The sequence below is a fragment of the Rattus norvegicus genome, chromosome 9 (assembly GCF_021556685.1).
Source record: "Rattus norvegicus strain SHRSP/BbbUtx chromosome 9, alternate assembly SHRSP_T2T, whole genome shotgun sequence".
NCBI classification, from domain to species: Eukaryota; Metazoa; Chordata; class Mammalia; order Rodentia; family Muridae; genus Rattus; species Rattus norvegicus.
Window position 1 is genome coordinate 91332594 of NC_141542.1, and position 135244 is coordinate 91467837.

At 45.4% G+C, this 135244-nt stretch overlaps 4 protein-coding genes, 1 long non-coding RNA gene and 1 pseudogene across 24 annotated transcripts in view; 3 read left to right on the forward strand and 3 right to left on the reverse strand.

Moving 5' to 3' along the window:
* Nucleotides 1–9652, forward strand: part of Stk36 (serine/threonine kinase 36) — a 27169-nt gene extending 17517 nt beyond the window's left edge. For 4 of the 7 annotated variants that reach the window (XM_087565408.1, XM_087565404.1, XM_087565409.1 and 1 more), the window contains 11 exons: nucleotides 380–484; nucleotides 1141–1239; nucleotides 1334–1422; nucleotides 1522–1738; nucleotides 1897–2007; nucleotides 3935–4009; nucleotides 5219–5390; nucleotides 5547–5694; nucleotides 5882–6029; nucleotides 6558–7304; nucleotides 8287–9652. In XM_087565408.1, the coding sequence (XP_087421534.1) occupies nucleotides 380–484; nucleotides 1141–1239; nucleotides 1334–1422; nucleotides 1522–1738; nucleotides 1897–2007; nucleotides 3935–4009; nucleotides 5219–5390; nucleotides 5547–5694; nucleotides 5882–6029; nucleotides 6558–7304; nucleotides 8287–8430 (2055 nt within the window). In that variant the 3' untranslated portion in view covers nucleotides 8431–9652. 7 annotated transcript variants of the gene reach the window in all.
* An 11350-nt stretch (nucleotides 9653–21002) lies between these two features.
* On the reverse strand, nucleotides 21003–27136 carry LOC134480595 (uncharacterized). The gene is made up of 2 exons (XR_015629649.1): nucleotides 26755–27136; nucleotides 21003–21571 (listed from the first exon to the last, which is right to left on the reverse strand). It is a non-coding gene; the product is annotated as an uncharacterized LOC134480595 (long non-coding RNA).
* A 7-nt stretch (nucleotides 27137–27143) lies between these two features.
* On the forward strand, nucleotides 27144–63675 carry Ttll4 (tubulin tyrosine ligase like 4). 7 transcript variants are annotated; one of them, XM_087567759.1, is made up of 22 exons: nucleotides 27622–27952; nucleotides 30701–30767; nucleotides 31707–31827; nucleotides 37372–37538; nucleotides 42314–43888; nucleotides 44723–44832; nucleotides 45190–45253; nucleotides 47736–47860; nucleotides 48274–48384; nucleotides 48714–48790; nucleotides 49642–49833; nucleotides 49917–49999; nucleotides 50164–50292; nucleotides 50603–50725; nucleotides 51007–51105; nucleotides 51848–51982; nucleotides 52502–52648; nucleotides 54522–54624; nucleotides 55198–55408; nucleotides 55538–55608; nucleotides 55985–56070; nucleotides 56223–60505. In XM_087567759.1, exons 5-22 carry the CDS (start codon nucleotides 42408–42410, stop codon nucleotides 56470–56472), a joined length of 3597 nt encoding a protein of 1198 aa, XP_087423885.1. In that variant the 5' UTR covers nucleotides 27622–27952; nucleotides 30701–30767; nucleotides 31707–31827; nucleotides 37372–37538; nucleotides 42314–42407; the 3' UTR covers nucleotides 56473–60505.
* A 6621-nt stretch (nucleotides 63676–70296) lies between these two features.
* On the forward strand, nucleotides 70297–100202 carry Cyp27a1 (cytochrome P450, family 27, subfamily a, polypeptide 1). Of its 4 annotated transcripts, none has more exon segments than NM_178847.3 (9): nucleotides 70297–70842; nucleotides 92088–92278; nucleotides 96814–97013; nucleotides 97162–97359; nucleotides 97472–97644; nucleotides 98969–99135; nucleotides 99317–99398; nucleotides 99480–99692; nucleotides 99844–100202. In NM_178847.3, coding segments are annotated over 9 exon segments (1602 nt in total). In that variant the 5' UTR covers nucleotides 70297–70581; the 3' UTR covers nucleotides 99961–100202.
* A 1195-nt stretch (nucleotides 100203–101397) lies between these two features.
* On the reverse strand, nucleotides 101398–110556 carry Prkag3 (protein kinase AMP-activated non-catalytic subunit gamma 3). Of its 5 annotated transcripts, none has more exon segments than NM_001432485.1 (14): nucleotides 101398–102435; nucleotides 102948–103188; nucleotides 103551–103665; nucleotides 103804–103841; nucleotides 106106–106271; nucleotides 106370–106496; nucleotides 106909–106963; nucleotides 107134–107179; nucleotides 107281–107339; nucleotides 107453–107534; nucleotides 108816–109222; nucleotides 109540–109692; nucleotides 110132–110171; nucleotides 110493–110556. In NM_001432485.1, coding segments are annotated over 13 exon segments (1329 nt in total). In that variant the 5' UTR covers nucleotides 110526–110556; the 3' UTR covers nucleotides 101398–102435; nucleotides 102948–103180.
* Nucleotides 110557–118667: 8111 nt separating this feature from the next.
* On the reverse strand, nucleotides 118668–119350 carry Ppia-ps15 (peptidylprolyl isomerase A, pseudogene 15; annotated as a pseudogene).
* Nucleotides 119351–135244: the final 15894 nt, after the last annotated feature.

Here is a 135244-nt window from a genome sequence, read left to right on the forward strand (position 1 = left end):
GTTCTTTCTTCCCGCAACATGGGAACTGGGAAGGCTGACCAAAGTTTCCGCTGAGAGACTGAAAAGTAATGCTCAGGATTTCTAGAAACAGACACTCCCATGCTGGTCTGGGCCTCTTGTTCAACTCGGCATGGCTAGAATTCCAGAGCACTGGCCAGCTGGCCCAGCAGTGACTGCCCAGGTGATAAGGCCATTTAAACCAAACTAGGGCAGGATTCAGTTCCCCACGGGCCATGGAGACTGGGAATGGAATGGGGTCTGAGATTCCTAGTGAACCCAAAAAGAGCCAGCATGAGTCTGAAAGTCCTGGCCAGCTGAAGAAATGTGAGAAACGAAACAGAGTAAGGGAGACAAGATGGAGTCAAATATGTCTCCGTAGGTCTCTTGGCATTTGGCCAACCAGCTAACCGAGGACAGCAGCCAACTGAGGCCATCCCTCATCTCTGGTCTGCGGCACCATATCCTATGCCTCCACCTTCTCAAGGTACTTCCTTCCCACAGCTTAGATTCCCAATACCTCAGATTTCTTCTAATTTCTGGGAAGGGAGAGGAGGCAAGAGAAAGGGAAGGAAGGAGAGAGAAAGGAGGAGTAGGAGAGGGAGGGAAGGAGGGAAGAAGAGGGAGATGGAGAGAGAGGGATTGATTGATTGATTATCCATAGTGGGCATGGTGATGCTTGCCTTTAATTTCCAGCACTCAGGAGGCAGAGGGAGGCCATCTCTGTGGGTTTGAGGCCAGCCTGCCTGCCTGGTCTATATAGAGAGTTCTAGGCCACCCAGAACTCATAGAGGAGAAAGGTTTTGTGGGAGGCATGGTTGGGAACAGCAGAGTAGTTCACATGCTGCCATCCAGAAGCAGAGAGAATACCTGTGGTGTGTGGTGTCTGGTTTTCTTTTCTCCTTTCATTCTGTGCAGGCCCTAGCCTGTGGGATGGCACCAGGCACATTCAGGGTGGGTTTTCCCTGCTTTAGAAACACTCCGAGGTGTACTTTACTTAGGCTCTTCTTTCTCCGGCCATATTGACAGTCAAAATGGTCTCAAACCCCACATGTGGACACTAGCTCCACTGAGAGGCTTGCCTGCTTTTCAGTTGAACCTTCCACCGTAGGACCACTGACAGCCTCCTCCTGGCCTCTCTAGGTTCTCTACTCCTGCTGCTATATTAGTGAGCGCCTGTGCCATATTCTGGGACAAGAGCCTCTGGCCTTGGAGTCGCTGCTCATGTTAGTCCAGGGCAAGGTAAGAAGCTAATGTGATACCAACATGGTTGGCTGTCTCATGGTGGTTCCATCTCACCCAGAAATTGTTCTGACACCGTAGGCTTCCTTTGCAGGTGAAAGTAGCAGACTGGGAAGAGTCCACTGAGGTGGCACTTTACCTCCTGTCCCTTCTTGTCTTTCGGCTCCAAGATCTACCTTCAGGGTGAGTCATAAAGTCAGGTCTCTCACTCTCAGCTGAAGTCTTCCTCCCACAAAGCTAACCCTGACATACAGGGAATGGCACCCTTTATCCTTTTCCTAGAAGGGCATTTCTCTATGAAGAACAGGCCTGGATTCTTTCTCATCACCTTTTGACTTTGGAGGAAGACAGCAGCATGAGTGGAGTGTGCAGTACAAGGAAGAGGAAGGAGCCTTCCCAGCCCATTGTAATCTGTGGTGCATCTCTCTGTTCCAGGATGGAGAAGCTGGGCAGTGAGGTCGCTACTCTCTTCACCCACTCACACATCGTCTCTCTTGTGGTGAGTCCTCAGCATTCTCCTGTCTTTGCCCTTCATCTGACCCTTTTGGGAGCAGGCAGCCATCCTTCTATTTGCAACTGTTTCAGCAAGCATCTTCTTCATGTCCTGGACACCATTCAGGTTCAGATGTCCCTTCTTTTCCTCTACCTTTCTCACAGAATGCAGCAGCCTGTCTCTTAGGACAGCTTGGTCAGCAAGGGGTGACCTTTGACCTCCAGCCCCGGGAATGGATAGCTGCAGCTGCACATGCCTTGTCTGCCCCTGCAGAGGTAAGGCATTGGGGAAGACATGTTTCCTGAGTCCAGCACCAGGGCAGCCCTCGTGAGGACAGACAATATCTGGTAATCCCAACGGAAACTACAGAATGGAAAATGAGTCGAGAAGCCTCTCTTCCTCACCTTTGCCTCCAGACAGTGGTTTGCTCTGGGCCTGGGTTGGTCAGTGCTTCTTTTCTAATTCAGAAGTTCCAAAGATGGAGGCAGGGAAGGGGGAAGTAAAGGAAGCTGCCCAGGAACCTGGGTAAGAGGTTCCCTGCCTGCTCTGGTCCCCTCCAGGAGCTCATGCTCCTGTGGCTGAAGTCCTTCCTGGTACTTTAATCGCTCACCTCTTGCTGCAGTGTTCTGCTCTTTCTCTGTGACTAACATGGGGTAGTGCGTTCTTCAGGAACTCGGGCTACTGTTTTGTTTTTTCGTTTCCTTTCAGGCCCTTTGGAACTCTTTGTTTCAGTTTGTGTTGGTTTTGGTTTTTGGATTTTGGTTTTTGGGTTTTGAGACAGGGTTTCTCTGTATAGCCATGGCTGTCCTGGAACTCACTTTGAGAACCACGCTGGCCTTGAACTCACAGAGATCTTCCTGCCTCTGCCTCCCGAGTGCTGTGGTTGAAGGCATGCACCAGCATTGCCTGACCCCTTTCAAACTCTTCCGTCATTTTGGAAAAAGGAGAGACTTCATATTTATATAATTTGTGTCCTTGTATATGTAGAACTTTTTGCACTTTCTAACTTATATAATACATCTCCCACAACACGCTTGGAAGATTAGAGACAGCAAATATAGTAATAGCTGCTTCCCTTGATGAAGTTAGCCTTCAGAGGGGTTGTGTCACTAGCTAAAGCACTAACATTTACCCAGAAGCTTTTCCTCCTCATTACCTCTTTAGATGGCTCCCCAGGTCCAGCATTCTGCCTTTGGGTTGACTCCATCTTGTTGCTCTGTGCCCCTCCCAACTGCCCACCTGTGCTATCTCTCTCTAGTCTCTTGCTGACTCAAGGGCTCTGCCCCTATTTTTTGTTCTCTTCACTGCTTTCTAAGGAGAAAATAGTGCCATCCATTCAATCAGTGGCTCTGAACACAGAACCAACCGTGTGTTGAGTGTTTTACACTATTGTAAATTCTGTGAATCAAGAAGTGGATACAAGATTTTATAAAATATTGCTAATTCAGGAGCAAAAGTTGTGCTGTGCAAGTCTTTATTGGCTTCCCTCTGCTTATAGGAAACGCTTCAGACTCTGTAGACCACTGCAGTATAGTCTATCATGGCCTATCTGATGCCAGTGGGCTCCAAAGATTGTTAATCACTTCTGGAATGCACTGTGAACATTTATGCCTACCTGCTCTTTTTTTTTTTTTCTTTTTTTCGGAGCTGGGGACTGAACCCAGGGCCTTGCGCTTTCTAGGCAAGCGCTCTACCACTGAGCTAAATCCCCAACGCCTACCTGCTTTTGTACTGTGCTCTGTACATCTTATGGTGTCTTCCCTTCCTACTGCCACTGTCCCTTGTCTGACCTTACATTTTTATCTACTTATTCTGGAGTGCTGGAGATTGAATTCAGGGCCTGGCACAACCTTTGCAAATGTTCTACCATTGAGCTACATTCCAGCCCTGCCTTTAAAATGGTGGATATGTCTCTGCCTCTAAAGGTGCTGTTAGGCACATTTATTCTCCTGTGTAAACAACTTCTTGTTTAGCACACGTCTTCCTAAACTAGAATTGTTTTTGGACCCAAAAGATTATCCTACTAGACTCTATGTCTTTAGGAACATGAAGGAAATAGGCGAAACCCAAGATTCCAAAACTTGTCCCATTCTGCCAGGCTAAGAAAGAGGTTTTTCTACTCATGTAGGTGCTGGGAGCCTGGTCTGGGTTACTACCTCATCCCTCTTGAACATCTGTGTTCCTCTTACCTCCCTCCAACAGGTCCGGCTGACTCCACCGTGTAGTTGTGGCTTCTATGATGGCCTCCTCGTTCTTCTGCTTCAGCTCCTTACACAGGTACAGATGTGCCATGAGACTGAGAAGAAGCAGGGAGAGGACCTAGGTGGAATTGGAGTCACTAGAATGTAGAAGTGAAGAAGCAAGCATGCTTGCCTGCCCTCTCATACTGCTGTTAACTGTTAACTGCCGGAAAATGGCCCCTGCCCTCAATAGAGCCTCTGAAGTGAGCTGCACAGCCACATCCCTAGGGATCCAGTGGGAGAAAAGCAGCTTCTCTGGGGTTTGGGATTTGTGGGGTTATTATTATTATTATTATCATTATTATTATTATTATTATTATTATTATTATTATTATTTAGATGAAAATTCTTATTCACTCCAAGGTAGGAGGATCAACAAGTTCTAGACCAGCCTTGGCCATATAGTAAGTTAACTGAGGCTAGCCTGAAGTACCTAAGATCCAGTTTCAACAGAAACAAAAGTGTTTTTAATAAGCCTTATACACGGGGTTGGGGATTTAGCTCAGTGGTAGAGCGCTTGCCTTGCAAGCGCAAGGCCCTGGGTTCGGTCCCCAGCTCCAAAAAAAAAAAAAAAAAAAAAAAATAAGCCTTATACACTTGGCCTTGACATGAGCAGGTCTGGACAGGCTAATTTCTTGGTTTTCAATAGGCACAGACATAGGTCGAGAGGTCGGGTTAAGTTATGACCTCGTAGGAACATAAGCTGGGCGAGGTGGTGGACTTACAGTCCTAGGGTTTGAGGATCTGAGGCAGGAGGATCATAAGTTTGAGGGCAGCCTGAATACATAGTATTATACATAATTTATTTTTCTTTCTTTCTTTCTTTGTTTTTTGTTTTGTTTTGTTTTGTTTGAGATAGGGATTCTCTGTGTAGCCCTGACTGTGCTGGTACTCACTCAGTAGACCAGGCTGGCCTCAGATCCACCTGCCCAGCTGAGATGCTATTTTCTAAAAAGAAGGAAAGGAAAGAGGGAGAGAAGAAAGATAAATGGAAAATGAGAAAGGAATGGAAGTAAAATATGAAAATATTAGGTGGGGGGGTTGGGGATTTAGCTCAGTGGTAGAGCGCTTGCCTAGCAAACGCAAGGCCCTGGGTTCGGTCCCCAGCTCCAAAAAAAGAAAAAAAAAAAAAAGAAAATATTAGGTGGGGAAACCAAAGGAATGGTTTCTATAACTCTGTGTCTGGGACAGAAATAACAAAAAGGCATTTGGAGCCCTGCCTTCTGCACATCCTCCTCTCTAACAGGGGAAGCCTGGCCTGATCAGGGACGTGGCAGGTTCAGAGGTGTGGACCATTCTGTGGCACCGCTTTTCCATGGCTCTGAGACTATCTGAGGAGGTGTCTGCCCAGGAAGATGACCTGTCACTATCAAGTCCACCCAGCCTAGAGCCAGACTGGACACTGATTTCACCCCAAGGTGTCTTCTCTTACCATAGCTATGTTTGCATAGGCTCCTTTCCAAAAGGAGGCCGCTTAGAACTGGGTTATCCTACAGTTAAGTGCTTCTATGGGAGCTTTGGGTGATCAGGGGCGTCTGGGACTCTTGCTTGTTTGCATCCTCTGTTCTTTTCAGGCATGGCAGCCTTGCTGAGCCTGGCAATGGCCATCTTCACCCAGGAGCCCCAGTTATGCCTGAGCCACCTGTCCCAGCATGGCAGTGTCCTCATGCTGACCCTGAAGCACCTGCTTTCACCCAGCTTCTTGCACCGCCTGAGCCAGGCGTGAGTCTGAACTAGAAAAACAGTAGAGTCGGGCTGTAAGGGGAGGAGGACGTGAGGGCAGGAGAGGAGCAGAAAGCTAGAGGTGGGGCAAGGACTAGGCTGGGACCTAAGGATTTGCCGAGATGGGAAAGTGGAACTGCAGTGAGAGAGGCAGCATCTTAAAGGGTGAGTCTGTTTTCCTTCCTAGGCCTCAGGGGTCTGAGTTTCTCCCCGTTGTGGTGCTCTCTGTGTGCAAGCTGCTCTGCTTCCCCTTCGCCCTGGATGTGGATGCTGACCTCCTCGGAGGCATCTTGGCTGACCTCAGGGCCTCAGAAGTTGCAGTCTACCTGCTGCAGGTATGTGGTTTTGCAGGTATGAAGGTGGGAAAGGAAGATGGCCAACGTTGTGTCTTCTAACTCACATCTTAATAGCTCTAGGACTCCCCTAGGCCCTCAGGGAACAGGACATCTAGCTTGACTGAAGTGTTGCAGTGGAGGCAGCCCTCGGACCCAGACATGGCCTACAGCTGGCTCTGAGCTAATGACTCCCCGTGTTCATTGGTCTCCCCTCTGACTCTTTTAGAACTCAGTAGTGAGGCCAGGTACTGGAGCTCAGTTCCTTAGTCAGGAATTACTATCCTGCCACTCTTTAGCATTATACCTTGCATCTTTGGAGGAAGAAATTGTGCCTTTGCAGAGCCAGGTGTAAGTGTAGAAAGGATCTGCTCTTGGGTTCCAAGTGGGTTTCATGTTTTATGCTATGGGGCAAGGCTCTGCTGTCTCGTAGTTTTCTTTCCTTGGCTTGGCGAGTCTATCTGCCAGCTTTTGTCTTGCCTTTGCCATTGCAGTATACCTCTCCCTCTCCTGAACTCTTGTTTCTTCCAGGTCTGCTGCCACCACCTTCCATTGTTCCAAGCAGAGCTGCCCATTGGCCTCCTTACACGCCTGGCCCTCATGGATCCCACCTCTCTCAAGCAGTTTGTGAACACAGTAGCCACCTCTTCTAGAGCCATCATCTCATTCCTCTCTGTTGTTCTCCTGTGTGACCAACCCCTCATGGTCTCTGACCTCCTGTCCCTGCTGACACACACAACCCGGATTCTATCCCCCAGCCACTTGTCCTTTATCCAGGAGCTCCTGTCTGGCTCTGATGAATCCTATCGGCCACTGCGCAGCCTCCTAGGCCACTCAGAGAATGCTGTGCGGGTCCGTACTTACAGGCTCCTGGGACATTTATTACAACACAGCATGGCCCTACGTGGGGCACTACAGAGCCAGTCAGGACTGCTCAACCTTCTGCTGCTAGGGCTTGGAGACAAGGACCCTGCCGTGCGACGCAGTGCCAGCTTTGCTGTGGGCAATGCAGCCTACCAGGCTGGTCCCTTGGGACCTGCCTTGGCAGCTGCAGTGCCCAGTATGACCCAGCTGCTGGGAGATGCTCAGGATGCTATCCGGCGCAATGCTGCATCAGCTCTAGGCAATCTGGGACCTGAAGGATTGGGCAAGGAGCTATTAAAGTGCCAAGTACCCCAGCGGCTCCTAGAAATGGCGTGTGGAGACCCTCAACCAACTGTCAAAGAGGCTGCCCTTATTGCCCTCCGGAGCCTCCGACAGGAGCCCTGTATTCATCAGGTAAAGCCAGGGGGATTATGAGCCGTGGTGATCAAAGGCCCTGAAGTTCACACAGCATTTCCTGTGTAGTTTGTGAGGACCCCTAGAAATGCAAAATATTTCCTCAGGGTGTAAGAAGCTCAAAGGCAATGCATTGGAGATGGGTTTCCTAACGTACCCTAGAGGAGGGAAGGTATCTGGAAGGCTCCAGTGGGCTATGGCTTGCCTGAGACCCCAAGAGTCAGCACGTCTCTCTTCCAGACACAAAAGAGAAGGGAGATGGGGAAACCAGGAGATGCTGAGGCCGTGAAGCTGCCAACTGTTCTTGTTCTTAGCCCAGAGCTCGGCCTTTTACCTTTATTGTCTAGGTTAAGCTTTTCTCCCCCTCATTTTGCAGGAAACGGAAGCAGAGCTAATTTAGTAACGTGTCACAGTTACATGCTCTCAGATGGGACAGGGCTTCTGAACTCCTGAGTCGGGGTCTAGAGCCTATTCTTCTGAAATATGATGGTGTTTTGCTTCTACTTAATGTTGAGTCTCTAACGAACCCAGTGGGATTCACACATCTGAGCTATCACAGAGTAGACTTGGTCAGTGTGGTATCATTAGACCCACAGGCATTTGACAGGATGATACTAACACTAAAAATCTTTCTGGCGGTCCATGTGAGGAAACAATGAAATGGTGGGAAATGAAGGACCCACTGGGAAGCAGAGGTTCTGGCTTACTGTCTGTTATTACTGCTTTCCTTAACCCCTGACTAGGGACAGGTGAATGGGTCACTTAGTGCATTGATTTTATGGCCAGTACCCAAAGAGAGTAGAAATCAATACCTGGGTGTTGTTGAGTCATAGCCCTTGAGACTTCTTGTCTTGATTAGCCTATTCCAAATCCATAAAAGGCTCATTTTCCTGTTTCTTAGTTAAAGGGGAGTCCTTTGCATGTGCCAACACCACCATTTCTCACCCTTCTGTCATGTTCTGTCATTTGCTTTAACCTGCAGGTGCTGGTGTCGCTGGGTGCCAGTGAGAAATTAACCTTGCTGTCTTTGGGGCATCAGTTACTGCCAAGCAGCAATAGCAGGCCTACCTCTGCCAGACACTGCAGGAAGCTTATCCACCTCCTGAGGCCGACCCACAGCACATGACCCCGATGCCTGGGGTCCCCTCCAGCCGTCACTATCCTACTGTTGCAAATCTTCCTTTTTCTCCTACCCAAGCTTCTAACTCAGCCAAGAGCTGAAGCGACTGAGAAAGAGTGCTAAGCTGCCGACTCCCCTGCAAGTGAGAAACTAGAAGAGATTTTATTAAAGCTCCTTCCTCCCTAGATTCATAATGACTTGAATCAGTAAACTCCATCACTGTTGGTGCCAGAGAAAATCCCTTTTGTCTACATGCGGGGATCTCTCTTCCAGTAATGAGCCCTTAACCCCAGGACCATGCCATCCACCCAGGCCTTAGGAAAAAACCACCTCTACCTTGCTGGACCTCCTCCTTTCTGGATCTCCTGTAATCTGCCTTGCTGTTTTTGCCTTAAGTACACTGGTCTCTATTTCAGCTGTCTCCCATGGGGATAAATGTCATCACCCCTGTTGTTGAGGGGTTCCTCAGCCCTTAGCCCACTTTCCTTCCACGAATGGTTTGTGTGTGTGTATAATGTATATTTCCATATATATGTGTGTGTGTACATATGTATATATTTATATGATATATACACACATATATAAGTTGTTTATAAACACTTAGTGAAAATTGTGCCTCACCCTAACTGAAGCTCCCAAGGTAAGGTGTTGGGAGGCTTGGGCCCTTTTCTAACTTCTCTGACACTGGAAGCCCTGTACCCTGTTCACACAAGATCTTGGTTTAGAGAATTGTTTATACCTTTCAAGGTAAGGCCAGTGGAACTGATACAGAGAAGAGTGGGGATAAACAGGTAAATCAAGGTACTGTGAGAATACAGTCATTTTAACATTTAAGGCAGTGTCAATGTGTATGGAATCCTAGCTGCTTTGAAAGAACGGCTATTTATGGAGACTGGCGTTTACCAGAAAAAAGTGTTTGACAGTCCCCTTAGTTAGAATCAAATGTAACCAATTTACCTGAAAGGATGTTTGGTAGACACATTAGTAAAAATCTAACTGCATGTGTATTAGAAGCTTGACTGAGACAAGCTTCCAGGTCCCTGAATTCTCCATCCAGTAAAAGGGGAGACTCCTCTTGGAGTGGCTCAGCGATGAGTGCTTGCTGCCTATGTATGAGGTATTCTGGGTTCAGTGTCCAGCTAATGGGAGGGAGAAAAAGGTGTCTTTCTGTCCTTCCTTAACTAAAGATTGTAAGAAATGAAAGATGAGTAAAATTATCTGTATTTTATAAGGAGATTTTCATTATCTACTGCATTTAGTTATGTCTCATCAAAAGAAAGATTCCTCTAAGACCGTTCTTAATTTCTCACTCTCTCTATATAATATAATGTATATTATATATGTATGTATGTTTTATATATGTATATACACATATATATTGTGTAATATATATAATATATGTGTGTGTGTATATATATATATATAAAATTTTTGTTATTTTTTTGAGATAGAGTTTCTCTGTGTAGCTCTGGCTTCCTGGAATGTACTCTGTAGCCCAGGCTGGCCTTGAACTCAAGAGATTGACTTGCCTCTGCCCTCTGAGAGCTGGCATTAAAGGTGTATACTGCCACTACCTAGCCCATATTTTCTTTTAATTCATACACACACACACACACACACACACACACACACACACACACACACACACCCTTCCTGTGTGCCACTAGAGATAGAACTGCACCTGATGCCTGATACAGAGTTTCCATTCTGGCTGGAAACTGGGAAAGCTGTTAAAATAAGTGGAGTGAAGCTGAGTGGAATGGCTGCAACTGAAGAGGCTGAGGCAGGAAGATCACGCTCTCGGGAGTCTAAGACCAGCCTGAGCAACATAGCAAGAACCAGTCTCACAGAGTAAGCTACTTAAATAAACTGTATAGGAAGGTGATTAAAAAGTGCTCTGGAATAAAAGCATGAAACTCCATCACTAGGTAGTCTGAAACAGGATTGTGAATTTGAAGCCAGCTTAGACTATATAGTAAGGCCCTGTCTCAGGAAAGAGAAGTAGGGAGGGCAGGAAGGTAGTGATGGGCAGATGCTGCAGACCTTGTATACCTTGCGGGGTTGAGAGTTTTTCTAAATGCTTTTGGGATGGATGGGAAGGTTCATCATGGAAGAGCAATATGATTTACCTCATGCTCTTAAAAAAGGGAGTGAGGGAAGGCTTACTCTGAGGGTTGGAGAAATGGCTATGTGTAAAGTGCTTGCTTCACATAAAACAGCTGGTCATAGTGCTATGCTGCTGTAATCTGAGCCCTGTGGGGGTAGAGATGGGCAAGTTCTCTGGCTTTGCTGGCCTGCCAATCTAACTAAAAGAGCTCAGGTTCAGTGAGACTCTTTAAAAAAAAAACAGTGGGAGACAGGGTGGGCCATGAGGAAATAGTCTGGGTGATAGACGATGGTATCTTTTTAATTTTTGAAATAAAGTCTTATTATGCCTTCCCTGGCTTGGAACTCAATATGAAGACTAAGTAAGCTTCCAACTTGAAGAAGTCTGTGTGCCTCTCTCTGCCTCCCAAGTGCTGGGATTAAATGTAGAGAATGGCATCTGAACTGGGTCTATCAATAAAGTAGTCAGATTTTACACAAGTTTTTTACATAAGGCAAACAATGTCTTGGCTGACTGGACGTGGGATTAAGTAGAGAAGGATAATCTCAAGGTTTTGGCCTGAGTAATTGGAAGGGTGAAACTGAAATTGAATGACTGAAAGGAAGGCACCAGCGGAGTGGTGGTGGTGGTGAGATTCTAACTTTGGACACAGTAAGTCTTTTGGTTAGAGATTTTCAAAACAAGTCAAAGGAGGTAGAGGTGGGGGTAACCCCATCTCTAAGAAGAAAAGTCAGAAGAATTTTAAGTTCAAAGCCAGATTAATTATATATATACACATATATATACATATATACATATATAAAATTTTAATTATATATATATTTATTACTGGAACAGGATTCACATATGCATTCATGCCCCTCTCTCGTTGAGAGACAGGGTCTCCTATTACCTCAAACTCAATATATAGGCACAGCTGGACTTGGACTCCTGATCTTCCTGCTTCTACCTCCCAAGACCTGGGGTCACAGCACTATCGCACTCGTCCATACTTCCTTCTGTGTGTTTTGTGTGTGTGCATGTGTGTGGCTTCACCTACACAGATGGTTTTCCAGAGAGGCTGGATAGAGGTTGACATTGGGCTGTCTCCCTCGATTGTTACTTCACCTTATATTTAGGATAGAGTCTCTCTCACTGAGCCCAGAGCTTTACATTTCTGCTAGAATGACTGCCCAGCAAGCTCCGAGATCTGCCTCTCTCCATCTTGGGAGTGCTGGGATTACAGATGTGCACTGTAGTACCTAGCTTATATGTGGGGTGCGGGGATCCAAACTCAGGTCCTCATGCTTGCACAGCAAACACTTTACCCATTGAGCCACCTCCCCAGACCCTATATTTTCTCTTTGTCCCCCATTAAAAAGTCTGTCTCTAGGACTGGGGTTCACTAACTAGGCTAGGATAGCCAGCCAGCAAGCTTCTCATCTCAGCCTCTCTATTGCTGGGATTACAAGCACATGCCACTACCTACTGCATTTTTGTAGGTGCTGGGAATTGAACTCAGGTCCTTCATCATTGTGCAGTAAACACTTCACTCTCTTATCAACCTCTCACTTTTAAAATATCGAAATATATTGGTTGTTGAATCTTGGCTATTGGCCACTTAATCTAGTTAAATGATGTCATTAGAAATATCTTTTGAAAATTTCATTCTTCAGACTGACATGTCTATGTTCAGATCAGAACCCACCTTTGTGTTCCTCTAAGACATCTCTGAGTGGGCAAGTTTTTTTAATTAGTTTGCTTTTCTCTGTGTAGCTTTGGCTGTCCTGGAACTCACTCTATAGACCATGGTGACCTTGAACTCAAAGATTTGTCTGCTTCTGCCTCCCTGAGTGCTGGTACTAAGGGCATGCACTGCCGCTGCCCAGCTGTATTTTTTTTTTTCATTTAAGATTCATTTGTGGGGTTGGGGATTTAGCTCAGCGGTAGAGCACTTGCCTAGGAAGCGCAAGGCCCTGGGTTCGGTCCCCAGCTCTGAAAAAAAAAAGAAAAAAAAAGATTCATTTGTTACTTACGTTGTATGTTTCTTGCAAGACTTTATAGGCACTACATGGATGTTGAAGTCTGCAGAGGTTAGATACCCTGGAATTGGAGTTGCAGGCAGGTGTAAGCCACAGAGTGGGTGGCAGGAAACAAACTCAGATAGTCTGGAAGAGCCATTAGTGTTCTTAACCTTTGAGTCATCCTTCCAACCCATATGTGTATGTTGTTTTTTGTTGTTGTTTTCTTGGTTTTGTTTTGTTTTGTTTTGTTTTACACAGAATCTCATAGCCCAGGCTGAACTTGATTTTCCTGCTTCCATCTCCTGAGTTCTGGGATTACAGACATGGGCTACAACATAGTATTTGGTAGCAGGCATCCAATCCAGGGCTCCATGCATGCTGAATAAGTACTCTACCAAGTGAGTTATCTAGCCAGCTCACAAAGACAGTATTTTTATTATTTAAAAGAATTTTTAGGTTTATATTTTGATCCTATTTGTCTCCTCCCCCAAGTCCTTCCAGATCCTCTCCTCCTCCATACTCACCTGACTTTAAGTTCTTTCTCAAATGAACAAACCAGAAACCTGATATAATAAAATGCTCAAAACCCAGAAAACAATATACATCACCCAAAAAGCAAAAACATCAACAAAACACCAAACTGTAACCAAAGTACGTACACACACACACACACACATTCACACACACATACATACACATACACACACACACACACACACACACACACACACACACACACACACACACCAAACTAAAGAGCCCACATTTTTGTTAGTCAATCAACAGCTATTGCATGTTAGACCCACCCTGGAGTGAGTGGTTGATATGCCCAGTGTCATTTCATTGGAGGAACCTAATTTTCCTTCTCCCAGCAGGTATAAATGATAGCTCCATTGTTTTTTGTTTGTTTGTTTGTTTTTGGGTTTTTAAAAAATTTATTTATTTAATGTATGTGACTACACTGTAGCTGTCTTCAGACACACCAGAAGAGGGCATCAGACCCCATTACAGATGGTTGTGAGCCACCATGTGGTTGCTGGGAATTGAACTCTGGAAGAGCGGTCAGTGCTCTTAACTGCTGAACCAGCTCTCCAGCCCGACAGCTCCATTGTTAACCTTTATCCTAGTAGCTAGGTTTTTTTTTTTTCTTTCTTTTTTTTTTTTTTTTTTTTTTTTTTTTTTTTTTTTTTTTTCCAGAGCTGGGGACCGAACCCAGGGCCTTGCGCTTCCTAGGCAAGCGCTCTACCACTGAGCTAAATCCCCAACCACCCCCTCTGGATCTTACACTCTTTCTGCCCTCTGTTCCTCAGGGTTCCCAGAGCTCTGAGGGGAGGGATTTGGTGGAGACATCCCATTTAGTACTGAGTGTTGCAAGGATTCTCACTCTGGGTAATGTCTCTGTACTATTCCCATCTGCTGCAGGGGGAAACTTCTCCAATGATGGTTGAACAAGACACTGATCTAAAAGTATAGCAGAATGTCATTAGGGGTCATTTTATCACCATATTTTTTAAGACCAGTATTATTTTGGGTTTTGCCCTAAATCTCTGGGATATTTAGTCTCAGATTCTTGGTTACCTAGTCAGTGTCAGATCTGAGCTGCTCCATCTCATTGAGTGGGCCTATGTCAGATCAGATACTGGTTGGTTTTTCCAATGAGCTTCGTGCCACAGCTGCTCTATCGTATGTAGATAGAGGGTTTGTGACTGGCTCTGTGTTTGTATTTCCCTTTTGATAGTGTGCCGAGTACCTTCCTATAACAAATGTGTAGGAATATAGGGATGAAGGCTCTAAGTACAGCTCCATATCTTCACATTCAACTAGTTATGAGGGTGCTGTCTTCAGCAATGGGGCCGTCAGTTTGCAGAGAACCACCTATAGTCTTGGTAACAGTTGTTTGGGGGATCCTGTGAAGCACCTTTGGCAAACAACTCAATTAGATGAATTTTAAAGCCTATTTTTTTCCATAAAGGATCTAGAGGAGCTTACAAAATATTCTTATATTCAGATAGTTCACCAAATAAAGCTTGAAATCATTTATCGGCTTTATTATATACAAATTTGATGAAAAATAATTGACTATAAGGAAACAGTAAGAGAATGGGTTCCTTGTCTTTGGGAGCACATGTTGTAAACGTTTAGCAATATCAACAGCTACTTTATCCAGCAATTGTTGCTTGAAGGCTGACATAGTGCTGAAGGTTGGATGGAGTAAATGGTCTGACAGTGTGGAATTTGGAGAATGTCTGAAAGGCTGAGGAATTTGCACCGTTGTTGGTTTTGTGTGAATGAGTGTTTTAACTTTTTCAGGAGTGGAAAAGGGCTTAGTTTTCAGACACAGAACTAGAGAAAGTGACACCGTAAGTCCCTGACCCGTGCATGAGCTTACACAGTGAACTGTCGAGCATTTTTTCTGTATTGGACTGCACTGTGCATTTCTTTTTTAAAATTGTCACCCTCGTAGTTGAGAAAAACCCATTCAAACTAATCTGAAAGTCAAAGGAAAATAAGAATAGTGCAGGGAACTTCAGCCCACCCTTTGTCCAGGTTCATGCTAACATTTTGTCTCAGGTAGAGGTCTGGCCGCCTGAGTTCAATCCAGGAATCCCACAAGATGGCAGGCACAAGATGGCAGGAGAGAACTGACTACTGAGAGTTGTCCTCTAACCTACAGCAGGGCTGTGGTGGGCATGCACTTTTACACACACACACACACACACATACACGCACGTGCGCGCGCGCACACACACACACACAGAGAGAGAGAGAGAGAGAGAGAGGAGAGAGAGAGAGAGAGAGAGAGAGAGAGAGAGAGAGAGAGAGAGAGAGAGAGTCACCCAAGACTCCTCTGTGTTGTGGTATCCATCTTTGGCTGCCAGGACCAGAAGATCTGACATATCTGCGAAGTGGTTAATTTTGAAGGACTGTCATACTTCATCTTGGGAAAGTGAGTCAATTACTTCCCTGTGTCCTGATGCCCACAGTTTGGACAGCATGCGCTGTTAGCAGTCAATATAAGCGGTAGTTTTTTGCCCAATGGCCAGCTTTGGCACATTTGAAGCAAACTCCAGGTGGAGGTTTCTTTGGTGCCCATCATCTTCAGAGTAGAAAGGTGTTGCCAGGAGCTAACATGTCTGTCAGAAAACCCTTTTATTATTAAAGCATCTTACATATTTTCCAGATCTCTGAAGTCTTTGAGGACCACTTATCCATCTAAAGTATATCTAAATAAAGAAATGTTGTTTCTAGCTGTATACTTTCTGTTTAACTTTGAAAACATATACGGAAGGCTAAATAAAGCTTATTCTAGTAATTAACTAAACTGGTACCTAACATGACTACAAGTTTGATTCTATACATGTGACTAGATACTGACCTATAGTCCCTAATTATCCTAAACAGTTTACAATAGTAGGTTTTATGGGATTAGACCTTTATGCTATGTATTTAAATGAGTTGCACAAGCATATATACTTTGAGCAATAATTGAATCATATATACAGTATGTTGCAGCAACTATATTCCTATCATCATATAAAAGTTTCAAATCAATCTAAAATATGAGACTCATTGCTTTCTTAGTCTCAAAGTAGATGTAATAATCCACCCTTCTTTTCATCATACCCCTTTACCTCTGCTTTGTCCTTTCATCCCCCCTTTCCCCCTAATGCTAGATAGAAAAGAACCAAGGATAAAGGAGAGAAAAAGATAGAAAGAGATCCCTGAATCTAACCTTGTTTACTTTGTTTCCTTCCTGACCAAGAACAAAAACAATTTACACCAACCCCCTAAATGACAACTAATATCCATTATCTACTAAAAGACACAAACCGTCCATCCATCCCACTTCTGGGAATGAGTGTGTCATTTTCTTTAAATTGCTTCCTGCTGTCTGGAAGTGAAGACATCTTCTGGGACCCTAAGAAAATCTGGAGATTGGCCAAGCCCTGGGAGAGCGGGCTGTTTCACTTGCTGCTCTGTGGGACAGGAAAGTGCAGGGCTTAACTGAGGTCCTGGCTGAAGCAGTCTGTGTGAGCTGGACCATCTGAGGCTACTTGCTTTGATTTAATTGGTGTCTGGTCTTTTTTTGCTTTGAAAACACAAACTTGGGGTTGGGGATTTAGCTCAGTGGTAGAGTGCTTGCCTAGGAAGCACAAGGCCCTGGGTTCGGTCCCCAGCTCCGAAAAAAAGAACCAAAAAAAAAAAAAAAAAGAAAGAAAAAAAAAGAAAAAAAAAAAAAGAAAAGAAAAGAAAACACAAACTTTTAAAGGTAATATTGTAAGGACATTTCTTCATTAACACATATATGGAATGAGCTGTGTGCACCAATCAGCTACTGATGATTCTATGCTCTATGCTTGAGCAGGTGAAAGGTATCTGGTAACTTTATAAGTCCATTTGGACTGCATAACCAAACTGTATATGAAAGTATGGCATGTAATAAGTCATGAGGACCAAAACGATTCTTTGGCTTTGCAGAGACATTCATGTTTCAGCTAGTCTCCTGAGCTGTTTCTGGGTGAGGAATCAGCATTCACTGTCACCTGTCTTGTTGTTCTTGGTCGCGTCCATGTCAGCAGCCAAGATTGTCAGGAGGCCTCCCTTGGTCAAATCTAATCTTAATTCATTTTGAAGGCATCCATAGTCTTCTGTTTCCTCCTTTTCTCCAATGCAACACATTCCCTGACTTCCATTCCTTAAAGTATATATGCTGATTTAATTCAGCAATGAATTTTTGTAAACCTGTCTTATAATTAATAGACTCTCCTCTTTGTATTTTTTTCAGGAGCAATTTGTAATCGCCAACAAGGCAAAATTCTCTATTTCATCAAACATTTTTTTCTGAATCAACCAGTAAAATATCATCCATATAATGAATAACTAACACCTTTGGAAATTTAAACAGCATTGTCTTAGTATTTTATGCCTTGATTATGTTTGGTTTAGCTCACCCTAAATTTTTTTTCCCATAAAGGGACCATAGACGATGAGTTAGTCCCATTATTAGTGAAAAAATAAAATAAAATCAAAACCCCAATAACTAAGTGAATCTCCTCTTTGTAATTTTTTTCCTGAAACAATTGGTAACTCCAAGCATGGCAGAATTCTTTGTGTTACCTTAAACATATTCTTTAAAATGTCTTTGTCAGAATCAGCAAACTTGTCATTCATTAATGATAAATGATAGATTGAGGGAATTGCTTATGAATTATTTCTAATGGGTGTGGTGCAAAATACTGACATAAAGTTGGACTATTTAACATTTCCTGTGGAATTACCTTCCAGTGGTATCTCTTTAGTGGCTGACTATCATTTGAAGGAGGTACTAAGAAAGCAAACCTTTCCCTATCTTGCTCATGCAAGGGCACTGTGAAAAAGCAATCTATCAAGTCAATTCTATTATTTTAGACCATGACCATGGTAACAAAGATGGTAAACAAAGTCCAGACTGTAAAGGACCTATTGGTTGAATTACTTTGTTAACAGCCCTTAAGTTCGTTATCATCCTCCATTTTCCTGATTTTTTTTTCTTTTAAACAAGAAATACAGGGGAATTCCATGGGCTGGTAGACTCTTCTATATGTTGAGCCTCCAGTTGCTCTTGTAACAGTCATTCAAGTGTCTGCAATTTTTCTTTTGTTATGGGCCACTGCTATTACCATACAGATCTGTTTGATAACCATTTTAGGGGCAAAGTTGTTGGTATTCAGCAATGGCTCCTTTTATAAATTTGGGAATTCAATACCTGTGATGTCCTGGTTTTGGATCATGGGCACAGCTCATGATTCTTCACCATCACTTGTATCAATACCTTCCCCAGGAGCATCTATCACATCACACTTAATTTCCTCATTTGCTGTCTGTAGAATTGCAGGAATATCAAACATACCCCATTGTTGTAAAAGATCCCTTCCTCATAAGTTTATGGGTATTCATAACTTCATGCCTAAGGTCTCAGCTTTTCTGTTTGCCCTTCTGATCCCACACAGGTAATCCATCAGACACTTTGTCTTATTCCCCATAATTATCAATTCCTATAAATTGTGTAAATCTTCTGAAGTGGCCAATCTGAATTCCAAGACTTTGAGAAAGTGTACTAACATCAGATCCTGTCTCTACCAAACTGTTCATGTCAACACCATTCATTTATACCCATTAATTTGGGTCTCTGATCATTAACCATTGTTTGCCAGAACACACGTTTTCCACTACTCCCAAAAGCTCCTGTCCTTTCTACTGGAGCAGCATTGTCCTTGATGTAAGGAAACAACAGTTGAGCAATTCTATCCCCTGCATCAGTTTGCATCTCCTTTACCACATATGCCATGATTTTAATTTCTTCCTTGCTATCTCCATCTACTATACCAGGATGCACAGTAAATCCTTGAGAAGTTAACCCATTCCTTCCCAAGATTATTCTCACTGTTCCTGAGGGTAAAGGACCATACACATCAGTAGTTAACTTGTAACATTCATGTTTTTGGTATTTGTTAAGAGGTGTTTCTGTGGCCAGATCCAGAGCTGCACTCCTTTTGTAGCATTTATAGGATCAGAAATACTGAAGTTTGATTTTCTTGCCTGCTTAATATCTTCTGGCTGACCAAAAGAAGATGGTTCATATTGTTTACTGTGGAAGCTCGAGCTGATAGGTTCCTTTGTTCATGTCCCCATGGCAAAAGGTTACCTTGAATGTCTTTCTTGGACCAGAAATCCTTTGACCAATGTTTGTCCTTTCCACAGTGGCTACAATACCCTGGAAACCTTTGTGGTCTATAGAACCTGCTTGTTCTCTTTTATGAATACCATATTCTCTAGAGTCAATGTACCTGCTATTTTGCGCTCTGAATCTTCTAGTCTTACAATCTCTTCGGAAATGGCCAAATTCACCACAATAAAAGCATCAGACATGTTTGATTTCTGTCTCCAGACACACCAGAAGAGGGTGTCGGATCCCATTACAGATGGTTGTGAGCCATTATGTGGCCACTGGGAATTGAACTCAGGACCTCTGGAAGAGTAGTCAGTGCTCTTAACCAATGACCCTCTCCAGCCCAGCATTTTGATTTCTAAGACTTATTTATAGCTATGGCTTGCCCTGTGATATTAGGATGATGCTCCTGAAAAGCAATACCAGTTCTCTCTCTTACCCATCGGTCTATTGGGGCTCTCCAATCTCTTACATTCAGTATTCATGTTTTCAAAGACCAGTATTTTTATCAATGACTGTCTGGTTTCAGGGTCTAATATGGCTCTATTCACAGTTGAACCCAATCCCTGTAAGAAATTAGTGAGTGCTTCTGTAGGTCCCTGTATTACCTTCATAAATGAGATGGACTTTCCCCCTGACTCCTTAATCATATCCTAGGCTCTTAAAGCTGCAACACAACATTGTTCAATTACACCATCATGAGATGGGATTTGTTCTTGTAAATCAGCATAAAGTCCTTCACTGAGCAGTTTGTTGGTCTTTAGTAACATTTATTCCCCTCACTATGGTGTGTCGTTCTATTTTTGTGGCTTTGTGCCTCCACCACGATAACCACTGTAATTGTTGTCCAGCTTCTAGAACATCTGACACAATCCCTTCCAATGGAGATAGCCCCATTCTCCATAACCCAAGTATTTAACATTTCTTTAACAAATGGAGCGTGTGAGCCATATAACACCATATCCTCTTTAAAATCCTTTGGATCTAGCATTTCTATCAGATGCCAGGTCAGCTCATTACAGGCGGGACCGCATCACTAGCAAGCATTGCTGTACAAAGACTGGGAAGGCTGAAGGTTCGTGTCGTAGGCCCAAGCAAATCCTCTACTGTACGCTCAGCTGAACACTATCTGGTTGTACCTGCACCATTTCCTGCTGTGTGTGGAGCATGGTGAGGTGGCAGTTTACCTTTCAGCTTATCTACTTCCCTTTTTCTTTCTTTTTTTTTTTTTTAGATTTATTTATTATATTATATAGAAATGCACTGTAGCTGTCTTCAGACACCAGAAGAGGGCATCAGATCTCATTACAGATGGTTGTGAGCCACCATGTGGTTGCTGGGATTTGAACTCAGGACCTCTGGAAGAGCAGTCAATGTTCTTAACCACTGAGCCATCTCTCCAGCCCCTGCTTCCCTTTTTCATTGCACGGTACATTGCCACTTTCAGACCTCAAGACAACCCTGTTGTTGTCCCACTGGCTCTTTTTACTTCCCAAGCACTTCTAACTCTGTTCACAAACTCTAAATGCTTAGCCAACTCTGCAATCTTCTCTAACACAAGAGAATTGTCAGCTCCCCCACCCCAATCTTTTTTAAGAGCATTTGAAAATCTATTCTATTTCCCCTCCCAGGGAGATCCTTGTGTCTCTCCTTAAACCCTCCTTGTTACTAAGCTATTCTGGGTCTGTGGACTGTGGCATGGTTTTCCTTTCCTTTACAGCTAATATTTACTTATAAGTGAATACACACCATGTTTGTGTTTCCGATTCTGTGTTAACTCACTCAGGATGTTTTTTTTTTAATAGTTCCATCCATTTGCCAGCAAAACTCATGATGTCATTTGTTTTAACAACTGAGTAATACTCCGTTGTTCAAATGTACTACATTTAAAAAAATCCATTCTTCAGTTGAGGGACATTTCCAGTTTCTGTTATGAATAAAGCTGCTATGAACACAGTTGAGCAAGTGTCCTTGTGGTAGGATGGAGCCTCCTTTGGGTATATGCCCAGGAGTTGCATGGCTAGGTCTTGAGGTATGTTGATTCCGAATTTTCTGAGAAACTGCCATATTGATTTCCAAAGTGGCCGTACAAGTTTGTCCTCCCACCAGCAGTGGAGAAGTGTTTCCCCGGCTCCACATCCTCGCCAGCATGAGCTGTCACTTGTGTGTTTGATCTTGGTTATTCTGACAGGTGAACGATGGACTCTCAAAGTTGTTTGCTTTGCATTTCCCAGATGGTTAAGGATTTTGAGCATTTCATTGGATAGATAAAACGATACTATACAAGAAAAGAACATCCGGAGGTATCACCATCTCTGATTTCAACTCCTGAACAGAACACCAATAGCACAGAAAATAAAATCAACAATTAATAAACGGAACATCATGGAACTGAAAAGCTTCTATAAGGCACAGCACACTGTCAATAGACCAAACAGCAGTCCATAGAATGGGAAAAGATGTTCACCAACTCCACATCTGATAGAGGGCTGCTTTCCAAAACATAAAGGACTCAAGAAACAACACATCAACAAACTAAATAATTCAACTGAAAAAAATGGGGTACAGATCTAAACAGAATTCTCAAAAGAGAAATATCAAATAACGAAGAAGCACTTAAAAATATTATTATTGGGGTTGGGGATTTAGCTCAGTGGTAGAGTGCTTGCCTAGCAAGCGCAAGGCCCTGGGTTCGGTCCCCAGCTCCAAAAAATAGAAAAAAGAAAAAATATATTATTATTAATATGGGGTTCAAACTCCTGGAATCCAGCATCTTCTAGCCTCCGTCTCTTGAGCAGGCATGTGCCTTCATTCCTGGATTAATTTGCATATTTATCATACAGAACAGCAGGCTTCACCACAGCATTTTCATAGATACTTTGTTCCAGTTGCTCTGTTTCCTGTCCTCTCTCCCATGCCACCCCTGTAGCCTTCCATCCCCATAGTCACCTTTCTGCTTTCATGTGTCATGTGTACTATTACCCTTTCTACCCTCTTCCTTAGACCTTGCTTCTTTGTGGTTTCTGGAGTAGACAGCGATCTCTAAAGCAGTTGGTTCTCTTTTTTTTTTTTTTTTAAAGATTTCTTTATTTAATGCATGTGAGTACACTGTCACTCTCTTCAGACACACCAGAAGAGGGCATCAGATCTCATTACAGATGGTTGTGAGCCACCATGTGGTTGCTGGGAATTGAACTCAGGACCTCTGGAAGAGCAGTCAGTGCTCTTAACCACTGAGCCATCTCTCCAGCCCAGCAGTTGGTTCTCAAACTGTGGATTTCCATCCCTTTAGGGGTCACACAGACCTTTCTAGAGTGGTTGCATATTAGATATCCAACATATCATCTATTTACATTACAATTCATAACAGTAGCAAAATTACAGTTACAAACTATCAATGAAAATAATTTTATGATTGTGGGTCACCACAACACAGGTAGGAAGTATTGAAGCAATAGGAAGCTTGAGAACCACTGTTCTAAAGGAACAAAATGCATGTATCAAAAAGGACTTATACACTGGCTCACACAATATGGTCTGGGTAATCCAACAATGGCTGCCTCACAAGAGAGAACTTGAAATCCTGTACTTTTTCAGTCATGAGGCAGGGTGTCTCAGGGGTCCCAATGTGGTGTAAAGATCTGGAAGATTCCTGGAGAGCTACTGGCCTTTGGTCTAGTAGCTTTGGAAGCCTGAGGAAGCTGGTTTTAATATCAGTAAAAGAGTGTAGTATCAGGATCGATGAACTTTCCAGCAAGAGCAGAGAAGAGCAGAAAAAAGGCAGTTTTTCTTATTCCTTGGCCTTTATCTGGGCTGCACACATTCAGGAGGGACTTTACGATTCAAATAATCTCATCAAGAAAGTCCCACACAGGGACTTCGAGTTTACATTTTCTGATTTTCGTTTCCTGATTCCAGTCAAGTTGACAACCAAGCTCAGCCATCACACCAGACTCTGATCGTCACCTATGCTTACTGTCACTCCCACATAAATACACACATATACAAACCAGAAGCCAGTGTCACATAAGACAGCAAACACAGAATGCCCAATTTATAGTGTAATTTTTTTATCACAGCAATATCCAAAGTACATTTTCTTTTGCTTGTTTGCTTTCTTTGTTTCTTTCATTCTTTTGAAGGTGTATGTGTGTGTGGGGGTGGGTATGGTTCAAGACATGGCTTCTCTGTGTAGCCCCTGGCTGTCCTAAAACTCACTCTGTAGACCAGGCCTTGAACTCCTAGAGATCTGCCTGCCTCTGCCTCCTAAGTGATGGGATTAAAGGCGTGTGCCACCACACCAGCTCAAAGTACATTCGATTAACATGATTCATGTCTTGATGCTGACCTTGATCAACCAGTTGAAGTATTTGGTGTGATTTTATTTTATTTTATTTTGGTTCTTTTTTTCGGAGCTGGGGACCGAACCCAGGGCCTTGCGCTTCCTAGGCAAGCGCTCTACCACTGAGCTAAATCCCCAACCCCTATGATTTTATTTTTAAGACATGGTCTCATTATATTACTCTAGTCATCATGGAACTTGCCATGTATCCCAAACTGGCCTCAGACAATCCTTCCACTTCAGCCTCCCATGTGCTGGGATTATAGGCAGACAACCCCATATTTTACTTAGTTCATCAGATTTCTCCACTATAAAACAATGTATTTGCCCCTCCCTTCTTCAGGATAGAGGGTCTACATACATAGATCTCTTCTCTATAGATTTGTCCTTTCTGTTATGGTACCAAATGATTCCATGGACACAACTACTTGGATTAGGAAGTAGTATTGCTTTATTTTGTTCCTTAATTTGTCTGTTGGGAGCTCCTTCAATTAACTTCAGGGACATACTTCTTCCTATCATTGTGGTGTGTGTGTGTGTGTGTGTGTGTGTGTGTGTGTCCATATGTACGGCTTCTTTCTCTGATGACAAGAGATTTTTAAGCTCATATAGTTCCTGCTGGAGCCTAGAGTCATTCTCTTCTCCAAAGAGGCTTGGTTCCCTTTCATGGAAAATATATTAGAATCTATAACCTAAATGATAATTGTGTTCCTTATTACTAAGGTATGTTTTCTGTAGGTATTGGGGTTTTTTGTATGTATGTATGTATGTATGTATGTATGTATGTATGTATGTATGTATATGTGTATGTATGTATTGAAGCAGAAAGTCACAAGGTAATTCTAGATTACCTGGAATTCTCTATTTAGACCATGCTGGCCTCTGGAGTGGTGTGATTAAAAGTGTATGCCGCCATGACCAGCTGTTTGTTTGTTTTTGTGATGGGAATTGAATCCATCACCTCATGCATATTCTCTAGGCAAACATTCTACCACTGAGCTATATATCCCTTGACTGTCCTATAGCACTTCATTGGTTATTTTCACTTTTATGTGTGTACATGTGTATGTACAGAGTACGGAGCAGCTTCCTCTAGCACTGTGAATCTTCATTTTTTTTTTTTTTTTGGTTCTTTTTTTCAGAGCTGGGGATTGAACCCAGGGCCTTGCGCTTCCTAGGCAAGCGCTCTACCACTGAGCTAAATCCCCAGCCCCAAGCTCACCCTTTCTTGTCCTTTCTGATCTCTGGCCAGATAGTCAACTCAGCTGTCCTGGCTCAAAACTCCTCTTCAAGGTGACTGATTCAATCTGGTTCCTCTCAGCCTCTGACCTTTTGCTCTGCTTGGCCTCAAACTAACTCTCTGCTTTAATCTTCCGGCTCTCTGGCTCATTCTGTCTCCACCTGTGTCTGTCTAGCTTGTTTTCCTTTTGCAACCTGTCTCTCCATTATTATCCAGTAAAACCACCTCTCTCCTCTTTTTTCTTTAAGTAGCTGCTGCTCCCTTAAGTAGCTTCCTTTTCTTCTCTCTTCCTGTGAGAGTTGGGCATACCCTATTCAGTCAAAATTTTCTCTGAGTCATCACTTTATTTGCCACTCAATTAGACATCACAAACATGGATGCTTCCTCCTACAAACTAATTGTACCTTTATTATTTGGAATTAAATGCCAGTACTAAGGGCATGTGGGTATTCCAGTCAGAGGGATTGAAGGTGTGTGTTAAGGGCTGAGCCACAGCTCAACTAGAAACAGGTATTTTCAGTAAACAACACATTATTGGGGTTCATTGTGTGATCAAATATCTTGCAAGAGGCCTGCAAAATTGTGCCCACCTTTTTATGTGGGTGATGGAGATAAGAACTTAATGTTTACTCTGTAGACTAGGCTTGCCTGAAACTCCCAGAGATCAACCTGCTTCTGCCCCTCAAGTGCTGGGATTAAAAGAATATGCCAACACACCCAGACTGAATTTAGTTTTTCATACTTGTTCAACATATTTTTACAGACTAAGTTACCCCCCCACCCCTTTCCCTTTCTGCATTTAAAAATAGCAAACCTCTAGTACTATGTCACTTATACCTTCAGACTGTCTGTGCTTCTCAGAAAACAATTTCCTATATCACCAAAACATATTCTTTTTTTACGCTTTTTTTTTTTTTTTTTTTGGAGCTGGGGACCGAACCCAGGGCCTTGCGCTTCCTAGGTAAGCGCTCTACCACTGAGCTAAATCCCCAGCCCCCAAAACATATTCTTAATTTAATTTCCTGTGGCTTTCATAAAAAGTTACTACAAATGTGTCAGCCCTGGAGGTCAGACGACAACTTTGTGAGGTTCCTTCTCTCTCTCCACCATGTGAGTACTCAAGATCAAACTTAGATCTTCAGGATTGGTGGTAAGCACCTTTATCTACTGAGTCATCTAGCTGACCTCTTACATCTTATCACCTAAAACATTTCTCTCCCTTTTTTAAAAGAAAAAGTGTTTGTGTGTGTGCACGTGTGCGTGTGGCGGGTGGTTATGTTCAAGTGACTTTTTCTTCAGTTCTATCTCCCCCATTTTGTCTAAAAAAGTTCATTTATACTGTATATTGGCTCATATTCTGAATTTATCTGATTCTATAGCATTACTCAATTGTTTTTTTTATACCCTGTATACTGACGTTAGAGCCAATATTTGATTAGATTCAGCTTTTAAATTGTTAAAATTTAACGTTTTGTAAAATAAGCCATACTTCATAAATACTACTGTGTAATCCAAATCTTATCAGGAGACAAACTAGACAATTGCTCTAGATTTCCTGATCTAAAATTGATAAGTAATCCTTTTATAGTTCAACATTCGTCAATGACCGTTGCTTAAGGATTTTGCTATGGTTCAAACTGTTTTCATCGAGCTAGTTTTTCCTCTGTGTAGCCCTAGCTGTCCTGAAGGCACTCTGTAGACCAGGCTGCCCTGATAACTCAGGGATCTACCTGCCTCAGCCAACCGAATGGTGGGATGAAAGGAGTGCCCAGGCCTCATCAGGTTACTTTTATCGTTGATTATCCTAGCTTGTTTGAGAAAGATCCTTTTGCCATCCAGCTGTCTTTATGGTTCTCTAAATTCAGTAGATCCAGCAACATCTGAAACAGGCGGATCTACTCTGCGTGGAGAGATAGTGAAAGGACTCACACTTTAGTAAAGTTTCTCACTCGAAGCTCATAAAGCTGGTAGTTGTAGTTAGGTCTCGCTTTGTCTCATCCCGCTCCATGGTTGGATTTAGGGAAAGGTGAGTGGGAGAGATTTAAAGTGCCTTGAGCCATCTCCTCTTACCATTCTCAAACTCATGGAATCTTAGTGGGAGTTCTTTAATAGAGTCTGGGCGCGGTATGGTCAGAGAGTCCACAGTGGTTAGGTAGAATGAATCCTGGATTCACAGAACGGAGAGAGCCTTTACTTACAGGACTACAGCTCCCAGAATTCCGCTCTCAGAGTTCCATCAAGCCGACAAGTTTGCGCATGCGCAAATTCCTTGCACCTCCCCCCCATCTTTAAAATCCCTCCCCCTCCCCCCATTCTCTAGGTAGCACAAGAGCTCGGATTCCGCGCGCTTCCCTCGGGCCTTCCCCCGCCCATCCCTTTCTGGCCTTGCGTCTGTCCGCTGGGGGCGCGCTCTTTGCGGGGCAGAAAGCGGCAGAGCGTGGGTCGCGTGGCGGAGCCTGGTTGCTAGGGACACCTGAGGTCGCACGCTCGCCCAGCAGGCGCCTCGAGGAAGCGGCGCGGAGCCGACGTCCAGCCACCGTGACGCAGGGGTACCCTAGGTGAGTGTGGCCGCATAGTTGGCGTCCGACCCTTGTCGGCCGCTCCCGCGTGCCTCGGCCCCAGCCCATGGCACGGGCCCCCAGCCCCGCTTCCGGTTCGCCACCTTGCCTTTCTCCGGTGAGGCCGAAACCGCGGCCTCCTCCCGGACTCGCTCCGGAATCCTTCTCGGCAGCCTCCACGTGGGGAGAACTTCGTTGGCTTCTCCTCGGGCGGCCCGAGCCCCACAGCCTACTGGGTCTTGGTTTCAGCGAGCCCTCTTTCCCGCCGCGCTGCGGTTTAAATTCTGACTTGAGTTGAAATCCAGGCTCTTTTCAAGGCCTGCTTTCCCCCGACCTCTGAATTATCCATACACACTTTCCTACATTCCAGAGTCTATCAGAAGCTGAGATCCTAATTTAACTCATTTATCCGGCCTTACCCCCCCCCCTTTTTTTATTTAATCAGTTTTTATAAACATCGACAAATAGGTAACGAGCGAAGCCACTATGTAAGGTTCCTAGGGAGGGTACATTGATGAGCAAGACAAACGTGTTTTCGAGAGTTTACAGAACGAGAGATTTTTAAGCAAGTAAGCATTTGCCATACTGTTGTATGTGCTGTGATAGCAGTGAAGCTCTTAATCGAGATTTGTTAGGAAAAATATGTCACCCCACTTCCAGTCTTCACATTCTGGTTCTGAATTTTGGAAATGTTTTAATCAGTAATTGAAACCCTTCCTTTATGGAGTCGTTTTGGATATTCCAAATCTCAATTTCAGCGCCTATTGATGTGGCCTATCAGCAGTAATCTGTAGGAACCTTTGAGAGAAGGTACCACTGGACCCTAATGCTTTGAGTTGTTGCAAATCTGGGATTATTTGCATTAAAACCTATTGCCTTTGTTGTGGGGAATGTTACTAGCTACTTACTGTTTGGATTCGAAGCCTGGCCTTGAAAGTTATCTGATGTTCTCTGAGAGTGAAGAAATGGGAAGATATTCCAGTTACAAAGTTGCTTTAGAAAAGATACAGCATGACCTGAATTGAGATCGGAGCTCAGTTGTGTTTGTTGGACACCATTCTGTGAGCTGGGTATATTAGGGCCCAGGACTTCACTTTAAGTTTAAATGAATCTATTTCCTGACTTGTAGTTTCCAAGTGACTTTCTTTTTTTGAGATAGGGTTTCTCTGTGTAGCCCTGGCTGTCGTGGAATTCACTCTGTAGATCCACCTGCCTCTGCGTGCCCCACCCTTTCTGTCTTTTTAAGGTACTAGGGGTTGAACCCTTTGCCTTATTATACTAGGCAATCAGTACCACCAAACTATATAGTCCAGACCTGGAAGGTTCCTGTGAGACCATGGGATTTTAAAACTTATTTTAAGTAAAACTTGAGCAAAAGTATTTAAATACCCTCCCCCTCTCTCCCTCATTTTGTTTCTAGACAGGTTTTCTCTGTGTAGCCCTGACTGACCTGGAACTCCTCTGAACTCAGAAATCCACCTGCCTCTGCTTCCTTCCTGAATGCTGGGATTAAAGCTGTATGTTATCACCTCCCAGCTATGATTCTTTCTTTCTCTTTCTTTTTCTTTTTCTTTTTGCTTGTTTGTTTTTTGAGACAGGTTCTCTCCATGTAGTCCTGGCTGTTTATTAGTCCAGCTTGGAATATATAATTTAAAAAATTCTTAGGGGAAGAGATGGGTATATTCTATGTAAAGGTTAAAAAAGCAGGAAAATAATATCAGGTTTGTGTTTAAGAGTACAGAAGGGGTGGTAGGTAGGTTGATCAGGAAAGATTTCAGACTAGAGCCAAGTGAGAGTCTAGAAATGATACAGTTAGGGTTTTTGATTGGTTCATTTTCTCTGCCAGTTAAAGAATTAAAAGGCAGGGAAAATCTGAAGTACAACAGGTAGCAGCAGAGAAGTCCCAAGCACCACAAAAAGAAAACCAGTTAGAGGAAGACATTTATTGAGGCTGAGGAAACATGCTCACAGCAGAAATACAGGGGGGAAAAACCCTCTACAACACAGAGGCCTTCACCTATTTCTGCCTCTCAAGTGCTGGGATTACAGGCTTGTTCCAATATTACACAGTACTGATTTTTTTTTTTTAAATGTAGAAGGTATATCTCAAGCTTACCATATTATAGGAGCTGAGATATTAATTCATTTGGAAAAAAAAGTAGATCTATTATTAACACATTATGGATAGTATATGTTTTTAAATGAAAATGTTGAGAAGAATAGAACCGGGTGTGGTTTTTATCGTCTATTAAGAGATGATAACTGAATTTTCATACTTATTTCTGCATTCACTCTATTTTGATAAGTTCAGTTTTGAGTTAAGATTTAGGGACTAGTGTGGTTAAGATTACCAGCTGTCCTTCCAGAAAACCAAGCTCATTGCTGTTCACAGTTTTCCTGGCCTCTTTGGGCATTGCATCCTGTTGTGCACAGACATACATTCAGACAAAATATTTAAATACATAAAACAGCAGAAATATGAAAAGAGATAATTTAGCCTTAGATGGTTAGAAGAGGGCCCACAGCACTCAAGTTTGTAGGTACTGTGGCGTCATAAAAAAGAAGGATCAGCTTTGCTCATTGAGCTTTGTTATTTGCTTGTTTAGAGTTGCAGTTTCACTGGGTAGCCCAGATTTTTCCAGAATTTTAAGATTTTCCTGGATCAGTCTCAAAAAAGTGTGGTATTACCATGGGTGTACACTACCATACTGGTAGGCTTGTATGTATTCCTGACTCTGTGACAACGTGTGGTAGGCAATGACTATGTTATACAGCTCTACTAAATAAAATATAAAAAAATATTTCATACAATATAAAAAAAATCATATTTGAAGGTAGGCATGATGATGGTACCACCAGACCCATTAATCCCAGCATTTGGGGGGCTGGGGCAAGAGGGCTATGAATTTGAGTCAGCCTGTACTACATAGCAAGAGCTTGCCTGAAGACACCTAAGTGGCCCACTGAGGTGGCTCATCAGCTAAAGGCACTTGCTGCCAATTCTCATGACCTAAGTTCAGTCTTTGGAACCCACGTAATAGGGAGAAGAATCATGAGTTTGTCCTCTGGCCTCCACAATGATGCTGTGACACTCCCACAAACTCAGAATGGATAAATGAATGTTAAAATTCTGTATAAAGTAAAATAAAAAGTCATACTTGTATCAGCATTACAATTTCTAGAAAAGCAGTCACTCTTTGAGTGGCAGATACTGTTTTGCCAAAATTCTGGTTTTCTCTTGGAAGTTTCTTATTGGCAATAAGTACTGTCAGCTGTTTTACTTGAAGTGACAGGCTTTCCTTTGTTTCATTTTCCAGAAACGGGTGCCAGATACCAAAGTCTGAAGGACTTCATCACTTACTTCACTTCCACTTTTTCTTTCAAGTAAACATGGTGTTCCACTGAAAAAATCTTACAGTTCAGTCACACAAGTGCTTTGCTTAGTGACAGTTGTCTTTATGGAGCTGTAATTGTGTTTTGTTTTATTTGAGATGAGAGTCTCTGTAGTCCAAGCTGTCATGAAACTGTTTGTGGTTGAGAATAACCTTGACCTACCTGTGCCTTTACCTTGGAAGTGCTAGGATTACAGGCTCAGGCCACTGTGCTCCACTAGAGTGTCTTGCATGTGCGTTTCCTCCTCCACCCAGGTGCTGGGGATTGAAGCTAGAGTTTGCATCTTGCTGGGCAAGTGCTGTCTGAGAGCTAGACCCTCAGACCCCATCGCTCATTTTGTCACATAGGAAATTTTGTAAAAATTTAAAATGTATTCGTGTTATGCAGTAAAATGGGCATTCTTTCACTGTGTAGCCAGTTAAAACATCCTGTGGAAGAATGGAAGCTGCCATTGTCTTAAGTTGGGCCTAGGTGCTAGTGACTTTCCTCATGGATGGATACTTTCCTTACACCATCAGTGGAAACGTCAGCACAGTGAAAAAGGCAAATGCCCTTTTATTTCTGGTATACAAGCAGTTCTGACCTAGCACAACCTCTGAAAGAGTCTCAGGGCCCCCTCAGGTTCTATGATCACTTTTTGAGGACCTCTGTTCACCTGAGGAAGTAGGAGGTGCCTGTGGAAACTGATAAAAACCAAAGCTTCAGAAAGAGCTAGTCACCTGGCGATAGAAAGCCTTTACTGGTTTCACTTGTCAGATTCTAAGGAGACCCAAGAGTAGTGTTACCCTCTCTAGTCTGGCTGTTATAACCTGTATCTTTCTTGGTTTACTCTTTCAGTTCACCTTATTGCACTGTGCTCCTCCAAACTGCCCGAGATGTCACCTTCCCTTTCTTTAAAGCTGGAGTTTGATCTTTCTCTGTATCTTTCAGAAATCCATTTGCCTAGGCATAAAGCCTATAACATAAGTGCAGAGGACCTGCCTCCACTTCCCAGCACCCATATTGGGTGGCTCACAACTGCCTGTAACTTCAGCTCCAGGTGCTTCCAAAGGTACCTGCACTGATGTGCACATGCTCAAACGTATACCTAACACATACATGTAATGACAAATTAAAATAAATCCCACAAACATTATTAAATTCATTACTTCTCCAAGTTACTTTAGGGAGCCAGAGCTTAGGATTTAGCTTAGGATTTTGTCAGAGGAAGTGGGTCTGATCCCTGTCTGTTCAGTACCACATAAGTTGCATTTCATCAAGTGATTCCATCAGGGACCTTGTATATAAATGATGAGCCATTTCCAGTGTCCCAAATTTCCTAGGTGACCTACAGAAACATCTAGATGGAGGAGGTAAAGGAAACTGCAGATCTCAGTGCCACATCCAAGAGAGTGATTTAATCAGTATGTAATGAATAATTCCTTTCTGTAGAAATAGGTGCTTGTCTAAGTTTAGCTGGGACTAACCCCTAGAGAGTTGATGGGTCGAGATAGCATAGGTTCTTTGCCATAGGAAACAGGGCAAGTATCCCTACAGATTGTACAGAACAGAATAGACTGTGTGTGTGTGTGTGTGTGTGTCTGTGTGTGTGTCTGTGTGTGTCTGTGTGTGTGTCTGTGTGTGTCTGTGTGTGTGTGTGTGTCTGTCTGTCTGTCTGTCTGTCTGTTGTCTGTGAGAAAGAATGATTTGGGATTGAACCTATGGCTTCACTAATAACCGGTAACTAAGTGTTAATCACTAAGCTTCATCCCAGCACTAATTTTTATTTGGAAGTAGTCTTTCAAGAAGTTGCCGAAATTGGCTTTGCATTTACTCTGTAACTCCTGTAATCCTTGAACCTGTGATCATCCTTGAGTAATTAGGATTACAGGTGTGCACTATCAGGCCTGGCAGACTCAGGAATAGCTGGCTTTAAGCTGTATTTTAAAAAGAGCACTGTGAGCCATGGAGGATGGGGACAACAGGGTGGGTTGGGGATGGGGGAGTGGACATGGGACAGGACTGGGGAGATATAGCTCAGTTGGCAAGTGAGGACCTGACTTTGAGTCCTCAAAACTCAGGTAACAACTAGATGGTTAACACAAGCATCTGTAATCCCAGTGCTCCTATGAGGAGATAGGACACAAACAAGAGATACTTAGAAGGTCATGGACCAGCCAGTATGCATAGTAGAAAAACACTGCCTTACACGGGAGGATGTGAGACCCAACACCTGAGGTTGTCCTCTCATCTCACATTAGTACTGTGGCATATGTACTTGGGTGCACACACACTAGCACAAAAAAAAAAAAAAGATTGTAAGGAGGCTGAGTGTAGAAGTAGAATTCAGCTGGTGACAGATGATGGTGGCTTATTAAGGTAATGACTGGAGATGGGGAATAGCAGATTTAAAAACAGCTTTGAAGTTGGAAGCATTTGGTGATGGATTGAGTGGAAGAGAGTCAGCAGAAGTCAGGATGAAATCCTCATTACTCTAGAAGGGTTGGAAATTTCTGTGTTGCCTGTCCCTAGGCTGAGACCCTCCCTTTCCTCTAGATACTTTGTTTAAGGATAGTTCATTCACCATGTAACCCAGGCCTCAAATCTAAGAATGCTGAAATTTCGTGCCATTGTCACCACATGGTTTGGATTTTTAGTTTATTAAAGTTTAATGGGGCGGGAAAAAGATGGCTTCATTCTGGTGTCATTGGCTTTCTTGTCCTTCAGTGTGACTTGCCTAAAGGCCAACATTCCCATCCACTTTCAAACAGATTACAAGGTAAGTTGTTCCCCTTTTGAATGACAGTGGGTATAGAAACCCTTGAACTCCCCACTCAGGTTCCTGCTTTTCAACCATGTTAGACAATATCTGGTATCTCTAGACAAGACTTGGGTTTTGTGGGCAGTGAGGTTTCCATGGAGAATCGGGTTTAATGACAGCAGTGAAGACCCCCAAACCCATAGGATGTTGACTGGCCTCAGAAAGTGCTTCTGTTAAGTTTTGCCTTGAACCAGATTTTGCAAGTCCACTGGCAGGCAGATTTAGGAGACTTTTCATGTGGCCATGTGACCTCGTTCTGTACCCTTAGAGCAAGACAGGTGGATTCCTCGGTTAATCCTACTTCAGGTGTAGAGTGTATTTTAACATCCTGTTGCTTCAATACCATTGGGTAAAACACGATGCCTTTCTTCAGGAAATTGCTGAGGCAACTTTTAACTGAAGTGTAGTTTACTTCTAGACTCTGTTGTGTCCTGTTGGCCTACATGTCTATTTTTAACACTGATGTGGCCTTGTTCTAGATTGTGAAACAGGCAGAGTACGTCTCCTAGCTGTTCTGTCTCCTAGATCTGTTATATTTGAGACAGATTTTCATATCTGCTTGTCAGTTTCTTCAGGAAAACTTTTTTTTTTCCTTTTCTTTTTTCCGGAGCTGGGGACCGAACCCAGGGCCTTGCGCTTGCTAGGCAAGCACTCTACCACTGAGCTAAATCCCCAACCCCAGGAAAACTTTTTGAAATTTTGATAAGAATTGCATTTACTCTATCAGAAAGAATTGCCAACTTCATAGAGACTTCTGATTTATGAACATGTTATATCTTTGTATGTTTTGTATGTTTACATCTATTTTCTTTTTAACAGTTCCTGTATTTTTTTATTGTATAGACCTATACTTTTTTTTATTGTTAAAGTTATTCCTAAGTCTGGGCATAGTGGTATTCTTTTCTTAGGAGAGTAGGGCAGAAGATCAGCTTGAGCCCAGGAGATTGAACCTAGCCTGAGCAGCACAGCAAGACCTAAAAGAAACCATAAAACCCAAAAAGAACCTAGGTGACTTAATTCTTTTTGAGGATACTGTAGATGAAACTGTTCATTTGTGTGCATGACACCAGAGATTATGGCCGGGGACTGTGCAATAGCTAAGTGCTCACACTCATAACTATGGTCAGTCTTGGATTGGTTTGGTTTGGTTCTTACAGAGTCTGATGTACCCACATTGGCCTTGAACAGAGAATAACATTTTAAAATTGTTTAGATTTATTAATTAGTTTTTGTGGATGATTGTTTTGCCTGTGTGTGTGTACGGGGGCCATGTACATGCCTAGTACCCAGAATTGGTCAGGAGAGGGTATGGGCTATCCTGGGACTGGAGTTATAGTTATAAGCTGCTGTGTAGGTTCTGGTAATGGAACACAGGTCTTCCAAGAAGTACTTTTATTTAACAGTTGAGCCAACTTCTCAGCCCTGAAATTAATCTTGAACTCCAGATCCTCCTAACCCCATCTCAGACTACCTACAGGTAAGGGCCACTGTGCTATGTGGTACTGCAAATTGAACCTAGGGTTTCTTGCATGCTAGGCAGGCACTCTACCAACTGATCCCCCCATTAGTGTTCGAGAGAAAAACTGGACAGGCAAGCTGTAAGTCTTGGCAACTGCCAGGAGGAGATAAATGGAGAAGAGGAAGAAATAGCAGTGCTTTTTGAGTACAAGAAAGCAGGCAGGTTGTCTTAGTCAGAGTTTTACTGCTGTGAACAGACACTATGACCAAGGCAACTCTTATAAGGACAACATTTAATTGGGGCTAGCTTAGAGGTTTAGAGGTTCAGTCCATTATCATCAAGGTGGGAGCATGGCAGCATCCAGGCAGGCGTGGTGAAGGAACTGAGAGTTCTAAATCTTCATCTGAAGGCTGCTAGCAGAATACTTACTTCCAGGCACCTAGGCCTAGGGTCTTAAAGCTCACACCCACAGTGACACACCTACTCCAACAGGGTCACACCTTCTGATATTGACACTCACTGGTCTGAGCATATACAAACAATTGCAGGTTTAGCAATGGTGGTCAACAAGGAGCTGCATGGGGTGAGGCTGAGGGTTTTGTTTGATTTTTTTTTCTTCCCCTCCCCCTCTGGGCCTGGGGAAATGGCTCAGTGGGTAAAAGCACTTGCCATTCAAGTGTGAACTTGAAATGTAAGTTTCAGTCTGCAGAATTCACAAGAAAGCCAGATGCAATAGCTCAGGTTTCTGCAATCCCAGTTCCTACAGGGAGGTAGGAAGCAGAGACAGAGACTCCCTGGGAGTTTGCAGATATCTGACATAGGCAACAAAATCCGAGAGCTCTTGTATCAGTCTTGTACCCTCTAGCCTTACTAAACTTGCTTCTTCATTCTAGTAGATTTTCTTTTGTAGATTTCTTGGTATTTTTTAGATATCTTATTTATAGACATACTTACAGACTTTCTATTATTATTATTTACATTTATTTTGTTCATGTGCATGTGCAAGTGAGCATGTTCTATGATGTGTGTGTGGAAATCAGGACAACTTGTAGGAGTTGATTCTTTTCCTTCCATGTGGGTTATGGGTTTGAACTCAGGTGGTCTTCAAGCTTGGTAGCGAACCTTTACCCTCTGAATCATTGTGTTGCTCTGATTTCTTAGTTCTATTTCTACTGCCCAAAAAATTATTTGTCCCTTTTCAGTTTGTATTTGACTTCCTTTTGCCTTCCAGGACAGAGTTGACTAACTCTGACAAGTAGCCCTCCTTGCTTCCTTCCCAGTGTTCCCAGGAAAGCACCCATTGTCTCACTATTAGTTTGATGGGTGTTCTGGGATCTTTTGATGTTCCTGTCAACTGTAGAATAGTACCACTTTTTGGTTTACCTTTTTCTTTCCTTTTCTGGTGGAACCAAATGTTCTAGCCCGTCCCTTGCTTTTCCTGACACTAGAATCAGCCACTGTCACTGTTTTGTGACAGTCTCACCTTTTTAGTCTAGACTGATCTTACTACATATCCCAGCCTGGTCTAGAACTTGAGACCTTCATCCTAACTCAGCCTCCCTCCAAGTACTTGGGATTAACATAAGGGAGCATAACTTGTCCTAGTTGATTTTGAAATTTCTAGTGGAATAATTATTACCTCTTTCTTGTATTTTTCTCCTTTCATGGCAGCTTATAAAAAGACTGAGAGGAAAGATGGGATCTTTGGGTACTGCCCTAGTTAGCCTTAGATTGCTGTGATAAAATACCATGAACAAGAGCAACTTAAGGGCTGATAGGGTTTATTTCATCTTAAGCTGTAGTCCATCCTGCAGAGAAGTCAAGACAAGAACTCAAAACAGGAACCAGAGGCAAGAACTGAGATAGAGACCATAGTGGAATGGTGCTTACTAACTTGGCTTGTGCTCCATGGCTCGCTCAACTGCCTTTCTTACACAGCCCAGAACCACTTGCCCACAGTGGGCTAGATCCTCCCACATCATAATTAAGAACATGCCCCACAGAATTGCCTATGGCCAGGCTGGTGGAGGCATTTTTGTCAATTGAGGCTCCCTCTTCTCGGATGATTCTAGCTTGTGTCTAGTCAACAAAAACAAAGCAAAATCAAAAAAGGGACAAGTATCAACATAAAAATAATAACTACCATGCTACTGTTCCTTATTGTGGGTCAGATACTGTGCTAGTCTAAAATTCACAGCCCTTTGCTTCTCTAATGCTAGGGTTATGGGTATGCCGTCTTTCTAGTTGGTACACTGTGCTTCATTGTGTCTCATGTGAATTTTCTCACATAACTGCTCAGTGGGGTTATGGTATTTCCTCTCTCCTGTCTTTCCCAGAATACTGCAACTGTGAGGCCCTGCATTGAAAGTGATTAATTGCTGAGTCCTGGACCTAATGAACTGCTGACTAGCGCTTGGCAGGCGCTCCTGTGAGGTGGTGGCTGCTGATGCAGCGAGGTTGGGAAGAGGAAGAGTGCCCTGGAGACTCGGAAAACTTCATACAAGTAATGCATATTTTTGTTTGCAAATGTCAAACAAAGCAGGTGTTTTGAAGTAAATTGTCAGATAATAACCCCCCTTAACATTCCCCTGCTCAATCCTTCACCCCATTCCTCTGCCCAGGATGACTTGCCACTAACAAGGGGGTATGCTGTGGATTTACACAAGTAGATTCAGATGCCCTGAGAGCTGTCCAAGAATCCTTTCCTGGACTACCACTGTGCTCTTGATAAACTTCTTTCCTTTCAGATGGGCGGTTTCCTGTTTGGACCTCTCTGGAGGAGCTTAGCCACAAAAACAGACTTGTTTTCTTTTAAACTTGAACTCTGAAGAGTGTAGCTCTGATCAGTGTTTGTACACCCTCTTCCTCTTAGATCACTGAGGTCCTCAACAATAATATATAGGGACAAGAATCATGTGATTTTATTGACTCTTTAAAATGTTAGATTATTTAAACTGCTATTTTTCAGGTGAGATCACTTATTGGCTCCCTAAGTAAGGTGCTGATTGGAGGATCAGGCAATGTTGGATCCTCTGGTTATAGACAGAAACAATAAGTATGCCTTTGCCTGTCTTTAGGTTTTGGGGGGGGGGGGTAAAAGTATGCAAATTAAGTGAAAATAACAGAGTTTATGAAAAATTCTTTTTCAAATTATATATATATGACTGTTTTGCCTGCATGTACATCCGTGTGTGGCTGCTGCCAATGGAGACCAGAAGAACACATCAGATCCCTGGAAGTGGGGTTATAGATGGATGTGAGCGGTCGTTCGGGTACTGGGAATTGAACTTGGATTTTCTGAAAGAGTAGCCAGTGCTTTTAACCACTAAGCCATCTCTTTAGCCTTAGAAAATTTAATTTTTAATTTAATTTCTTTTTAATTTGCTTAATTTGCTTTTATGAAATTTAAGTTGACTAATCTTTTTTTTTTTTTTTTCTTTTTTCCGGAGCTGGGGACCGAGCCCAGGGCCTTGTGCTTCCTAGGCAAGCGCTCTACCACTGAGCTAAATCCCCAACCCCCAAGTTGACTAATCTTAAAACATTTTTATGTGTATGAGTTTGCCCACGTGTGTGTATGTATACCATGTGCAGGCTAAGTTGTTTGTTGGTTTTTTTTTTTTTTTTTTGTTGTTGTTGTTGTTGTTGTTTTTGAGACAGGATCTCACTATGTAGTCCTCGCTGTCCTGGAATTTACAGAGCTCTGCCTGGCTCTGCCTCCCAAGAGCTGAGTTTAAAGACACTCAGACCATGCCTGGCTATACTGGGTATTTGTCTTTGTTTTGAGACTATATGGCTCAGCTGGTTTAAAATTCAGTATGTAGGCCAGGCTATCCTTGAACTCAGAGCAGCCTGCCTCCTGAATCCAGGCATTAAAGGTGTGCCACTACCACACCCCGCTAAATTGGGTATTGTGAAATAAGACTTCCACCAATAGTCTGTGCATGGCCTTCCTCCCTGTTCTTTTTCTTTTGGTAGCTCATCCTGAAGTTTTGCTTGGGAGAAAGTCAGTCTGTCCCCTGAATCTAAAAGCATACAGAGGTTGGGGATTTGGCTCAGTGGTAGAGCACTTGCCTAGGAAGCGCAAGGTCCTGGGTTCGATCCCCAGCCCCGAAAAAAAAGAAAAAAGAAAAAAAAAAAAAGCATACAGAAAGATACATGGAGGATGTCTCCATGGTATACTTAAAAATTTAAGAGTGTGCTGAAGTCAAGAGAATACATCAGAGATCGGCTTGACCCAGTAGAAAGCTATCTTGTGAGAGTATTTGCTGTCTGTATGGTCTGGGCACCAGGTGTTATTTGCCTATATGGATTTTGACCAGATGACAGAATTCATCAGCCTTTGTTATTTTGTTTTGAGACAGGATCTCTGTGTCGGGCCTGCGTGTCTTGGAACTCACAGTATAGACAGACTAGGCTGTCCTTAACTCACAGAGCTCTACCTCTGCTTTCTTGGGTGCTGGGATTAAAGGTGTACAAGACCATACCTAGCTAGAACTCAGCCTTTTTAGTGTGTTAACGTTTGAAACTATTTGGAAACTTTTCAAACTGATTTGGAAATAATTTTATTTCCTCAAATTATTAGGATTTGGACTGTCTCAGGCTTTTTTAAGTTTGAGATCACATTCCTCTGGGCATTGCGCATCACATAAGAAAATGTGACCTGTGGCAGTGGTGAGGATGGAGGACATGGGCTGCTTGAATATTACCACTAAATGTCTGCTTCCCATGACACTGAGTTTTGGTTTCATTAGGAATTTCCACAAAGAGAAGTTACTTTTAGCAAATACCATTTGCTTGTTTGAGCCAGGAACTGCTTGTGAACTAAAACCATATTGAGGCACCTCTGTGATACTGTTGTGGACTGGTACTATTTACTGTGTGTTCATGGTGCTACTGTCTGCAAAGTATATACATGGCAGATATGTCTTTGTCTGGCTCGTCATACACTGCCACGTTAACCAACATCTTTTATGAGTTGTGGAACTCTTGGTCATGGTTAAAGACCATCTCACCTCCCTGGCCCTTGCATACATACAATTAAAGATACATGGCCTTCCCCCGGTTGTTACCCTACACACCCTTATGAGAGAAGAGGAGGAGGAGTGGAAATGATCATTCCAGAGACATAAGTGCTGGTCCCACCTTCATCAGTTAGAAGAGAACTCACCTCCATGGAGCTGACCCGGCTTGCCAGCTTGACATTGTCCGGGAGAGAACCACCCTTAGACTTTAAGGGGGATGGGAGTTTATCCTTAGGCTCTTAAAAGACAAACCATCTGGGTATAGTGGCATATACCTTTAATTCTGATCTAGGAAGCAGAGGCAGACAAATTATCTGTGGGCTGGAGGTTATTCTGGTCTACATAATGAGTTTCAGAATTGCCAAAGCTGTATAGTGAGACCCTGTAAAAAAACAAACAAAAAATAACAAAGAACAAACCAGCTGGTGTCTGAGTGTCAGGCCAACGTGTTCAGTGTTCCTGGCACACATAATTACATGGTAGGATGCAGAGAGGAAGTTATGCAGTGGTTCGGACTGACAGCTGTGGAGGAAGGTGGGACTGTCTGTGGTATTAGTAAGAAATGTATGGAGTGTTCTTAGATGTTTCATTCATGAAAGCTTGCACTAGAACTTACAAAGCATGGAGATGAATGTGAAGTCATTAGTTTGCTTTTATAGGGCATTTAGTTGCTTTTGGGTTTTATTTCTGTAGTTCCTGTGTCCTGTTACGTTGGTGTATCTATCAGGTTGCATTGATAGGGTAAGATGTGGGTTCCTGAAAGAGGACTGAGCTGAATTGTTAGCCTTTTGAGTGTACCCAGTATTCATACACACACACAACGTCTTACAAAGTCATCGGTAAGGTGCAACTCCTTCAGTGTTAGGCCTCTCTATTGTACGTGTACAGAGTAATTGTTCCTCATATGCTGTTTCCATGTTTGGACTTGTGTGGAGGTGTACTTTGTCTTGTCTTTTTGAGGACATTGACCTCAATACTGTTTTTAGCATTTACATTGTTTTTTCCACTCACCATTGTTGTTCTGTTGTGTTGTACCTGTTTGTATGCTTGAAAAGGACTGCCTGTGGGTCAACATTTGTTGCCTGAGGGCAACAGCACATGTTTTTTTCAGGTTCTGTGTTGGTATCCTTCTAGTAGTTGTAGACAGGAACTTGGTTCTTGGATAGTACTATGATCAGAATTAAGTAGGCAGGTGTGAGTTATTTCCCTGTGGGTGTGGTTGTGCAGGTAGATACCTTTCCCTACAGCTTTGAAAACTCGATAATGTTTTGTGAGTCTATTTAGAGAGTTCCATACTGAAGAAGTTGTTGTGAAACAAGACTGGTTCAAACGCTGTTTTAGAGGAAATATTGAAAGAGAAGACATACAAGGCAGGTTCCCCACCCCAGAGAGCAGCCAACTACAGTCTGGGGCCTGGGGTGAAGCTGCTCCACTCTTGTTGCCTTTCTCTTTTGCTCCCTTATTTCTCAGTCCATCATGGCTGCTGAGAATGAAGCTCCTGTAAGTGAGGTGGTGCTAATGACTAGTTCCATCTGCATTCCAGGTTGTCCCGCCAGTATACAGTTTGGAACTTCGTAGTCTACATGGTTGACAAGATTCTTGAGGAGATGAAATTGCTGTCTGCTCTTTCTGTCTGAATTTTCTTTCCTTCCTTGTTTGTTTGTTTGTTTCGTTCTTTCTTTCAGGCCTAAGGTAAAGGTAAAAATAGTTGAGAGCTGAAGCACAGAACAATAGAGATGTGTTCTTGAACAGCCTTTGAGCTTTCCGAATCAGTTAAGAAGGGAGTACAGACTGATCTTTGCTGCTTTCAGACCTGCCTTATAAGGACAAAAGGTCAAGTCTGGGATAGTGATAGATAGCTTTTTTTCTTTTTTTTAAAACCATGTACTTTATTTTATTTTTTTTTTCTTTGATGGTTACACACACACTCTCTCCTACACACTCAGAGGATGGTTCCTGATCCTATCCAACTAACAACTACATTTCTTTGAAGACAGGCAAACTTTCTGAGAGTATGGATACATGAGTAGCCTTGTGCTTGTAGACCTTTAAGGGCTTAGCCCTTCTTAAAACCAGATTTGATCTTAAGAAGGCCTCAGGAAGGCCACTGTAAGCTCCCTGAAAATGTGTTCTTCACCCAGGGCCCCAAATGATGACTAAGACTGGTTGGTAAAGCTGAGGAAAACCCTATCACTTATCTAGCATTGGACCCATCCTCACAGTCTGGCAGTGTTTCTAATCGTTTCTCTCCCTGCAGGCTGACGGACTCAAGGATGAGGCTGGTGCTAGAGGTGTGTGGCACCTTACCTGAGCTAGGCCATGAGGCCATGCTGCTATGATGAGGGCCCCTCATGGCCTCAGCAGGAACAGAGCACTACAGTATTGGCCTGCGCCGAGGAAACAGCTTCAAGCAGAGACAACCCTCAGGCACAGTGTCTGCTTCACCATCTGAGAAACCCTCGGAGGTCAAAGTCTGGTCTCAGGCCCATCAGCAGGTGAAGCCAATCTGGAAACTCGAAAGGAAGCACGTAGGCACACTGTCAGCAGGGCTGGGCACCAGTCTCCTGGGAGTCCCACCCCAGCCAGCCTATTTCTTTTGCCCTAGCACTTTATGTAGCTCTGGGACCACAGCTGTCATTGCAGGCCACAGCAATCCCTGTTACCTGCAATCTCTCCCTGACTTGTTCAGCAATACTCTGCTGTACCGCCGCACCAACGTGAGGCAAAAACCATACCAGCAACTGGAATCTTTCTGCTTGCGTTCCAACCCATCAGAGAAAAGATCTTTTTCTCTCCCTCAGAAGGGTCTCCCTGTCAGTGTCACTGCCAATAAAGCCACATCTTCTACAGTCTTCCCCATGGCCCAGCCCATGGCATCTTCACCCACTGATCCATACCTCTCACTGGCAGCAGCTGGGGAAAATCCTTCAAGGAAGAGCCTGTCCTCTGCCATCTCAGGGAAGATTGCATCTCCACTGTCCTCCTACAAGCCCATGCTGAACAACAACTCCTTCATGAGGCCAAATAGCACTAAAGTGCCCTTATCACAAGCCACAGATGGCCTGAAGCCAGTATCCTCACCCAAGATCCAGCCTGTCTCATGGCATCATTCAGGGGGTACCGGAGACTGTGTACCCCAACCTGGTGACCATAAGGTGCCCCAAAGCATTGCTACCGTCTTAGATGATGTCACTGCCCCTATGGCCCCATCTACCCCTAGCACCCTCAACATATCCACAGCCAGTGTTGCCTCTTCCCAGTGCAGTCAGAGTAACTTTAGGAGGGAGGCACATCCCTGTGGCCTGGATGAAAACACGGATTCCCAGAGTGCTACTAAAGAGGTACACTTCACTGAGGCTGTGAGGAAGCTGGCTGCAAAAGGCTTTGAGAAGATGCCACGGCAAGGCTACCAGTTTGAACAGGCTTGTTTTGTGAACCCCAGCTTCCAGTGGGGTCTTCTCAACAGAAGCAGGCGGTGGAAACCTCTGATGGGCCAGCGGTTTCCTCAGGAGGATATTGGATTAGACAGTGGGATCCTTCCTGGTGCTTCAGACACCTTGGGGTTGGACAGTACAGTCTTTTGTACCAAAAGGATCAGCATTCACCTCCTTGCCTCACATGTTCATGGGCTTAACCCCAGTCCTACCTGTGGGTCTGTAGTTGACCCCCAATTACTTGGAGAAGACAGAGCTCCTGTTCCCCCTTCTTCTTCCCTCCAGCCTCTTGGTGTAGCTGAAGTGGCCACTCGTCTTTCTTCTGTCCATCTTGGCCAGCCTGGGAAGGAACCTGAGGAAGCCAAGGACCTGAACTCTTGTAGTACTAAGGGTGATTGGTAAGTTGCACCCTCTCTTTGGTTTATTTGGAGCGGTACTGTGTAGTCTGGAGACACTGATGCCCTGTGTCTCTGAGAGTTGGCTTTATTTTTTAGCTGTCCTAGAAGTTTTAGTTTTCACTTTTAAGTAGGGATTTATTGTAAGGTGGGGATTAGAAAACTAGCTTGCAGACTAAATCTTGCTTTTTTAAAATTAAGTTTTGCCTGGGAAGCACCTTTGCTTATTTATCTATTGTTGCCTTTGGCTGCTTTTTTGCTGCAACAGTAGAGTTGGGAAGTTGCGGCTGATCTACTGAAGATGTTTACTGATAGGCCCTTTGGAGAGTTTGCCTCTTCCTGTTTAGGCTCTCCCAGGAGGGAAGTAAGAGTTCCAGGTACCACTTCTTAGGGTCTGTTAACTTTCCTACTTACTCCAAACCAAACTGGGTTCCTGGCATTTCTGGGATGATAGCAACTCAGAGTTGGAAGACAGAGGTAGTTGGTTCCTTCTCTTGTGTCTTGTTACTTTTCTAGAACCTTCTAGCAAGCCCCACTGAACATCCCAAGAACATGTGAATTACCAGATATTCATTGACTTTGTACGCAGAATTTTATATTATATACTGTTAAGAGACTTCAAAGAAAATGGAAGATAGTGATGTGCAGATGAGGTTGTGAAGCCAAGGAACTATGGCTAGACCTAAGTTCTGATGACCTAAGCAGTAGTTTATGAGGTCCAGGCAAGAGGTAACACATTGGTGATAAGGAGGCTGTTACTGGGAGACAATGAAGGAATGGGACTCAGAGTGACTTTTTAGGGGTTGGCTTGGGTGGCAGCATTTTTTTTTCTTTCAGTTCACCTACTGACCTCAGGCCAAAACAGCTGGAGCCTGAAGATTCAGAAGATGAACTGGGAGATGGTTTGGAAGACAGCTGCAGTCATGATGAGAATGAAGAAGAGGAAGGTGAGTAAGGAATCCTTTTGCTTCCAACTGTAGGGCTTACCATCTACTAGGGAGCAGGGATGACAGTCTGTGCTAGGCTTGATGACATTATCACCTGCATCAGTCAATTACTTTGAGGGCCTAACTGGGGATTGGGAAGGGACTTTGGTCTCTACCCTGTTGTCCTACTGGTCTTACCGCCTCTCCTGTTAAGTTCCAGGAATGCAGTGCAGAGCAGGGATGCTCCTTGCTCCCTCAGGTAGGGCAGTGCTTGGGATGTTACAGGAATGGCCAGCTGCCTGGGCTTGGAGAGGAGCGTGCACATGCAGCACCGCCTCTGCCCGCCCAACAGTGATGACTGCTCTGTTTTCTCTACAGGAGACTCAGAGTGCTCTTCTTTGAGCGTTGTGTCCCCCAGCGAGTCGGTGGCAATAATATCTCGGTGAGTGCTAAGCACTTCTGTGGCAGATGCTCATTTCTGTGGCTTGGAGGTTGTAACGATATTTTCCTAACGGGCCCTGACAACCCTAATTCACTCTTCATCAAGCTCCTTATTTGTTTGTTTGTTTGTTTGTTTTGTGTGTTGAAACTATAGTTTAAGTGTCTGTTTTTTTTTGTTTCAGACAGGGTCTCTGCATAGCCCTGGCTGTGCTGGAACTCACTATGTAGATTAGGCTAGCCTTGAGCTCACAGAGATATGCCTGCCTCTGCCTCCCTCTGGCTGTGATTAGTGGTGAGCAATATCATGCCCATTCATTTAAGTTCTTTCATAGAGCGAATACTTTGGAGTGCTGTGTTAAGAGATATTGAAAGCATGTCATTCTGTAAAAGGACATAGATCTTTTAGACATTTTAAAACACATTTGGACTACATGGTGGCTCAGCACATAATGGTGCTTGCTTCTAAGCCTGACAGTGGGAGTTTGGTCCCCAGAAGTCCCTCTACTGTCCTCTGGCTTGAATGCACATTGGCAGTCATGTATACACACACACACACACACACACACACACACACACACACACACACCATTATAAATACTTAAAGAATGAAAATTGGCTTTTAAGGATTTATTTATTTTATGTGTATGAATACACTGTCGCTATCTTCAGACACACTAGAAGAAGGCGTCAGATCTCATTTACAGATGGTTGTGAGCCACCATGTGGTTGCTAGGAATTGAACTCAGGGCCTCTGGAAGAGTGGTCAGTGCTCTTAACCTCTGAGCGTGTGTGCGCTTGCGCTCTTTCTCTCTTTCTCTTTCTCTCTCTCTCTCTCTCCCCCCCTCCCCCATTTTCTGTCTCTCTCTCACACGTGCAAAATATCTGTTCTCACTTTTAATTAAAATCTAGCCTTGTTTGTCAGGGCATCCCCAGTGTACTGCTTTTTTTGTATCCAGTCTGCTTTACCTATAGCTGAGAAAACGCTCTGCCTCTGGGTTAGCATGAATAAGCTGCTCATGTCTCTGTACATGTTGTGTGGCAGTAGCTTTATTGACTCTAGAGCACCAAACCAGCAAGGTAGAGGCAGAGGTATTAGGAAAATGGCAGAAAAGAAAACAAAACCACCCATAACATGAGTCCAGATTTATTCATTTTATATATAAGTACACTGTAGCTGTCTTCAGACACACCAGAAGAGGGCATCAGATCTCATTACAGATGGTTGTGAGCCACCATGTATGTGGTTGCTGGGACTTGAACTCAAGATTTCTGGAAGAGCAGTCAGTGCTTTTTTTTTTTTTTCCGGAGCTGGGGACCGAACCCAGGGCCTTGGGCTTGCTAGGCAAGCGCTCTACCACTGAGCTAAATCCCCAATCCCCAGTCAGTGCTTTTAACCACTGAGCCATCTCTCCAGCTAAATTACCAAACATTTTTAGTTAGTTAGGGCCTTCTCTGTTAGGCAAGGGCTCTTAACAGTAAGATAATATGCCCAGCCTTTAAAAGTTGTGGGGTTGTTGTTGTTAATAAGGTGAAAACTAATCTTGCAGTAATATTTGTGGCTCGTATTTGTTCAATGTAAAGAGGAAAACCTCGGGGTTGGGGATTTAGCTCAGTGGTAGAGCGCTTGCCTAGCAAACGCAAGGCCCTGGGTTCGGTCCCCAGCTCTGAAAAAAAAAGAAGAAGAGTAGGAGGAGGAAGAGGAAGAAGAAGAGGAAGAAGAAGAGGAAGAAGAAGAGGAAGAAGAAGAAGAAGAAGAAGAAGAAGAAGAAGAAGAAGAAGAAGAAGAAGAAGAAGAAGAAGAAGAAGAAGAAGAAGAAGAAGAAGAAGACCTCTCCATTTTTCAGTGCTATCTAAAGAAATGGTCTGGGCCAGTGGCTTGTATCTGACTGACAGCTGATGCTTGTGGAGAGCTAGCTCAGCAGTGCAGCCTCCACAGCTCACTGGCCAGTCAGGGTCCCTCTCCCTCTGTCTCTAAGATCTGGACCTGCAGTGCCAGCATTCAGTGCCAGCATTGCTAGGATTCTTGTCCAGGGTGGAAGAGGACATGACCACATTTTTTTCACGTGATCTAAAGCATAAGACAAGGCAGAAATTACGCTGTTATTTACCTTTCTGTTGCTCTTTCCTCATTTAAAACATTTCTGTGCTCTTCTCAGTTCTCAGTGCCCTCCTCTCTCTCTTCTGCTGGGTTGTAGTGTCTCAGACTTCTCGTCTTCACCTAGACTCTCCCTTTCAGAATTCGTTCAGGGTCTTCCCTGACCTGTGGTTTCTCACAGGGTGTATTGGAGATGCTGTCAGGGTGTTGGCAATCTCTGATTCTTGGTGACATTTAGCAGTGTATGTAACTATAGGTAGCTCTAGCACTGTGTGAGTCCATGTTTGCAGAATATCAAACACTTATGCTTTCAGAGTTTCATGCAGTCCTGTTAGCACCTCAAAGCTGATGCTTTCCCATTCTCTGTCATGTTTATTTTTCATTACAGGAACTGTGTGGATTTGATGTCCAAATCTATTTCAAATCATGAGAAAGTTGTGCGGCCAGCCCTCATCTACAGTCTCTTCCCCAACGTATCCCCTACCATCTATTTTGGGACTCGGGATGAAAGAGGTAAGTATAACCATATGACAAAATCCAGAGGACCTTGCAGGAGGATCCCAACTAACTTGGGTGAAGGGGACAAGGTGGGAGAGCCCTCCAGAATGTCTGTGCTCAGTTCACACAGGGACGTAGGTTCAGTGGAGGACTTTGCTCTTCTGTCCTTCATTAGCCTTTCTCAGTCTCTAATCTCTCTGGCTTAACTCATGGCCTCTACCCAGTTTCTTTACCCTTCCAACCTTTCTTTTGCTCCTCACTCTTGCACAGCCCCTCCATAAAGTATACTCCTCTAAAACATGACCTGGAATAGTTTGTAGTGATCTGCCTTTCCAGGAAAGGGTGGGTATGGGCACCAGTGCCATCTTTTTCTCTCCTCCTGTGACACTCTTGCTCTTCTCCTTCAATCCTGCCTTGCTTTTCCCCAGTGGAGAAACTGCCTTGGGAACAGAGGAGGCTACTTCGGTGGAAGATGAGTACAGTGACCCCCAACATTGTCAAGCAGACCATCGGACGGTCGCACTTCAAAATCAGCAAGAGTGAGTTTCTCCCCACACTGTGAGCCTGACCCCCTTGCCCTGCCAAATGGGTTTTGAACAGGAAGAGGTCCTGGTGTGTGTGAGGATCCTGTCTTGAAGCTTTTAACTTCATGGAAGGGTGTAGCTCTGAAAGTCCTCTGGGCTCACCCAGCTGCCCAGAATGGGGAGCCCAAGGAATATTGTTCTGGTCTTGATCCTAAGGCCTCATGTAGGGCAGCTCCATGGTAACTCTTAAATCCCTTAAATCAGCTTGGTGGTACAGTGGGGAGGTCTTGTTTTGTCCCAAGTCTGAGCTGTTCTGTGAGACGGACTTCCTTTGTCTTCTGCAGGAAATGATGACTGGCTGGGCTGCTGGGGTCACCACATGAAGTCTCCTGGTTTTCGATCCATTAGAGAGCATCAGAAGGTGGGGGTTTCCAAGAAGCCTGTCCCTTGGGCTAGGCCACCATGAGGGTGTTGTTAGGGTAGTGAGGGGTAGTGTGGGAAGAGCACTTATCTGAGGACAATTACAGAGCGATGTTCTAGAGAGGCTACAGTGGGTCCTGTTGCTACTCAGAGGCTTTTCAGTCCATTTCTTGAGAGGCAAACAATGTCTGTTTTTAGTTGGGTGTATTTCCCATTACCATGGCTAACTGCTTCTACTCCCCAAGCTAGGTATGTGTAAAAAGGATTCTGTGGTTCTGTTAGAACAGTATGGCTTCCTGCCCTAGACTCCCTAGTAGCCTGGTGGTTTCCTAACAGGGAAGTATATTTAACAGCTTTATCCCTTGTACTCAAGGTGACTCATGTCTGTCCTGGTTTACTTTTCTGGTGCTGTGAGAAAGCACTGACCAAAGCAGTTTGGGGCAGAAAGGATTACTTTGGCTTACAGCTTATAGTCCATCACTGAGTGAAGCCAAGGCAGGAGCCGAGTAGAGACTGTGAAGAAAGAAACAGTGCTTACCAGCTCATTCTCAGTAGTTTTCTCATGCAACTCAGAGCTGCCTACTTAGGGATGGCTCCACCCAAGGTCCTGGCCCGCTCACATCAATAGTTAATCACGAAAATGCCCCAAAAGACATGCCCATAGGTTAGCCTGGTTGAAGCAATTTCTTAATCAGTTCACTCTTTCCAGGTAAGTTGGTGGTTAAAAGATAAAAAGGAATATGATTTGCTGGAGATGTTGAAATGATGACGTGGGGCTTATTTTATTCCTCTCACAGTTTCACCTCTGCTCTCTCCCTCTTTTCCTCTACTTGCCTTCTGTCCCTTCTGCAGCTAAACCACTTCCCAGGCTCCTTCCAGATTGGGAGGAAGGACCGGCTGTGGCGGAACCTGTCTCGCATGCAAAGCCGTTTTGGCAAGAAGGAGTTCAGTTTCTTTCCTCAGTCCTTTATCTTGCCCCAGGATTCCAAGCTCTTGCGCAAAGCCTGGGAGAGCAGCAGCCGCCAGAAGTGGATTGTGAAGCCAGTAAGTGAGGCAAAAGGAGAAGTGGATGGTGGGATGAGAGTGGAGAGACAGCAGATCTCATCTCCTGCCCCTTTGACTTGTAGCCAGCATCTGCTCGAGGCATTGGCATTCAGGTCATTCACAAATGGAGTCAGCTCCCCAAGCGCAGGCCCCTCCTGGTACAGAGGTGAGCCCATCTAGCTCATATTCCTCTTTCCATCTTCCTGTCTTGTTGGTCTCTGAATTACCTTCTTATAGCGTTGCACCTTGTGACCTCCTAGCCAAAGTCCTTCCTTTGTCATCTGTTTAGGGTCATCTGGCTGGAAGTAAAGTTAGCCTTTCCTTCTATAGGTATCTACACAAGCCCTACCTCATTAGTGGCAGCAAATTTGATCTTCGGATCTATGTTTACGTGACTTCTTATGATCCCCTACGGATTTACCTCTTTTCGGATGGACTCGTCCGCTTTGCCAGTTGCAAGTATGTGCTGGTGATGAGGCATTCCCCTGATACTGGGGATTTCCTTTCCTTGGGAGGAGGACACTGAGCAAAACTAACAAGAAGGTGGCTTTTGTCAGTAGCGGGGAGGGTGGGAGGCTAGGAAATGGGTAAAGTTTTCCGGCAGGACTGAGATTGCCGAGGAGATGATTAGTTGTTGTTTTTCCTTACCTTGGCCTTTCAGGAACTGAACGTGTTTGTGCACTTATCCTTTATCTCCTTCCTGGGGAGACGCTTGGCCTGATGCTTCTCTGTTCTCACCGTCTTGCTCTGCTGTTCTTCTCACTTGCAGGTATTCCCCTTCCATGAAGAGTCTTAGCAACAAGTTCATGCACCTGACCAACTACAGTGTCAATAAAAAGAATGCAGAGTACCAGGCCAATGCTGATGAGACTGCATGCCAAGGCCACAAATGGTACTGAGGGCAGTGTGTCCCTAACAGACTCCCATCTTGAACCTGGGAAGGGCTTTGCCTTTGGGAGGTTTGGGGCAGTCGCTGAGTATTAGTCTGGAAGTTATGTAAGTGCTTGTCACTTCAGAATTGGTCTGTTTGCATTCACGTGTGTCTCTTTCCTATTACAAAATATCATTGGTGAGATACAAAGAAGTATCTGTATGCCTCCCACTCCTTTTTTTTCTTCTCGTCACTCCTTTTTAGGATATAACACCAATTAGTTACTTGCCCTTTACCTGCAGGGCGCTGAAGGCTTTGTGGAACTATCTGAGCCAGAAAGGAGTCAATAGTGATGCCATCTGGGAAAAGATAAAGGATGTTGTTGTCAAAACCATCATCTCGTGAGTCACAGTGCTGCTTAGGTGTGGGTGCTCCATGCAGCCTCATGTTCTCTCCTTGCCTCTCTGCTGTGCTCTCTGCTGTGCCCATTGCGTTTCAGTTCTGAGGATGGGGTAGGAAGAAGAAGAGTTAAAGTCTTCTTAGAAAGTTAGTTATTTTCTGTTGATGCAATAAAACACCATGACCAAGGCGACTTAGAAACGGAAGTATTTACTTTAGGGCTTAGGATTCCAGGAAGTTAGCACAAGGCAGAGCGAGCTAACTGGGAATGGTTGGACTTTAGAAACATCAAAGCCCACCCCTAGGGACACACCTCCTAATCCTTCACGAAAAGTTCCACCAACTGGGGATCGACTGTTCAAATATATGAACCTATAGAAGCATCTCAAGGTGGTGATGGTTCAGATCAGGTGCATCCCTTAAGAGCCACTGTTGGGGTGGGAAGGGGTAGTGCTTGTGGTTAAGATGGTCAGATACTGCCACAGTTGGCCCTGAACTCCTGACCATTCTGCATCTACCTTTCAAGTGTGGGATTGCATGCATGTATCCCCATGTTGGCTCTGAGGAGGCACTTTAGAAGAGAAAGTTGCGGGGCTGGGGATTTAGCTCAGTGGTAGAGCGCTTACCTAGGAAGCGCAAGGCCCTGGGTTCGGTCCCCAGCTCCAAAAAAAAGAACCAAAAAAAAAAAAAAAGAGAGAGAGAAAGTTGCTTCTGCTCTCCTAATTGAAGACACCTCACCGGCAGGTCAGAGCCCTATGTGACCAACCTACTGAAGTTATATGTGCGCCGCCCCTATAGCTGCCATGAGCTCTTTGGTTTTGACATCATGCTGGATGAGAACCTGAAACCCTGGGTCCTAGAAGTCAACATTTCTCCAAGGTAGGTGGTATTTTTAGTTACTCAGTAGAATCTTTCATCATTATAGTCTTGTTGACGTAAGAAGGTCTTTCCTTCATTAGGGTATATATTGTCCCTTCCTTCATGATCTATATTTACTGACTCACTGGGGTTATTTTTGCTATTAAGGATCTGTAATATTAGAGAAGGGTTATTAAAAGTTGTTGATCCCTACCATTTTCTAGCAAACCAAGGGCACAGGTGTGTTCACCAAGTTGAATAAGGGTACTTGTTGTCTTTGAGGGTATTCATTTTTTTTCTGTGTAGTTCTACCTGTCCTGGAACTCTAGATTAGGGTGACCTCAAACTTAGATTCACATGCCTCTGCCTCCTGAGTGTTGGGATTAAAGGCGTGTGCCAGCCACCATGAGGTTATTTGTTGATGTTCCACAAATGTGGATATTGGAGTTTTGTTGTTGTAAGGAAGCGCTGGTTTGGGTGTAGAAGCCCAAATCATCCTGGAGTGCTACTTTGACCCTGTGTTGCATTCTTGCCCTGAAGCCTCCATTCCAATTCTCCCCTGGACATCAGCATCAAAGGCCAAATGATCCGAGATCTCCTGAACCTGGCAGGCTTTGTTCTGCCCAACATGGAGGATATCCTCTCTAGTTCCAGCAGCCCCAGCAGCTCCAGCGGTTCCAGCACCAGGTCTGCTTCTCTCCTTCCCTGAGGTTGCGATGGTAGCACGAGCAGCCGAGTGTGATTTGGGGAGGAAATGGGTTCTGGAGCCTCTCTCCAGTTGGTCTCCATCTGCCTCTGCTGTCTATCCATACACCACTGCCACATCAGTACCCTGCAGTTGTTGCCATATGAGAGAATTTGAAATGGAGCACACAGTCTTTGGCCATTAATCTGTATTGATTGCAAGTAGTTTACAATCTGAGGAGAGAGAGGGTCATAAAACAAAGTTCTGCAGATGGGAATTTCTTTAGGTTCCAACTGAGAAGCATAGTTGCCCAGATGACCTAGGCTTAGAGGAGCTCTGCCTAAGGAAGGAGAGGCCTAGGAGAACTCAAGGAAAGACAGCAGGGAGCAAGAGATGGCATAGGTGGGACTGTAGCAAGAGCTGCAGTTCTAGGGGGAGGTGAGAGACAACTAGCTGAGCTGAGGTGGATAAAGTGTTGTTGGGACAAGAATTTCTATCTGGGGCATCCCCAACAGAATGGGAACCTTGTCAAGCAGAAATGCTCCAAGTCACAGAGGAAAGACATTCCTTGTCCTTTTGACTGGGACCCAGTGGGAGTGAGAGGAGCTTCTGGTACTCTTGGTGTGGCTTTTGTAGTAATAGACAAAGCAGGCTGCCTCCAGGGTGGCACTTACCTGCTGACCAATAGTGGCCATGCAGTAGGCTCTAGGAGATAGAGGAACCAAGAGATGAGGAGAGGTAGATTCTAGAGTTTGAAATGAGGCAAAGCCAGCAGAAACAGATGATCTGTATATACTTTAGGTCAGCAGCTTGGTTCAGCGCAGTGAGTCTTTTGGAAGGGAGCTCACTTAAGCCACTCATGGAGGTTTGGCCCCAGATGGATAAAAATGGGCTCAGTAAAGAAAAGCTGCTCCTGATATAAGGGAGAAGTTTATTCTGAAGTGCCAAGGCTGTCTCTCCCAGGGAAGCAGAGAGAAGTGATGGGGAAAGGTTCCTATGGTCTCATGGAGAGTGAGCTTGTGAGCCTGGGTGGGCCTTCTGAGCACAACTGAATGAGACTAGAGGCTAGAACGGACCTGGCAAGCACCAGTCAGAGGTTAATGAAAGAGCCGGTAGATCCCTTTGCTAGAGAGAAGGAGAATGACTCTTTTAGCAAGGAGTGTCTTTCTCCAACACTGAAGGAATGCTGGGTCCTGTCTTTTGAGAAAAAGAATTTCCTTGTCCCCCAAGTTGAACTCAGGTCATCAGCTTAGTGGCAAGCAACCTGAGTCATCTCACTGGCCTTCTAGCCATTTTCATATCTCAGTGACCGTAGCCATTGAGTGGCCCATAAATCAGAAGGCAGGAGGATTGACCTGAAATCAAGGCTAGTTTTGGACTACTTCGTGAGTTCCTAACCATCTGGAGTTTCAGGGATAGACTATGTTTCACTAAAAAGTTAAAGTAAGTGTGTGTGTGTGTGTGTGTGTGTGTGTGTGTGTGTGTGTGTGTGTGTGTGTGTGTGTGTCGATATAGTAATCATAGTGATATGGATAATGAAACTGAAGTACCAGAGAGGAAGTCTCTTGCATAGGGTTCTACAGGCAATAGAGCTTGGTCTGTAGTGAGTGTTAACTGAAGCATCCCATGATCGGGCTCACTGCAGCTTCTTCTGTCAGGTTAGTGAGCCTTGCCGCTTTGGGTCATTGTGGGTCTTTAGTTGTGTGTAGTAAGCTGAGTGTAGTGCACTTAGAGTGATGTAGTTAAGGGGCAAGTAAGTATCTCTTTGTGTCTTCATCTATGCTTGGAAAGGAGTCTTGCACTAGATCCTCTTGAGTTTTCACAGCACAGGAAGCTGCTGACCCGTTTTTTTTTTTTTGTCTACATCTGCCTTAGTCTGCCAAGCTCTCCTAGAGAAAAATGTCAAATGACTCCAGAGCACTTCACTGCACAAAAGATGAAGAAAGCCTATTACCTGACCCAGAAAGTTCCTGACCAGGTAGGAAATTTATCTTCCCTCGAGTTACCAACAGCCCTCAGTGAAGCATCCACACTCAGGGAGATCAGCTTTCCTGTCTACAGTTTCTTACCAGGAAGTGGGGTGATGTGATATCAGACATTTGTTAGCATGTGTATCTTTCTGGCAAAGTGGGTGGTTTTCCTGGCTCGCTCGCTCTTGTGAGAACCATCAACCTGTAACCCTTTGGACTTCTTCCCAAGAGCCATTGCAGACCTAGCAGGCTTGAGTTTCTCAAAGCAGGTCTGGGGTCTGGGTATGAGAGAGGTGGGCCAGGCTGCCAAATCTGAGCTGCTGGGTGCTATCCTTAACTCAATAACACACACTCCACTCAGCCCAAATGGTTCTTTGGATCCAGCCAAGAGTGTCTTCCTCCAGGAGCTCAGTCCATTGGCTTTAGACACACGTATACCTCAGATCAGATCAGGTGTTGCTTTTAGTCCCACAAGAGACTTAGAGCACTAGAGCTTCCCTCCCTACCCCAGCTGCTTGTTTCAGGGCTCATGTCTCTCATTGTTTGTCACATTGTCCTTCTCCCTATTCCTTGGGGCACAGGACTTCTATTCGTCTGTGCTGGATGTCTTGACACCAGATGACGTTCGGGTTTTGGTGGAGATGGAAGATGAGTTTTCTCGTCGTGGTCAATTTGAAAGAATTTTTCCTTCCCGAATCTCTTCTCGCTATCTTCGTTTTTTCGAGCAGCCACGATATTTCAACATTCTCACCACACAGTGGGAACAGAAGTACCATGGAAACAAGCTCAAAGGTGATACGCCTTTCTGGCCCACAGGAGGCCATTATTTAAATCCCATTAGGCCAAGAAATAGGTTTCTATGACAGGAGGTGGGCAATGATTGTTCCCCATTAAGTCTCAGCCTCTGCTCATCTTGTCCAGGAGTAGATCTGCTTCGGAATTGGTGCTACAAAGGCTTCCACACGGGGATCGTCTCTGACTCCGCTCCACTGGTAAGTGATGCCGTGCAGGAACACAGCTTTTTCTCAGCTCCTGAGTGTAGTGTGTTATGGTTGGCCTTTGGGTACCCTCCTTTCTTCTCTCCCAGTCCCACCTCTTTGTCTCACTTTCAAAAATGTTAGTTACTGGCAGAATGCCCTTAGTGCCTGTCTTTGAAGGATCAAAAAGTGATCAGTAGCCTTAACTTTCTGATCTTTGGAGCGAGAATCAAGAGTTATTCACATGATTCCATTCATGATGTGGTGTAGAGCAGGTGAGATCCTGTGTTCACAGATGAGAGTGACAGAGCTAAGCAAGAGTCCTAAGACCCTGAGCATGCCTTCGTGGACTCAGCCTGGCCCCTTACACTCACTGCTTCCTTTGTTATAGTGGTCTCTGCCAACATCGCTCATGAATGCCTCAAAAGGTGATGGGACACCAAATGCTGTCAGCAGATCAGATCACAACAAGTCAAGGTGAGTACTAGTCCAGCAAGAGAAGGCTTATGAAGTTGAGGAGTCTCTTCTTTCCCCAGATCAGGACAGTGAGAGGAACTCTCCAGAAGCTACAACCACAATATCCTCCCATGCTGTGCTAGTCTTAGCCTCAGCTGTGTTTTCCCCTTCAGAAAGAAAAGTTGCTCCGAGGGAAACTCCGAAGATGGGCCCACATCTAAGCCCAAGAAGAGTCAAGCTGGCCTGTCCCCCATATCCAGGAAGACTTTGTCCTCAAAGAACAATGAGAACACCAGCAAACAGTCCAAGCGCTCTACCCAGGGGTTACCTGTCCTCAAGTACTCTGGGCAGGGCTCCAGACTCTCTGCTTCTTCTGCTTCCCAGTCAATTGCTGACTCCCTCCTGACTGCTGTGAGCCCATGACTGGTCCTACACAGGAGCACTCAGCTACCTCAAGGGAACCAGCCTGCTGACCAGCCTGAGCCTCTACTCCCGCCTCCACTTTGCCCCTCATCAGAGTATTTTTGAAGTGGTTCTATTGTAGATATGGGCATCTGGAGGGCTGGAGGGGTGGTGGTGATGGGGAGAAGGTGAGGAAGGTTCACCCTCTGTCACCTTACTGCCTGGTTGGGCTGGCACCTCATATCTCAGTAGAGAAGCCAGTGACAGCCAAGCAGCCTTATAAAGCAGGGTTTGGTTTCTACACTGAGAGCCATGTGTGATTTATTTGAGGCCCTGGTACAGGGCTTGAGTTGTAGCTCAAGAGGAGAAAACGTGCTAAACACAGAAGTCTCTTGTTCTGTAACTGAGAGGAATTCCTTGAAGGTCCTGATTTCCTTCTGTCCCCTACTTACCTTTGTCTTGAAGAGACAGTTTTAGAAACCTTCAGACTTCTTCAGATTAGCAAGAGAAACTATGATAGACTATACCCATTTCCTGGCCTCCTGGTCTTGGGGAGACCTCCATACCATAATTTTAGTTGCTGCTATGTAGAGGAAGGTGGAATGAGCTGTGTTTTCCTCAATGTGGGGAAATCTTGTAGTCTCTTTTGCTTTGAGGGGTTTGGTGCCTTGGTAGGTAGATTTCAGCACAGTTACTCTTATAGGACAGGCTTCTCATCTCTGACAGTTAATACTCAACTGCATCTACCTCCCTCGTAGACTCAGTCCACACTGAGCATTGAATAAACACTGAGTGAAATGTGCATACAGATCTCCAAGGACACTGGCCCCTGAAGCACTATTGTTCTCCTCAGTGTGGGGAAGTGTGGAGCTCAAGAAGGCCAAGATGGGACAGTTTGGAATGGAAGAGGTTTCGCTAGAACCATGGTCTTCCTTAGCCTAGCGTTCTGCAGTGCTCACCTCCATGGGACCTATAGTTGTGTCTAGTGTTCCCAGCAGAGGGGCATACAAAAAGCCAATTGGCTCTGTATCTAGATTTGCTCTTTGTTCACCAAGCTGGCTGTCTTTGCTGGCCTTGCCCTCATGCTTCTGAGTTTTAGAAAGAGGAAGTCTTCTTTCCACATGACTCCTGAAGTCCTTGGCCAGTTGGCATGGAGCCCTGGATAGTATAAGAGAGACCTAACTGGGTTCAGGGCCACAGAGTAGGTGAACAAGGCAGTCAGTCCTATGCTCTGTTGACATTTGTGAAGAACTCCGGATAGCAAAGTCCGAGCCAGTACTTCCTGCTCAATAATAAAGACTTCAAAGCCAGACCGCAGTGGGAACCTAAGCCATCCTAGAAAATCTGTTCTGACATGAGCAGCTAACACCCTCTCGTCCTGGTTACAGTATTTCAGTGCACATGTGACAAAGAGGCCTCTTTTAGCTGATTTAATCCTTGAAAGTGACTCTTAATTCCTTAGCCTACCCTCCAAGAGTCTCCCATCATAGTCAGTTTCCAACTCTGCAGCTGCAGAGAAAGAAAGGCCAGCCTTGACCAGCACAGTATAGCTGCCTGCAGTCCACCAGAGGGAGGATATGGGAACCCCTGACGAGACACAGCAGTATACCGGCAGTTCTGAGATGACACAGGCTTGCCTGGGACTTGTAATCTTTGCCTCAAAAATGCCAGATTGTCTGGGAATATTGTGCTCAGCTAAATACACAGTATTCAGTCTTTGTTACATTTGAAGACTGATGGATCTGTTTTGCTAGTGGGAGAAAAGGTAGGACTTGAATATCACATTTTATTCTCAAGAGAGTGAAATCTTAAGTTATTTCACATGAATGTTTTAGCATTAGCTAGTCAACAATAGATAGCATTCGGCTGAATGAGGTTTTTTGGTTTTTTGTTTTTTTTGTTTTTTTAAGTAATAGCTTTTGAAAGTTTTAAATTTGGAAGTGTAGTTGAAAACACATTTATCGGTGCATCAGTTGTTTTCCCAAGTTGATACGTTACCCAGCCTTTGGAGGAAGGGAAGAAAAGGCTCCTGAGACAAGGAATGAAGTAGTCTTTTTCTTTATAATAGGAATATGAGACCTACCCTGCAGTGTTGTTTAGTAAGCTAAGCCAAAGTACTGGGGATTGGAGTTTCCAATTTGCTGGTTTATTATCTAAACATTGTTCTGTGCAAGCAATGTAAAACCCCCCTTGAAACTGGGTGTGGTAGCTCATGCCCTTACTCCTGCCACTCTGGGAAGGCAGAGGTGGGCTGATAAAACCGTCCCTTTAAAGAAGGGGAACAGCTACGGAGACCTCAGAAGTGGCCAGAACAGTGTCTAGGTACCTCACTGTCAACCTTCACCTAGAGCTTGCCGAAGCACAGTTTTCATTAATCCCTCAAATTTCACTCCAGTGTGGTCTCTTGTCTGGCTTCATTTTTACAGCGTCCTAGGACATGTGTGAGTCAATAATTTGGTTGTCCCAAGAGCCTAGATTGGCAAAGAAGAACAAGGGTGTCTAGGACAAAAACAGCACAGATGACAGACTGTAAGGACTGCTATGTGGACATAGCAGGGGATTGTGTCACTTGAGGCCCATTTGAGGGTGGCAGCTCTTTTCCTGAAAGTGACATCTCATTACCAAAACCAAAGAACATTCTTGGTGGCTTCTGTGGGCCAGTGATGGGGGCTAATTCACACAGTGATTTCGTCTCCTACTGTATGTGTTATCTGGGATAAGATGAGATAGGCTGCTAGAGAGATTCCCCTGTTGACTTCTTGTTAGTGCCAAAGGACCCCACTGATTGCTGCTCTAACAAATGTCTAGTTTGCTTTGGGCGTGGAAACAATGGTTTTGAGCAAGCTGCATCTTGTCATTGGGAATTTTGATCCAAGCCTCTCCAGCAGGGCTTAGCCTTGAACATTCATCTGTAGTCCCTGGGAACCAGTGTGTGCTCATTTGACTTCCCTCTATCAGCTTCAGTTCAGTGGAAGCAGCAAGCAGACATAGAATTTCCTATGTGAGTGAACGATCATAGCAGGATCAGTAGCCATGTGACATTCTAAGACCTATCTGTGCTTTAGTCATCAAAATGGACTGAGATTTGGAATACCAGGGATTACCACAGAAGTCAACATTAGAAATGCATCTCTCTAAGTTTCAGTTTATTAGCCAGGGATATCATGTCTTAGATGTAGTTATAGGGATTAAATTGTGTGTAAAACATCTTTAAAAGTGCCTCACAGTGTAGATTTCAAATAAATTCTAAAATATCAAATGATTCCCCCAAACCATTTCCTCAGAGTATTGGGAGCAGCACCAGGGGTCGCAGTGCTCTTAGCGGTTCTGTGACGGAGCTGTGACAGCTCTGCAAATGAGTGAAGGCCTGTGGTAGCTGTGTTAGATAGGACCAGGCTTGTGTGAGCTCCTAAACTGTACAGCTATTTACATAATGTTTACATTGTATGGGGTATGGTAGTTTTTAAGTCCACAGGAAGATGTGTGCAGGTTAAACTTCAGCAGCAAATGCAACTCCATTTTACCTAAGGGATTGAAAAATCTGTGTGCTTTGGGATCTGAGAAGTCCTAGAACCAATCCCCCACAGAGGCTGGAGAACTGTGCTAAGATTGCTAGCTGTGGAAGATCAGAGCTAGAGATTTGATCGAGATAATTAGCTTAAGAGTTTAGAACCTTGTCTGCTGCCAGAGAGGCACAAGTAAAACTTAACACTAAAACGTAGAACAGCCCATGTTGCCAGTAATCAGGGAAAGAACAAACTAGTAGATTCTGCCTAAACATCAGAAAGGAAAAACCGATGCCACAACTGGAGTGAGAGAAGCCAGAAGGAAGCGAATATGCAGGTTCCAGTTTAGAAGAGGAAACCTTCTCATAGAAGGCAGGGACTCCTGGGGGAGTAGAGATGGAGGGATTGACTGTAAAGAGGCACATGGGAATATTCTTTGTCTTAATTGTGGCTGTGGTAACAACTGTATATAGTTGGCAGACCTCAAAATTGTCCTGTTGAAATGAGTATTATACATAAATTTTATAAATAAAGCTGATTTTCTTTAATTTTTTTTTATTTTCAGTGCTGGCATCTAACCCAGGGTCTCAAACAGTATTAGGCAAGTGTACTGCTGAGCCTACTCCTGGCCCAAATCAGACAAACACACACACACACACACACACACACACACACACACACACACAGCCATTACTACTTTGTTGATGCAGAAATTAAAGCCATGAATGAAGTAATGGAGTACAGTTAAGATTGAAAGGCGCTGTGACCAATTGGAGTGGACAAAGCCATTGCAGTTTGCACATGTGACTTGTGTGAGCATAAGACATTGGTCAGTTACTTGTAAAGAGCACATCTACCCAAAACATTGAGAGAAGCCAGGTATAGGAGGACATACTTACTGTGTGGCTAACTGACATCTGGATGGTTGCCAAGGAGGAACCTTGTGGGGTGATAGCAACCCTATACCTTGGCTGTTGGTTTTGGGGTTAACACAAGCATTAAAACACTGAACTGTGGGGTTGGGGATTTAGCTCAGTGGTAGAGCACTTGCCTAGCAAGCGCAAGGCCTTGGGTTCGGTCCCCAGCTCCGAAAAAAAAGGGGAAAAAAAACAAACAAAAAAACACTGAACTGTGCACATGAGACCTGTGCAATTGTAGGCCTCGTTTTATAACTGAGGAGAAACTGATGTGTTAAATTAGCATCTTAAGTACATTTCAGTGGTATTCATTAAGTTTATATTCTACAACGTTCACTTCCCCTGGTTCTAGAGTATTTTTCTAAACATCAAAGCAAAGTACCCCTAAGCGAATGCTCCTCCTTCCCTCCCCTTTCCCTGCCCTTTGTAATCACCGACCTTTCAGTTTCTGTAGGTTCACAGATTCTGGATGTTATACATAAGTAGAATTGTGATCTTTTGCATCTGGCTTATCTGACTTAGCATGACTCCAATGTTCACTTTGTAAAACAAGGTGACACTTCATTTTTGTTACCAGTATGTGTTAGTGGTAGAAAATGATTGGCTTTGCCGTGACATTTTCATCATGTTTATCTCCCATGTCCCTTTCCTCTTCACTGACAGTCACTGTGTGGATGTGTGTGCTCTTTGAATAAAGGATACACTAGTGTGAGAAGTGTGTGAGGGAAGGCATTTTAAAAAAACATTTATTTTTAATTTGTGTGGGCAGATGTCCTCAGAAGCCAGAGAGGTCAGACCCCTTTGGAGCTAGAGTTACAGGCAGTCCTGAGTCATGATATGGGTGCTGGGAACCACACTTGGCTTCCCTGCTACAGCTGGACATGCTCTTAACCACTGAGCCTTAACACTGGGTTTGGTTTGGTTTCCCAGCACAGGCTGGCCTTGAGTTTACAGCAATCCTCTTCACTTAGCCTTCTGAGTACTGGAGTTAACAGGTGTGTGCCAGCACACCAGCTTTGGTGTTTATCATTCTGAGCTTGCCTTATTTTGCTTAACATTATGGTCTCCTATTCGATCCATTGTCCTGCAGATGACACAGCTGCATTCTTATAGATGAATAAATATTAATGTGTACGTGTGGTGTATTATCTATCAGCTGATGGACAGTATCTGGCTGTGGTGCTTGTCTGTGCTGTGAGTCACAGAGATGTAAGGGTCTCTGTGCTGTGTGTTCAGAGTCCTCCAGATATATTCCATTGGGCCATTTGGTAGTTCTGGTTTTCACTTTCTGAGGAAACCTCATACTTCATTTCCACAGTGTTTGCACTAGTTACATCCTACCATCTGTGTGAATGTTCTTTTCCCCAACATTTTCAATAGCATTTGTTTTCTTACTAATAGCCAGTCTGACTGGGAGAAATGCAATTTCAACAGTTTTGTGTTTCCCTAATGGTTAAGGATACTGGAGTTTTTTAACTTCTAATATGTAATTTTTATTTTTACGCAGTCATGTCGAAACAGTTTACACTGAGAGTAAAAACTGCTCCAGATATCCATTATTGGCATATTGGGGGGGGGGTCCCACACTGAAAATATTTCCTTTTAGCAATAAGGAATTCCAAGGGTATCCATTACCAGTTGAATAGCTTGCAGGGAATTTGTGATTTCTTCCATATTACCATGCCTCAAAACCCTCTGTGGCTTAAGTCGTGAAACTATCCTGGTCTTTATAGATCCTTCTGGTATAAAAGGAAAGCCTGTACAAGAATTCTGCTTATCAAATAATCCCTGTAGAGAAGATAAGTACGATCAATGACTTTTGATTTACTTTGTGCATCAAAAGCACACTGCTCTGTCTTCAACAGCACAGCTACTAAACAGCATGTCCTTGTGAAAATGCTGGTACGCTTCTCAGCAACTCAGTCAGCAGGCTGTCCTCGGTACGCCTGCAGCAGCTCCAGCAGTGTGTCCACACAGTGTTCAGCATCGCGAATGGCTGAGATCATACTTTGCCCCATTCAGCAATGCTTGGACAGCATATCCAACAACTTCCATACAAGGAACACTACGATTACAGCTTCGGATTACAACAAAGATCGCAGAGAGCGCTCCGCTTTCAGCCATGTTCTCACAGCAAAGTGGAGATAACTTGGTAACAACCTCCAGGTTCATCGCACCCAGAGTGGCCGATGAGTGTCTGTATGTGAGCAGGTGATGAATGAAGTGCACGCTCAGTTCTTCTGTACAGCTTGTTTTCCTCCTCCACGTTCCTGCTGACACCTCAAAGGCTTCATCAAATAGCTTTAGTTTCTGTGCAATCATTTTTCTTCTTCAAAGCATAGCCTCTCCATAATGCCTGGATTCTAGTGAGCTGCTAGGAGAAAGCGGCATACTGCCTTCTGTGTCATGGATGCAGCCCTATCCTGCTGGTGCCAACATGCTGAAACTTCACGTCCAGCCTTTATGATCGTATGATACTGGACAGTTTTTAAGATGTATTTATTGGCTATCAATATTTTTAGTTAAGTAGTAATGCAACTGTTTGTGATTCTTTTTGGAAACAGTCTGTTCAGTCTATTTGCCCATTTATTGATTAGCTCATTGGGGATATTGGTGTTTGATTAAAAAACAAACATTTAGTTCTTTATGTATTTCAAACATTAATCTTATCACAAGTGAAACTGGCAAAGACTTCATGCTCCATGTACTTTGATTTTAGAATTTTTTTCTTATTCTAAAATAGTTTATTTAAACATACCAGGAAGTATAAGGAAAATAAAGTGTGTGATTTATCACCATTACCAACTTTCTATGTATCCTTCCAGTCATGCGAGAGTGGCTGACTTGTTTTTGTCTCTTCTTAATGAAATGTTGTCAGCATTTTAGTGAAACCCATGCTTTCTCCAGTGTCTCTGCATCCACCAGGGCTTGACCCTTCAACCTGACTCTGGCAAGTGAGGAAACACACGCAGTGATGCAGAAAGACTGGGTTCACGTGGGCTCTGATAGAGTACACAGACTACACCATGATGGTGAAACTCAGCTTGTTTATAATGTACAGCATAGAGTGGGGGAACAACCAGAGAATAGTGTTAGGCTATAAACACCCGGGAGAAGGACACTGAAGTTGCTGGGTTTTACACACACTGGTCAATCATGTCTAAACACTTGTATTTGCACACACTGTCAACATTCACACTAGACTAGAAGGTTTTGTTGTTCTGGAGTGTCTGACTGAGACATTGGGTCCTTAACATGGCTGTGCCCATATTAACAATACACACATTCAGAGCTTCCTCAGCTCCCCATACAGTATCTTTTGTTTTAGTAAATTCTTCTGTTTTCAAAATAGGTCGCTTAGCTGGGCATTATGGCATATGCCTATCATCCCAGCAGAGGTAGAGGCAGGAAAATCACAGTAAGTTCAAGGCCAGCCTGGTCTACATAGAGAGTTTTAGGTCAACTAGTGTTATTCAGTGGAATCCTGCCTCAAAAACAAAACGAAACCCTCCAAGCTAGAAGATAGGAAACCTTATCCCTAAGTGCTTAGAACATATTCCCAGTGTCCTTCTTTCCTTCCTTCCTTCCTTCCTTCCTTCCTTCCTTCCTTCCTTCCTTCCTTTGTTTCTTTTTTAACATTGACAGTTATTTTTATTGTTACACAAAAAGGCACCTTTAGCAAGTCAATTTCTACATACAAAAACTATATGATTTTAAGTTTGTCTTGAAAGACTTATTATCTACACAGTTCTCAACCATAGGAAACTTCTTGGTTTACCAGTCATGAGTCCAGACTGTATTATACACATCTCTTAAAAGGATAGCCTCATAAAAATCCAGAAGTCATTGACAAAATGACACTTCAAAGCTCAGGTGCCATCAGTCCATCATGCCTGTTGTTCAATCCTGTGCCACAAATTTAAGGCATGTCATTGTCCTAGGATCTTCTCGTCAAGGGTAATCTGTACTCTCTTTTTTAATTATCTTTAATCTTGTTTTACAACCCAGTTGTCATTCCCCACCCCTGGTCTGCCCCTGCAGGCCCAGCCATGGAGGGTGCAGTGAGTGGTTGGGACATTTTATGGCATTCTCTTTAGACGTGTGGGTCCTTAACATGGCTGTTAACAAAAATAGTTAACTTGGTTTTGTAAAAATTGAGGATCAGACATAGAACTGTTGGGAACAAGCAGAAGAAGCGTGCTCTAAATATAAGGGGAACAAAGTTTAAGGTCCCAGGCCCTAGGGGAGTTGGGGACTTACCAATAGCTGAGAAACTTCTGCCATTAGGAGTCAGTTGTCTGAGTCCAGCTATCTCAAACAATTTCTTCTCGCTGGCAGAGTTAAACAAGTTCATGTTCCCAGGCCCAGGAGCCAACTCCTATCCTGATTGGTGCAGAATTGTAACAATAACTTGGCACACATGTTTGAATCGCCAGCTTTCATATTCTGTGATATTCTGGCTCCTTGCTGCAGTTAGCTCCCGAGTCTGTTCTGAGGCCCTAATTGATGAGTAGCGGCTTCATTCCAATAAATGTCATCTGCATTGACCTTGTGTTTGAGTTATGTTGCATTTAAGTGGATCATATGGCAGAATGAGATATTTAGAGCAGAATAAATGAAGGGACTCTGGCCAACTCGAGCAAAGCATGTCATACACGGCTCTGGCAGGCCTTGCCCTTCCCTCCATTCCTCTGCCTTGCTACAAAACCTGTTAGATTACATTCCTAAAGCTAGGCGCCAAGATTTTCTCTTATTTGGCCACTTCCAGGCCTGATGTTGACTACCAAGATCCAACTATCAAAGTCCAACAATCAAACCCCCCTTTCGCTTACCTAGTCAACATACCAAATCAAAATTAAACACCCCATCCTTACGCAGGGTTTCCCTCTTTACCTTTATAAACCATTCTCCTATAGGCCATGTCTGTCTCCTCTCTATCCAGACACACTCCTTTGTCCCTTTCCAGAACAAATACTCCTTCCCCATCACCCTCATTCCCTTCCCCTTCTCCCTTGTCCTCTATTTCCTGTCTTTGTCTCTCATTCCCTGCCCTCTGCCCCTCCTTTGTGCTCAGAACTTGGTCCGTAGAGTCCTGGGCTCGTGCAGATTCTTTCAATGAGCCCTACAAACTATTAGATTGACAACCTGTTTCCCTTGCTCTATCTAAATCAGTGGTTGTCAACCTGTGGGTCACATATCAGATATCCTGCATATCAGATATTTATATTAGGATTCATAACAGTAGCAAAATTACAGTTATGAAGCAGCAACAAAAATAATTTTATGGTTGGAGGTCATCACAGTTCGAGGAACTGTATTAAAGGGTCTCAGTGTTAGGAAGATTGAGAACCACTGCTCCTAAGACTAGAAGAATCATTTGGGTTGTAGAGCTGAGGTAGGAAAGAAAAGTACAGAAAAGTCACAGAAGCTATGTGTCTTGGGTCCAGCTTGAGTAAACTAACAAAAATAGTCTGATAACAGGCACAGAAATAAACATGGAGATCAATGGAATTGAATAGGAGACCCAGACAACCCATGCACCTACATGGAGATCAATGGAACTGAATGGAAGACCCAGATACAACCATGCACTTATAGCACGTGCACACACACCCCTTTTAAAGATGCCAAAATACACATTGGAGAACAGTCTCTTCAAAGGAAGATCTCTACAATGAAAACTTTAAAATGCAGAAAGGTTGAAGACACTAGAGGATGGAAAGAACTCCCATTCTTAAAGTCTGGTAGAATTAACATCGTAAAGATGACTAGTACCTAAAGTGATCTACAAATTCCAATGAAAACAACCCAAAACCATGTAAATCACCGTAATAGATTAGAGAACCCAGAAATAAAATCATGTGACTGCATAGACAAGATGTTCAGAAAGATACCAAAGAGATGTTTGGAGAAAAGACAAGACTCTTCACCAAACAGTCCAGATAACGGGACAACTGTAAGTAGAAGAATGGAGCAAGATCCCTGTTGCCTTCTATACAGAAATGGACACAGGGCTGGAGAGATGACTCGGCACTTTGCACAGCTTGCTGCTCTTGCAGAGGACCTAAGGGCAGTTCCCAGCATCTATGTGGTAGCTTGCTACAGTCTGTAAATCCAAATTCCAGGGCACTTGATACCCTCTTCTGGCCTCTGAGAGCTGTACAGGTGTAGTGCACATTGTAGGTATGTATACATACATACAAGCAGCTACATGCCCATACACATAAGTTAAATATTTTTCTTCAGAAATGACAGAGACAAGGATTTTTTTTCCTTTTTCCCTTCCTTTTCTTTCTTCTTTCCTTCCTCCCTCCCTCCCTCCCTCCCTCCCTCCCTCCCTTCCTTCCTTCCTTCCTTCCTTCCTTCCTTCCTTCCTTTTCCTTCCTTTCAACAGGGTTTTTTTGTCTATGTAGACCTGGCTGTCCTAGAACTTGCTTTGTAGACCAGGCTGGCCTGGAACTCAGAAATCTGCTTGCTTCTACCTCCCTAGTGCTGAGATTAAAGGTGTGTATCATTAAGGCATAACAAAGTAAGAACTTTCTGAAAAGGACTCCAATAGTCCAAGAAATAATAACAAGATTGACACGTAGAATCGCAAAATTAAAAAGCTTTTGAACAGCAAAGGAAAAAGAATGAAAAGACATCCTGCAAAATGGAAAACTTCTCATATGTAGAAAATTGATATCTAGAATATACAAACTTCCAAAACCTAAAAATGGCCAGTAAATGTATTTTTTAAAAACTAACTAACTAACTAACTAAATAAGTAGATAAATAAATAAGTAAATGCTCATCTAGTTCCCAGTGTGCTGGGAGCTGTTTGCCCCCTGCTTGTGGATCAGAATGCAATCTCTTAGCTACTGCTCCAGCTGCCTGCTACCCTGTCTTCATCATCATGGACTCTAATACCCTGGAACTATAAGCACAATTATACGATTTTATCAATGGCCTTGGTTATGGTATCTCATCACAGCAGTAGAAAAGAAACTAATGCAGTTGCCTCTATATGTCCACTTATGAATGGGCATAGACACACAAAGAGTATATGTGTGCATTCGAGTGTGTGTGTGTCTGTGTGTGTGTGTGCGCGCGCGTGTGTGTACCAGTGTGTGTTTAATACATAGAAGTAGAAGGGACTCTTTGGGGAAAGGGAGACAGGCAGGAAAGAGCAGGTAAGAGAGTGAGGGAAGTGAATGGGTGTGCCCACTGCTACATGCAATGAACTTTTCCTTTATAAAGATGCATAATTTGTGCCAATAAAGAGCCCTTGTTTCTTTGGGGCGAGTACTGCTTTGAGGACTGTGCCCAAGGTTTTCCCACTTGCTGCAGGTAATGAGCTTCTTTTATTGTCTAGTTGTGCTTACATTTCCTAGGAGGCTAACCCTCTGCATTGGGTTAAAAAGATGAACCTTAGCATAAATAAGAACTCCACACCTAGCCACATTCGCTGTCGGTCCATCCAGTTATTGACATCAGTATGCCTGTTTCCTCCTCCTGGGTGGCTTCCAAAAAAAAAAAAAAAAAAAAAACCAAAAACCTCCTCGTGTTATTAGAACCTGCTTTACCCTCTTTCTGGTTCCTACATTCCCTGGTTAAATCATCACCGAGCCTGTGTTTATTCCTTATTCCCTTTGGGACAGGGTCTCATGTAATGTCTGATGGCCTCAGAATTTGCTGTGTAGCTGAGGATGCCAGGGATTAGGCATAGGACTTCATCATACTAGGGAAGTTCTCCTCCACTGAACTCTATCCCCAATCCCTGTGTTTAATTTGCACTTGCATGAGTCTTGATTTTCATTAAAAAAATAAAATCAGATTTATTCATTTTATTGTATGTGATGTTCTTCCTTGTATGTATGTACATGAACAATGTATGTGTTAGGTTCCCGTGGAAATTGGAAAGGTCAGCTGATCCCTGGAGTTATGAATGGCTGTGAACCACCACACTGGTGCTGGGAATCGAACCCAGGTCCTCTACAGCAGCAGCAAGTGCTCTTAGCTACTGAGCCGCATCTATAGCCCTGTATTGTTTTTAACGTTTTGAAAACTACACTTCTGGCCAGGTACGGTGGTGCACACTTTTAATCCCAGCATTTGGAGACAGAAGCAGCCAGGTCTCTTGAGTTCTAGGCCAGTCTGGTCTACAGAGCAGTTTCAGGACAGTTGAGGCTACACAGAGAAACCCAGCTTCAAACCAACCAATGACCCAACAACAACTAAAAGAAAGCTATACTTCTCATACACATAAAACAAAGAGTTCAGGAAACGACACTTTTTTTTTCTTGCAGCAAATTTTTTGTCCCATTTTATTCTTTTTGCTTTATTGAAATAATCTTGAAGCCAGACCATGTGGTGGGCAATTTTTTTTTCTTTTTTCTATTTTTCGGAGCTGGGGACCGAACCCAGGGCCTTGCGCTTGCTAGGCAAGCGCTCTACCACTGAGCTAAATCCTCAGCCCCCCCCTTTTTTTTAAACAAAAATTTAAGAATTTATGGTTTGTGTATAGGTGTGTTTCCTGCATATTGTCTGTACCACTTGCATGCCTCGTGCAGGCAGAGGGGTTTTGAAGGCTGTGAGCCACCCTTCTGGAAGAGCAGCCGTCTCTTTAGCCCTTCCTCCTTTTAAAATTTTGTTGTTGCAGTTAGGTTTTTTGTTTTTTGTTTTGTTTTGTTTTGTTTTGTTTTTTTTCTTTTTTTTCGGAGCTGGGGACCGAACCCAGGGCCTTGCCCTTGCTAGGCAAGCGCTCTACCACTGAGCTAAATCCCCAACCCCCCCCCCTTTTTTTTTTTTTTTGAGATAGAGTTTGACTAACTCTAGCTGACCTGGGACTTGCTATGTAGATCAGACTAGCCTGGAACTCACAGAGTTCACTTGCTTCTGCCTCACAAATACTGGAATTAAAGGCTTATGCCACCATAATTGGCTCATACAAATCTTTAATCCCTGCACTCTGGAGGTTGGGGCAGGAAGGTGGAGAATTGAGCCCAGCCTGGCCTACATGATGAGACTATGTGTTAAACAAAACAAAACATAACAAAACGGGAAAACGAAAACGAAATCAAAACCCAGGGAAACGAAAACAAAATCAAATCCCTAAATCTGTTCTCAAAAGCGATGATGACACTTAAAGAAAAAAAAATCCCTAATACCGCAACTTGTTTTGTTTTCCTTCTCCTGGGCCTCACATGACCTTGGCTGCTTGAACTGCTCTGGCTCTCCAGTTCCACAATCAGCCTCAGCCTCCGGGGAACAACAGCGGGTTCCCCGGCCATCTGGAAAGTGAGGGACACCAGAGATGGCGCTCTGCAGGTCAAGCAAAGGCGAGCCTAGCTGGGTGGGGCCTGAGGGACTTGGAAGTTGACTGCTGTGCTCCCCCTCACAATTGGAAGCCAGCGAAGTTCTTGAGAATCCGTGGAGGAGGAGGCTGCTACCGCCAGAGAGCTCCGAACTTTTCCCTAGGCCACCTTGTCCACCTCTGCCTGCCTTCTTAGTAGGGGTCTTGCAGCTGGAGAAGGTTGCATTTGTGTGTTCGACACATCCTGATTGGAAGGGGTTATGAAAGGATCTCGCTTGTCCTCTATCGGCCCGCCCCGGGATCACCTCTGCCTTTAAAGTCGCCAGGTCGCGCAAAGCTGGAGTTCTGCCTCCTTGCCTGGATGGGGCGCGTAGTCTCTGGCTCTAAACTCTTGGCTTCTCAGACACGATCTATGGCTGTGTTGAGCCGCATGAGACTGAGATGGGCGCTTCTGGACACTCGTGTGATGGGCCATGGCCTCTGCCCACAAGGGGCCAGAGCCAAGGCCGCGATCCCTGCAGCCCTCCGGGATCACGAGAGCACGGAGGGTCCAGGAACAGGTCAAGACCGACCGCGCCTGCGGAGTCTGGCGGAGCTTCCGGGACCCGGAACGCTACGCTTTTTATTCCAGCTATTTCTACGAGGCTATGTGCTGCACTTGCACGAGCTCCAGGTAACTACCCGGCAGCGGCATCGCCACCCAGGGCTGGGCACTGGGACAGAAAAAGAAGCTGGACATAGGGGTTGGGGATTTAGCTCAGTGGTAGAGCGCTTGCCTAGCAAGCGCAAAACCCTGGGTTCGGTCCCCAGCTCCAAAAAAAAAAAAAAAAAAAAAAAAAGAAGCTGGACATAGGAGAGAAGTGGGATAAATAGTAAATAGAATGTAGCTCGCCACTGTCTGGGCTCCAACCACAAACTGGAAGGTTGTGCAGGGTGTAGAGAGAATCCTTTGAGCTACAACAAGCGATGGGTGTCACCGATCAAGAGACCACCAGCAATGTGGTGGACACAAGTTGGGAGAGGAAGAGGTTGTGTTGGGAGAGAATGGCTCATGTTAATGTATAAACTGCCCGATGGTGGGGAGCCCTGCTACTTCAGAGATGCCGCTCCTCTCCTGCTTCTTCCAGAGGAGTTAAATTTGGGAGATTCTTTGCAATCTTTGGGACACATTTGTCCACAGGAGGAAAAAGATTGCTTCTCGGGAAGTGAAAGAAAACATGTTAGGGAGCAGTAAAAGGAATTTCTGATGTAATTGCACCTCTACCCTGCCAGGCTGAGAGGGGCTTGAGGATGAGGGGCACAGAGGAGAAAATGAAGTCTCTGGACAAAACCAGCAGCCAGGAGAGCTGCCACTGCTGCTGTCCCTGTCAGGCTCAGGAAGTACTGAGAGATGGTTTAAAAAAAAAAAAAATCATCCCCTGGGACAGGAGAGAGGGCTCCGTGGTTAGGAGTGGGTGTCTCTCTGTTCCAGAGGACCTGAGTCAGTCAGCAAGTACCCTGGTCAGTCAGTTTGCAACCATCCAGGGCAGTCTGAAGTCTCTGCCCTTCCAGGACCATGCACACTCATGAGCACGTACCTGCGGACACACATATGCGTAATTAAAAATAATACAAATCAAGGCCCTGGGTTCCGTCCCCAGCTCCGAAAAAAAGAAAAGAAAAAAAAATAATACAAATCATAGCAAGCAAGCAGGAAGCCTGGCATGGTGCAACACACTTTGAATCCCAGATAGCAAGAGACTCCCAGATATCAGGAGGAGGGAGAGGCATTAGAATCTCTATAAATTGTGAGAGAGAGAGAGAGAGAGAGAGAGAGAGAGAGAGAGAGAGAGAGAGAGAGAGAGAATAAACCATTCCCTGTAGACCTGATATCTCTAGGCCAAGAGACAAAGTCCTCTAACAAAACTAAAAAGTCCTCTAGTTTGATTTCAGTCTCCAGAAATTGAGAGGCCTGGGGAATGCCCAGGGGCTAGGGACTGAAGGTTTCTCAGGGGTATTTGCTCAAGATGTAATTCTAGATGGTTTTATAAGGAGACTTGGGAAACAAAACCATGAATATATAGGGTTTTGTCTGCTTGTTTTTGTTTTGTTAAGATAGAGTTTCCCTACATAGTCTAGGTTGACTTTAACCCTTTCCTCCTGCCTCAGCCTCCTAAGTGCTGGGACTGTGTATTTGTGCCATCATGCCCCAGAGATAGATTTTTTTAAAAAAAGGATTTATTTTATTTCTGTGTCTGTGTTTGAGTGTTCATGTCTGTATGAAGAGGCCAGAGAGGATCTGTTAGAGCTGGAGTTACAGGTAGTTCATGGGTCCTGGGAGCCCTACTCAGGTCCTGTGTGGAGTAGAAGAAAACTTAAGTGCTGTCCCGCCCCTCCAGCCCTGCAAATTGTCTTTTAAATGGGTACTGAGGGTAGCAGTTTTAGGACTCTCGACATCTTGTTGGTATGAGTCTGAGACGCCCATGAGCCGTCCATGAGCCGTCCATTAACCGTCACTTCCTGTGCTTGGGGCTGCTGTGACTTAGCAGAGGGTGGCACATCCATCAAACTTGGCAACAGCACTGTGGACGAAGTCTGTGTGTTTCCATAACTTGCTTTGTATTGTCAGCCCTGGCTTGTCGTTTAAACAGTCTTAAGTGCTCAGGTGGCAAACTCCTATAGTTCAGTCTCCTTTGGTTGTGATCTGCTCCGAATCTGGGGCTGTTTGGTTTCACTGCAACAGTGCTGAGGAGTGACTACATTGGAAAGAAAAGGTTCATATTATGTTCATGATTTAGCAAATTGAAAATCAAAATGGGTGGCTACATTAGCTAGCTATCTAGCTTCAGGTGAAAAAGTCTTGTTACTGTATGTATCCTAGTGAGTGGCATCACATGGCATGCGCTTGCCTATGATGTGCAAGAGAGAGGTCACATGGTAAGAGGGTATGGGAAGAGAGAGGCTTTTTTTTTTTTTTTTTTTTTTTTTCTGAGTCAGGGTTCTCTGTGTACCCTGGCTGTCCTGGAACTCACTCTGTAAACCAGGCTGGCTGACCTTGAACTCAGAGATCAAGATCCACCTACTTCTACCTCCAAGTGCTGGATTAAAGGCATGTGCCAGCAAGCTGGGCTAGGCTTGTTTTTTGTTTTGTTTTTTTGTTTTTTTTAAGATTTTATTTTATTGTATATGAGTACACTGTAGCTGCCTTCAGACACACCAGAAGAGGGCATCAGATCTCATTACAGATGGTTGTGAGCCACCATGTGGTTGCTGGAATTTGAACTCAGGACCTCAGGAAGAGCAATCGGTGCTCTTAACCACTGAGCCATCTCTCCAGCCCCTTGTTTTGTTTTTTAATAACATCCTGTTTTTGTGGGAATTAATCTACTCTTGGGAGCCCAGGATGATTATAAACCTAAACCCAAACTTTTTTAGGTCCCACCTCTTAGAGGTCCCAGAGCCTTTCCATACTGTTACATTGTGGATCAAACTTTCAACACACACACCTTTGAGGAAGACAGACCACATCCTGTGCTATGGTATTCCACCCGACACCCCAGTTTCATGTTCTTCTTTTTTTTTTTTTTGGTTCTTTTTTTCGGAGCTGGGGACAGAACCCAGGGCCTTGCGCTTCCTAGGTAAGCGCTCTACCACTGAGCTAAATCCCCAGCCCCTCATGTTCTTCTTATAAGGAGAAATGCATTCAATTGTGCCAATAGTCCCAAAAGTCTTGTTTGAGCACCAAGTCAAAAGTCTAGAGTAATCTAGCACTCAAGCTGACTCCCTCCTGCTGTTAGCCTGCAAAGTGAAAAGCTCATCTGTATCCAGCACACAATGGGGGGAAATGGGCCAGAAGAGAGAGGTCACAGAGCCCTGTAAAACTGAAACCCACACTGTGGATGTGTTTTAAAGCCCCAAGCCCTGCATCCTGGGTTAGAGATGCTCCTCCCCCACCCCAATCTCCTTGCCTGCTGTGCTTCTCTAGTAGATGTTACCCTGCTTGTCTGGGTTCTCAGTTATGGCTCCCTTAGGCCTTTAAATGATGACTGGTGGTTCGACCCCTTTGGCAAACTCCTGTCTGTCTACCTACGCTTCTTTTTCTATTTTAAGTTACGAGATTTTTTTTTTTTGTACATTTAGTGTGTGGGTGTGTATGTGTCTGTACGTGTGTACACAAATGCATGAGCATAACATGACACATGTTTAGAGAACAACCAATGGCTTTTTCCTATCATGTGAGGGCCAGGGATCCAACATAGGCCATGAGGCTTCGAAGCAAGTGTCCTAACCAGCTGGGCCAGGTAGTTAAAGGATCCTTCCTCCTCCCCCTCCTCCTCCTCATTTTCCTCCCCCTCCTTCCCCCCTCCTCTCCCCTCTCCTCCTTCCCTCTAACGCTCTGAATCACTGTGGTACCAAAGCCACTGGGTTCTGTGTGCATCGAACATAAGCTACACTCTGCTAGGGCTTTTAATTTACCTTCATGCACCAACGACACCAGCTATACAGGAGTCCATTTAAGCAGTGACTGGGAAAGAAGAGCCCAGGCATAGGTGTCTCTGGACAGCAGCCTCTAGGTCTACCCTGCAACCATTCTACTCCAGAACATCTGGATCTGAGGAGAGTAGGCAACCTTTGTTATCGCTTTTAGCTTTTTATAGCCTTTTAGGCAAATGTTCTCTATGTAAGAAAAAGTTACTTGTAGATAAAATGTTACACAAAAGGGGTGTTACAGAAGGATGTCAGTAGTAAGATCAAAGCAGTGTTTCATTCTATAAGCTCATTATAAGTTCAAAGCAACAGTTTCACGTGGCCTTGCTTCATCATAGTGCACACCTATGGCCTCATCCTTGGACCTGACCTACAAAGTATGTTTTCCTTGATAATAAATTTGTCCCAAGCTTCTTTTTCTTACTGAATTTTATGAAAGCTCATTGTATTCCTTATTATGCAGCCTTTACCTACCTATTAATCTATGAGGAGAGGACATTCTAGTCCTGATTCCAACTTACATTTTTATGGCAAATAACTAAAACCATCTCCTTAAACTTTCTTTATAAAAGTATTAGAATCTAATCAGGACTTCTATAAAGTTATTAACTCATCTAAACAGCATTAATTCATGGAAATTCATCTTTATGCTGATCTGCAGGAAATTTTCCAAGTAGGGTGGGCTATTACCTACGAAGTAATCACACCAGGCTATAGATAGTGAGGGTCTCTGATGTCCACTTACACCAAGCCAAATCAATGATTATGGCAATGACAAACATAAGAAAGCACATCAGTAGCAAGATGCAAACCTGGGACAAAGTTCCTGGGGCTGTACCTCACCAGAGTGCACCCATTGCAGATAAACAAGACGGTGGGCCATCTCTAGAAGCTTACTTGCCTACTGCAGCTCCTCCTCCATGGTGTTCGCCAGGTTTCTTTGAATAGCCTTGGATGTCCTAGAACTAGATCTGTAGACCAAACTGGCCTTGAATTTACAGAGATCCATCTGCCTCTGCCTTTCAAGTGCTGGGACTACAGTCGTGTGCCACCAACACCTGGCATAGTGCCTCTGTCCTTGAGTGCTAGTCTCAGTAAGTGGCACTTCAGCTGCCTCTTGTCATATTTCCATTCGCTCCTTACATATAATTTCCATTTCCACATTTTCCGCTGTCTTGCAAGTACACACCCTTTAAGAAGTGCTGGGGGAATGAAACCTGGACCTTCTGCGGGCCAGGCAAGCACTGTACCGATGAGAGACACCCCAGTCCCTTTACACTCATCTTCTTTTGTGTATGTGTGGGGTTGAGACAGAGTCTCACTAGGTAGACCATGTTTGCTGCCTCTGCCTCTTGTATGGCAGGAGGATTAGGTATAGCATTATATCCAACAGCTCTGTTCTCTTAATGATAAATTCTACCTTTAGGTCATCACATTGATCCCAAATCTTACTGAGTGTGGTTTGTATATTGCTTAACAGTTTCTTTCAAATGCCCTAAGCTATCTCCCTTAAATTCAGCCTTCTATAGACCCTGGACATGAATGCAATTCAACTAAATTCTTTGCTGCCTTAGAAAAAGATGACCCTACTCACCTCCTTTGCGCCTTGGCGTTGTCAGCGTAGCCTTTACAAACACTACTCCATACCAGTAGAAGTTTCTGTCTGCATACATTTTGTGTTAAAGCAAAGCTTCTGAGGCCAGTGTCTCTAGCCAGCTTGTTCTAGGAACCCCCATCTCCATCCTCCAAGGTTGGTATTATATGTGGGCCCCCAAAACTGCTCAGTATTTACATGAGATGTGGGCACTTACACAGAAAGTGTTTTAGCCGTAGCTAGCAACCCAGCCCTTACTGTAATTTTTTTAACACCATGAATTTGAGACCCATGCTTCTAGTTCATTAACCTTTGGGAGAATAAAACTTGTCCACAGCAAGATTGATGGGGTCACAGAACTCGCCATTTGGTTTTCCTTCCAGTATCTTGGCTCTGCTATATTGCAGAAGTTGGTTGAAAGCCTTGGTGTAAGTTAGTTGCCCCTCCCTGGGCCTATCATGCAGGCCAGGCAGAGGTTGTCTTTTTCCATGCAGCCTCACCCCTAAAGCCAGGCTTAGAGTCCCTCCTACCCAAACAAGGTGGTTATCACACAAAGAGGGAAGCCGGATAGGTATTAGGGGCAGCCAGACAAGCACTATGCCAGTTACATACCGGACATCAGAAAACGAGAGACCCTGGTGGAATAAGGCAAGCAGTGCTGTGTAACACTCTCCTGAGAAGCTGAAGATGTCAGCATACTCAGAGCCCTGGGTTCTAGCCACAGCTCTGCAAAAAAGAAATAAGAAAAAAACACTCCAGGGCTGGGAAGATGGCTCAGTGGGTAAGAGTGCTTATTGAACAAGTGTGGGATCTGAATTCTAATCCCAAACACTTGTGTAAAAAAAGAGAAAAAGAAGAAAGAAGGTGAGCAGAGGAACTTTAGTCTTTTCCTCCAGAACTGGCTTGGAGCTCAGTGGCCAACCAGCCTAGCTGAAATGGGAAACTCAGGGTTTGTGAGAAAAACCTGTCCTGGAGAAATGAGGTAGAGAGTAAGAGAGCAGGGTACCAAATATCTTCCTCTGGCCTCTGTGGATGAACACACACAAGCAGGAAGATATACCCACATGCATGCCTGCACACACACACACACACACACACACACACACACACACACACACACGTCATTACACGCATTTACATATACCACATACACACAAAATAAAATTGGAAGCATCTTTGTCTTTTGTAGTTCTGAGCTATAACCCTAAGCCTGCATTTTTCTTCCTATTAAAAATAATATTGAGCATCCTGGGAGGAAAATACAATGTGAACACATGATAAATTTACATATAATTTTCTTTAAAATATTTACTTAAATTATTTTATAGGTATGTATGTGGGTGTGTCTCTCAGTGTGGGTGCTGAACCCCAGTCTTCCTAAAATATAGTAAGTGCCCTTCGCCACTGAAATATATCTCCAGCTGCAAATTTACATGTAAGTTTCTATTAAGTTAAAACCTTTTTGAGGTTTTACTATTTTTTTATGTGTACGTGTGTTTTCCTGAATGTATATCAGTGTAGCATGTGCCTACATTGTCTAGGGGGACCAGGAGTTGGCATTTGCTCCCCTGGTACTGGAATTACCGATTGCCGGGTTGCTGGGGAACTAGGAATTGAACCCAGTTCCTCTGGAAGAGCAGTCAGTGCTCTTAACTGCTAATCTACCGTTCCAACCCTTCTATTAAATTTTTACCTCCCAAAAATATTGATCTTAAGCATGGTAAGATGCCATTTAGTTAATATCTCTTGTTCTAAAGTCCCTGGCTTGAGGTCCTCCCTTGTGGCCCCCCAAGTCACATCTACACGTTTGTCATTTTGTGGATTGGGTTTCTCCTCACTGTTAATATGGCTGAAAAACCCATTGTAAAAATGAATGTCTGTCCATTTCTGTCCTCCAAGTTCCGGGCACTGGGATCTGCCTGTCTCAGGGTTGAGCATCTGTGAGTGCTCTGCTCCTTGTCCTTGATCCCTGTCGACAAAGCCCACTTTGTTCTGCTAAGCTTTCTATCAGGCCGTGAGGCTGTGGTGCCCTGGGAGTTAAGTGTGGTCATAAGCAATGCTCACACCCAGAGAGCGAGTTATAGACAAGTCACCCCCAGACCCTCCTCTGCTCTCACCGCTTATATTCCACTGTTTCTCCGGGTTGCAAAATGAGTGGGCCATTTTTTTTCCTGTCAGGCTCTCTGGTATGAATCTTTGAAATCTATGACAGTTCTGTCTTCTTGCATTTAAAAAAAAAAACCAGACATTTTAAAAAAGATATTGGAGTAATCGCCGCACACTTGCACAAAAATGACTATTTGTAGGGACTGCCTAGCCTGCCCTAGGCTCTCCTACCATCCCCAGCCCTGAAAACTAGTCATGATAAAGAAATAAAATGAAGGGGCTGGGGATTTAGCTCAGTGGTAGAGCGCTTACCTAGGAAGCGCAAGGCCCTGGGTTCGGTCCCCAGCTCCGAAAAAAAGAACCAAAAAAAAAAAAAAAAAAAAAGAAAGAAAAGAAAAGAAAAGAAAAAAAAAGAAATAAAATGAAAACGCAAAAGATGGATTCTATGTAACAATTGTAGTGAATATATAACCGTTTCTGTTGATTTCTGTTTTGTTTTGTTTTTCACACACAGGGTATTTGTACCCTGATTGGTCTGTCCTCAGACTCTCACTGTAACCAAGGCTGGCTTTGAACTCAAAATCCTCCTGCTTGCTTATGGCTGAAGTGCTGAGATTACCAGCATACACTCCCATCTCCAGCCCTCTCTCCTCGTGTTGCTGAGGCTGCTGCTGGGCTCCCGAGCTCCAGTGATCCCTGCCTCAGCCTCTGACTGTTAGAATTATAGTGGTGCTTGGTTTGCATGTTATTTCACTCACTTTTCAACAGGACCATCTCCAAGATGTCCCTACACACAATGCCACTTACCACAGTGCCACTGGCTTGGTTTGGTGTGGCAGGAGCTCATCCAAGCCTCGGTTCAGAGTAAGGAGAAGCTGGAATGCTGTGAATTATTTAGCACCTCTGGTTACTTGGAGATGTGGATTCTGCTTGTGTGAGGGGTTGGTGTTACCTTCCCGTGGTGGCACTCTGACAGCACTGAGGCAGGCTGTTCCATCTGCACTCCCCTGCCTGGGGTCCAGAATGAGCATTAGGCAAAGGAGCAACTTGTGCCTGAGGTTAGGTCACTCTTGTTTATCCAACTGTCAACTCTCAAAGGCCTGGCTAGTTGACTTGGCAAAATAGAACTTGGCCTTTGTGAGTTTACTTTGGTTGTCAGGGCTGTTGGCTGGTTTGAATGTTTTCTGCTTTGCTAAGCTCATCATCAAACCAAATAGGACCTGACTAGAAGAGGTAAAAATGCAACTGTACAGTTTTTCTTTTTTGGAGTCGAAAGATCTTTTCTTTTTTTTTTTTTCTTTTTTTTTTCGGAGCTGGGGACCGAACTGAGGGCCTTGCACTTGCTAGGCAAGCGCCCTACCATTGAGCTAAATCCCCAACCCCAAAAGATCTTTTCTTCTCTCTGTCCTTCCCTCCACCCCCGCCCTCCTGTGTAGTGCTGGACATCAGGCTGCAGAGCCGCACACATGTGAAGTCCACGCCCTACCACTGAGCTGCACCCTTAGCCCATGAACAAGTTCACTGGGATAATCACATACTATGGCCCTCAGTCACTTAACACTTAATTTTTTTAAGTAGGCTTATTGACTCATGTAGTTATCATCCCCCAGAGAAAGAGGATTCTATGTAGCAGGCATGCCTTGTTTCTTCACTGGAAGTCAGATTTATGCCTTCTAGGCATACTTACAATTTAGCTACCAACCTCCCAGACCTGCCTTCAGCTTTTCCCTCTCAATATATAGGCTAGCTACTGTGCTTCTCTGGGGTTAATTTCTCGAACAATCCCCTTTAACTGACAAGGACAGGCGTGCGTGCGTGCGTGCGTGCGTGCGTGCGTGCGTGTGTGTGTGTGTGTGTGTGTGTGTGTGTGTGTGTGTATGTGTGTGTTAAATTCATACATATGAGTCAACCAAGGCTCGACAGATTTAGTGGGTAAAAGCACAAAGAGGGGCTGGAGAGATGGCTCAGCAGTTAAGAGCACTGACTGCTCTTCCAGAGGTCCAGAGTTCAATTCCCAGCAACCACATGGTGGCTCACAACCATCTGCATGTAATAGGATCTCATGTCCTCTTCTGGTGTGTCTGAAGCTACAGTGTACTCATATAAATAAAAATATAAAAATTTAAAAAGCCCCCAAACACAAAGAGATAATTTTAGGTTTAGATAGTTACTTAGTGTAAAAAAGAATAAAAATAATAAAATAATAGATAAACAAATAAAACAGTAAAAATTAAATAATTAAAAACACAAAGAGCTCTTTTAGGTTTAGATAGTTTGTTATTTAGTGTAAAAAAGGATAAGCCCAAGATGCTTATTCTTCAAGATTCTTGCCCGCCTGCCCCAACACCCCAATACCAGGCAACTATGAACTCAGTGTGTGTTGCAGGAGAATCTCCAGTCTAAAAAGCCCTTTCCAGGATTTTTTATTCTTTACTTGCTTTCCTCCTCCTCCTTCTTTTTCTCTTTCTTTCTTTCTTTCTTTCTTTCTTTCTTTCTTTCTTTCTTTCTTTTTTTTTTTTTTTTTTTTGAGACAGGTTTCGCTGGGTACCCCTAGCTGTCTTGGAACTTATTCTGTAGACCAGGCAGGACTTAAACTCAAGAGATCCTGCCTCTGCCTCTTGAGTGCTGGGCTTACAGGCGTACGCACCACCGCCTGGCTTTGCACCGGCTTGTTGCAGGATATTTGATCACACTGTGAACTCCGAGATTGTGTTATTTTCTGGAAAAACCAATTTCTAGTTGTGGGTTGGCTCAGCCCTAGCACACTTTAATCCAAGAGCTTTTTGTTTATTGTAAACAGGATTAAATAAACTCAACCATAGGTCAAGAGTTGGAGCGAGCAACCAGTTGACAGGAAGTGAACATAAGGAAAAAAAAACAGATAGCAAGTGACAGGAAGTTGGGAGAAAGGATAGAGAGATGCACAGGAAATAGAAGGGAGGGACTTTCAGTTTGAGGGGGTTTTGAGATGTAGAGAAGGAGAGTTCCCTTTTGGGACATCGGCTGAGGAGGAAGGTCAGCTGACTGCTTTCTCTGCTTACTGAGCTGGCGGCCTTTCACCCCAACATCTAGCTCCTTCGTAAAATCGAATGTTTGAGAGTTTTGCTAAAAACAACATCTTCTTTCTAAGATGAATAGGGCAGAAAGTCTCAGGCCACCTCAGAATCCAATGAAATAACACCAATCAAAAAGTTGCCTCATGGTAGCTGCAGCCAGGCCTCTGATTCTGTCCTGTTCCAGGAGGTTCACACAAATCCAGAGTCTGAGGTTCAAGGTGTTGTTGGCATAGATATTTACAAAGCTGACAGGTTGGGAGGTCATTCTCTAGTAATTTTCCCATGACGTTTAAATCAGAATGCTTAAAAAATTCTAGAAACAGGTCATTCTCCTCGGATAATTCATTTTACTAATAGGGGCTTGTAACAAATCTGCTGTTTGCCTTAAATAACATCTGACTACATTGTGTACAGCATGGTCATGTAAAGCTTGGTTGGGCCTGCTTAGGGAACAGGTTTTGTCCAGCACTTTTTTTTTTGGAGAATAACTAGAACTGTTGCCAATCCTTACTCAGCTGGCCCTTACCTGGTTGCCAACCTCCAAAAGACCTGTGTGCGACAAGGCCAAGTAAGATGATGCCCACCTTTAATCCCAGCACCCAGGAGTTACAGGCAGGCAGATCTCTGTAAGCGTCCTGCCAGCCTGGTCTACAAACTAGTTCCAGGGCAGCCAGGGCTACATGCCTCGAACAACAAACAAACTGTGACAAAAATATCAAAGAGGCCAATAGTGGGGTGAGATCAAAGAGACCAAATCAGAAAATCGATCTTGCTCTATCATCTCTCGTGGAGGCTGAGTCCTTCTGAAGTCTGGCTGTTGGGAAGTTTCTATGAGTTCTAGAGTTCAGATTCGTCACTGGCCATTTGTCAAGTTGGAAATTGGGGGTAGCAGCCCCCTGAGTAGATACAGGTATGGACAGGAACTGAAAGAAGGATCATGGTCTCTTCCCTGGCTCTTGACCTACCAGGGCTGGCTCGCTCCCAGCATCCTCAAAAACAGAGTTGTTGCTCTCGTACCACAGTGCAGCATTCTGTCTCCATGGCAATTTCATCTTCTTTTTCTTTATCTCTTCCCATGTTTGTCCCAAAGTGGCTCAATGGCCTCTTCCTTATCTACCTTCTACCATCTTCAAATACCTCCCCTCCCCTGCCATATGAACGACACGAGGACCATCTTAGCATGAACCTCATTTGCCTGCCAAGGTTGCCTAGGATCAGCAAGTCAGAGCTAGCCATTCACGTCCTTATCTCTGCTATTGACAAATTCTCATAGTTTCGGTTCCCAGAGTGTACATGGCATGAAAAGGAGCTGGGTGTTTCCCAGAAGCTGTCCCTGGGACACTCCTTGGGCTTGTGCACTACAGCCTGGGTTCTGTGGCCCAGGATGGAACTGACTGTCCTGTGCCCTGAGTAACGGTGCATCCAGCAGATGATGGTCTGATCAAGTTATTCACTCCTCCTGTGTGAACCCCAAGCAGGCTTTTCCCACAAATAGGTAGCAAGGGACTTGAGTAACTGTGATACTGTTACAATGTAATGTTCATCCTAGAAGGGGCTGAAACTTCTCATGTCATCCTGTGGCTAGCCACCAGCCCAAGCTGCCAGGAATCAGAGAAGGTTGGATAAGGTACATTGTTGTAGGCTTTGCCTAGGACCGTTGCCATTGCCGTAGACTTGCTCACTAAGCACAGTGTACTTTTTTTTCCAGTTGTGAGGCGAGGGTGTTTTGAGACAGGGTTTCTCTGTGTAGTCCTGGCTGTCCTGGAACTCACTCTGCAGACCAGACTGGCTTTGCACTCACCGAGATCTGCTGTGTCTGCCTCCCAGTGCTGGGATTACAGATGTGAGCAACTATTTCGTGGGTAATTTTCCCTCAAGAGGAGCATTCTGGGCAATGATGTCAAGCAAATTTCAGGTCCACAGCTGTTGTGTATGTCTCTTTGACAGTTAACTCCTGCCCAAGGAATAGAGAATCCCTGACACCGGTGGCAACTGTGGTTGCTGGATATTCTTTTCTTTTTTTCAGAGTTGGGGACTGAACCCAGGGCCTTGCGCTTGCTAGGCAAGTGCTCTACCACTGAGCTAAATCCCCAACCCTGAATATTCTTTTCTTAATAACAGGGCCTGTACTAATTTTCTCATCAACAAATGGTTTTTCCTTCCCCCAGCTTTTGTTGTGTTGTTGCTGTTGTTTTTCGAGACAGGGTTTCTCTGTTGTAACCCTGGCTGTCCTGGAACTTGCTCTATAGACCAAGCTGTCCTCGAATTTGGAGATCTGCCTGCCCCTGCCTCCCAAGTGCTGGGATCAAAGGCATGCACCAAGGCCAGTTAGCCTGGGCTACTTAATAAGACCTTGTTTATAAACAAACAAACAGACAGACAAAGAAAACGCTGCAATCAACTAAACTTTCTAGCATAGAGTTTATAACTGAGTTTATTACTGACAGCTGATAGCTTCGAGGAGAGAGTCAGCTTTCTTTATGGATGTGGTCTCTTGTGGCTCTGTACTCCACACCACTGGACAGCCTCACAGCAGAAGTATATGGGCAACATAGATTGGACTTGATGGGCTATTTTTTATTTATTATTTTGTATGTATGGGTATTTTGTCTGTGTGCATGAATGTGCACCACCTGCATGCAGTACCCTCAGAGGCCAGGAGAGGGCGTCAGATAAATTGGAACTTGAGTTAACAGACAGACCTTCTGGGTTCTGGGAATCGATTTTGACTTTTCTGGAGGAGCAACCGGTGTTCTTTCTTTCTTTCTTTCTTTCTTTCTTTTTTTTTTTTTTTTTTCGGAATTGGGGACCGAACCCAGGGCCTTGCGCTTGCTAGGCAAGCGCTCTACCACTGAGCTAAATCCCCAACCCCGAGCAAGCAGTTTTTATTTTTTCTTTTTCTATATAGAATTTGAAAAACTAACAGTCTTCTCATCTTCCCTACCCTTCTCCTCTCTTCTCTCCTCTCCCCATCCCAATTCTTTTCCTCCCTACCCCTCACCCTGCCCTTCCCCTCCCCCTCTCTTGGCTAAAAGCGTATCTCCTTTTCCTTTCCTTTCTCTTTCTTTCCTTCTTTCTTTCCTTCTTTCTTTCCTTCTTTCTTTCCTTCTTTCTTTCCTTCTTTCTTTCTTCCTTCCTTCCTTTCTTTCTTTCTTTCCTTCTTTCTTTCTTTCCTTCTTTCTTTCTTTCCTTCTTTCTTTCTTCCTTCCTTCCTTTATTGAGACAGGGTCTCAGCTGTATAGCTCTGCCTAACTTGAAATTTGCTAGCTGAGGCTGGCTTCAAACTCCCAGTGATTCACTAGCTTCTGCCTCAAGTGCTAAGATTAAAGGTGTGTGACACCATGTTCAGCCTGAAGGGTATCTTAAGTAGAAAAGTAAAAAGTGCCAGGGCTGTGAATGTAACCGACACAGGGACTGTGCCCTCATGCAAGCTGTGTGCATGAAGCTGGCCTTACTCAGCAGGACCCCTGTCATCTCAAAATTACTCTTTTTCTCAATTTCTTATGCAAAAAAAATTATATATGGTAATTAGAATGTCGAAGTCTTTAGTCCTTTACTTTTTGGTGAAAACCCTGAAAGATACCAGCACCCAAGTTTTCCATAGGTTACCAAACTCTGGAAAAACATGGATCCAAACACATGGTCTTTTCTATAAAATTTAAGCCCAAAATACCTGAATTCCTATGACTTTTTTTTTCAGTTTTTTAACTTAGAAATTACTCTGATGTTTCCTACCTGTTGCCTACTTTAATGTAGCTTTAAGGCCTTAATGTATGTGAGGAGCTGATTTATAGGTGTTTACGTAACTGATTCTTTATGACCACTGAGGACATGAGATGTCTCCTTGCTGAAGCCTAGCCCTGAAGCTAACCGGCTACACCGGATGCAAGGAACAGGGTGTTGGGCACTCATTTGTATAGTTATTTTTAGGTCGCATGTAGACTTCTGTGATCTAAAATAACCAACACAAGAAAGTTGTGTGTCTCCCATGCATTTCATGCTGACAGCTCGGGAGACAGATTTTCATTAAGCCAAGAGTATTAGGCTTGTTTACCACAGAGTTACAGAAGAGATCGTTTTGTTCCAGCCTGGAGTTATAGTTTTATGACTTTGGGTCAAGCTCTGACATGTACGCCCTAGCAGAGATAAACATAACCTTCAGGCCGGGACGCTCAGGCGCGGAAAGGTGAAGACACTTTCATTTTTAGTGCACCAGCCAATTTACACCAACTCGTGTACAGAAAATTTACTCTTCATGTGAGCACAGGGCATTTGGTTTAATTCCACAGTTTTAGTTTCTATGCTCTTCCCTCTGTAAACTGAAAAGAATTCATTAGAGAGTTTATTGTGCCTATAGACACAACATTTTATATGTATGTGAGAGTAAGACATGTCAGCACACACATACATAAGTTCTTTTGCTTTTAGTGTTGAGGCAGTGATACAGCAATATAAATTTGCAAGTTCATGAAAAGTCTTATTTTCTTGAGACAGGCTCTGGGCTAGTCTCAAATTTGCAATGCTCCGGCCGTAGCCTCTGGAATGCTGGGATTACAGGCATGCCTGACCACCATTTTTATGTTGACTCGATGTTTGGGTGAAGCAATTCTGAAAGGGATGGGGGGAGAATGAGTCACACAACACGTGACCTTTGGTTCTGCCTGTCCTCTTATCACTTGTGTTTAAGATTTGCCCAAGCCATGGCTTGCATCAGCTTTTGTCTCATGACTGAACAACACCCCATTGTCCGAGTGTAACCTTGTTATCTGTTCTTCCAGTGGTGGCTGCCTGGGCAGGGGCACCATTTGCTGTTCCATTGTTTGCTGTAAACTTTGTGGAGAACTCCATGCAGGCACATTTTCAGTTTCTTATGTTTGTAGGACTGAAATTGCTGGGTCACATGTCCTTCTGTGTCAAACTTTTCCATAGTAAGGACCTTCCTTATCTGTACACTCCACTAGCAATATACGAGCCTTCCAGTTTCTCCTTCATCAACGTTTATTTCCTGTTTAGGTTTTGTTTGCTTGAATTTTTCAAGCTATTCTAACGGGCATATCATGATATATTATTCTAACTTTGATTTGTGGTATGTGTATGTGTGGCACGCATGTGTATATGAGTGGGGAGCATGGTGCACATGTAGAAGTCAGATGACAGGCTTTATTTATTTATATATTTATAGTCATTTTGCTGGTGTGAATTTTTATTTTTTCCAATAATTTATTTATTTTTAGTGACTTTAGTACAAATGATCGCAGCCCCCCTCCTTCCTCTCCACCCGGTCCCACTCTTACAAATCCCTCCCCCAACTACCTCCTCTGAGGAGAAGGGGAAGGCCCCCTTGGGGACCACCCCACCCTGGGTCATCTAGTCACAGCAGGACTTAGCACATCCTCTCCCAGCAGGCAGTCCAGGTAGGGGAAGGGGATCCAATGGCAGGCAACAGAGACAGAGACAGACCCAGCTCCAGTTGTTAGGGGACCCACACAAAGATCAGGCTGCACATCTGGTACAAATGTGTAGGAGGCCTAGGTCCAATCCATGCATGTTCTTTGGTTGGTGGTCCTGTCTCTGTGAGCCCCCATGGGCCCACGTTAGTTGACTCTGTGGGTCTTCTTATGGTGTCCTTGATCTCTCTGGCTCCCTCAATCCTATCCCGGACTCTTCTACAAGACTCCCGAGCTCTGCCTGATGTTTGGTTCTGGGTCTCGGCATCTGTTTGCAACTGCTGCTGGATGAACCTCTCAGGAGACGTTTAAAGCAAAACACCACCACCACCACCACCACCACCACCACCACCACCACCACCACCACCACCACCACCATCACCACCACCACCACCATCACCACCACCACCACCATCACCAAAGACATCTACAAAATAACGAGGAAGTAAACCGGGAGCACATGTAACCCACTTCACATCTGTCTGTCTATACACTGGGGTGTGGACGCCGTCTTTTCTGCCATGCTCGCTGGGGTCTGCCTGGGCCCAGGGTGGGCTGGGAGCTCCACAGGTGAATGCTGATGAACGCTGCTCCCTCCGTCTTTGGAGTCTCACCAGATGAGGACCAGCCCACTCATCCATCTCAAAGACGTGTTAGCTGAGCAGAGTGGCTGTGAGGCAACACGAGCAGCACCCTGTATGAGCCCTGGAACTGGCCGGCTGGCTCAGGTTACCTCCTAATGTTCGGCACACAGGGCAGCGCACATCTCTCAGCAAGTGTCCCGATGTCTTTCTAAAATAAGTCCTTACATAAGGAGGTCCTTGTTAAGTGCCACCAACTAAACTGACCGAGAGAAGTCTAAAGAGAAAAGGGAGATATCTTCCAGAAACTTCTGCACGGATAGCCAGGGAACCTTGGAAGCTCTAGGTTGCAGGGAAGGTACTTGTGCCCAACTCTGTGGCTTTTTATCTAGTCTTTTTTTTTCCCCCTTCAAAATGTTCACTATTTTATGTGTATGAGTGTCTTGCCTACATGCATGCTGTGCCCCATGTGTGTGCCTGGAGCCTATGGAGGCTGGAAGATGGGGTCCACTTCCCCAAAAGTAGATAATTGTGAGTCACTATGCAGGTTAAATCAAACCTGGGTCCTCTGAGCAGATGGCTCTTACTACGGAGCCTTCTCTTCAGCCCTTTTACCAAGACTTTTAAAAATGATTTCTCCCTCCCCTGATTCCAAGATTGTGATATAAAATTTGGAAAATAAATCACAGTATAAAGAAGGAAGTAGGGCTGGAGAGATGGCTCAGCGGTTAAGAGCACCCGACTGTTCTTCCAGAGGTCATGAGTTCAATTCCCAGCAACCACATGGTGGCTCACAACCATCTGTAAAGAGATCCGATGCTCTCTTCTGGTGTGTCTGAAGACAGCTACGGTGTACTTATATATAATAAATAAATAAATCTTAAAAAAAAAGAACTGTGTTTAAAAAAAAAAGAAGGAAGTAAATTTATCTACAAAGTGGTATTTATCAGCGCAGAAGGTCACCACCATTCACATTGTAATAAAATGTGGACATTTTTGTTCTTTTCTTTGTTATGTGGCCAAGGCTAGTCTTGAACCTGTAATCTTCCTGCCTTTACCTCCCAAGTGCTAGGATTACAGGCTTGTGCTACCACATCTAATTCCAGTTTTAGTGGTCTGTGCCCTTGTCCTCTACTCTGCCCCCCAGGGACCAAACTCTGGGCCTCAAGTGTGCTAGGTAAGAGCCCCCCTCGCCCCCCTTGCTTAGCTATATATCTCCAGACCTTTATTTATTTATTTTTTACTGGAAACTTTGAGAAAAGTAAAAAGGAAACAAAGAACTGAAAAACCAAACCAACAAAAATAATTCACAGGCAAGTGGATACAACTAGGGAGCGCTTGCATGAATACAGGGGTTCAACAATTTCTCTGCCTTCTATCCAAGCAATGGTTAGTGACTTGCACTTCAGAAAATATTGTTTCCTTTCTTCTCTTAAATTAAAAAAATTAGACATTTCTATAGTTCAAAACTTAAAACAACACATTATGCTATGCATTAAACAGTCTTACTCTCTGTGATGATTTGAATGAGAAATGTTCCCACCATCTGAGCACTTTAAACACTTGGTCCCCGGTTTGTAGTGTTGTTGGGGAGTTTTAGGTAGTAGGGCCTTGCTGGGGACAGTACATCACTGGGGGGTGGCCTTTGTGTGCCCAAGGCCTTACCCTACTGCAGTTCACACTTTCTGCTTTGGCTTGTTGTTCAAGACGTGAGGTCTTAGCTTCCTGCTTCTGCCACCAAGCCCCACCCCCATCCCCAGCCGTGATGAACTCATCCCTCTGGAGATCTTGCTTATATAAGTTTTGGTTTTGTCACAGCAGCAGCAAAGTCACTAATACATTCCCTCCCTTTCCTCTATGCCCTGGAAAACCTCTTGTGTCTAAAGTATCCATTTAGTATTTCTCAATGAAAGTGAATATTTATTTTGCTTATTTCCACCCACCCCCTTCTTTCCTCCATGTGTATGTGTGTGTGGTGTGCATGCATGCATTTGTGTCGTTCGCAGGGATCCAAACTCTGGTCCTTTTGCAGGGGCTTTCACCCCTGAGCCATTTCCCCAGCTCTGCCCTACTCTCTTAGTCAGGAGGGGTTGTGCTTTTTTGTTTGACTCTCTACTTAGGGTATCTTTCTGTGTTAGTAAAGGAGGGGCCACTTCATACTTTCTTAGTTGATATTGTATTCTGTTCTGTGGATACACTGTACTTCCTTTGTAAACTTGTAGCGATTAAATACCTTATACTGAAAAACTTGTAACTATACTATACTTTCTACAAGATTATGTATACAGTACCCAGGTATCTAAAACTGTTTAAAAAGGACCCACTGTAATTGTTAATATGCTTGGTATTTTGAGCAGTAAATGAAATGATGAGTAAATATATATCAATATAAATGTATTGATCAATATATAAATATTGATGGTTGTCCCCCAGATGGGGATGAGCCATTTGAGACTCTGACCAGTCGGGCCTGCGTAGTTAGACTTTTCTGGCGGGGGGGTTGGTGGGGGGGAGCAGAAGTATTTGCTGATGTTGAACCAACTCTTCAGGATCCGACTGCCCCATTGAGGCCCTGTCCCTGGGAGGCGGAAGTGTGGAACAAATGGATCTGGGAGCTTGGCAAGACTGGCTCCCAGGCAATGGGCAACCTTGACTATTATTAACTCAGGATGGATTCTAGACAACTGGGCAATGAACTGGGGGCAATTATGTTGTCATGGTTCTGAGAGAAACCATTTTAAGGCCAATAGTTCGGACCGGTAAAATTGACATTTTCTGGACTCTACACAGATCAGGAGTTCCCTTCTGTAACTTTGGAAATGAATGGCTTCTCTGTTATTCTCCTGTTTGTTTCACAGACACCCTCTAGCTTAACTTCCGTACTGGAGCTGATACTTTCCCATTGCCGAGACTCTTCAGCAACAACTGGGAAAGAGGAGGGGACCGAAAGAGCATGGCTCTTTCTTTCATGATGTGGGTGTAACTTAGCCAGTGAATTCTGATTCACATTTGTGGGCTCCTTTTGGGCGTCCCCTCTGTCTTCCTTTCTCTCTCATTTTTCAGCAACAATTAATACATTGTAGCAGCCAAGGCCTTGGTCAGAGTAAGCCAGCTTTGTACCACAGAATGACCTTAACAACACCCTTAGCCTTGGCAATGCTAATTTCTCAGTTAGCAAGTGCCTTAGATAGTCTAGGATATAGACTATATCTATATAGATTGGTAGATGCCTCAATCCCAGCACTTGGGAGGCAGAAAGGGAGGTTGATCTCTGTGAGTTCGAAGCCAGCCTAGTTTATAGAGTGAGTTTTGGGGTAGACAGGGCCCTGTTACACAGAGAAACTCTGTCTCAGACCCCCAGTCTCAGATGTGTCTGTGCAGGGTCCATGAAGGGTGCTGGGCTTTCTTTCGAGATACTTTCTCTGCCTTTGAGCTACCTGCCCCCCTCCTTGCACCTTACAAAAGACTTAGGAATTGCATAACACACATTACTTTGTTGTTGTCTTTAAAAACAAACAAATGAACAAACAAAACACAGGCTACTCTTTATATTTGACCTTGCATTTCCACTCTCAATTTATGCTTTTCTTAGAATTCCTTTTTTTCCCCTTAGAATTCCTAATTGTGTTTTTTTTCCCTTTTTCTTGGTAATTATATAAGATATTTGTCTTCCACTCAGTGAGGCTACAAGATGCAGTAGGTTTCTTTCTTTCTTTCTTTCTTTCTTTCTTTCTTTCTTTCTTTCTTTCTTTCTTTTTCTTTTCTTTTTTTCGGAGCTGGGGACCGAACCCAGGGCCTTGCGCTTGCTAGGTAAGCGCTCTACCACTGAGTTAAATCCCCAACCCGGCTTATTTCTTTATCTTTAACATTTTCCTATCTAAAATTTAAAATATTTTACTGTGTGTGTGTGTGTGTAACTCAGAGGACAACTCGCAGAAATGGGTTCTTTCCTACCATGTGGGTTCAGGTCATGGTTTAACAGCCAGCACCTTATCCACTGAGCCATCTCATTGGCCCTATTTATGTTATTTTTATTTTCCTCTAAGTTGATATGCAAAATGATGGGTTTTGTTATGGCATTTTCATACATAATGTGTCATTATACATTTCTGCCATAGTAGATTTAAGTGCTACTTCAGGCTTAATAAACTTCAGGCTTACTAAAGGGCTCAGATTTTTTTTTCCTTTTCTCCATCTTTATTAAATTGGTTATTTCTTATTTACATTTCAATTGTTATTACATTTCCCGGTTTCCGAGCAAACATCCCTCTAACCTCTCCCCCTCCCCTTCTACATGGGTGTTCACCTCCCCATCCTCCTCCCCTTACCGCCCTCCCGATCATATTTCTTAAAACAAATATCTACATTTAATCTTCAACAGCCCACAACCCCAGTTTCCCATATATCCATATTCCTCCCCTGGTCTCAGATCTTCCCACTCCTTACAGGTAACATCGGTCTCAGTAGCCTTGTTCTTCGTGAGGCCACTTACTCTGTCTCTGAGTATGGAACCGCTGGCCACCACTCTACCTTCCTCTTGCATAATGTACTTTTGTACTGCCCACTTGTTCTGGTGTGGCCATCAGACCATCTCCCACCCCATCTTTCCTTCCAGAAATGTCATCTCAACTGGACCCCAGTTATACCGCTCTGGTTAACACCCACAGGCGCTGAACAAGGCCAAGTACGGCCCAATGTGGACAACCACCTTTGGGACTCGCACCAATGTGAATCTGGCTAGCGCCCCGCTCTTGGAGCAAGTGATGAGACAGGAGGGCAAGTACCCCATAAGAGACAGCATGGAGCAGTGGAAGGAGCACCGAGACCACAAGGGCCTCTCCTATGGGATCTTCATCACGTGAGTTGGGGCTTAAAGGGATGGGAGCGTGGCCACAAAGGATCAGGTGGGAAGAGATGGGGCACAGACAGCCACTCAAATGCTGCGCGGAGCGGGACCTCCCCGAGCCTGCTATTGGTCTAGAAAACATTGAAGCGGGCTGAAACCCAGGGACAAGCCACTGTTTCTTCTTCTACCAACACATTGTGTCATTTTGGACAAGTAAATGATTTCCTTTTTCTCAATTTGTTGTGTTTCAGATCTGTAATATCGGGTGTTTGGACTAAAATAACTACCAAGGCCTTTTCAGATTGGTTTGTAGTAATAGGGATAAAACCTGAGTCCCCCATACCGGCTGGGCACTTAACCACTCAACCACTGAACTACATTCTCAGCCCCTCTTGTGACTTTTTTTTTACATTTTTGGAGCAGGGTCTCTATCACTAAAGTGTCATGAGTATCTTGAGATTACAGGCCCGAATCACTAGGCCTAGCTTCTGATCTGTTTTTCTGCATTGTGGTTGAAAACACGTCAGTTTGTCATTGAGAAAAATGTCATTATCACTCAGTTGAGAAGGTTCCATTAATTTCATCAAATATGTCTTAGTGTCCTGTATTACACATTAGTCATTGGCTACAAGCCTCCATCTACATGTTGACAGACACAGATTTCAGTTGTGCCTAGAAAGGGTAAAATTAATCTACTGGTGTCGTTTGAAGGATGGATTGTTATTTACGTATGAGCTCACTGAAGTAGGTGGTGGAATTATCGATGCTAACAATTCCAAGTGCCACAGGTAACTGGTCATGTTCAGATATCTCTTAGCTGTGTCAGTACAACTCCAAAGGCAGTTAAGTGGTTTTTCCCATCATGCTTTAGTATAGCTGCCACATTGATTATAACTATATGTTTTGACAATGCCAGACACCTAGCTTGTCTCTGGACAGCCGTGATGTGATTTCATTTTGCCTTTACGACAAGCCCTTGAATAGAGAGTATTATTATCTCCAGTTTACAGCTGAAGAATCCACTGTAAAAAACCAAGGGAGGTTTTATATCCCGTGTCAGAGCTGACACACCTTGCCGATGATGAAGTAAATCTCCCCCATTCTGGAACTCAAGGATGTATAGTATAGCCTTGATACTGTGGGGGGAAAAATGATCAGGTCACAGGTGATATGTTTATAAAAAGATAAAGGGGGGGGGATATGTTCTATGGAGATCTGGCGAGGTTTGGAGGAAGGGGGTCCCTCTGTGGGCCCATGCTGAGGCATCCCTTCCCCCTGAGAGACCAGCCACATGACTGTATAGTATAGAGTAGAGTTTATTCAGGGCATGGGGAGGGGAGTTAAGAGGGTAGTAGAGAAGCAGAGAGAGGAGTAGAGGAGTAGAGGAATAGAGGCCGGCCATGAGCACGTGGGGGTTGGGGAATGGGATGAGAGTGGGGGCAGGAAGGCAAGAGCAAAAGAGAAGCAAGAGAGCAAGCAGGGGCTCCAAGCAGCCCCTTTTATAGGGACAGCCAGGTAACTGTGGAGTAGAGCTTAGACAGAATGCTAACAATCGGTTCATTGTAGCTGTCTCTGATGTTCAGAGATTCAGTGTCTCAGGTTTTCTTTCTTGTTTCTGTTTCCTTCATAGGTCAATAGTTTTGTAACAAAGATAATAATTCTTAAGACTTTTATTCCCAATTCTGAAACTAGAGAATACTGTTTAAGACCTCCTTAACCTCCCTGATCCTGTGGGCTAGAGGGAGACCACCTGGATCTGAGTTGACAACTCAGCTGAACCCAGTGTGGGACCCTTGGGGAGGGGGGATTAGTTATGTCTCTTATTCTGAAGTCAATTTTCTATGTGTGCCACTGGTATGTATTTAAAGGCAACTTGTATGAGGTGTGGTAGCACATGCCTCTAATCCCAGTACTCAGGAAGTGCAGGCAGGAGGATCAGGAATTCAAGGGCAGCCTGGGCTACATGAGACCCTTTTACAAACAAACAAATGAACAAACAAACAAACACCAAATAATCAATCAATAAAAGCTACTTTGCAAAGTCATGCTAGGTCTTTTTTCTGGCTTGTTTTAACTGTTTTTAGAATCTTATTTTACACAGCAGCTCCCTCCTGAGGGATAGTTTTTTACTGGGCTGTCATTAAAGGTCCGCACGTTTAGCTGCTTGAAAAAGCATTTAACAACCCGATGGGTCTATTCCGACTGTCATTTCTTTTCACCAAAACTTTTATTTTATCTTTGTGACAGCATTCCTTAGACACAAACAAAATTCCTTGGGGGAAGGGTTGGGGCTTATTTCAGATTTTAAAGTTTCTTTTCTCTAATTTTTTTTTTTCCTTAAGATTTAACAGTATTATGGGGTTGGGGATTTAGCTCAGTGGTAGAGCGCTTGCCTAGGAAGCGCAAGGCCCTGGGTTCGGTCCCCAGCTCCGGGGGGGAAAAAAAAAGAACCCCCCCCAAAAAAAGATTTAACAGTATTGTTACGTGTATGGGTGTTTTGTCTCCATGTGCTGTGCTCGTACTGTTTCTGCAGTGCTTGTAGAGGCTGCTGGGTTCCCAGAAACCGGAGTTACAGATGGTTGTGAGCCACCATGTGGTGCTGGGAACTGACCCTCTGAAGGAGGAGCCAGAGCACTTAACCTCTGAGCTACCTCTTCCGCCATTTTTTTCTTTTTTGTCTTTTAAAAACTTAATTGTTTTAACATTTTTGATAGTAACATTGGGTTGTTGTTTTTTTTTCTTGTTTGTTTATTTGCTTATTTGCTTGAGACAGGATCTCCTGTAGCCCAGGCTAGTTTTAAATTAAGTATTTGGCCAAGACTGACCTTAGTTATCTTGACTCTCCTGCCTCAGCCTCCTGAGTGCTGGGATTACAAGTATGTACCACTACAGCTGGCTAATAGAAATTGTTATAAAGTGAAATTTCAGCAAGGAATGGCTAAGTGTCCCCTCTGTCCTTCTTTAAGATGTCAGTGCTGTTAACTGAGGCTCATTCTCACTTTACACAGAAGTGTGTAAACACACTCATCTGGGGGCATTTCCTCTCTTCCTCATAGCACTGGGCTTTTGCATAGCACACAGCATTTGTTGCCCTGCAGCTAGCTTTAGAAGATGGATTTGATGTAGCTTGCTTAGTGAAGGGATCAGGCTTGGGAGTTAGCAGAGTGTAGGACTGTCCTTAAACATGACCTTGGAGCGTGTCCCCTACTGATTTGGGCATCCCTGTTAACAAAGGGAGACATCTAAGCGTCTACTCTGTGGCCATAGCACAAAGGCTTGGAGCTTCAGTTTTGTGGGGTCTCCTGTCCCCTTGACCCAATGAACCAAGAAGAGAACCAATGCCTGTAACCTTGACAACAGAGGAACCCCCAACTTGTTCCTATTTTTTTTCTTCAACCTTTTCATAGAAGGCCTGGGTGCAGCTCTTGGCATCTCACATTCAGAAGATTCCAGAGTTACGTAATTTAAAGATACTTACAGTCAATATTACTAACCACCATGAGCCTAGCACTCATCTGGACACCTGAACAACCTGGTTATACAGGCTTTGGGTCACTCTTCACATACAAAGGCAAAACTCAAGCCCGTGAGCGTTCAGCCACCTTTTTGAGCTCACTTGGCCAATCATGTGTAAACCTGTGGTTTTTGTCGGTTTGTTTTTATTTTAAGACAGATCTCATTCTGTAGCCCAGGTTGGTCTCTAACTTGTGATGGCTCAGCTGACATAGGGAATGCAGGTATGCATCACCAGCCTAGGTTAGACCAGCGATTTGATTCTAGGTGGTCTGATTCTAAGGCCACTTTACCTATTCACACAGTGCTGAGGTCTTGAGATTCATTCTCGCTTCCTTTTTCTTTTCTTTTCCCCTACAGACAGGTTTCTCTGTGTATTTCTGACTGTCCTGGAACGCTGTAGACCAAGTTAACCTCAAACTCAGAGGTCTGCCTGCCTCTACCTCTTAAGTGCTGGGATTAGAGTCATGCACCACCACCACCTGGCCTTAATTTCTTATTTTTTTCTCTCTTTTTTCTTTTCTTTCTTTATTGGATATTTTTTTTATTTACATTTCAAATGTTATCCCCTTTCCCAGTTTCCCCTCCAGCAACCCTCCTATCCCATCCCCCTCCCCCTGCTTCCATGAGGGTGCTCCCCCACTCACCCACCCACTCCCTCCCTCCTCCCTGCCCTGGCATTCCCCTACATTGGGCATTGAGCCTTCTCAGGACAAATTAATTCCTTTTATAATCCACTCGCCACAGACACGGTCTCGTGAAGTCTAGGCAACAATCGAAAACACTTCATAGTAAAGGGCTCACTCAAACATCTGATCCTCCTGCCTCCGTCTTTCAAATGGGATTCACAGGTGTGTGCAGCCATGCTTGCTGCTTTATCATTCTTAAATTATATCAATTATACTTGGTGATTGCCTAATTCTAGATTTCAGGAGTCTGCGATTCCCTCCACTCTCTGGGAACCTTGTGGGTGGATGGGAAATGTCATTTCCTTGAATCCCATACTTACTCGTGCCATTCTCGTCGTCCCCCAGACAAGGACAGCAGTGGTACCATCTGCGTCATAGTTTGAATCAGCGGATGCTGAAGCCTGCTGAGGCAGCCCTCTACACAGATGCCTTAAACGAGGTCATCAGTGACTTTATTGCCCGGCTGGACCAGGTGCGGGCAGAGAGTGCATCAGGGGATCAGGTGCCAGATGTGGCACATCTTCTCTACCACCTTGCCTTGGAAGGTAGCCTCGTTGGGACAGCAGAGGTGGGGGTGGGGGTGGGGGTGGGGATGCGGGGGTGCAGGGGCAGTGGCAGAAATGGACTTAAACGAGGACCCTGGATTCTCAGCCCTGTGGCTCAGCCTGCTATGACAGCCTCTGTACTTTGCAGCCATCTGCTATATCCTGTTTGAGAAAAGGGTTGGCTGCCTGGAGCCCTCCATCCCTGAGGACACCGCCACCTTCATCAGATCTGTTGGACTCATGTTCAAGAACTCAGTCTATGTCACTTTCCTTCCCAAGTGGTCTCGGCCTCTGCTGCCCTTTTGGAAGCGATACATGAATAACTGGGATAACATTTTCTCCTTCGGTGAGGTGTCCTAATCTGGGGCCAGGGAAGGAAGCTGGCCTCTCCTGTGACTTCCCTCACAGTACCTGCTCTTAGGGTGACTTAAACACACTCTTCTCTGTTTTTCATGCAGGGAAGAAGATGATTCATCAAAAAGTCCAGGAGATAGAAGCCCAGCTACAGGCGGCTGGGCCAGATGGGGTCCAGGTATCTGGCTACCTGCACTTCCTGCTGACTAAGGAATTGCTCAGTCCTCAAGAGACTGTCGGCACCTTTCCTGAGCTGATCTTGGCTGGGGTAGACACGGTACATCAGATAGGGACTGAAAAGGGGGAGCGGCATTTGGGATGTAAACAAACAAACAAACAAAGGAAAGGCTGACAAGGAGACTAGGGACTGCTTGATTTTATCCTGTGCTGTTCCCAACACCCTCCCCTCCTCTCTATCCCCTGACCCTGACCTAGCTTCTCCTGTATCACTGTGGTTGTTTATCCAGTTGAGGCAAACAGGACTGGACCTTTTGTTAGGGGGGTTCCATAAACTTCTGAGCCCCTGGGGCTCTCTCTGTCTCTGTCTCTCTGCCTCTCTCTGTCTCTCTGCCTCTGTCTCTGTCTCTGTTTCTTTGTCCATCTCTGTCTCTCTCTGTCTCTCTGTTTCTGTCTCTCTATGTCCATCTCTGTCTCTTTCTCTGTCTCTCTATCTCTGTCTCTCTGTCTCTCTATCTCTCTCTTTCTCTCTGTCTCTGTCTCTCTGACTCTGTCTCTCTGTCTCTCTGCCTCTGTCTCTGTCTGTTTCTCTGTCCATCTCTGTCTCTCTCTGTCTCTCTGTCTCTCTGTTTCTGTCTCTCTGTCTCTCTGACTCTGTCTCTCTGTCTCTCTGCCTCTGTCTCTGTCTGTTTCTCTGTCCATCTCTGTCTCTCTCTGTCTCTCTGTCTCTCTGTCTCTCTGTTTCTGTCTCTCTGTCTCTGCCTCTCTCTCTGTCTATCTCTGTTTCTCTCTCTGTCTCTCTGTTTCTGTCTCTCTGTGTCTGTCTCTCTCTGTCCATCTATGTCTCTCTCTCTGTCTCTCTGTCTCTCTATCTCTGCCTCTCTGTCTTTCTCTCTGTCTCTCTCTGTCTCTCTCTCTCTGTTTCTGTCTCTCTGTGTCTGTCTCTCTCTGTCCATCTCTGTCTCTCTATCTCTGTCTCTCTCTGTCTCTCTGTCTCTCTCTTTCTCTCTCTGTCTCTCTGTCTCTCTGTCTCTCTCTCTTTCTTTCTGACAGCAGAGAGATCTCTCCCATAGGATTCCAGTTCCCTTGCTGTAGTTTAGGTAAAGAACTGAAAACTTGGCCACAAACTCCTACTGTACCCAGGGAACCCATTTCCAGCATTTCTGTGTCACGCTTCTTTTCATGGACCCCTCTGTGGTTGAAATGCAGTCTTCCTCCATGTTGGTCCTTACCCCACCTCTGAGCTCATGTTTACTATAGAGGTCCCCTGGAACCCTTGACTCTTTTTCCTGTTATCCCAGCGGCAAGCCAGCTTTCTTGTAGATTGTATCCATGTCCACTCACAGACCGTCCCACCACATAGCTAGCCTCTTCCCTAGAAATTCCTGCCTTACTTCATCTTCATCTCCCATTCTATTTCCTAGACATCCAATACACTGACCTGGGCCCTGTATCACCTTTCAAAGAACCCAGAGATCCAGGAAGCCTTGCACAAGGAAGTGACTGGTGTGGTACCCTTCGGGAAGGTGCCCCAGAACAAGGACTTTGCCCACATGCCCCTGCTAAAAGCTGTGATTAAGGAGACCCTGCGGTAGGACATGAGTCTATATGGGGGTTATAATCAGACAGTAATGGATTGTGGGGACTCCTGAGGCTGGAGGTTAGGGACAAGAGTGCTATGGGTAGAAAGTCTAGCACCAGAAAGTCAAGGATGAGCAGGACTCCCCTTCACACAATCTGGAAGCAGAGTGCAGACTTTCTTTTCCCTGCAGCCTCTACCCTGTGGTTCCCACAAACTCCCGGATCATCACAGAAAAGGAAACTGAAATTAATGGCTTCCTCTTCCCTAAGAATGTGAGTGGAGCTAGAGTACCTGTGTGCCCACGGATGCCTGCAGCCTTGGCTGATGATCACACTGCCATTCTCCCTCTGTAGACACAGTTTGTGTTATGCCACTATGTGGTGTCCCGAGATCCCAGTGTCTTTCCTGAGCCCGAGAGCTTCCAGCCTCACCGATGGCTGAGGAAGAGAGAGGACGATAACTCCGGGATCCAACACCCATTTGGCTCTGTGCCCTTTGGCTATGGGGTTCGGTCCTGCCTGGGTCGCAGGATTGCAGAACTGGAAATGCAACTCCTGCTGTCAAGGGTGAGCAGAGAATGTGTGGAGGGCTGTGTGGGTCAGGTAAGATGGAGGGATTTGGGGAGAGGAGAGGCAAGGAGGTCCAGGGTAGGAGCCTACAAAGGGAACAGGAACTGGAGATTAAGAGTCTAGTGGCCCTGCCCTCTCTCCCTGACAGCTGATACAAAAGTATGAGGTGGTCCTGTCTCCCGGGATGGGAGAAGTGAAGTCTGTGTCCCGCATCGTCCTGGTTCCCAGCAAGAAGGTGAGCCTACGCTTTCTGCAGAGACAGTAGTACCAAGCTGGGCTCCTGTCTCCATGGGACTTGTCCAGAAGCCCTGGCACAGAAGTTCTTGGCCAGTCTCACGTCACATGTCACGATGCCAGATTCAACAGGGGACCTCTCTGCCCTTCCCATAGACACCAGACGTCTGGCACAATCTCTACTGAGCAGCACCCATTTAAGACATTAGAGCACCTCATATCACAGGACGGTGCTTGGGTACAATTTAAAATAAAATTTAAAATTCAAGTTTGGGGGAGCCTTTGTTGTTCTATTGGCTTACCCAGAATCTGACCCTCTTTTTGTGAGCAATGTCTTTTTGCACCTTAGAATCATAGTGGGTGATTCTGCTGAACCCACTTCTTGGAGCCTGTGAGAGCCTCGTGCTTCCCTAGACCTCAATGGCAGACCTATTATGGGCACCCAAAAAGAGCACTGTGACAGTCCCACTTCAGCTATAGATGGTAAAAGTTACCCACTAGACACCACAATGAAGGCCTATAGCCCAGCTACCCTGGAGGCTGAGCCCAGGAGCAAGAGTGGGGTGTCTGTGTGTTGTAACTGGGGAATTGGGGTTTGAAGGTCAATGTTCACAGTGTATCGTTCAGGTAGTAATGGCCTGGCCATTATGGTCAACAGTATGAAGATTCCCCTCCCTTAGAAATAAAAGTGGAGCTACGGGGTTGGGGATTTAGCTCAGTGGTAGAGCGCTTGCCTAGCAAGCGCAAGGCCCTGGGTTCGGTCCTCAGCTCCGGAAAAAAAAAAAAAGTGGAGCTACCCAGCTGGCCATGGTGGCACATAACTTGAATCCCACACCAATTGGGAGGCAGAAGCAGGTGGATCGCTGTGAATTTGATGCCCACCTGGCCTGCATGGTGAGTTAGGCCAGTCAGGGATATATAGTGAAATGCTCTCTCAAAAGAAATTTTTGAAGGAAGGGGAGAAGGAAGAAAAAGGAGGAGGAAGAGGAAGAGGAAGAAGAAGAAGAGGAGGAGAAAGGAAGAAAGAAAGAAAGAAAGAAAGAAAGGAAGAAAGAAAGAAAGAAAGAGAGAAAGAAAGAAAGAAAGAAAGAAAGCAAGCAAGCAAGCAAGCTGGGAGGCAGCTCAGTGGTTTGTAAAACACGTGTCACAGAAGTGTGAAGACTTGAGTTCAAGTTTCCAGAGCTTATGTAAAGCTCAACAAAGTGGGAATGGCCTCCTGGTTCTCCAGTCCCAAAAGATGGGCAGTAAACACAGGTGACCCCCAGACACACAAGCAGTGCTTAACGACAGCAACACAACAAAGAAACCCTGTCTCAAAGGAGGTAGAGGGGATAGCCACACCTGGGGTTGTCCACTGATCTTCACTGTGGGACGCTCACACCTACATGCTAACCCCACACTCACAGTCCAGTACAGCAGACTTATGCTTGCAAGCACACACAATAAAATAAATGGATGAAAAGGAGTGTCAAAATATGAATCCACTCTCTCTGCATTGGACCCCTGGATCTGAGGGCCCAGGTCGTCACAGGGGAAGGTAAAGGCAGATGAAGAGACCCAAAATTGACTGAGATTAATTTCTTTCTACCTGGTGAGTGGGTGTCATGGCAGAAATTACATCCAGTGTTACAGGATCAGCGATGTTTCCTGCAGACTCCCATTTGTAGACTGGGTTTCACCTACTATGTGAACAATTAATTAATAAACACTCTTCTTATCATTTTGTTACAAATCAAAGATTAAAAAAAAACTGTTGGCAGAATAACATTCGATGCACAAAAGAAAGGCCACTTGCAGCTTTTGCCACTTGCAGATTTTCCTTCAAGTCTTTGAATTCAGGAGACATACGGAGATTGGCACACGTTCACCTCAATGACTGTAGCAGTGGAGCAAGCCTATGGCCTCCAAGACTGTGGCTCGCTCCTTTGTTTCTTTTTTCTTGATTGTTCATTAAGGATCTGAATACAAGATCCTCAGTCTAGTGGGAAGAGACCAAGGGGATGGAACAATGCTCATTGGTGATGGCTGAGGAGCCTCCCCCGCACCCCCCAGCCCATGTAACAGTATCAGGAGCACCCACTCCAGCAGACAGCTCTAGACTCCAGGGCTGTTCAGTGTTGGCCTCAAGCATCTTGGGAGTGCCAGGGGAGTAGGCTTGTGGATGGTGGTGACACAATAGTAGCTCCCACAGGGAAAGAACAGCCAAGGCTCCCAGGGGCTGGGAACCTGAGTGTACATGGTCCAGAAACCAAGCCTTTCAGGCCCCCATCTAAATCCATAGGCTTGCAGGCTCACTGTCTCACTGAGCTCAACCCTGACCCAGGAGCAGGGAAAGGAGTGAGTAGGGACAGGGCACACAGATGATCCAAGACTGATTGCAGGGTCTCTGGTTCAGGGACTTGCAGGTCTGACTCCATTGCTCTTTCACTGTCCTGGTGCACCGGGCATGCCCGAAGGCTTCTGGGAGTATAGGTTATAGCAGGGGCAATTAGGAGGGCTGGAGAGCCTGTGAGAAAAAGAGGAAACAGTGACCAAACCGGGAAAAGGAGGTGCCTTCCCAGAAGGAATCTCACCATCTATTGCCAGAGGGATGGAATGTCTGCCTCATCCTTTGGCAGTGCCCACACAACCAAGCAGGGTACGAGGACAGTCTGATCTGACAACCTCGGAGATGAGCATAGGTGGATTCCCTTCCTGTGTTACCCCATGATGATGGAAATGCATCCAACGTAAGTTTGTTAGCTTAGCTTCCTTTATTCTCAGCAAGTGGGAAGGGAATGAAATGACCAGAGAGGAGGCAGATGGATGTTCTGCCTCCACCTATCCCTTCCAGCAGGACCGCAATGGCCTCACCTGCAAATGGGATTAAGCAGTGCTCTGTAAAACCTTATGTAGACAGTTACTACGGGCCTGTGCAATTATGACCGGCACCACTGCCATCTTTGAGGTAACATAACTTGAGATCTAGGAGCTCAGGAAGACTGAAGGACTAGCCCTATGGTTCATGGCAAAGCCTACCTGTACCAGAGCAGAACCAGCAGATGGGGTTGAGAGAAGATGAAAGCCAATTCCCCTTCAGGTTCCAAGGTCCTTTCATTGGTTTTCAGGTGAAGAAGATGGCTTGTGTATGAGGATTCAGGTCTCAGGCACTGAGGGCATCGATGCCAGCAGGGCTGAGTACCAGCGCTTGAAGTATGTCAGAGAGGGAGACCACACCCAGAAGATGCTGGGTCTCATCCACCAACACCAGCCTATGCACCTGTGGGTCCACAGGGTTCAGGGAGGGGCAGAGCCTTTGGTTAAAGCAGCTAATAGGGCCAGTCCCAAGAAGCAGGGAAAGCTTAACACAGCCCAAGGAGAAAAGGGCATCTCCTGGGAGCAGCTGGTCATGGCTTTGACCACTCAGCTGGCTGTGGATCTTGGCACAAGGGCCCTATGAACAGGACCAGACACCTACCAATGCAGATGCCAAAAGTTGGTCACGAAAGGGAAGGTAGGCCAAGTGCCCAGGATACAGGCATGGCGAGAGCTATGCAACAAAGAATTAGGCCATCTGTGTTGAGGGCATGCCCAGCAGGGTGCAAGGTACCTGTTCCCGTGCAATCCTGTCAATGACTTCACCAAGGCTCTCGTGAGGCTGGCAGGAGAGAACGCCCTCCAGACACAGTGTCCTCTGCCTCAGAGCTTCTCCCACACTCATGTCTAGGTGGTTGTAAGTTTGTTGTGCAGCCAAGTGCTGGGGCAGGGAGAAGAGTCATGAATCAATCTCATCACCCAGACTGCAGTCTGATACACTTGCAGAGGGTAGTCCCATTGGTTCCCATACTGCAGCCTCCCTGCAGTATCCCCTGTAAGTGTCCCCACCGACACTTACAATGACATCAAAGCGGGAGTAGAGGCCCACGACTTGACCTGCAGTGAGGATGGAGGAGAAAGACAGGAAAGAACACACCTCAGTACCAGAGTGCTCTGCAGGGGAAATAAAGTCTTTGAAATTCGCATCTTGACAGTCCCACAAGCTGCTGCTTTAATCATGGGGCCTCAGATAGGTTTAGCATCACTAAGATGCCTGACTTCAGGCGTTAAACCATTAGACCTTTAGGTCCAATTTCTGGTTCGCAGGAAAAAGGGCCTGAAGAACAAGGCATAGCCTTGGCAAATGGACAAATTTGAAGACAGAACTCTAAAAAAATATTGTATTTCGTGTGCATTTGGTGTTTTGCCTGCATGTATGTCTGTGTATGTGGAGGCTGTTGGATCCCCTGGAACTGGAGTTTCAGATAGTTGCGAGTTGCCATGTGTGTCTGGGAATTGAACATGGGTCCTCTGAAAGAGCACCAGTGCTCTTAACCACTAAACCATCTCTCCAGCCTAGGACTTTAAAAAAATTTTTTAAATTATGTTTAGTTAGTGTATGTGCTTGTGCATGTACGTGTGTGTGTGTGTGTGTGTGTGTGTGCATGTGTGCGTGTGTTCCACAGCATGTGTGGGTGGTCACAGCAGGACAAGTCTCAGGAGCTGCTTCTCTCCTTAGTGTGTGTTCTGGGAGTTGAACTCGGGTCGCCAGACTTGATTGGTAAATGCCTTTACTGGCTGAGCATCTCACCTGCCCAGTCATTCACAGTTGTGTTGGGGAGTATAAAATATGCTCACTGTAAGAGGTATAAACTGAAGGATCCAGGGGTGACAGCATCCAACATCTGTAAGTTACCTGGTTACTTCTGATGAGTTGATCACGGCAATATGTTGTTCTCTAGTATTGTATTAAATTTTGAAATTTTTCATATTTAAGTATAAGTTTAAAGTCCTTGGGGCTGGAGAGATGGCTCAGTGGTTAAGAGCACTGACTGCTCTTCCAGAAGTCCTGAGTTCAAATCCCAGCAACCACATGGTGGCTCACAACCATCTGTAACAGGATCTGATGTCCTCTCTGGTGTGACTGAAGACAGCGACAGTGTACCCACATACATTAAATAAATAAATCTTTTTTAAAAAGTCTTTCATAATATCCAGCTGCATTCCAGTGACTATAATTAGAAAGTTATGTGTGGGCTACATACCTCTTTTTAATATAGTGTGTAGTGTCTGTGTGTGTTGTGTGTAGTGTCTGTGTGTATTGTGCATGTGTGTGGGGGGGCGTGAGTGTGTTGTCACATGTGTGTATGCTCTTGCGTTTGTATATGTGTGTATGGGCTTGTGTGTGTTTGTGTATGTGTGTGCTCCTTCATGTGTATGTGTGTGTGTTGTCACATGTGTGTGTGTGGGGGGGGCTTGTATGTGTATGCTCCTGCATCTGTGTGCATGTATGTGTGTTTCTACATATGTGTGTAGTTCCACATATGTGTGTGTGTGTGTGTGTGTGTGTGTGTGTGTGTGTGTAGGCTGGGAGTTGATGTCAGCTGTCTTCCTCTATTGCTTCTCACTTGTTTATTCAGGCAAGAGCTCTCACTGAACCTGGTATTCCAAGATTCAGCTAATCTAACTAGTCAGCTTGTTGTCCCAGGGATCCTTGCTGCCATCCCCTGAACCCCAGAACTACACACCACCCCCATTTTTTGAGACTCTAGTCTTTATGCTTAGAGTAAATCATTTAACTCACGGAATCATTTCCCAAGCCACAACTTTAAATACCTTGTGGCCATAGTCTAACTAAAGAAATACTCTTGCTGTCTGTCTGACCCTTTCTAAAGCAGGGCAATGAGGTCTGGCTGGGTGTGAAGGATCCCATGGTTCATTTTTAGGTGAGCACGAAGGATCTGCTGTTTCCTCTGACCACCATCTTATTGTGAAAAGTGTTGTCAGTTCTCCTTCAAAGGCAGAAGGACCAGTTCCCTCCACACATGGGGCATTCTGGGGCATGGTGGTGCATTCCCACGATTTAGCATTAGGATGCAGAGGTAGTGTGGGCTACATAGTAATCTTCTGTGCAACAGGATGAGACTGTGTCTCAAAACAACACCCCTAGCACAATTCCCTTCCACACTTGGGGAACCTGGGCCTCAGAAAGGTTAAATAAACAGTCCAAAGTTCAAAGTGTGCAGGGGCTCCTAATTCCACTCCGTCTTGGGCCCTCCAGTTGATGACCCAAAGATTCTGGCTCAATGCTCTGCCCACGTCCTTCAGTCAGGCCCTCCCTTGCCCACCCTAGCTGGAGCCTTTCACCCTGGATGTACTACCAGATTCATTGACCACAGGCAGTGCAGACACTCGTCGGTCCACAAAGATGTCCAGCGCAGTCAGGATAGGAGCTGTTTCCAGAACTACAGCTAAATCTCGGAATGTGCCGATGCCCAAGTCTTGGATAGTGCGGCAGAGGAAGGAGGGCCGGGGCAACAGGGCACCCTGTTGGGATGGGACACGGTAGTGATCTCATCAGATGAAGACACTGGATCTAGAGCATCTCCCGAGGCTCTCCCCTTGCTCCACCATCCCAGGCTCACAAATATATGCAGGAACTTGAGTAGCCTCTTGTGTGTGAGTATGTAGAGCACAGTGCCAGAGACAGGGTCCAGGACCGGCAGGCGGTGGATTCGGTTCTTGATGAGGGCATAGACAGCTTCAAATAGACTTTAGGGAACAGAAGCAGTGAGACCAGAAGCAACATGGTAGAGGCCCTCCATCTGAGGTCCCCTAACAGGGAACCACAGTTCCCTCATCCCTCTGCTTCCCAGGAAGAGATAGCACAAGGCATGATTCAAGAGTCAGACAACATGGGTCAGCACATAAAAGCCCTTGTTGCCAAGCATGTTGACCCGAGCTCAATCCCTGCTGTCCTGCTGGTGGAAGGCGAGAACCAACTTCTGTAAAACATGCTCCGTTCTCCACATGTTCACTGTGATACACCACACACACACACACACACACACACACACACACACACACACACACACACACCAAGCAACAAATATCAGAACAAAAGTCTTTAAGAGAGAGAGAGAGAGAGCGAGCGCAGGCTCAAGTGAGCAGAGAGGATGTTTACCTGTCATTTGGAGAGATGGAGACCAGAGGCTTGAAGCAACCTTGTAGGTAGATCTCTGCAGAAAAACCTGAGTCAGGCCACAGTAGTTCCCAGTGGCCTTGCTCTGTCTCCTGACTGCTTACCTACCTGCAGGCACTTAAGGCTTCCCCATTGCCTTATACCCTCCCACCTTCTGTCTCAGGCCTTGGGCCCCAACTTGAACCCCTGCAGTCTTCTCCGACTTACCCCTCCAGGTCTCAATCTTGTGTTCTTCAATCTCATAGATCTGGACCTAAAGACATTGGTGGGACTTTGGGGTCAGACTTGAGCCCTGGAACATCAGGCCTCCTGAAGATGTCCCTATCCCAGCCCACCAGTCACCCCAGAACTCACCAGGGGGGATCTGTAGTAGCGGTGCAGCACCAGGATGAAGTCCGTGATGGTGAGCATGCCTGCAGGGTTGGCAGGTGACAAACGTGGAAGAAGTTAGGCCTCAGTGCAAGGCTCAGTGAGGACCCAATGCCAACATTCTTGTACCACATGAGGTCCAACCGCCTTTCCTCACCCACAAAGCTCTGCTTCTTGCTGTCCCACAGAGGGGCTGCCCTCACACCGTTGGCCACCATGGCAAAGAAAGCTTTCTTTATCTGAGGGACAGGAAAGAACAAACGGGGAGGAGTAAGGACTGACAGCAGTCCATCCTCCCCTCTTGTTGTCCCCACCAGTCTCCTCCCATGGTGTCTTCCTTCTCCATATGAGTCTGCCTCTTTCCAATGGCAAGGGCACATTTGCCACACAAATATGGCCACTTGTGCCCAGAGGGACTGAGGGATCATAATTAGACACAGCAGTGTTTCCTCCACAAGGAGGCCATGTGCATACAGACATGATGCTGTTTTACTTATCTAACGACTAGAGGTAATACTTAGTCACCCGTTGCACAGCTGCCTCAGTTTCCCCACTAAATTTGAGACTAACTTGTTTTGACCGGTATCCTCCATATGTGCTGGCTCTGCTTGGCTTTCATCTTTCCTTCCTTCCCATCTCTTCTTCCCTTTTCTTAACTCTTTTCTCTTCTCTCCTGTCCTTTCTATGTTTCTGGTGGTGGTGGTGGTGATGGTGGTGGTGGTGGTGGTGGTGGTGGTGGTGGTGTGTGTGTGTGTGTGTGTGTGTGTGTGTGAGTGTGTGTGTGTGTGAGTGTGTGTGTGAGTGTGTGTGTGTGAGTGTGTGTGTGTGTGCGCGCGCGCGCACGCGCGCGCGTGTGTTGTTGTTGTTGTTCCTTGGTTTAGAGGCCGACCTGGAACTTGAGACCTCCCTGCCCCAGCCCCCTCAGTGCTGGCATTACACATGCGTTCCACTGCAGCCAACTCTTTGACACACATCAAGACTTAAGCAAAGCTTTTGTGATAGTATATTTCTTTGTAAAACGCCAGAGCCAGATTGTTCTGTGGATGACACATGTACCAGGCCTCGAGCATGTATGCATCTTGCCTCGAACATCATGCAGTAACAGTGCTAAGGACAGAGTCAGTCTAGCCTAACGGAAGAGTGGTTATCGCAGCTGGTACCCTCCTCTCGGTCCCGAGTAGCTCTGCAATGTCTTACAGGGTATTCTTACTTTGCCCTGGGTTGTTCGAAGACTTCTTTGAAACAAGGGAAGCAAGCTTCTGATCCCCATTTTAGAGATGACGGAGATAGAGTGGCCAACCCCAGGTTTAGCAGGTTCTAGGCAGCAGAGCTGTGATGGCGATTAGGGGATCCCCACAGAGCATGCTCTCTCCCTACTGTGTGTATGACGCTAAGAAGGAGTCCCAGAAAGGGGCTTTCAGACACTACAGCTTGACAAGACAGCCAGGAGAATGTGGGTGGTAGCTACAGAGGCAGGAGGCTGAGCCCTGTGGTTAAGTAGAGTCAAGCTAGGGTCTTACCTCCAGTGTGGTGTCAAAGATGACCAGTTTAGAGCTGGTGGCCATGGCATCATAACAGGTGTGCTCTTGCATGAAGTGCATATAGATCTGGGCTCCAGGTTTCTGAAGCTCATCGTCCCAACTCAGGCTGAGAAGTGGAGCCTGCGGGGAGGGGCAAGGCCGAGGCCTGTCCTGCTCCAGGCCTTTGAGCTCACAGTCCCAGACCTCTGGGCCTGGGAACTCTATGGTCAGCTCCAGGTCACCTGTGCTGGAGCCCACTGCTGAGGCTTCACAGTCGGGCAAGAGCAGGTCCCACCCTGTGGTGGAGGTCTCCGCGTCAGCCAAGGGAACAGCTTGAGCCAAGGGTGTGGCCTTTGGGAATGTGGCCTTCTGCCTGGTGGACTCAGCAGCTGGTCCAGACTGGGCACCTGTTGGGGGAAGGAAGCAGGGAGGACAGTAACTTCATCTTCCAAAGCAAATACTCTCTGTGCTTTCAGTCTTTGGCAGCATTGGGGCACGGGGATATTGTAGAGTCTCAGAGTCCTAGCTGACAGTAACTCTGTTCCACCTTTCCAAGGTGGCTGCCCTGGGGCTTGGGGTTGCCAGCACAGGTATTGCTGTCTCGTTTAGGGAGACAGAGGCCATGATGGGACTGGGTTTAAGTCCATGTGATGGAGAGGTCTGAGGTCAAGCTCCGCTCTGGAATTCCTGCTGACCCTGTCACCATAACCGACCTTGGCCTCACCTTCTCCCAAACCTGGTGGCTCTGCTTCCTCTACGGCCTCCTGTCTCGTCCATCTGGAAGCTTTGACTCCCCGTATAGCACAGGTTCTCTCTGAGCTGGTGGCCACAGTTGGCGATGGCCATGAGTTTTCTTCTGGTTCTAAGAAGTCCATCTCTGGAAGGAGGAAAGGAACGTCTTTGATTAGTAGGGAATGATACAACAAACCAAGTCTGATGTCATTAGTGAGGATATTGGCCTTTCAAAGCCCCTCCCACCCACCCCCCTCGGAATATTTTTCGTTTTCTATTCATAGGAATCTTCCAAGGCACATATTGTAAATAGGAATAGCCTTCCTCCTAGTTAGCATGGGGGGGGGGGGGCGAAAATATGAGAGGTTAAGCAATTTATCACAAATCACACAGCAAAGGGGAAAGGAGAGATGGGGGACACACACTGGGGAAAAAGAGAAGAGAAAAAAGGGAGAAGGCTGAGGGGGAAAGAATTTCTCCTGACAAAAGCCAAGCTAGGAGTTAAGAACTGGAGTTCAAAAAGGCAGGAGACAAGGGAGCTAAAGAGAAAAGGCTAGACCCACAGGGAGCAGCACTCCACCCACCTTGGCTCTCTGGACCCCCACTGTGGCTCCAGGTCAGGGTCTTTGGGAGAGAATGTCTCAAGTGAAAATGCTTTCTGTTCTAAAGTCCCTGGGTTGTCCCCCTTTAAAAAGCACACCCACCCCAAACACCACAGGTATACAGATATGCACAACTTGCATGCCCCAGGCACACCTGGAACCGTACACAGGCACATACACGCAAAATACATACATACATAGCACCGACCACAGAATAGAGTGCACAACAAGCACCCGGGGCCACGTACCCGGGACACACACACACACACACACACACACACACACACACACACACGGCCACTCGCTTGCTGTCCTTCTCCGCGGCCCCCTGGGACCCCGGTACCCCAGGCAGTGTGTGCTCCAGCTCGGGCTCCATGTGGCCAGCTCTAGTCTGTTAGCAAATGCGCGACGGGCTGCGGCGGGGTGGCACTATTCTGGGCCGGTTGTTTGGCGGCAGGCCCTCGGGGTATCGGGTTCTCTCTGATTGTCAGGTCTTGGGAGGGAGAGCTCAGCCGGCAGCTGTTCCGGCACTGCAGCTTGGGGGCGCTACGGAGGTGGAACTCTCATCTTCGAACTGAAAGTTCTAAGGAGGAAAGTTGACTGCCTTTACCTTCTCTTTCATGCAAACTTCCCTAGCCTGGGTGGGATGAATTAAGGAGGATACACTCAAGGATGGAGGTGGGTGAGGGTGTTGTGGGTGGTCCCGAGAGAGGAGCCAGGGTATGTCGAGACTTCCCATTTTGGGTCCCACAAACCTATTCCCTTCTTTAGTGAAAGATGAAGGATGGAGAAAGAGAATCAGACCAGTAGGCGCTCTGCTGGTCATCACAAAGGCGAGAGATGGGACTGAGAGCTTGGGCTCATACCTGTGTGCAAAGGGAGCAATACCTGAATTGACCTGTGCCAAGGCGAGATGAATGGGTATGAAGGAGTCCAGACCCTAACCCACCATGAGTACTGACTCTGCATCTCTCTGTGCCAGAGGGGAACCCAGCCTGGCTCCTGTGCGGCGCACCGCTTTCTTTGGCATTCCTAGGGCCTGAGTCAGAACCCAAATGCGGAACACTGACCCAGCTGCTCTGGCTTCCCTCTCCCTGGCCTTCCCTTCGTCGTGTCATTCCAGTCTCTTCCATCGAGACCCCCTGAGTGGAACTCAGGAACGGACTATTGGATTCCTGCTGGATTTATTGAACATATTTTCTTCTCTCCTTCAAAGCACAAGCACCTGCAACTGCCTTTAAGGAGGGTGGAGACGAACTGTGTAGGAGGAAGGCTTTTGCTTTTCCTGAGTGTCTCTGAGACCTGGATCTGTTGCCAGAGAGGAGAACTCCCGAGGCACAGCAAGTGGGCCCACCTCAGTGTCCATGAGGCTGTGTTCTATTGCCTAGGCATGACAGTCATAGCCTGTATGACTTGTGACTATGGCCCACAGCTGGCCCCTGTGCAGTATTTTCCTTGCTAGCGGCTAGTCAGTCTCTAAACTAGTATTTGTTTTAGATTTTAAGTAGCAGCGCTTCCAAACAAAAATTGGTTAGGATAGAGGTTTGGTTGCTGTAACAAAGACCCACTGTAAGAATGCCCAGGAGCTTGAGAGGTGGCTTAGTGGGTGAGAGCATTTGCTGGACAAATGTGAGGACCTGAGTTCAAGTCCCCAGGGCCCACATATAAAGCTGGATGTGGAGGTGTGGAAGCAGGAGGATCACTGGGACCTGCTGGTCTCCAGCCTAGTTTCAGGTTTAGTGAGAGGCTCTGTCTCAAGAAAAATTAAGACAGAGCCTCTGGCACACCACATCACACTCTCTCTCTCTCTCTCTCTCTCTCTCACACACACACACACACACACACACACACACACACACACACACACACACGGAGGAGGGGAGGGAGGGGGAAGGTATTTTAAACAATAGTCTATAGACAGTCAAGAACTGGTAAGGTAGTTGTGAAACCATCCAAAACAACTTTCTTCTTGAATATCAGATGACCATTCTAGCTTCTACCCTTGCACTAGCATTCTAGCTGGAAGAAAGGAAAGGAAAAAAGAAAAGAATCCATGCAGCTCCTAAGACCCAAAGTGGAAGCTACTCCCTCACTTTTGCCAACTTTAGCCACGAGGCTTCAAAGGAGCAGGGAGTTGGTGATCTCAGTCATTATGATGGGCAGTCGTTCCAGTTCAAATTCATTTAATTCTACCACTAAAAGAAAAGAAAACTAGAGAGTCTCATTTGGCAATCTCCATTACATAATGTTTTCATTCCATCACCCAGGCATGGAAAGGAACTCAGAGAAAACAGACAGTGCTTTCCAAGGTCATTTGGCAAGCAAACAACCAGCTTAGACTTTAATTGGATCTGGCCGATCCCTGAAGGAACTTTTCGTCACTTCCAGTCAACATGGTTTGGCCACCCAGGGGCCAGAAATCAAATGAGCTGAAAGATATTTGCACACGGAAGGGTAGCTCTGTTCTGAGGAGGGTACAAAGGTCACGTGCTATAGTGAACCATGCACCAGTTCTGTGTGTTTGATGCAATCAGGGCTGACTTTCCAGAGGAGGAGGTCCTATGTGGAACATGGAGAATGGAGCATTGAAGGGAAGGCAGAGGTGTGAGATTTAAGCCTGCTCTGAATCCGTGAAAGGGACGGGAGGTATACTGGGAAGGTCAGGAGTGGCCTTTCCAGGTTTACTGCATCATGTGCCCTTGGGATTGGACCACAGAGCTGCTAACTCATTTCAACCAGTGTAAACACTCAGATTGTTGCTGTTGTTATCAAAGTCCTACAAAAGAGGTGTACTCAGGCTACCAGAGGGAGGAGGATGGGAGAGGTAGCAAGGCGGGCCCGGACTCTAGTCCTTGTGCAAATGGTTCCAAAGGTAGTGGGGTTGTCCAGTGGCAGACAGGTATTTACCTCGAATGTGTGAGAAACTGAACTCCACGCCTCAAAGCAGGAAAAGAAAGGAAAGGGAGAGGAAAAGAAGAATGGTCTAGGGAAGAACCTCAGAGTGTTTGCCCAGCCTGCGTGAAGTCATGGTTTGACCTCCAGCACCTCATAAAATCAGCATGGTGGTGTATACAGTAATCTTAGCACTTAGGAGTGGAGGCAGGCAGATCATAAGTTCAAGGTCATCCTCAGCTACACAGGGGGTTCAAGACCAGTCTGGGATACATGAGACCCTGTCAAACACACACACACACACACACACACACACACACACACACACACACACCCCAAGACAAACCCCAGATCACAAATGTGCAAAGGAAAGGAGAGTTCCTTTTAGAGCAGTGGATCTCAACCTCCCTAATGCTGTGACCCTTTAATATAGTTCCTCATGCTGTGGTGACCTCCCAACCATAAAAGTATTTTCATTGATACTTCATAATTGTAATTTTGCTACTGTTATGAATTGTAATGTAAATCTGTGTTCTCCGATGGTCTTAGGAGGCCCCTGTGAAAGGGTTGTTGGAAATCCTGAAGGGGCCACGACCCACAGATTGAGAAACAAGCAGGTTTTCTCATACTCATCTAGAGAGCCACATCAGTGTGAAGGAGAACGGGTAAGAACTCCAAGTCTGGAGAATCCTGGGCATGTGAACAGCGCTTACACAGCACTATCAACTGTGGTTGCTCAGATTTGGAGCCAATCAACCTTCTAAGTTTTGAGGATACTGGATTGGCAAAGAATCCATAAGCCTACTTGGAAGGCCTCATGCGACCCTCCTCTCTGGTTTTCATCCACCGGTCTCCAGCAGATGGGAAAGGTGTACCACTCCCACGCAGCTGCAGTGGACACCTGGTAAGGAACAACTTCCCATGGGCAAAGCTGCCCGTACCGGAAGTCAGCTGTGCTGCCCACACTTAGGGATTCTTAATATCCAGTGGCCTCTGCACGTTGGTCAGTTGGTCATCATTTCCTAGTTCAGGATTCTTTTTAAAAAAAGAATACATATATATTCTTCAGAAGCTATGAATGTTTTCTTCCTTTTGGAGGCAGGCAGACCCATGACTCTGTTTTCTTTCTTTTTCTGTCAGTAAACCCCCACAATTATATTTCCCAGCTTCCTTTGCAGATAGTATGGCCACGTGACTAAATCTGGCCAATGAGATTTCAGCAGCAACATCATAAGGGTGCCCTTGAACGGGGGAAACATCCCCTAGGCCCCTAACGGGGATTGTGAAATGATAGTCAGCACTGGAGCAGCCATTAGGTCACCATGACGGAAGACGTAGGCTGAAATGGGGGAACCTCCCCCACCCTCATCTAGAGCTACCTGTCTTTATTTTGTGTTGCCCTGACAGAAGATCCCAGACTGGATGATTTACAGTGAAATTTATTCCTCATGGTTCTGAAGCCTGAAGAAATCCAAGATCATGAACCTTCAGCCATCAGGGACTTTATGGCAGAATGCAGAAAGTAGAAGGCATACTTCGGTGCAGGAGGACCCAACTCACTCCAATAGAACAGACCCCATTGCCCTCAACAGCCTCCATCTTGGCATTGCTGTACAGGGACTTTGGGGGACACAGTCAGATTGTAACATATCCCCACCCTCATCCCTCATCCGGCCTTCTCACCTCTGGGCAGTTACATTAGAAACAAATTGCTGTGTTTAAGTCACTGAGAAGTTGGACTTTTTGTTAAAAGCCTTTCTCTAGCTAGCACACGCACACTGTGGGGTGGGCTGGACTTAGCAGTTGCCGTGTGTTGATGTAATGCTTCCACGGTGCTCAGTATCTCCCAGACATTGCAAAATGCACCCTAGGCAGTGGACCCCGTGGCCCCTCGCAGCCCTCTGAGATGAAGAGTTTTATTACTTCTGTTTTGCAGAGGAGGAGGAAACAGAGGCAAAAATAGATTTAGTAACTTGATAAAAATATCAAGTGATGGGGACAAGGCTAACATTTGCCGTTTCTGGATTCCGTCAGCCACAACTGACATGTGAGAGGACGTGTGAGAAGCTCAGGTCTGGCAGGTACTAGACGCTCAGTAAATCCTTCCTATTGTCATTCGTCACCCCACTTGCTCCCCTCATGTCGTCAGGCGTCCATTTCCAAGACTCTGAAGGCAAACCTTGTCTGGCAGCCCTGATTCTCACCTCACACAGCCATCAAAATGGCTCCAGCAGGGGCAGAGCTGTACAACACTGAAACCATTGTGGTTTTCATTTTAAAGAGTGTGCTCCTCTGCCCTGCCCTGGCCTGGCCTGACCTGGCCCTGCCTCTACCCTGCCCTGCCCTGCCCTGGGCTAGCCCTGTCCCCACCCCTGCACCTGCTCCTGGACCACTGTTCCCACACCTGCTCTTGCTGCCAGCCCCACCTCCACCCATCCCCCTGGGCAAGGCGAATCAGCAGAAGGCACTGGCCTCATCTGGGTCATGCAAACCTCTTTGGTGCTTGGTTTTCATCTCTGGCCATGGAGTTATGTTTCTTGTAACCCTACTTCTTGGCTCTCTTGCACACTCGATTTATATTAAGGGCTGTGCACTTTGACCCTAGTGTGGATTTGGCTGCCATCCTTGCAGAGCTGATTTGTCTGGTACATGAAGTTGGAGATCTTGTTTAAGTAATTTTTCTTTTAATCAAAGGGGGTGAAAACACTTTGAAGAGGCTGAGGGGAGTACCCTGGTTGAAACCTACCTCCGATAAGCTGCAGGTGGGGTACCCTGGACCAGAGTGGCTCAGACACTGAGAGAGTGGCCTCTGTTGCTTCATCAGACACAGACATTGGAAGCTCTGTCCACCCTGTCTATGGCTGGACAACATCATGAGTGTTAGAGTCCCAAAGTCCTGGACAGAACCAGCACTGTGTTGATAAATCCCAGTGGCCTCATAGTCCCTCTGTGGACCGCCTTTTGGAGGGGTACTGGGAATAGTGTTGGGTAGGTGCTGTTGGCGTCTGGAATTTCTTTGCATCTCTATGGGAAAAACCTCACATCTGCTTTCAGTGTTTACAGTGCTCTCCCTACATGTGGGGTGTGTGTGTGTGTGTGTGTGTGTGTGTGTGTGTGTGCATGTGAGGGGCACATGTGGAGGCAGAAGTTGATGTCAATGTCTTTCTCAATTGTTCTCCATTTTTTCTTTTAAACCTTTATCTCCCACATTTCTAGCCTTTTAAATATTTATTTTTTTGTTTTAATTGTGTGTATCTGTCTGTGCAACTGTGGGTGGGTATCTAAGAGTGAGTGCAGGTGCCTGTGGAGGTCAGAACGGGCCACCGATCCTCTAAAGCTGGAATTGCAGGCGTGTGTCAGCTCCCCAGCATGGGTGCTGGAAATTGAACTCTGGGCCTCTGGGCAAGCAACAGGTGCTTGATAACCACTGAGCCATCTCTCTGTCAATCCATCTCTCCAAACAGGGAGCTTACCAATTTGGCTAAACTGACTGGCTTGTGAGGTTTGGGATCTACCTTTTCCCCACCCCTACCTCCAGTGCTGGTATCACAGAAGGTAAACCTGGGTGCTGGGGATCTAAACTCAGGCCTTTGTGCCTGTATGACAAACACGTTACTGACTGAGCCTTCTCCTGCCCCTGCTGTTTAAACTGTTACCTAGCAATTTTAGTTATTGAAGAAACCGTAACCGCCCCCAAGCTCAGATCTCATGACTTTCTGAGACTTCAATTATAGTGGGTCCCAGAAGAATCTGCTGCATGCTCACCTAACTGCACATCGAGTGCCTAGGGCCACAGTGACAGCGAAATGGACAGAATTACCCAAAGGGAGCAGGTTACACTTTTGCTGAAGTTAACAGAACTCCTTTCCCTGGATCTGGTATTGAGAGGTTGAAATGTGGGGATCTCCGAGGTTGCTCTGCAGAATTAAGACAAATTAAGACAAATCAGCACCAAAGAGCCCTTCTGTCAATCACACCTGGACCAAACCACCTGAGCTCGCTGCGCTCATAGAAGACCAGGTTTGGTTCCCAGCTCCCAGCACCACACAGAAGAAGAGAACAGCCTCTCTTTAACTGTTCTCTGACTTCCAGTTTTCTCTCTTCTGCCCCCTTCCCCCCCTTTCTTTTTTTTTCCCCCTTTTCTTTTTTTTCGGAGCTGGGGACCGAACCCAGGGCCTTGCGCTTGCTAGGCAAGCGCTCTACCACTGAGACAAATCCCCAACCCCACCCCCGTTTCTTTAATAAATAAGTGAATAGTGTATTTAAAAAGACAGAGAGCAGGGCTGGAGAGATGGCTCAGAGGTTAGGAACACAGTCTGCTCTTCCAGAGATCCTGAGTTCAATTCCCAGCAACCACATGGTGGTCACAACCATCTGTAACAGGATCTGATGCCCTCTTCTGGTGTGTCTGAAGAGAGCGACAGTGTACTCACATATGTAAAATAAATAAATAAATCTTTAAAAAAAAACAAAAAAACAAAAAACCCCAAAAAAACAGAAAGCAGAAGAATGTCTTCAGTACTTAAAGTACCAACTTGTAATTTTTTGTGGGATAGAGTGGTTCGAGACAGGGTTTCTCTGTGTAGCCCTGGTTGTCCTGGAATTCACTCTGTAGACCAGGCTGGCCTCAGACTCACAGATCTGCCTGCCTCTGCCTCCCAAGGGCTGGAATTAAAGGTGTGCCATCATATTCTGCTGCTAACTTGTAATTTTATACAAAAAGAAAATTTGTCAAAAAGGTAGAAGGGGAGCTATAGAGATGGCTCAGCAGTTCAGAGCACTGGCTGCTCTTTCAAAGGACCTGGAAGCAATTTCCAACACCCACATGGCAGCTCACAACTGTCTGTAACTCCAGTTCCAGAGAATCTGACACCCTCACAGACAGCACAAACAAACATGCAGGCAAAACACCAATGCACATAAAATAAAAGTAAATTAAGTATTTTTATAAAAAAAGGATATATCTTAACACTGAGTTTTCCCCACAGGCTCTGGTGTGGAATGCTTGGTTTCTTGCTGGTGAGTTGATTTTGGAAACTTCGAGAAACTTTAAGAGGTGAGGCCTAGCTGGAACAAATAAAACCCTTAAAGAGTATGACTTTGAAGGGAGGCTGGAGAGATGGCTCAGTGGTTAAGAGCACTGACTGCTCTTCCAGAGGTCCTGTGTTCAAATCCCAGCACCCACATGGTGGCTTAGGACCATCTGTAATGAGATCTGATGCCCTCTTCTGGTGTGTCTGAAGACAGCTACAGTGTATTGATAATAAATAAGTAAATAAATCTTGAAGGGTATACATGGTCTCGTCTGTTTCTTCACTCTCTGCCTCCTATCTGCAGCCTCCTTCACACCGCCTGCTGCTGCTTTTCTGAGCAAGCACAGGAGGCCACACAGCCATGGACTGAAGCCAAGATACATCTGTACTAAGTTGTTCCTCCAGGTACTCTGGTTATAGTTACTCAAGAGCAACTGACACAATACCTCTTCCAACAGGTAAAAGCAGGCCATTCCTCACTCTAGTTCAGGAAACTCTGGAATGTATGTTCCCGGAAGCAGTATCTTTTTGTTGTTGTTGTTGTTGTTGTTTGCTTTTGGGGAGGTTGTTTTGTTTTATTTTCTTATTTAACTTTTATTCATAATCATAAACTTAACTTTGCAATCCTGCTAGACTTGAAGGGGAATGAGGAAAATATGGAACCCAAAGAACTTCAGTGAGAGCAGAGATTACAGGGTATTGCGAGCAGATGGGGTGGGGCGCTCTCCCGAGAAGGAATGGTTTGATGGGTAAAATGCCTGCAAGACAAAGAAATTAGCGTTGTCCACAGTCGGAGATGGTGATCTTCTTACTGGTCTTGCCCTTCCTGGACCCAAAACGTGCATGGCTTCCACAATGTTCGTGCCTTCTCTCCCCTTCCCAAAGACCACACACTTGCCATCCAGCCGCTCAGTCTGGCAGTGCAGATAAAAAACTGGGAACCACTTGTGTTTGGTCCAACATTTGCCATGGACAAGATGCCAGGACCTGTATGCTTCAGGATGAAGTTCTCATCCTCAAATTTCTCTCCGTAGATGGACCTGCTGCCAGCGCCATTATGGCGGGTGACGTTACCACCCTGGCACATGAACCCTGGAATAATTCTGTGAAAGGAGGAACCCTTACAGCCAAACCCTTTCTCTCCAATGCTCAGAGCACGAAAGTTTTCTGCTGCCTTTGGAACTTTGTCTGCAAACAACTCAAAGGAGACGCGGCCCAGGGGCTCGCCATCGACCGTGATGTCGAAGAACATGGTGGGGTTGACCGTGTCTGCAGCAAGGAGCAAAAAGCGACAGCGGCATCTGCAAAGCCAGGAAGCAGTATCTTACATAGTAGATCATAACTCTAAAATTGTAAAACTGAGGATAATCTACAAATTTTGTTAGTATAGAGAGGAACTAGGCCCAGTGACACAGACCCATAATCCTTGGGAGGTTGAGGCAGAAGGATCATACGTTCAAGGTCATCCTGGGTGACTAGGGAGATGCTGTTTCAAAATAGGAAGTAAAAAGAAGTCTGGAGATACGGCTCAAGGGTAGAGCAGATTCCTAGCACATATGAGGAATATGAGGATATAGCTTCAATCCGTAGTACCACAGATGGATGGATAAATAAATAAATAAATAAATAGCAATTGGCTAAGAATTTGTGTCAATGGTAGAGTGTGTGTCTAACTAGGTTCAATCACTGCAAATAACAATAATATTAAATAGCTAGAAATAAATAATGTAATTATAATGTACTGAGGTTAAAGATTTAAATATTTCCCATAGCCATACAAGACTTAGGAGCAGGGGCTGTGGAGTTAAAGTACTTTAAAACATCTTAATGTTATCTGGGAAAAGGAAGAGTTTGGATTAACTAGGTTTTGATACACGGCCATACTGCTGTGATAATACCAGGAAAATCATCAAAAGAATAAACATCGAGTTAATAAGTTCAAGAAGGCAAGAGAACTCAGGCTAGCCCAGTTGTTAAAGGATTTCCCATCCAGTGTGAGGATCCGGATGTGGGTAGTGGTGTCTTATAATCCCGGCTCTGGGAGGTAGAGGTGTTGTGCCAGGGAAATGTTAGTGATCCCCCCAAAAAAACAGACAGGATACAATTGGATGCAACGCACAGCAGGGATTTTATTCTATTTGAGCTAGCTTGGGCCCCCCCCCCCCGATGCACCACCATCATGCAGGATGGTTTTGGGGGGAGCCCTGAATATCTATTGGGGCAAGGCTTCATAGTGAGCGGCAAGCAGGGAGTGAGTGTGCAAGCATCTCATTGGAGAGCCACTGTGGCCTCTCACATCATTGGCTGGTGCTGGGAGTCATATCATAAACTTAACTTCTGCTCCCCTCTGCATTAGTGGTCGTTAGGCAGGGGGGTGGCCTTGTAACCTGGGGGTGCAGGTTTGTTAGGGGAATAACCTGGAGACGCTGGTCTTGTTGAGGATTTATGTACCTGGAGACACTGGTCTTGTTGGGGATTAGCCTAGAGACTGGAGCTAGGCTTGGGTTTTGTTGAGGGGGGCAACTTGAAAACTAATGCTAGGTACCAGCCTATTAGTTTACCTGAGTTCAAACTTAAGTCAGGTTCTCTAAAATGGAGTCTAAATTTAAAAGATTTGGTTTCTCAGAGGCAGGAGGACCCCTGGGGCTATCTGGCCAGCCAGGCTCGCTGAATCAGTGAGCCCCTGATCAATGAGAGACCCTGCCTCAAAAATCAAGATGGGATGAGTCTTGAGATACAACACCCAAAGTTGTCTTCTGGCCTCTTCATGCACACACACACACACACACACACACACACACACACACACACACACACACACACACACACACAGAGCAAGATGTTAGGACATGAGAGACACTAGGACAAAGGGGGAATCCCTGAAAGACCTCTCCAAGGCTCTTCATGGGATCTGAGAGCAAGAGGTGGTCTGTGCTTATTTCCATGAAGTAACTGAGTAGAAGGGGCTACATGATTGATGGTCTAAGGACATAGATCTTTAGGAGCAACCCAGAATGCCCCAGGCTCAACATGCTAGGGAAACAGCACAATGAATTTAGTACCAACCGCAGTGCAGAAAAGACACCAACCACATCTTTGAAAATCTCCCGGGGGCTGGAGAGATGGCTCAGTGGTTAAGAGCACCGACTGCTCTTCCAGAGGTCCTGAGTTCAATTCCCAGCAACCACATGGTGGCTCACAACCATCTGTAATGAGATTCGATGCCCTCTTCCGATGTGTCTGAAGACAGCTACAGTGTACTCACATACATTAAAAATGAGTAAATAAGGGGCTGGAGAGATGGCTCAGTGGTTAAGAGCACTGATTGTTCTTCCAGAGGTCCTGAGTTCAAATCCCAGCAACCACATGGTGGCTCACAACCATCTGTAATGAGATCTGGTGCCCCCTTCTGGCGTGTCTGAAGACAGCTACAGTGTACTTATAATAAATAAGTAAATAAATCTTTTTTTAAAAAAAGAAAAATAAATAAATAAATCTTTTTTTAAAAATGTCACCTCTAGGTCAGGTGCAGGTTCCCACCCACCGAGCTGCAGCTCGGCTGTCCTAAGCAGTTCGAGTTCACCTAGAACCAAGAGCCAGCTCTCGGCTGGAATTAGAGCTCGATGGTTTCTCTGTCATGAACCAAGCTCTAGGTTCAGTTCCAAAAACAAAAGATGGAGACTCTGGATTGAGCACAGCCTTGCTGCTTTAAGATCTCAACCGAGTCCTTGCTCTGCCTGGCCTCAGACCTGCCTACACTAGCCACGTGACTCTCGGTAGAGCACAGCGCATGCTCCCTGAGCTTTGACCCTCACATTCCTAAAATGGGAATTAGTAATACCTCTCTGGCAGAGTTGATGTTTCCAAAGTAACGCATGCATATCACTAGAAATTTCCAAAGAATGTAGACAGGCATAAAATGGAAAAGAGTCTGGGAATGTAGTGTTTACCTAGCACGCAGAAGGGCCTGGATTTGATTCTCAGCACTGCATAAACCAGGCGTGTTGGCCAAGGTCTGTAATCTCAGCCCTTGGGAATGGAGACAGGAGGATCAGAAATTCAAAGTCGGGGCTGGGGATTTAGCTCAGTGGTAGAGCGCTTACCTAGGAAGCGCAAGGCCCTGGGTTAGGTCCCCAGCTCCGAAAAAAAAAAGAACCAAAAAAAAAAAAAAAAAAAATTCAAAGTCATCCTTACCTACGTAATGAGCAGAGGGTGGCCTTTCTTAAATGAAACAAAGAGAAAAAAGAATCGGGCTGGAGAGATGGCTCAGCGTTTAAAAGCACTGACTGCTCTTCCAGAGGTCCTGAGTTCAGTTCCCCAGCAACCACATGGTGGCTCACAACCATCTGTAGCAGGACCCCATCCCCATGCCCTCTTCTACTGTGTGTCTGAAGGCAGCTGCAGTGTATTCATATAAATAAAAATAAATAAATCTTTAAAAAAAGAGAGAGAGAATTCAAGTGGGACATCGTGGCACACATCTTTAATCTCAGCACTTGAGAGGAATAGGTGGATCTCTGAATTTGAGGCCAGCCTGGTCTGAAGAGAAAAACAAAAAGCAAAAGAAAAGGGAAAAGGGAGGAGGAGGAGGAGGAGGAGGAGGAGGAGGAGGAGGAGGAGGAGGAGGAGGAGGAGGAGGAGGAGGAGGAGGAGGAGCATTTTCTTGTTCTCGAGGTATTGTTTTCAGAAACGCATCGATTTTGAGGATCGATCCTGGATGTGTCCCTGTTTGTTTGGCCTTGTTGGTTCATGGAACACCCATGTTTCATAACAGATGCTGTAGGAGGAGTAATAATCTTCCTACTTGTAAGCACTTTGCATTTTTGCTTTTTAAAGAAGTAAACATCACTAATAAATACCTATGGACTAATTTTGTTGGAAATCTTGAAATCACAAATTCATTTCAGACTTGGAAACAAAGGTAATCCCTTTGAGTCTTCTGAGGAGCTCAGGAGGTTCTAATGATGCTGTGTTTCTCTTCCCCCAAGAACATTTTGAAAAATGCTTTGTAAGAAAGAAGAGCGGTCTTATCTTCAGTGTGGCGTTCGCACGGGGAAGGTGATGCCAGAATGGAATGCTACTCTTCATGACTGAGGGTAGGCTTCAATTAACCTAGAGAGAAAAAACCTTTCCAGGAACAGCCCTGGACCCCACTGGTTCACCCTGTCCCTTCTCAGGACTTTGACCAGAGCAGCTGTGGTCTAGCCCCTCGGAGATCTCACCCAAGCAGTCAGTGTAGTCCAGTCCTGTGTTGGTGTCCGCCCCCCGCCCCCCACCCCAGTGGTTCTGAAGGGATCGCTGGCTGGTGCGATAGTGCGATCTGTTCGTTAGGATATGGTGCCCTCTGCTGACTTCTACCACATGAGGATTGTGGGATGTAGACTAGGCTAGGACTCAGACACTATTCATTGTCACATGGGGAAAGGGTCAGATGAAAATAGTGCTCAGCTCCCAGAACTTTGGCCTTCCTGGATTACACAATTGTTTGAAAAAAACGCCAAAGACCCACAAGTTGCCAGACGGGTCCTCCAGCCTTTCAGGAGTGTCAGCCGCACAGGAGACTTGCCATACAGTCAGAGCCCAGGTTCGGTTGTCCTTTGAGCTGCTCAGGAACACTAGATCCTGTTGATCCCCCTGAGTGTCTCCCTTTTCGTGCATGAATTTAACATCTGGGCATAGGTCATGTTTCCCTAGGTGCCATCAGCGTTGACTCTTCATGTATTTTGCTTTATCTGTGTTCTGTGTAAACTCCTATGACAACATTTAATCCTTAAATCGTCTCATTTTAACTTAAAGTTCTAAGGCAATGGAGCCATGGACACCTCTAGTTCTTTAGGAATTATCCTCATCTAGTTCAGAAATATTTGATTATCATCCTAAATTCTTCACTTAAAAAAATGGGAAAAAATAAACAAAAAACCTGAAATTTTGGGGGTTAAAAAAAATGGGCCTAGGGCTGGAGAGATGGCTCAGCGGTTAAGAGCACTGACTGCTCTTCCAGAGGTCCTGAGTTTAATTCCCAGCAACCACATGGTGGCTCACAACCATCTGAAATGATAGCAACAATGTACTAATAAATTTTTTTAAAAAATGGACCTAGAGAGATGTCTCAGCGGTTACGAGTGCTTGCTGCTCTTCCAGAGGGCCCAAGTTTGGTTCCTAGCAGCCTGTAATCTTGGCACTTGGGTAAGATAGAAGAAGGAAAAAAAAAAGATAGAAGAAGGAGGGTCAAGAGTTTAAGGCTAACCTCAGCTTCATCGCAAATTTGAGGCCAGCCTGGACTATATGAGACCCTGTTTCAAAATAATAAAATAAAATAAAAATGATTTGGGGGAAGATACCTAATATTTTTGCTATTGTTGAAACAGGGTTTCTCTACATAGCTCTGGCTGTCCTGGAACTCACTACGTAGACCAGGTTAGCCTCAAACACACAAAGACCCATCTGTGTCTGCCTCCCGGATGATGGGATGAAAGGCCTGCGTCACCATAGCTGGCCCTGGTATTTTTTGGCATCGGTCTTTCTCTGTGTGTGCACTATCTAACCCTTACACAGCTCTGGGGACTTGGCTCTGAACATTAAAATCCTCACGGGAGGCACATACTGGCTATCTCTCTGCCTGCATTTTCATAGCTGATAAGCAATTTTTCTGAAATTGACCATACCCTGGCTATCTGCAAATTCAACTAATAAGATTTTGCTTGCCTTCTGAAATTTCAAGTAAAATGGCCCAGGGTGGTAGGTGAGCTGTAATTGTAAGGGGCTGGGTCTGAGCAATGAAGGTACTTGGTGTGCCTGGGAGGCAGGCAGTGGCCATGTGAGTGCAGCAACAGCCTTGTGGCAAAGGCAGGCGGGGCCAAGTGTGGGATGTGGCAGACAAGGAGCTCAGGAAGGGAGGGTCAGAAGTCCTAGAGATAAAGTCAAGAAGAGGAACATTCTGCATCCTTGAACCTACTGAGTATCTTGTGGGTTCACGTTGGTCATGCCAAGGACATTAGTAATAATGTCTCCATTGGAATCTGCTTTGGATCAGGTGACTTGTCTACCCAGGTAGGGTAGACAGAGGGGGCTGTGGCAGAGAGTTGGGGTAGAATTGCAAACTGGAATGGTCATCTCACTCCTAATGATGACCGTGGCTCTAATGTCCACTTCTGCCAAACGTGTGATCCATGTAAATACAGAGACATGTAAAAGCAGACTCCTCTTCAAGTATTAGCTACCAGGAGTGTGGTCAGCAGACATAGGTTTCCAATCATCAGCTCCCTTAGGCGGCAGAAAACATCTCTGGCTGGGGCCACTCATATAGCCAATGACAAAGACAGCAACGGTATGGCTGCTTCAATTTGACAAGGGTCACTGTGATGGTTCGTATATGCTCAGCCCAGGGAGTGGCAGGATTAGAAGGTGTGACCTTATTGGAGTAGGTGTGTCACTGTGGGCGAGGGCTTAAGACCCTCACCCTAGCGGCCTGGAAGTCAGTCCTCTCTTAGCAGCCTTCAGATGAAGATGTAGAACTCTCAGCTCCTCCTGCACCATGTCTGCCTGGATGCTGCCATGCTCCTGCCTTGATGATAATGGACTGAACTTCTGAACCTGTAAACCAGCCCCAATTAAATGTTGTCCTTATAAGACTTGCATTGGGGGCTGGAGAGATGGCTCAGTGGTTAAGAGCACTGACTACTCTTCCAGAGGTCCTGAGTTCAATTCCTGGTAACCACATGGTGGCTAACAACCATCTGTAATGAGATCTGATGCCCTCTTTTGTTGTGTCCTAAGACAACAACAGTGTACTCATATATATAAAATAAATAAATCTTTTTTTTTAAAGACTTGCATTGGTCATGGTGTCTGTTCACAGCAGTAAATCCCTAACTAAGATAGTCACCTAATACAAACTCCCTCAGGGCTCCTGGGTTGGGGACTAGTTGAAGCTTTGTGTGCCCAAACCCTATTCCTCCCTATCTTTTACAGATGTTGCTTTAGGCAAACCTCTCATACTACAAAGTCATCTTGACATTTATATCTAGAGAACCCACCCTGTTACTGATCTGTTTTACATGCCTAAGACACAAAGATCCATGGGATCATTTTCTTTCCACTCAGTAATTCTGATATAAATCCAAATGGTGACTTACCTAGCTCAGTGGGAACTGCCCTCTGACTATTTGAGGCTTATTTGGAATGGAGGCACTGAGAGAGGAAGCAGAAGGTGGGTCCATAGTGTTCAGTGACAGTCTTCCTGCATGGCTGGGCCTTGTAATAGTCAGAATGAATAACTGGAGGCCTTGGGCTGAAGGTTGGGGAAGAATGGCAAGGAGGAAGGTGGCAGGTCCTATGATGTCCTGTTCACCTTGTGGCTCTGCAGACATTGATGAATCATATGCTCTGGGCCAGGCCTATGGTAAGGGAGAGAGACACTTGGAGAAACTCTGCAAGTCTCTGACCATAACTGTCCCCAAAGGAAACTTAGCCTTATGAGCTTGCGATGCATTCCTAATCAATTTCCATTAAATAGCTGCTGTCTTGATAATAAAAATTAGCAAGGTTGGGGATGTGGCTCAGTTGGTAGAGTCCTTGCCTAGCGTGCAGAAGACCCTGGGTTCAATCCCAGCATTGCATCAGCCTGTAGTGGTGATGCACACCTGTAATCCCATCATGGAGGAGATAAAGGCAGGGTGGCCTGGAAGGCTCAAGACCATCCTTGGCTTACTCATCACTTGACATTTTATAGTGAATATTCTTGGTTCTGATACAATAAGAGTACTTCACATTTTAACACCTGTATAATATTCTCTCTCTCTCTCTCTTTCTCTCTCTCTCTCTCTCTCTCTCTCTCTCTCTCTCTCTCTCTCACACACACACACACACACACACACACACACACACACACACTTTCTGATACAGAGTTTCTCTGCAAAGACCCCTGGAACTTGCTCTATAGACTGATGCCCATGTAATATTCTATCAGGTGATCAAGTATGTCCGTGATTGTGTATAAACATGGCTACTTCCAGCTATTTAGAAATCCAAAATGTACTCATAGTTACAGTTTCACCTGTTTACAGTTTTTCCCCCTTTTGAATGACTTCTTTCTAGTATCATTTCGGAAGTCCTATGAGGTCCCCATCAGTGGCACCATCTCCAGAAATCACAGATTTACGGCTTTACCCCAATACCTCACAGGGCTCTCTCCACATCTTTTCCAGGCCTTGTTTTGCAGTCCATAAGCTATATTGCTATCTTTACAAATTGGAGTTCATTCTAGGTTCACATTTTCAGGTCTTGCAGACAAGTTTTCAGTCATTAAGGGACAGTGTGCTATTTGCCAGGAGATGGCGCCGTGGCGCTGTTCTTAGGACTTCAAGAGCCGACTTGTAGGTGTCTATGTGCTCAGAGAGGCCCCTGCCTAGGAATCTGTTGGGCTCTCCAGTTTCTTTTCTAAGCTCAGAAGACCTGGTTGGTTGAAGATATACCACTCTCTACCTGATCGCCTTGGGTTACCCTTCCTCAAGCCAGAGACTCAGCTCATATCCTTTAACACATTCAGAAACAAGAAACATACAAGAGAAACCCAGTCTAGATGCTGATGCTGTATTTTCTACAAAGCAGAACTGAAGTCCTGTGAGTTCCTGAGAAATGAAGATGTTGTTACAGGCATCTGAGATCTTGAGGGAAGTTGGGAGTTCAACGGGGCTGGCTAAGAAGTGAGGTACACAAAGTATAAAGGAGGAGTCCGTGGGTCAGGGCTTAAGATCTGACCAAGAGCTATGTGTAGGCCAGGACTTTTCCAAGAGACAAAATGCGATGAGGTTGGAAGACAAGTAAGAGCCAAACTGGAATGGGGCAGGGGAATGGGGCAGGGGAATGGGGCAGGGGAATGGAGTAGGGGAATGGAGTAGGGGGATGGGGCAGGGGAATGGGGCAGGGGAATGGAGTAGGGGGATGGGGCAGGGGAATGGGGCAGGGGAATGGAGTAGGGGGATGGGGCAGGGGAATGGGGCAGGGGAATGGGGCAGGGGAACACCGAGTTAAGCAGGGTGTGTATTTGGCAAGCGAAGCGGTGCCAATGAATGCTTCATGGCAAGAAAGTTCTGGGACGGTGTTTGGGCATCAGCACGGTTGGCCTGGGGCTTAGCTCTTGAGGTGTTTTCCTTCCTGCTTTCTAGAACACATTCCTATTATTGACCTCGAGGAGGTCTGTCTGTTTTAGGTCTGTCTGTTTTCTGCTTCCTGAGGCAGACCTTATCTTGGCTTCCGTGAAGCTGTTATGCTCTTTGTCTCCTGTCTGCAGCCCTCCCCAGTCTCCTCTGCATCCTCCTTCCTCATTTAGCCGATTGTCCTTCCTCAGGGCTACTCTCAGCTCTACTGTCCTCCAGGAAACCCAGGGTAATTGTACCCTACGCCACAATGACTCAGCCCATATATCTAACTAATTGTACCCTACACACCTCTGCTCCAGACCTGCAGATCTAACTTCTTGCCTGACAGATCCTCATGAATGTTTTCCAAGCACCTTGAATTCACATCCCAAACTCCCCCCAAACAACCTTGCCCAGAGTTGAGTGCCCTTGAATGTTCCTTTCAGGATAAAGGACACTAGCATCCCATTCTGTTAGGCATTAAAGGCAACCTTGAGGCCTCCTCTTGCTCTCTCACTGAGTCTCCTGTCTCTCCTAGTCATTCTAGGTGCTTGACACCGGCCCCCTTCTCCTCCCCTTCCTCCTCACACCCAGGTGAAAGCTGCATTGTTTTGACAATCAGTCATGGAGCCTTGTAGCTGGCCTTCTTGCCCCTGCTTGGGCTCCCATCTTATTCTGTCTCCACAGTGAGTGTTGCGACACATCTTTTCCAAGCCTGGGGCTGACCACGCCCTATTGCTTGAGTGAAATCTCCATGGTGGTCTCCCTGGTTGACCCCCCTCTTTTACTCCTGTAACCCCACTGCTGGGAACATTGTTTTGTGAGGCCAACCAGTACAGAATGGATGTTTAAGTAGAGGAAAGTCACCTCTGGGCTTCTGGGAAAACCAGAAGACATATGCTCCACAGCATTAGGAAAGTTGAGAACCACAGCTCTATAGAATATAGACAGATCTCCTTAAAGGTCAGCTCTGTTTCCTGCTGAGCAGTCCAGTGAGGCTTTTATATACTTGGTCCAAGGACCATATAGAACTTAAAGGACTGGACGTATTGAGGTTTGAGGGATATTTCTAGGCTAGGGATGTGGTGTAGCCTGAGGCCCTGACTTCAAACCTCTGCACTGCAAGGAAAGGAAAAGAGTGAACTTCTACCTTGGTGGCTTTCCTATGTATAGAAATAAATCTGGATGTGTGTTAACACATGCTCATGGCATAATCGTGCTCCGTGTGTGTGTGTGTGTGTGAGTGTGTGTGTGTGAGCATGCACATACATGTGCACACACACATACTTTGCCCAGTGAAATGAAGAACACAGAAAAGAGGATAAAATAAATGTACCATTACTTGCACACCAATGAAATGAGTTTCCATGAAAAGACAGTCTTTTGCTAGATCCACAGGCTCCTAAAGACCCAACTCCCTCCTTCTCTCAACTCCAGAGAAACTACCCTATACTTTTAGGGTGGCCAGTAGCTACTTAGGATCTGCTCTTGACTCACCCAGCTTACAATGTCTGCCTCCACAAGGGCATGAACGTTCTCCGTATCCACTAAACACCATCTTTTGGATCTCATTCCCATGGGCTAGAAATATGCAGTAGATGCTAAGTTCCTGGACAGCCCTGCCAGGGGGTAACATGAGATGACCCCTCCTATACACTGTGAAGCCTGTATGTTTTGCATGTTGTGTTTTGCAGGTGATTTTTTTAACCCTTCATGACTATAAAATACCCACCCGGGTGTGCTGTATCCACTCATTTCCGTACAGTATACATGACATGAAATAGTCAATGCTTTATTACAAATCACATGGGTAATATAAGGGTTCTGAGCACGTTCATGGGGACGGGGCAGGCAAAGCTACTGTGCTCAGTGGGTTAGATATATGGAATACATTTTCCAAGCAGCATACATTCAGCTGACGGAGGGTTCAGCTGTAGCTTATTTGTAACTTGCCTGTCATCTAAACGCACTCCTAAATCCTGTGGCACAATTGTGCATCTTGTGTTCCTTGGTGTTAGGTCTCTGGAACCATGGAGGTCCTCCTCAGTCTCCCTTCTTCTCTTTGGCAATAGGTCTGACCTATAGCATTTCAGTACTTTCTTTTAAAAAAAATCAATTATTTTTATTTCATGTGCACTGGTGTTTCGCCTGCATACATGTTTGTGTAAGCGTGTCAGATCTTGGAGTTTCAGACAGTTGTGAGCCACCATATTAGTGGTGGAAATGGAATCTCCATCCTCTGGAAGAGCAGTAAGTGCTCCTGACCGCTGAGCCACCTCTCCGGCTTCTACTTTGTTTGGTTTTGGTTTTTTTCCAGACAGGGTTTCTCTTTATAACCACCCTGTGCCTCCGGAACTCCATTTTTAGACCAGGCTGGCCTCCAACTCACAGAGATCCGCCTGCCTCTGCCTCCTGAGTACTGGGATTAAAAGCATGCACCATCCTGCCCCGAACACTTCACTACTTTTAAAGCAATAATTAAAAAAAAAAAAAAAAAAGAAAATCACTTCCATAACGAGAAAGCTTTTCTTGATCTGATCACCACAAATTGGAGTCTACCTCCCAACTTCGTGACCTCCCTCCCACCCCACCCCCCTACCCCATCCCCATTCCCTGTAAGAGCAAGACTTTTACAAAGGCTCAATAGCTGCTCCCTGCTTTAAATGCCCTTCCTCCCTGGTGTCTCCAGGTCACCCTCTTAGGTATTAGTTGGAACATTCCTCTTTAGAGAGAGGTCTACATTCTTTGCGTGACTCATCTCTAGAACCTTCCTAGGTCCCCAGGTACCAACAAGGCTGAAGTTTCCTTTTTTTTTTTTTTCCGGAGCTGGGGACCGAACCCAGGGCCTTGCAGTTGTTAGGCAAGTGCTCTACCACTGGGCTAAATCCCCAACCTGCAGTTTCCTTTTTTTAAAATGCTGTAATTAGCCAGATTCATGAAGATAGGTGAGACCATTTTCTCCCCACTATCTATTTGGATGCCCAGCACATAGTAAGTGCTGCCTGCTGCTAGGGTGAGAAAGCCAGAACAACCCAGTCCCAGTGATATAACCAGGACAGAGGCTGACAAAAGACCTGGTTTCTTGAGCTCTGATTAGGCTACTACCCACCCTACCCCCCGCCAACCCCCCAGTCAGAAACAGGAGTTGGAGTATGGGAAGATGCTCAGAGATAATGTTCTTTCCTGGAACAGTTGAGGCCCTGAGTTCAAGCATCAAATCTACTATCATAAAAACAAGGACAAAACAACAAGAAAAAACCAAATCAAAACAAAAGGGAAAAACTATGCAGGAGACAGCCTGGAACAAGATGACTGTAGGGGTTCAGGGGGCTAGCCCTTCCTGTTGGTCAGCTGAAGTTGAACCAAGAGGAAACCTATGCTCCCTGGCACCCTCCCAATCCAGCCTTGGTGGGAAACAGCCCCTCGGTTGGTCCTCAGCCCCCCCCCCCCCGTCCCCTATTTCAAAATTCTTCCAGGCAGGTTTTTTCTCTCCTTGGTGCTATTGGAGGTTTGAGGGGATCAAGATGGGCCAGAGTGAGGCAGGTGAGCTCTGTGGTGAGACACAATGACTCAGGGGGAATCTCTGTGGAACTGGGCCCCGTGAGGTGGGGGTGACAAGGTGGATACACTCTTGGTATATTAGGCAGACCGTGTAAGCTGAATAAAGCTGTCTGGGATACCTAGAGGTAGAGGAAATCAGGTCTCCCTTCTCTTTCTTTTTTCCTTCCCTCCATCTCTCTAGAGGATTGGCCTTTGCTCTCTCTGTTCTCCTAGGTCTGAGAAACCCAGAGCTTGTAGAATTTCTCAGGGTCTAACCATCCTGAAAAGGACAGTTATATCCCGTTGCTAGAGATGCAGGGAAGGAGGGAGGGGAAGAGGAGAGGATGGAGGTTACTGGGAGGGGAAGGTTCACAGGCCTAAATTCCTGGGCTCCTGCAGCTTCAGCCATCCTGAGGAAAGGAGGGGAGGGGGACACAACAGAGTGATTTAGAGACCAAACTCTGTACATGGGGGAGACATGAAGACACAAGAAGGCAAAGAGAGAGAGAGAGAGAGAGAGAGAGAGAGAGAGAGAGAGAGAGAGAGAGAGAGAGAGAAAGAGAGAGAGAGAGACCAGTGGAGACAGAACGCTTTGCTTTGCCTGCAGCGGTTCTGATGTTATCTGTCTCCAGCTGCCTCTCCCCCCTCCACAGTCCCCACCTCTGCCCCTCCTTCCTCTTCAACCCCACAGCCAGACACCCAAGTCTCCCCTGCAGTGTCTTTGTACCAGAGCCTAGCAGTGGAATTTACAGGTTCGCAGGGCTAGGGTGGAGTGATGGAGGAAGGGGTGGAGGCTCACAATGCCCACTGCAGTCTCTCAACTCACACTGCTCATTCCCTATATGGATGTATATGCAGAAGCCATGTGTGTGTGTGTGTGTGTGTGTGTGTGTGTGTGTGTGTGTGTGTGTGTATATGGGTGTGGTCGTCATGGCGGTTGGCATGAATTTCAGTCCCAGCAAGACCACCATCTCTCTCCATCTGTGCCTGCTCATGAAAATTAACTAGCATTGTGGAGGGGGGGAGTCAAGGGTGTGATTTCTGTGGGGTTGTCCTTTTGTATGTGCCCATCTGATGGTATGTCCGAGTGTGCATGCGTGCATACATATCTGTAGCTGTTGGTGTGTCTCGGTCCTTCAGCTCTGCTCTCTGAAACAAAAATCTACTAAGGTAACAGTAGTGACTTGAACCTTCCAGAACCTTGGGTCTCTGAAGGTTTGAGGGGACAAAAAGACAAAAGTCTTCAATCTGCCTCTGTTCAGATAACAGCCAAAGGACGATGACAATGGGGAGCACCTGCAGGAGCACCTGTAGGGAGCATCTGTGGGCAGAGAGGCAGGCAGGGCAATCCCAGAGCCCTCGTTTCCCCAGGTGACAAATGCCAATCCCTTGGTACCAAAGTTCTGGAATAGGGGCTCCTGGTCTCCCCTGTTCTGAAGCTTTTGCAAGCAGTATTTGTCAAGTGATTCTGGAGTGGGACTCTGGCGGGGTGAGTGGGTTGGGGGGACGGGGAAGAATGGATGAAGGTTAGGAGAGTCCAGGGATGGCTAAAGATTCTGCAAGATCTGGCTGGAGCACATTGCAGGAGGGGTGGGACCAACTGTGTGTGTTTAGAGGAAAGGTGGGGGGTGGGGGCAGAAAGGCTGCCTGCGGGGGAGCAGGCTTCTTGGCAAAAGCCCCAGTTTCCTGAGCTGATCCCTGCTCCCTGCCACTGCTCCCAATTCTGTTGTTTCAATAACATCATTTTTATCCACCCCACAGAGAGACAGTGGGGGGGGGGGCGAGGGGGCAGGGATCGGACATGGGGGTGGGGGGGAGGTGGGAGTACCAAGAAAGCCTGGGGTCTGGAATAAGAAAAGAGTAGATTTGGGGCGCTCCCTTCTCAGGGCTATCCCAGAGCCCAGGTCCCCTGATGACAAAGACAAATACATTAAAATTCTTGCCTCAGAGAAGAATGCAGGACAGGAGAGCATTTCATAATCTGCAATAACAGTAGCTTGGAACTGAGGCACTGGATTGGCCCACCTGCAGCCTCTGGGGACACTGAAAACCCCTAGCCTCGGTGTTCACTCAGCCTGGTACATCTTTGAATGAGCTATGTCCACGGGTGTAGTGGTGTCCACAGTGCTTGGCACTAATACAAAAGGCTGTGTACAAAATTGCTATGTGCTGGAGCAGAGCAGAGCACTAGAATGGGAGAAAGGTAGGTTGGTCCAGTATCTGGCAGGGCACCTTCTCCTTCCCTTCCCCAGAGTGCCCCACACTCTGCAAATCTCCTTATCCAGGACAAGGACTACACTGGTATACCTTTGACACCCAGAGACCACATTGGGGCTCCCAGAAAACCCAAGGCCTTATTTTTTGTGTCTAGGCTAGGGTGATTCCACCTCTTCTTTCTGCCATTCATCGTCTTTCCCCAGATCTGCTCCCCTCCTGCTGTAGGCATCCGTGGTCTTCTCATGTCTTCTTTCTGCCCCCAGTCTCATCGTTACCCATTTGCCCCACTCTCTGGACGACTCGGGACAGTTCCATCTCTTCGCTCACCAGTGGTGTTTGTCTATCTTGGCAGTGTTCTCGGTTTCCACTTCTAAATTCCTCCCCACCCCAAACGACAAGGAACTTTCCCCTCTGGTGTGAAATTTCTGCCACGTGGGCTTAAGGTCCCCTGTTTAAGGTCGATGGGCCCTCTAGATAGCGGTGGCGGGGAAATTGGCTCCTGCTTCGGAATGTCCGCACCACCTGTCCCTCAGCACTCCTGGGGCACGTCGGGGGGCCTCTGCCCCAGGCCAGAGCAGCAGAGGCTGCCGCCCGCTGCCAGCCGCTTGGCTTGATGAATGGAGCTGTCCCTCCTCCCCACGAGGCCTTTGATCTCCCCCCCGTGGGGAGGGGGTCAGGGGCATCAAAGACATTTTTGTGGCATTAGAGAATCAGATAAACGCCATCTCACCTGCAGCTGGCTCTCCCACCCCTTCTGCCCTGGCCAAGTTGGGGGAGGAACTTGAGGCTCCAGGGACCCGTAGACAAGTGAGACCCGGCCACAGCCAGCACTGACCCCTCTTCTCTTGCAAGTCAGCAACCTCCGCCCTCCGCCACGTTTATGAGTAGCGAATGCTGGAGCGCAGGCCCTGGAGAGGTTCCACTTGCTGTCTTATCTCCCCTACACTGTCCGCCCCCAATACCGGCTGGCCGCTGCCGCAAGGCTAGGGAGCAAGAACCCAGGCCTCGGGCTCATTCCCTTGCTGGGACAGAGGCTGAAGAAGGGGCAAAAGACGCGGGAGTAGGCTATCCGCAAGAAAGTAACGCCTCCAAAGTTCGTTGGGCCCGCGGTCCAGTTGGACAGTCTTCAACCGAGCATCCTGCGCCCCCGGCCGACTTCCTCCCCATCTGTATATCCCTGCGTACTGTTCCCCCACTAAACTCCCTCATTCCTGGGAAGTTTTCTCTCTTTACAGTCAACAAACCTGTCAAACGTCTCCCAGCTAGTCCCCCTT

Bases quoted from the DNA above. Each gene is read 5' to 3' on its own strand.
- Ttll4 (XM_087567757.1), top strand. From the start codon at position 42,408: ATGGCCTCAGCAGGAACAGAGCACTACAGTATTGGCCTGCGCCGAGGA. The intron at 44,833-45,189 runs GTGAGTAAGGAA...TTTTCTCTACAG, and splicing joins TGAGAATGAAGAAGAGGAAG to GAGACTCAGAGTGCTCTTCT. The intron at 52,649-54,521 runs GTCTGCTTCTCT...CATCTGCCTTAG, and splicing joins TCCAGCGGTTCCAGCACCAG to TCTGCCAAGCTCTCCTAGAG.
- Cyp27a1 (XM_087565411.1), top strand. From the start codon at position 92,115: ATGTGGACAACCACCTTTGGGACTCGCACCAATGTGAATCTGGCTAGC. The intron at 92,279-96,813 runs GTGAGTTGGGGC...GTCGTCCCCCAG, and splicing joins TCCTATGGGATCTTCATCAC to ACAAGGACAGCAGTGGTACC. The intron at 97,014-97,161 runs GTAGCCTCGTTG...TGTACTTTGCAG, and splicing joins CTACCACCTTGCCTTGGAAG to CCATCTGCTATATCCTGTTT.
- Prkag3 (XM_087565413.1), bottom strand. From the start codon at position 109,690: ATGGACTTCTTAGAACCAGAAGAAAACTCATGGCCATCGCCAACTGTG. The intron at 106,964-107,133 runs GTAAGTCGGAGA...GTTTTTCTGCAG, and splicing joins CAAGATTGAGACCTGGAGGG to AGATCTACCTACAAGGTTGC. The intron at 106,497-106,908 runs GTAAACATCCTC...TGTTCCCTAAAG, and splicing joins TCCATCTCTCCAAATGACAG to TCTATTTGAAGCTGTCTATG.